The sequence below is a fragment of the Entelurus aequoreus genome, linkage group LG06, assembly GCF_033978785.1.
Source record: "Entelurus aequoreus isolate RoL-2023_Sb linkage group LG06, RoL_Eaeq_v1.1, whole genome shotgun sequence".
NCBI classification, from domain to species: Eukaryota; Metazoa; Chordata; class Actinopteri; order Syngnathiformes; family Syngnathidae; genus Entelurus; species Entelurus aequoreus.
Genome location: NC_084736.1, coordinates 23,067,364 through 23,189,259, shown reverse-complemented (window position 1 = coordinate 23,189,259; position 121,896 = coordinate 23,067,364). Strand labels below are relative to the sequence as shown.

Below are 121,896 nucleotides of genomic sequence, written 5' to 3'. Positions count from 1 at the left end.
TTGTTGGTGTTATTGGCGACTGTACTCGTGTTGAATAGATACTCTGGTTAGATTCTGTCGCTCCACGTCCGAGAGCCTGACGTCACTCTTGCTTCGCGTTGCTGGAAGCCTTTCCCTCATTAAAAGTCGCCAGTGTCATGTTAAATTGTGAAGATGGCTGTCCGCGGGTATATCTCGAATATATTAAAGTACGTCCAGACAACCCTGTGCTTATGGCTGGTGTTAATGTGCATGTTAGTGTGTTATGATGGTCATTTTCCCCATGGTCTTTGAACACACCGTATCGGCGGAGAATGAGCAAGTGTTGTGTCTAGGCGTAAAGCACGGAAGCAGACGTATGTGCACAGAGGAAGTACTCGTCGGAATTGGGCCCGATGTTGGCATAAAATTGGCCATAAAAGCTAAAAAGAGTGTCAGACTTTGTTTTCTCCTGGACGCTACAATACATTTCATTACTTTATTTTGTTAGGTGTGAAGCCGTACATTAAGGAGAAACCTTAAACGTAGTTAAAACGGGTGTATCGCATAGCGCTTTTATTTTGAAGCCGGAAAAGTATGTGATTGCTTTGAGAAAGTGTCTTGACATGTTTTGATTTTGGATCGACTGTTTACAATAACAAAAAGTCTCCTTTCCACATCCTGCCGATCGTCTTTCATTTCTGTTGAGCTTTTATGTAATCTTACTTACTGAAGCAGGCCCACTAACAATTTAAATGTTATATTATCACCACACCTTAACACCGTAATCTGAACACGGACGTGAAGCACCGCGCAGCAGGTGTTTTCTGCAGGGATGTCGCCTCAATAGTAATTTCGTGTAATTAATAAATTATTAATTATTAAAATTTGTAGTTAATGCGTTGTTATCGTGTTAAAATTGACAGCCCTAATATATATATATATATATATATATATATATATATATATATATATATATATATATATATATATATATATATATATATATACATACATATATATATATATATATATATATATATATATATATATATATATATATATATATATATATATATATATATTATTACCTTATATATATTTTTAATGACTTTATTTATACATATATATGTATATATATTTTATTACTTTCAACACTTAATAATTAATGATAATATAATAATTATTACTACATCAGCGTCAGATCTATCCATCAATTGTAAGGTTTTGTTAGTTTTTCATGTGTGTATTATGCCCTTTTTGTTCAAGAAAACTTATTTTTTTACATGGCAAACACACAAAATATGCAATATTCTCCCCACAAAAAAAATTCAAAGGGAAATATTTAATGTGAAGTAATTGGCGCCTTGAATAACAACATTGTTTTTGATCTATAATTATTTATTTTTTTAGCAATGACAGTTTTAAAGGGAAAAAACCATCCTGCATGGCAGCTTTGTGTTAATAGAGTCAACATTCCAATTTTCTCGTTTGCTCTTTTATTCCACTTTTTAATGTTTTTTTGTATTTTTCTAATAGTATTTTTAGTGAGTGCCTGTGGCTGTTAAAAATTAGCTGTTGCAAATGTCCTTTGGACCCCACTGGGTTAAAAATATAATTTTTTGAACATATCGGTAATTTTGAACGTTTGTTATGTATCTTTTTAATAGTTTTAAGAAAAGGATACCAACGTTTACGACCACAAACTAATCAAATTCTTCAATCTGTCGATTTCGTCTCTAATTTCCGACAGCACGCGAAGGCACCATGACCATAACTAATCTATCAACACGTCTAGACTGGCAACATTATGTCGATAGGATTCTCCCAATTGATTGGATGATTACACTCAAATCCCGCCCATCTTTTTTTGACTGACAAGATAATCAGCAAATAAAAAGCGTGGTCGAGGCCGGCTGCGTAACTTGTGATTGGTGGATTCTTCAGGGCGATATAAATGGCAGCGTTTATTGTTCGCCGTCGCTCATTCAGTGGAAGACAACTTTGTGTCCCGACTCCGGCTGAAAATCTCTTCAAATATTTCCGAGTTAATAAACCAGCCGGTAAGTTTGGTCGTGATTGGAAAAGTTAGGCGAGGGCGACGTTTTGTGTGTTTGTCGCTCTTTTACGACACTTTGTCCAGTGAGAGCTGGTGTGTTTACGTGCGCTGGGATTTAAATGGTTAACTCCCAGGACGTCCAGATCACTTATTTGCATTTAAAAGCGAGCAAATTCTTTGTATTGGAGGCTTGCAGCTCAGTAAGCAACTCAAATTAAGTATGGTGAATCCGTTATTTTTATTAAGTTTGGAAGCAATTAGCAAAGCTTTTATTTATTTCTTGCATGTGTGCATCAGATTTTATAAGTGATTGTCGGTGTTTTGTCTTTGAATCCTATTAAATGCACTACAATGAGGTAATTGTTTATCAGGTTTTAAGCCGAATTTGAGAAAAAGTCCTAATCAGACATTTCTAGTCATTTCTGTGTACTATAGACATGTTTTTTTAAATTGAAATTGAGTAAATCTGACTCAAAGTGACTCCTTTCTGAATTAAATTCCATTGCAGGTGCAAAAGGAGTGACTGACCCACCACAGCAGGTCTGGTCCTTCAGAACTGGCTGAAGATGGGGGATCCGGACACTCCTGTGTTTGGGTCCTTGAAGGAAGAACTGGACTACTGGAAGGAGCGGGCCGCCAGGAACCAAGACAGGTTTTTGTTTCACTATTTCAGATGAGAAGACTTTATTTATCTGGGATGAAAAGTGATATCTTGTGCGAGATCACTTGCTTGTTGTCACAGGGTTTGAAAAATAAAGCTCCCGGGACTGGAGGAATGTAGGACGAATAACCAGCGTCTGTTGAAAAACAATATTTTACTTAATGTAACGTATCATAGGACACCATGGCCTGACCTTTTGACTTGTGTGTGCAGCGCGGAGGAGGCCCGGGAGGAGCTGCAGGAGTTCCAGCAGATGAGTCGCGACTACGAAGCCGAGCTGGAAGCCGAGCTCAAACTGTGCGAGAAGCAAAACCGGGAGCTCCTCTCCGCCAACGAGCGCCTGCGCACGGACGTGGAGAGCTACAAGGTAACGCTCGCTCACGTCCTCGCCGCCGCGGTGGCCTCGTGCTCGCTGTGCTTTCCTCCTCGGGGGCGGGGCACGACCACAAGGAGCTCAACGGAACATTGTGTAACATAAAAACATCACAAGGTGAATAATTCTTTGTCAGTGTGCCAAACTGGAAAATGGAATGTTGATATTTGATAGTTATGTTCACATTCTAATTCAACCGCCGACTCAAAACATGCCAAGATAATGCTTTAACAAAACATTTAATTACAAACCCCGTTTCCATATGAGTTGGGAAATTGTGTTAGATGTAAATATAAACGGAATACAATGATTTGCAAATCCTTTTCAACCCATATTCAATTGAATCAATCAATCAATGTTTATTTATATAGCCCTAAATCACAAGTGTCTCAAAGGGCTGTACAAGCCACAACGACATCCTCGGTACAGAGCCCACATACGGGCAAGGAAAACTCACCCCAGTGGGACGTCAATGTGAATGACTATGAGAAACCTTGGAGAGGACCGCATATGTGGGTAACCCCCCCCCCCCCCCCCCCCTCTAGGGGAGACCGAAAGCAATGGATGTCGAGTGGGTCTGACATAATATTGTGAAAGTCCAACACATCAGCGAAAGTCCAGTCCATAGTGGGGCCAGCAGGAACCATCCCGAGCGGAGACGGGTCAGCAGCGTAGAGATGTCCCCATCCGATGGACAGGCTAGCGGTCCACCCCGGGTTGGGAGCAGAGTAGAAAAGAAACGGCAGATCAACTGGTCTAAAAAGGGAATGCACTACAAAGACAACATATTTGATGTTCAAACTCATAAACTTTATTTATTTTTTGCGAATAATAATTAACTTAGAATTTCATGGCTGCAACACGTGCCAAAGTAGTTGGGAAAGGGCATGTTCACCACTGTGTTACATGGCCTTTCCTTTTAACAACACTCAGTAAACGTTTGGGAACTGAGGAGACACATTTTTTAAGCTTCTCAGGTGGAATTATTTCCCATTCTTGCTTGATGTACAGCTTAAGTTGTTCAACAGTCCGGGGGTCTCCGTTGTGGTATTTTAAATAAATGATAAATGGGTTATACTTGTATAGCGCTTTTCTACCTTCAAGGTACTCAAAGCGCTTTGACAGTATTTCCACATTCACACACACATTCACACACTGATGGCGGGAGCTGCCATGCAAGGCGCTAACCAGCACCCATCAGGAGCAAGGGTGAGGTGTCTTGCCCAAGGACACAACGGACGTGACTAGGATGGTAGAAGGTGGGGATTGAACCCAAGTAACCAGCAATGCTCCGATTGCCGGCACGGCCACTCTACCAACTTCGCCACGCCGTCCCCTTCAAAATGTGCCACGCATTTTCAATGGGAGACAGGTCTGGACTACAGGCAGGCCAGTCTAGTACCCGCACTCTTTTACTATGAAGCCACGTTGATGTAACACGTGGCTTGGCATTGTCTTGCTGAAATAAGCAGGGGCGTCCATGGTAACGTTGCTTGGATGGCAACATATGTTGCTCCAAAACCTGTTTGTACCTTTCAGCATTAACTGCGCCTTCACAGATGTGTAAGTTACCCATGTCTTGGGCACTAATACACCCCCATACCATCACAGATGCTGGCTTTTCAACTTTACGCCTATAACAATCAGGATGGTTCTTTTCCTCTTTGGTCACGACACGACGTCCACAGTTTCCAAAAACAATTTGAAACGTGGACTCGTCAGACCACAGAACACTTTTCCACTTTGTATCAGTCCATCTTAGATGAGCTCAGGCCCAGCGAAGCAGACGGCGTTTCTGGGTGTTGTTGATAAACGGTTTTCGCCTTGTATAGGAGAGTTTTAACTTGCACTTACGGTGTAGCGACCAACTGTAGTTACTGACATTGGGTTTCTGAAGTGTTCCTGAGCCCATGTGGTGATATTCTTTACACACTGACGTTGCTTGTTGATGCAGTACAGCCTGAGGGATCGAAGGTCACGTACTTAGCTGCTTACGTGCAGTGATTTCTCCAGATTCTCTGAACCCTTTGATATTACGGAGCGTAGGTGGTGAAATCCCTAAATTCCTTCCAATAGCTGGTTGAGAGGTTTTTCTTAAACTGTTCAACAATTTGCTCAAAGTGGTGACCCTCGCCCCATCCTTGTTTGTGAATGACTGAGCATCTCATGGAATCTACTTTTATACCCAATCATGGCACCCACCTGTTCCCAATTTGCCTGTTCACCTGTGGGATGTTCCAAATAAGTGTTTGATGAGCATTCCTAAACTTTATCAGTATTTATTGCCACCTTTCCCAACTTCTTTGTCACGTGTTGCTGGCATCAAATTCTAAAGTTAATGATTATTTGCAAAAAAAAAAAAATGTTTATCAGTTTGAACATCAAATATGTTGTCTTTGTAGCATATTCAACTGAATATGGGTTGAAAATGATTTGCAAATCATTGTATTCTGTTTATATTTACATCTAACACAATTTCCCAACTTATATGGAAACGGTGTTTGTAGAAGTTATAATAAACATTAGGCGATTACCTCCCGGACAGTGATAATTGGACCTTATTAGGGTGTGCACATGTACCTAACGAAGTGGACGTTTGATCAATTTTGATAAAATGTGTTTTGTTTTTTTCAGTAGTTGATCTGATTTATGGCTCTTTAAAGGGACTTGGACTTAGACAAACTTTATTGATCCACAAGGGAAATTGTTCCACACACAAGACAGATTTTGTGAAGCCGTTTTTTTAAAGAGCTGTTAAAAAGACTGGCTTATTAATATAACTTCATCATAATAATAATAAATATATTTTTAGCAACAAAGCACTTACTGGTAGCTGTTCTAAAATGATGTGGATCAGAATAATTAAAATACAGTGGGAGGGGGATTCATATAGCCCCATTCATCACCGTTTACCTGACTCATGAAACGTGACTAATTAGGGGGTTGCATTATCGACTTTTTAGCCGCCAGATGGCAGTGTTGAATATTTTAAAGTGTGTTTTGTGGCAATTCAACTTTGACCACAGCATCAGTTGCTAAGTAGAGTGGCACTTTCCATTTTCAGCAGACTGCATTGCAAAATTACCCCCCCCCCCCCCCTTTTTCCTCTCAGGTGAGATACACCCAGGAATGGGGGCGTATAAATCCCTTCCCTACTGTATACACATTATTGAATTGGTAAAAAATATTCTGAAATCCATCCATCTTCTTCCGCTTATCCGAGGTCGGGTCGCGGGGGCAGCAGCCTAAGCAGGGAAGCCCAGACTTCCCTCTCCCCAGCCACTTCGTCCAGCTCCTCCCGGGGGATCCCGAGGCGTTCCCAGGCCAGCCGGGAGACATAGTCTTCCCAACGTGTCCTGGGTCTTCCCCGCGGCCTCCTACCGGTCGGACGTGCCCTAAACACCTCCCTAGGGAGGCGTTCGGGGGGCATCCTGACCAGATGCCCGAACCACCTCATCTGGCTCCTCTCGATGTGGAGGAACAGCGGCTTTACTTTGAGCTTCCCCCGGATGGCAGAGCTTCTCACCCTATCTCTAAGGGAGAGCCCCGCCACCTGGCGGAGGAAACTAATTTTGGCCGCTTGTACCCGTGATCTTGTCCTTTCGGTCATAACCCAAAGTTCATGACCATAGGTGAGGATAGGAACGTAGATCGACCGGTAAATTGAGAGCTTTGCCTTGCAGCTCAGCTCCTTCTTCACCACAACGGATCGATACAGCGTCCGCATTACTGAAGACGCCGCACCGAGCCGCCTGTCGATCTCACGATCCACTCATCCCTCACTCGTGAACAAGACTCCAAGGTACTTGAACTCCTCCACTTGGGGCAGGGTCTCCTCCGCAACCCGGAGATGGCACTCCACCCTTTTCCGGGCGAGAACCATGGAATCGGACTTGGAGGTGCTGATTCTCATCCCAGTCGCTTCACACTCAGCTGCGAACCGATCCAGTGAGAGCTGAAGATCCTGGCCAGATGAAGCCATCAGGACCACATCATCTGCAAAAAGCAGAGACCTAATCCTGCAGCCACCAAACCAGATCCCCTCAACGCCTTGACTGCGCCTAGAAATTCTGTCCATAAAAGTTATGAACAGAATCGGTGACAAAGGGCAGCCTTGGCGGAGTCCAACCCTCACTGGAAACGTGTCTGACTTACTGCCGGCAATGCGGACCAAACTCTGGCACTGATCATACAGGGAGCGGACTGCCACAATCAGACAGTCCGATACCCCATACTCTCTGAGCACTCCCCACAGGACTTCCCGAGGGACACTGTCAAATGCCTTCTCCAAGTCCACAAAACACATGTAGACTGGTTGGGCAAACTCCCATGCACCCTCAAGGACCCTGCCGAGAGTATAGAGCTGGTCCACAGTTCCACGACCAGGACGAAAACCACACTGTTCCTCCTGAATCCGAGGTTCGACTATCCGGCGTAGCCTCCTCTCCAGCACACCTGAATAGACTTTACCGGGAAGGCTGAGGAGTGTGATCCCACGATAGTTAGAACACACCCTCCGGTTCCCCTTCTTAAAGAGAGGAACCACCACCCCGGTCTGCCAATCCAGAGGCACCACCCCCGATGTCCACGCGATGCTGCAGAGTCTTGTCAACCAAGACCGCCCCACAGCATCCAGAGCCTTAAGGAACTCCGGGCGGATCTCATCCACCCCCGGGGCCTTGCCACCGAGGAGCTTTTTAACTACCTCAGCAACCTCAGCCCCAGAAATAGGAGAGCCCACCACAGATTCCCCAGGCACTGCTTCCTCATAGGAAGACGTGTTGGTGGGATTGAGGAGGTCTTCGAAGTATTCCCTCCACCGATCCACAACATCCGCAGTCGAGGTCAGCAGAACACCATCCTCACCATACACTGTGTTGATAGTGCACTGCTTCCCCTTCCTGAGGCGGCAGATGGTGGTCCAGGATCGCTTCGAAGCCGAATATTCTGAAATATTTGCAATAATTGTATTTAGTTTTTACTGTAAATATTCTGTAAAGTGGTCTCATATTCCCATGCTTTGACAGTGATATCACTATTTTAACATTTTTCCTAACATAAATAACTTTGTAGCATTTTAATAATACAAATAACAAGAATAAAATGCATATAATTAATGTTTTTTAAAAGATACATTTATCAGTCCAGTTGTTAGTAGTCTGACATTATTTGCATGTGCATATAATCTGCTCGCAGCTACAACTTGGTACTCATAGTTCACCTAAAAGAACCGTTCAAAAGACTCTATTCGTTCACGCGCATCACATCTCTAATTTGTGTGCAGGCCGAGACAGAGGGGTTATTGTGGCCAGGAGGAGGCAGCTGATGATGCTGCAGGCGATGTCGTTGCATCCATATGACACATCCGATTAAGTCACAGGCTCACGTTGTTGCATACACGCCATAAGCTCCGCCTCTTGCTGCTGCTGGCATCACATGGTTCTCTGTGCGGTGATCAGAAATCGGGTGTGGAACTATAGGATGTTAATGTCAGAACGGACGTGATGATTGCTCAAAATACGTCCTCACGTTGAAGTGTTTGGCGGACGCTTCCTGTGTTTCTGTTTTTGACAAAACATTCTTGGATTGAGGCGTTCCTGTCAAAATACACTTTGTGGAGACTTTGTGGAATTTGCCTGAAGCTTGTGTCCCACCAGCTGGACACTTCACTTGGCCTCTTTTCAACGTTGACGTTTTATTTGCTAGGACTACAAAATGGCAGTCTATAAGTCCAAACCTACAGTACAGTACATATATGACAATGGCACAGAATTTGCCGTAAATTCCGCACTATAAGCTACTAGGCTCCAGCGCCCCCGCGACCTTAAAAGGGACAAGCGGTAGAAAATGGATGGATGGAAGCTACTTTTTTTTTACTGCACTTTCTTTTTTACTACACTTTGAACCCTGCGGCTTATAAAACAATGTGGCTAATTATGGATAAAAGAAGAGAAAAGACACTGAGTAAGTGTTATTGTCTGTGCTATGGCGCCATCCTTTGGACGAGCACTGCATTGACCTTCTGTTTAGACTGAGCTTTCAACCGGAAGTACAAGTGCCGTTCCATCTTCTAGCCGTCCATGGCGTTTTTACTCGTATGGGTTCTTCATTCCATCACTCCAAGCAATGTTTGTAAGTTTTACAATATAACTAAAACAATTCTTACTTTGCGTTTCGACTGAAGTAACATTTGAAAAGATTGGATTCAAATCTACCTCCTGAATCTGATGCCAAAAAAATCAGATTTGGAGTGTGTAGACTGGCAAAAAAAAAAATCCGATCTGTGTCACTTGATTCCCGGGCGTGGCCACCGCTGCTGCTCACGGCTCCCCTGTGGGGATGGGTCAAATGCAGAGGATAATTTCACCACACCTAGTGTGTGTGACAACCATTGGCACTTTAACTTTAACTTGAGGGCCAAAAAAAGTCAGATTAGGTGTGCAATGTAAACGGGGCCAAAGTTGGCAACATTGCTCGGCACCAGAATAATATTACTGGAGGGGGCGTGGCTACAGGATGGGGTTGTTTTCTGACTTCTTTGCATGTTAAAGAATTTTGACATGACGTGTCAATGATGTTATTAAATGATCTAGTAAAAATGTGTGTACATGTTAGTGCCAAAAAAGGTTGGTGGATGACAATAAACCTAAAAGTAAAATATTGTGTAGAAATTCACCCAATTACAGGAAATGTATTCTTGATTTTCTACATTTTGCTTTCAGGGTTTGCGTGATATATTTTTCCCTTTTTTATTTTTTTCCTGGGTGCTCACATCCCTGCTAATTAAAAAGGAAGGTTACATGTAATATATTTTTCTCCTGCTCCTTACTTTGGGAAGGTCATAAACCCTTGCATCGTAATACAGTTTTTAGCCCTACTGATATTTAGTCCTGTATATGGACTGGTGACTAAATGCCAGTATCGTCACATGGATGTAAATTTAGCCGCTGTAAGGACGTGGAATACGTTTTTTTTATTAAAGTGAACAAAACAGATGAAATTTGACCTTTTTCACCTCAAAAAAGGCGAAACAAGTCTGCTAAATAAACACTGTACAGATCGAATAGTTCGGTGAGGTCTTCGCCTAGAAAACCAGGAAATAAAAGTCGTCGATGAGCTTCAAGAGGTAGTCACCTGAAATGGTTTTCACTTCACAGGTGTGCTTGAAGCTCATCGAGAGAATGCCATGAGTGTGCAAAAGCAGTAATCAGAGCAAAGGGTGGCTATTTTGAAGAAACTAGAATACAAAACGTGTTAAGTTATTTCACCTTTTTTTGTTAAGTACATAACTCCACGTGTTCATTCATAGTTTTGATGCCTTCAGTGACAATCTACAATGTAAATAGTCATGAAAATAAGGAAAACTCATTGAATGAGAAGGTGTGTCCAAACTTTTGGCCTGTACTGTATGTGAACCTGTAGAAGGATAGTTTGCTTCGCCCTCCCCTAATCCCCCATCTAGAAACGAAGTCTGATGTCACTGGATACGCTGCTGTGTTCTGACTCCGCCTCCTCCTCCTCCCCCTCCTGCCAGGAGAAGTACGAGACGCGGCACTCGGAGGCCTGCTGTCAGATCTCGGTCTTGGAGGGCGAGCTGGCCGACGCCACGTCCATCCGAGACCAGCTCCACAATTACGTCAGGGAACTGGAGCAGGCCAACGACGACCTGGAGAGGGCCAAGAGGTCAGCCGGGGGTCGTGAACGCTGCAAATATTTTTTTACATTGTTTACTGTGTGTGTGTCCCAGGGCGACGGTCATGTCGCTGGACGACTTTGAGCTGAGGACCAACCAGGTCATCGAGAGGAACGCATTCCTGGAGAGCGAGCTGGACGAGAAGGAGAATCTTCTGGAGTCGGTCCAGAGGCTGAAGGATGAGGCTCGAGGTGGGCGGAGTCTAACAATCTCCTATGAAGACAGCCATCTTTTATTTTTTTCTTAAACAGAGCATTTGTTTCTTGCAGACTTGAAGCAGGAGCTGGCGGTGCAGCAAAGACAAATACTCGACAAGCCCAGAGCCTCCATCAATGGTGTGCCCAGAGAGCCTTCACCATCACCATCATCATCACCACAGTCACCTTCATCATCCACCACGGCACCTTACCCCACTCCGCCCCTCACCCCTCTGGCCACGCCTGAGCGGACCTCCCTCCGAAGAGGTGAGTGGTACGTGTTTCGTCTCTTTGACTTGTTGGATTACTTTTTTTGGTTTTTTTTTGTTGTGGTTTTGTCAGGTGAAAGTCTACCGGGTGGTTCTCTGAGCACGTCGTCCAGGATCTCAGCACTCAACATCGTCAACGAGCTGCTCAGGAAAGTCGGCGTAAGTGAGACTCGTCGGATCAGGGCTGGGCAATACGGTTGAAAACTGTCTGTCGATAGGGGTGTCAAACTTTTTTTTTTTTCCGAATGAATTGGGATTCTTGTTTGAAACTATTCCCAATCAATTAAAAAACAATCTAAATGATTTAAGATAAAAAATACAAATCTGTCCTGTCCAGCCACTCAAATCATATAGTTGATGTAAATGATCATATCTGCTGTACAGATTTACTTCAGAAAAGAGAAATGTTGGATACTTCTCTTGTTGCCTTATTTGTATTTGACTTTATTAAATGTTTGGGTAGGTCATAAATCTGTGGTATGGGGGTGTATTAGTGCCCAAGACATGGGTAACTTACACATCTGTGAAGGCACCATTAATGCTGAAAGGTACATACAGGTTTTGGAGCAACATATGTTGCCATCCAAGCAACGTTATTATGGACGCCCCTGCTTATTTCAGCAAGACAATGCCAAGCCACGTGTTACAACAGTGGGGCTTATAGTAAAAGAGTGTGGGTACTAGACTGGCCTGCCTGTAGTCCAGACCTGTCTCCCATTGAAAATATGTGGCGCATTATGAAGCCTAAAATACCACAACGGAGACCCCCGGACTGTTGAACAACTTAAGCTGTACATCAAGCAAGAATGGGAAAGAATTCCACCTGAAAAGCTTCAAAAATTGGTCTCCTCGGTTCCCAAATGTTTACTGAGTGTTGTTAAAAGGAAAGGTCATGTAACACAGTGGTAAAAATGCCCCTGTGCCATTAAATTCTAAGTTAATGATTATTTGCAAAAAAATTTAGTTTCTCAGTTCCAACATAAATATTTTGTCTTTGCAGTTTATTCAATTGAATATAGGTTGAAAAGGATTTGCATATCATTGTATTGTGTTTTTATTTACGATTTACACAACGTGCCAACTTCACTGGTTTTGGGTTTTGTAATATAATTTGTCAGAGCAGTTTGTCTATTTTTTGGAGGAATGTAGTTAATCCTAGGACTGGCACCCAATGTTATTAAAGGCCTACTGAAACCCACTACTAGCGACCACGCAGTCTGATAGTTTATATATCAATAATGAAATCTTAACATTGCAACACATGCTAATACGGCCGGGTTAACTTATAAAGTGCAATTTTAAATTTCCCGCTAAACTTCCGATTGAAAATGTCTATATATGATGACGTATGCGCGTGATGTCAATAGTTGAAACGGAAGTATTCGGACACATTGTATCCTATACAAAAAGCTCTGTTTTCATCTCAAAATTCTGTAAAAAATCTGTATTGGTGAATCTTTTGCAATTTGTTTAATGAACAATGAAGACTGCAAAGAAGAAAGTTGTAGGTGGGATCGGTGTATTAGCGGCTGGCTCCAGCAACACAAGCAGGAGGACTTTGACTTGGATAGCAGACGCGCTATCCGACCCTAGTTGCCGACCGCATCGATGATCGGGTGAAGTCCTTCGTCGCACCGTCGATCGCTGGAACGCAGGTGAGCACGGGTGTTGATGAGCAGATGAGGGCTGGCTGGCGTAGGTGGATAGCTAATGTTTTTAGCATAGCTCTGTGAGGTCCCGTTGCTAAGTTAGCTTCAATGGCGTCGTTAGCAACAGCATTTTTAATCTTCGCCAAGCTGGAAAGCATTAACCGTGTAGTTACAGGTCCATGGTTTAATAGTATTGTTGATTTTCTGTCTATCCTTCCAGACAGGGGCTTATTTCTTTTGTTTCTTTATGCAGTTAAGCCCGATGCTATAACGTTAGCTCCATAGCTAAAGTGTTTCGCCGATGTATTGTCGTGGAGATAAAAGTCACTGTGAATGTCCATTTCGCGTTCTCGACTCTCATTTTCAAGAGGATATAGTATCCGAGGTGGTTTAAAATACAAATCCGTGATTCACAATAGAAAAAGGAGAGAGTGTGCAATCCAATGAGCCAGCTTGTACCTAAGTTACGGTCACAGCCAAAAAAAGATGCGTCCTTCACTCTCACATTCCTCATCCACGAATCTTTCATCCTGGCTCAAATTAATGGGATAATCGTCGCTTTCTCTGTCCGAATTGCTCTAACTGCTGGTGTAAACAATGGGGAAATGTGAGGAGCCTTTCAACCTGTGACGTCACGCTACTTCCGGTACAGGCAAGGCTTTTTTTTATCAGCGACCAAAAGTTGCGAACTTTATCGTCAATGTTCTCTACTAAATCCTTTCAGCAAAAATATGGCAATATCGCGAAATGACAAGTATGACACATAGAATGGATCTGCTATCCCCGTTTAAATAAAACAATTCATTTCAGAAGGCCTTTAAATATAGATTTTGAATCAAGAATCGAATCAGGTGGTGCCCAAACATTCACAGCCCTATCGGTCGATATCGATAATTATTTTTTCTGGCCTATGGGGGGGGGAAATGAAGGACAAAGAGAAAAATGTATTGAATGTAAACCTTTTTCCCAAATCCCAAAAAGTGCCATACTTTCCGGGTGACTTTTCCTTTTTTATTCCCCCCGACCTGTGTGTGTGGGGGGGAGGGTTAGGGGTCGCTCTCACCCTCTGTCTGCTCCTTGTTGATGTGGGTGGCTTTTGCTTTTTTTGATTGTTTATTATTGTAGCAATATGGTTAAGAATTTCTGATCATTTGTGAGGGCATTATAGAGGCATTGTGTGTTGCCAGGGCAGCACACACAGCACAGTTCTGCTTGTCAAAGAGAAAGTTGACCCATCACCTCCTTATGTTTGATATACAGTACTGTATGTCACGTTTTATAACCTTTTGTTGAGGCCAGGACCAATTTCTCTGGGGGGAAACTCTGCTTCACTATACAAACTCTTCCATTTACGAACCATGTTCAAGAACCAATAAAAACGAGTAAAACGAGGTTCCACCGTGTTTGACAGTATTGCAGAAAATATATTTACGAGGGAGTGTTTTAACAACTGTTTCGTCACAACTGTTTGTTTTTTGTGTAGACGAAGCAGGAACGTGTAACAATACATCAACTATTTAATGATCAAACTACACCATTGTTGTAGCTCAGACCGACTGCCTGTTCCTGTCTAGTGCTAAGCCTTCTGGGTAATGTAGTACATATACATTTACCTCATATGTATTTATATATTTACTAGAGATGTCCGATATCTACCGATATATACAGTCGTGGAATTAACACATTATTATGCCTAATTTTGTTGTGATGCCCCACTGGATGCATTAAACAATGTAACAAGGTTTTCCAAAATAAATCAACTCAAGTTATTACCATGAATTGATTAACGTGGACCCCGATTTAAACAAGTTGAAAAACTTATTCGGGTGTTACCTGTGCAATCTACTAATACAAGTTTCAATCAATCAAAAACAAGGTTTTCCAAAATAAGAGAACAACTTCAACTCCAGTTATGGAAAAAAGTGCCAACATGGCACTGCCATATTTATTATTGAAGTCACAAAGTGCATAATTTTTTTTTAACATGCTTCAAAACAGCAGTTTGGAATTTGGGACATGCTCTCCCTGAGATAATCCTAATACCCACTACAACTATGGGAAATACTATACTTTGACTTTCACAAAGTGCATTATTTTTTATTTTTTTTAAACATGCCTCAAAACAACAGCTACAAAAACTATGAAGGCACACAGCTTCAGTCCAGAGTATACTAGAGCATACTTGCCAACCTTGAGACCTCCGAACTTGGGAGATGGGGGGTGGTGTTTGGTGGTAGCGTCCCGGAATAGTTAGTGCTGCAAGGGGTTCTGGGTATTTGTTCTGTTTGTTGTGTTACGGTGCGGATGTTCTCCCGAAATGTGTTTGTCATTCTTGTTTGGTGTGGGTTCACAGTGTGGCGCATATTTGTAACAGTAATAAAGTTGTTTATACGGCCTGTCCTGACCTGTATGGCTGTTGATAAAGTATGCCTTGCATTCACTTGTGTGTGTAAAAGCCGCATATATTATGTGACTGGGCCGGCACGCTGTTTGTATGGAGGAAAAGCGGATGTGACGACAGCTTGTAGAGGACGCTAAAGGCAGCGCCTATAAGGCACGCCCCCAATAATGTTGTCTGGGTGGAAATCGGGAGAATGGTTGCTCCGGGAGATTTTCGGGAGGGCCACTGAAATTTGGTAGTCTCCCGGGAAAATCGGGAGGGTTGGCAAGTATGCTCTACGTCCGTACAGTGGCGTTTTAAAAAGTCATTAATTTTACTTTTTGAAACCGAAACCGATAATTTCCAATATTACATTTTATAAATGAATAAATGATAAATGAGTTATACCTGTATAGCGCTTTTCTACCTTCAAGGTACTCAAAGCGCTTTGACAGTATTTCCACATTCACCCATTCACACACACATTCACACACTGATGGCGGGAGCTGCCATGCAAGGCGCTAACCAGCAGCCATCAGGAGCAAGGGTGAAGTGTCTTGCCCAAGGACACAACAGACGTGACTAGGATGGTACAAGGTGGGGATTGAACCCCAGTAACCAGCAACCCTCCGATTGCTGGCACGGCCACTCTACCAACTTCGATAATCGGACATCTCTAATATTTACCTTTTTTTTTTTATCCAGCGTCAGGCAATTTAGAACATCTTTTTATTTGCAATGCTGACCTAGCAAAGAGGCAGCATATACATGTTAGAGATGTTGAAGTGTGATAATCTCTCATTTACCAAGAAATACAGTGTTTTTTATTCCTGGGGAGGCCTGGCTTGGTTGATAGAGCGGCCGTGAGGGTTCCAGGTTCGATCCCCACTTCCGCCAACCTAGTCAGTGCTGTTGTTTCCTCTAACAAGACACTGCTCCCAATGTGACTTAGATAAAGGGTTTCACTATGTAAAGCGCTTTGAGTCACTAGAGAAAAGCGCTATATAATTCACTTCACATCTATGACTATTCGTACAGTATTTTGATAACGAGCTCTGAGTATATTCTTCTACTGCCATCTAGTGTTTACTTTTAACTGTGCAATAAAACGAGTAAAACAACAATACTGTATTTGTTTTCCAATTTTAGTTGGAATCTAGTGCTTTTTTTAGGATAATGTTACAGGGAACATTTGAAACATTGATAACAACTTCTTAAATTCAACAATTCAATATGTTTGAAAAAAGTAAGCCTTAGAATATCGCAGCTTTGGCTGCAACTTTCTGAAAAAGCTGCTGCAAATTCAGGCGTTCTGGGTCAGGACAATTGCAAAAAATGAAGTCCTTGAGGGACTGACTTGTGCATTTGTTTTGGATCCTGCAGCATTTTCCTGTTGCATGTTTTTATTTTTATTTGATCACTTCTATGTTTGGACTTTGCTGCTTGTAAAGATGTCACTTAAATCAGGTGTCCAAAGTGCGGCCCGCAGCTAATGTTTTTTTAACAGTCCGCAGCACATTCTAGAAATACTATATAAAAAATGTAATAATTAAAATACACAAGTACAAATAATAAAAAAAATGGAATAATAGCGGCAATGGGTAAAATGTAGCAACGTCGACTTTTTTCTTTAAAAGCTCAAATGATAAATGTTATCAAATCTTTTTAAATATTGAAATATTTTTATTTTATTTTGTGTTCGCCGTTTTGTCATTTGACAAAAGGGCATAAAATAAAAAGTTCATCCAGAGATTTAAGTGTTGAAAGTAGAAACAATTATTATTATTGTTAGTGGGGATCCCCAATAATCGTAGTGGGATTTTTTTTTTTAAACCGTCATTGCTCAAAACAATGAATTATAATCAATAGAGTTATGAATTATTTACCTATTTAAAGCTCCAGTTACAGTACTTAGACATTTTTTAGGGAGGTAAACGTGCATGTTTTGTGTATGCCATAAAAAAACAGGGTTTTCTTCAACAAAGTAACATCTAAAGTTTTGTTTTTTTAACCCTTTTGAGTAACTCTAATTTTAGATCAATTTTAGTGGAATTTGAAAATAATAATAAAATAAAAATACTTTTGTTGCTCAAAAAATTATGAATTAAAATCAATGTTGGTAACACTTTAGTATGGAGAACATATTCACCATTAATTAGTTTCTTATTAACATGCAAATTAGTAACATATTGGCTCTTAATTAGTCATTATTAAGTACTTATTAACACCTTATTCTGCTTGGCCTTATTATACAACCAGTAAGCCATTAACTAAGAGTCTTCCCTCAATAACCTCAGAATTATTGCTTATCGGTAGGTTGTGAGTTCAAAACCCCGGCCGAGTCATACCAAAAACTATAAAATTGGGACCCATTACCTCCCTGCTTGGCACTCAGCATCAAAGGTTGGAATTGGGGGTTAAATCACCAAAAATGATTCCCGGGCGTGGCCACCGCTGCTGCCCACTGCTCCCCTCACCTCCCAGGGGGTGATCAAGGGTGATGGGTCAAATGCAGAGAATAATTTCGCCACACCTAGTGTGTGTGTGTGTGTGTGTGTGTGTGTGACTATCATTGGTACTTTAACTTATTAGTAACACTAACCCTAACCCTTATATTTTCCCCTAGTGTCTAAATAACTCTAAATTAAGTCGATAACACTTTATTATGGGGAACATATTCACCATTAAGTAGTTGCTTAACATATGTTCCCCATACTAAAGTGTTACCTCAATGTTATGAATTATTGACTTATTAAGGCTCCATTACTTCACATTAAATATTCCACTTTGGAAACTTTTGGGGAAATCTTTGCACATTCTTGTTTTTGCCATAAAATGGTTTTCTTTCGAAAAAAGGGTATACAATATAAATATATCTTTTATTTTGACAGACCTGAAGATGATCTTTTTACAAAGGTAACATTTTTCAAATCAAACAATAGAACAAGAACCCCACCAGCTAGCTTATGTTACCATTAGTGGTTTAACCTAACATTTGTTTTACAACTGTCTTTTTTTTTCCACAATTATGACGGTTATGTAAAAAATGTTTTTTTTCGGGCCCGAAATGAAATGATTGGTGTTTACAGCTGTCACTAGTCAACACGTACGCGCGCACATACAAAAACAGTCCAGTAGACGCGACAAACAATTTTCAGTCATGTTGTGGTTATGACAGAATATACATTCAATGACTACTAACGCTAACTATCTAAATTGCTATTATTGGCTTAAAGCTAAAGCTGGTGCATGTGTTAACGTCCGTACGTACGTTGTTACGTCATTGCGTCTTAGAAGCAGTGAGAGGGCGGGATATACATTGGAAAGTTGCAAACAGCCCATTTTAATAAATTAATCAAAATAAATAAATAATTTTTTACATTTTTATGATTGTGCCCCTTCCGGGTTCCCGGGACTAAACCTAAGGGGAGCCCTTAAGGTTTATATAAAAAAATTAAAAAAAAGAATTGTTCAGTCTAGACCAGGGGTCACCAACCTTTTTGAAACCAAGAGCTACTTCTTGGGTACTGATTAATGCGAAGGGCTACCAGTTTGATACACACTTAAATAAATTGACAGAAATAGCCAATTTGCTCAATTTACTTTTAACTCTTTGTTATTATTAATAATTAATGATATTTACACTTAATTGAACGGTTTAAAAGAGGAGAAAACACGAAAAAAATGACAATTCAATTTTTAAACATAGTTTATCTTCAATTTCGACTCTTTAAAATTCAACAGAAAAAAAGAAGAGAAAAACTAGCTAATTGGAATCTTTTTGAAAAAATTTAAAAAAATAATTTATGGAACATCATTAGTAATTTTTCCTGATTAAATTTATTTTTAGAATTTTGATTACATGTTTTAAATAGGTTAAAATCCAATCTACACTTTGTTAGAATATATAACAAATTGGACCAAGCTATATTTCTAACAAAGACAAATCATTATTTCTTCTAGATTTTCCAGAATAAAAATTTTAAAAGAAATTCAAAAGACTTTGAAATAAGATTCAAATTTGATTCTACAGATTTTCTAGATTTGCCAGAATAATGTTTTTGAATTTTAATCATAATAAGTTTGAAGAAATATTTCACAAATATGATTCGTTAAAAAAACAGAAGCTAAAGTGAAGAATTAAATTAAAATGTATTTATTATTCTTTACAATTAAAAAAATTAATTTACTTGAACATTGATTTAAATTGTCAGGAAAGAAGAGGAAGGAATTTAAAAGGTAAAAAGGTATATGTGTTTAAAAATCCTAAAATCATTTTTAAGGTTGTATTTTTTCTCTAAAATTGTCTTTCTGAAAGTTATAAGAAGCAAAGTAAAAAAATGTACGAATTTATTTAAACAAGTGAAGACCAAGTCTTTAAAATATTTTCTTGGATTTTCAAATTCTATTTGAGTTTTGTCTCTCTTAGAATTAAAAATGTCGGGAAAAGCGAGACCAGCTTGCTAGTAAATAAATAAAATTAAAAAAATAGAGGCAGCTCACTGGTAAGTGCTGCTATTTGAGCTATTTTTAAAACAGGCCAGCGGGCTACTCATCTGGTCCTTACGGGCTACCTGGTGCCCGCGGGCACCGCGTTGGTGACCCCTGGTCTAGACACTCCTGCCTTAATTGGTCCGACCGTTCTAATTTCTTTACTCCAAATGCATTCTTGTTCATGCTTCTTCTCGTGACAGACATTTTTCTAACGGGAAATATGTGCCTTGCTCCAAGGCTGGGAAGTGATGCTGAAAAGATGCGGTCAGAACACCCATGCCTCCACTCAGACCACATTGAGTCGGGTCTGGATTCTTGGTCCTAACCGTTTCCTGTCTGCTGCAGAACCTGGAGTCCAAGCTGGCGTTGTGCAGAGACCACGTCCGCGATCAGCCGCTCGGTCGGAGAATCCAGGCTCCCAAAGCGGGCCCCACTTAGACTCCGCCCACCGACCAGGAGGTCGGTATCCAACTTGACCACGTCCTCGCCGGTTCTGGTTTTTGGACTTGCTGCTGTGTGATTTGTCCTTCCTTGTTGTGCGACACACAAACATTCTTACAACAACGAGTCAGCGCTCGCACTTCCTCCAGCTGACCAACCGCTCGTTACGTAACCTCTGACCAGCGGGGACACGCCCACTTTCCTTTTTGTCCAACACTGTTCTGGAAAAGTGACATTTTAACGACTTTCACTTTTGAGAAGAAATGCACTTTTTTCCCACTGATGTCCAACACCTTGTGGCCACTTTTGGTACTGCGTGGAAAAACTGCCTTCCTTAATGTTGTTTTAAAAGAAATAATTAATAAAATGTAATAAATGCTGAGCTTCTTTTTAAAGTCTTTCTGAATAAAAGAATTGACTTCAGAACCAGCACTTCATTTATCTTGTATTTCACAGCTCTCCATCTCAAGGCCCGCCACGTCAATTAATGCGGCCTGTGAAAGCTTTGAGGTAATATGCCTCAAAGTACTTCATTTTTTAGTACATAATGTATTCATTCTCTTCAGTTTGACAGAAAAAAAACATGTATTGCATATCTTTTAAACTGGAATATTAAATGCAAAAAATATACATTTCAGGCTTTTTGTTGGTTAACATATCTGCTTGACTTCATAGCAAGTCATCAAAATGACAAGTTTGCACTATAAAAACTGCCGCCTATTTGCCACAATTTTACCATAAAAAAACATGGTACAGTAAGCATTTACAGTAAGATGCTGTAAAACTGTCAATTTTATGGTCAAATTGTGACTGGACTGCCAGTTCATCCATCTTCTTCCGCTTATCCCAAGTTGTGTCGCGGGGGCAGCAGCCTAAGTAGAGACCACATCTGGTTTCTCCCCAAGGACTGACAGCTTTTTACTGCAAGATCTAGGTTTTTTTTTTTTACAAAAAACAAAAAACAAATGCACAGGCAATTGTAAAATATGTGAATTTCTTTACGTTTCTATTCACAAATGATTCACAGGGCAGCCATGACTGCCATGTGGCCCTCAAAGCCACGTGTCTACTTCATTGCACAATTCATATTGAGGCACAAAGTGCATGACCTTTCCTCGAGCGCCACCTGCCGATATTAAACCTCCTGCGGAAGAAGTGAAACTATAATAAATATGACAAAAACAACAAACATGGAGGTGGTCCAATTGTAGTTTAATATCATTTAAAAAAATCCTACAATCCATGAACTAATTAGAAAAATCACATTTATTTTTGGAAAGCGCATCATTTTCTAGTCATAACCTTAAGTGAATTAAATTATATATATATTTATTTATATATTGAAATGTCTGTCACATTTTAATACCTCTAAATCAGGTTTTTCAAACTCCTATTCATTGTGGGCCACGACTGGCCTCACTGGGCCGTATGGAAAAGTGAAACCATATAAATGTACAATCGCTTATTGGTATTATTACATAACTGATTATCAAGATTGCAAACTTGCTGATGACAAACCATCCTTAATACCCGCCGCATTCAACTTGGAATAACTTGTTTGCATCAAATTAAATGAAGGGTAAATTTAGTTGCATGCGCTACAAATTTTGCAAGAAAGGTGAGGTGCATTATTTCTAGGCCACATTAATTGATACAGGAGGCTATTTTAAATGTTGCAGTGAACCACATTACATGACGCAGCAGGTCACATTAATAGATGCGGTGGGCCATTTTAAATGATGCAGTAAGCCTTATTAGTTGATGTGGCGGGCCATCTTAAATGACGCAGTGTGTCACATAAAATGATACGATGGGCCACAGTAATTGATACAGCGGGCCACTTTAAATGATGCAGCAGGTCACAATAAAAGATGCAGCAGGTCACTTAATTGACGCGGTGGGCCATTTTAAATGATGCAGCGTGTCACATAAAATGATACAACGGGCCACGGTAATTGATACAGCGAGCCAATTTAAATGATGCAGCAAGTCACTTAATTGATGTGGCGGGCCATTTTAAATGATGCAGCATGTCACATAAAATAATACAGCGGGTCACGATAAATGACGCAGCGGGTCACATAAAATGATACAGCGGGTCACGTTAATTAATACGGCAGGCCATTGTTAAATGACGCAGTTGGCCACTTTGAATGATGCAGCGGGTCACATTAAATGACGCAGCGGGTCACTTAATTGATGTGTTGGGCCACTTTAAATGACGCAGCGTGTCACATAAAAAAGGCCACAGTAATTCATGCGGCGGGCTATTTTAAATGACGCATTGGGCCACTTCAAGTAATACAGCGGGTCACGTTAATAGATACTGCGGGTCATTTTAAATGACGCAGCGGGTAACATAAAATGATACAGCGGGTCACGTTAATTAATACGGCAGGCTATTTTAAATGACGCAGCTGGCCACTTTGAATGATGCAGCGGGTCACATTAAATGATGCAGCGGGTCACTTAATTGATGCGGTGGGCCATTTTAAATAACGCAGCGTGTCACATAAAATGATACAGTAATTGATGCAGCGGGCCACTTTAAATTATGCATTGGGCCACTTGAAATAATACAGCGGGTCACTTTAATAGATACTGCGGGTCATTTTAAATGACGCAGCGGGTCACATAAAATGATACAGCGGGTCACATGAATTAATACGGCAGGCCATTTTAAATGATGCAGCTGGCCACTTTGAATAATGCAGCGGGTCACTTTGAATGACGCAGCAGGTCACATTAAATGGTACGGTGGGCCACGGTAATTACTGCGGGAGGCTATTTTAAAGCAGCGGGTCACGTTAAATGATACGGCAGGTCACAGTAATTGGGCCATTTTAAATGACGCAGCGTGCCACGTTAAAGGATACGGCATGTCACAGCATTTGACACGGCGGGCCATTTTAAATGACGCAGCAGGTCACAATTAATGATGCAGAGGGCCACAATAATTGACGCAGAGGGTCACATTAAATGATACAACAGACCACGTTAATTAACAGGGTGGGCCATCATAGATGACGTAGCGGGCCACTTTAAATGACCCAGGTGTGGCCACCGGGCATTGAGTTTGACACCTGTGCTCTGAATCAAGTTGAAGTGATTCTGTTGCGTGAGTAAAACTTTTTGTCCTGCATTAATGAAGTACATACTGTATGTCTAAACATATATCCGTTTCTTACTGTGGTTCTTTTCAAAATTTGCTTTCACAATCCGAGCCCAACAAGTCAACACGTTATTTTATCTTCAAGGCTTTGAAATGCAACAGTTGTTGTTTGCATTGTTTTTTAAAGAGCCACCAAATATAACACAAGCAGTACCGAGCCTCACCACAGAGGACAGCAACGCGCCAAGTCTGCTGTAATTTCACAGAGAAGAAGAAGTGGCAGATTGATGAATCTTACACAATTTCATTTGGAATTTCCTCCAGACCGGTGAGTTGATATATATATTTTTATGAATAGATACTGCCAAATATACTTTGTATAGAAGTCTGAAGTATTACTTCTACCAATACTCAGCCTTGACCATAAATACTTCAGTGTCTTAATGACACTTTGGGAGAGTCAGCACTGCATTTACTATCATGAAAACAGACGATTCATCACACACACACACACACACACACACACACACACACACACACACACACACACACACACACACACACACACACACACACACACACACACACACACACACACACACACACACACACACACACACACACACACACACACACACACACACACGTGTGAGATTAAAGCTGCTTTAAATCACCTTTTTAAACCATGTTTATAAAAAAACAAAATATTTTCCTGTATTTGTTACAATTACAAGTAAAATATCTTGCACAGGCGTTTCCTTTTTAATGTTTTATAGACAGGAGGACTAAAAAACAAATATTTTGCATAATGTGTGTGAATACTGTAGGTGGGGAGGATCCCTGGCTAAATTAGGGCCCGAGAATCTTCTCTGGAGGGCCCCTCATTACAAAAAAATGTCACAATTTATATACCGTATTTCCTTGAATAGCCGCCGGGGCACCAATTAATTTAAAACCTCTTCTCACTCCTGCGCTTACCAAAAGCATGCGGGATGGGCAAGCATGCGCTAATTATTTTAAAAACTCTTCTCACTCTGGCGCTTACCTTATCATGAAAAGCACATTTAATAAAAAAAACGTTATTATGGTCTTACCTTTACTTATAAATTATGTCCATGTGCACCTGCTTCTGATCAAAGGCAGTCTTCCTTATCTTTCTTCAGTTTTAAAAGTCTCTGGAGATATTCCTTTAATTATTACCTCCTGCTTCGATTGAAAGTCCAGTTTAGAAAACTGTTTTATTTTAGATATGTAATCCTCCATGGTAAAAGTGTAAGCAAACAATCGCTACTCACGCTTGCTGCTTGTTGTCTTCTTCTGCAGCACCGGTCTTCTGCAGTACTGGTAGTCACAAGAAGGATCACTAGCACCCTCTACCACCAAGAGGCGGGAGTCATTTAATGACTCATATTTGACCCGGCGGAAGTGGCAAGCATGCGCTAATTATTTTGGGAAACGAGTTTGACCCGGCTGTAATTCTAGGCAGGCGAATACTATATTCCCGGCGGCAATTCAAGGAAATACGGTATGTAAAAAGTTTTTTTTTAAATATTTTCTTTAAATCAAAGTGTGATGCATGTTTTGTACTATAACAAATATTCTGTTCAGTAATATATATTTTTTAATGCAAAATAAAATAGCGCACCACAGGGGACAGTGGCCATGTCAAAGGGAAAGTTGCCACAGTGACAGAGCAGGAAGGGGTTTGGAATATGTTATGTTATGTTATGTAAAACAGCGTGTATCATCATCCAGGGACGGCGTGGCGAAGTTGGGAGAGTGGCCGTGTCAGCAATCTGAGGGTTGCTGGTTCAATCCCCACCTTCTACCATCCTAGTCACGTCCGTTGTGTCCTTGAGCAAGACACTTCACCCTTGCTCCTGATGGGCCCGGTTAGCGTCGTGCATGGCAGCTCCCGCCATCAGTGTGTGAATGTGTGTGTGTGAATGGGTGAATGTGGAAAATAGTGTCAAAGCGCTTTGAGTTCCTTAAAAAGGTAGAAAAGCGCTATACAAGTACAACCCATTTACCATTTACCATTTACCATCCTGTCAGTTAGAACCGCTAAGAGGGCGCGGTCGCCATGATGGAGCACGATGGAAGCTTCTTCTTAACGGTGACATACAGTAGCTTTAATCGTGATTATTAACATTTGCAATAACTTCACAGCACTATTTAAAACATGCAACAACGTGTTCTTATCCTCTAATGCAGGGGTGTCCAAAGTGCGGGCCGGGGGACATTTTCATTTTTTTTACGACCAGCGGCACATTCTAAAAATATAACTTAAAAAACCCCCAAAACAAAACACAAAAACGTGGAATAAAAGGGCAAACAGGTGAAATGTAACAAGGAAAAGTTGTGGTGTTAACTCTAATAACACAATCACTCTTTAAAACTTGTATTGCTCAAAAAATAATATTAATAAATCAAAATCAATGTTGTTTTAAATTATTGACCTATTCAAGACTCTAATTACTTTACATCAAATACTCCACTTTTGTGGAAAATATTGAATATTTTGTGTTTTTGTCATAAAAAAAACATTGTTATTAAAACATTTTTAACACTTTTGTGAGTGGGACCCTTTTGGATACCCAATAATTTTAGTGGGGTTTTATCCCTTGAAAACTGTCTTTGCTCAAAAAGTAACAATTAATAAAATCAATGGTGTTATGAATTATTGACCTATTTAAGGCTCCAAAATTCCACTTTAAAAAAATTTGAGAGCAAAATATTACATATTTTGTGTTTTTGTCATAAAACTGTCATTCCTCAAAAAATAAAAATTAATAAAATCAATGTTGTTATGAATTATTGACCTATTTGAGGCTCCAAATGACTTCACATTAAATATTACACTTTTAAAAATATTTTACATATATATATATATATATATATATATATATATATATATATATATATATATATATATATATATATATATATATATATATATATATATATATATATATATATATATATGTTATAAAAAAAACAGTCATAAAACAAAAAATACATAAAATTAAAAAAAAACATTTTCGACTGAATTTGATTTAAGGGTTGAAAGTAAAAAGTACAACTTTAGAAATTATTTTTAACACTTTTATGAGTGGGACCTTTTTGGATAACCAATCATTTTAGTGTTTTTTTTTTTTTTTGCTCAAAAAATAATAAAATAATAATGAATAAAATCAATGTTGTTATGAATTATTGATATATTCAAGGCTCCAAATGACTTCCCATTAAATATTACACTTTAAATATTTTAGAGGGAAAATATTGCATATTTTGTGTTTTTTCATAGAAAACAGGGTTTTCTTTGACAAAAAGGGCATAAAACATGAACTTTTTTTTTTTTTTTTTACTTAAATCGACAGATAGACCTAAAGTTGATCTAGAGATTTAAGCGTGTAAAAAGGATAATAAAAAAAACAAAAAAACTTGAGGAGAGCCCAAAAGGTTAACAAATGTATATATTGTAGTGGTTTTGAAAGTGAGAAATATCAAAATGGCCGCCGCATGCTTACATTTTTGAGTGTTCGGCCCTTAGTGGAAAAAGTTTGGACACCCCTGGTGTAGTTGGCCGAGTGAGGATTGTGTGTCTACTCGTCAGGAGGGCAGTCGTTCACCTCCTCGCAAGCCTCCGGCGGGGTGCTACTGGCGGGGGGAGAAGGTGAGCGAGGCTCCTCCTCCGGGATCTCCAGCGAGTTCTCCACGATGGCGCTCCTGCGGCTGATGCTCCCTCCCATCAGCCCCAAGCTCCTCATGGCTCCTCCTCCGCCGCTGCTGCCTCCGCCGCTGCTGCCTCCGTGAGGACTGGCGCCGCTAAAACCCGCCTCCCCGCCGCGCCTAGAGCAACCCACAATCAGGAGGAGGAGGAGGAGCGTCAGACAATGTTTTCGACGCCATCAGCGCTTGTTGCTACCTCAGTTTCCCCTTCAGCGACGTCACCTCCCGGCTGAGGGCGTCGTTGGCCTCGGCCGCCTCGTCCAGCTCCCTCTGCAGCTTCCTGCGGGCGGCGACCACGCGCTGAGCCTCTTCCTCCGCCTCCTCCAGCTGATGCTTCAGCTGCTTGACGCGCACGCTGCTTTTTTCAGCCTGCGGGCGGGACAAGTCCGTCTAGGCCGTGTTCCGCTCGCGCACCTGGTGGCGGTCACCTCACCTGGTCTTTGTACTGCTGCGCCTGCTTCCTCTCGTCCTCCATCTGCAGCATCACGTCCTTCAGCTTCTTCTCCTTCTGACGCAGATTCTTGCCGGCCGCCTGACGCTCTCTGCACACATCGTCATGGCGCTGTCAGGAAACAGGAAGTGATGGCGTTGACCCGCATGCTCCTGACCTGCTCTCCGTCTCCAACTGCTCCTCCGCCTCCTTCAGCTTGTTCTCCAAGGTGGTGACGGAGGTCTTGAGCTTGGAGCGTCCCTGACCCTCCATCTCCTGCACCTTGGCCTTCAGCTCGCGGTTCTGCTTCTCCAGCTGCTGCCTGGACGCCTCCTTGCTCTGCGACGCCGACTTCTCCGCCACCAGCTCCGCCCCCAGCTGCTCCACCTGCATACGTAGCCAAGGTGTGAAGGTGTGAGGTGTACTTGAGGAGCGTGGCGTGGACGCACCAACTGCTGGCTCTTCCTCAGACGCTCATTCAGGCTCTCGCTGTTGGTCTGCTCTTCCTCCAGTTCCTCCTCCAGCTGGCGGATCTTTGCGTCCAGACGACGTTTCTCGTCAGACATCATGTTCCTGAGCGCGGGAGTTCAGATGCTCACTGAGCTGAAGTCTCGCAGCCAAGACCGTTTGACGTTTGGGTTGAACTTGTTAGGTGTCGGACTCACTTTCCAGAGGAGTTACTGGCCAGTTCCTCGGCCAGCTCGTCTCGCTCCGCCTCCATCTGCTTTCGAGCTCGCTCAGCCGCCGCCAGCATCTAAGGAACCAAACAGGAAGTCACATTTGACTGGAATTAAAAGGGAGGCATGATGAATTTCAGATCACGCCCAAACTGTGGGGGGCCAGCACACTCGCCTCTCATGTAAAAGGGTAAAGAAACCACCTGGGATATATTGGTGCCGTGACCCGGATGAGAGTGAGTGTATTTGTGGCCAGCCAGTGTTGGTTACTACCTGACTACTTCAAGAGTGTGCTGGCTGCCGAGTCAACCAACTCTGTGTTTTAGCTCGGTGGTCAGCACACTCGCCTCTCATCTAAAAGGGTAAAGGAACCACCTGGGTTACATTGGTGCCGTGACCCCGATGAGAGTGAGTGTAATCGAGGCCAGACAGTTTACGTAACTCCCTTACAACTTCAAGAGTGTGCTGGCTGCCGAGTTAACCAACTTGGGCTTTTAGCTCGGTGGTCAGCACACTGGCCTCTCATCTAAAAGGGTAAAGGAACCACCTGGGTTACATTGGTGCCATGACCCGGATGAGAGTGTGTGTAATCGGGGCCAGCCAGTGTTGGTTACTACCTGACGACTTCAAGAGTGTGCTGGCTGCCGAGTTAACCAGCTCTGTGTTTTAGCTCGGTGGTCAGCACACTCGCCTCTCATGTAAAAGTGTAAAGAAACCACCTGGGATATATTGGTGCCGTGACCCGGATGAGAGTGAGTGTATTTGTGGCCAGCCAGTGTTGGTTACTACCTGACGACTTCAAGAGTGTGCTCGCTGCCGAGTTAACCAGCTCTGTGTTTTAGCTCGGTGGTCAGTACACTCTCCTCTCATGTAAAAGGGTAAAGAAACCACCTGGGATATATTGGTGCCGTGACCCGGATGAGAGTGAGTGTATTTGTGGCCAGCCAGTGTTGGTTACTACCTGACTACTTCAAGAGTGTGCTGGCTGCCGAGTTAACCAACTTGGGCTTTTAGCTCGGTGGTCAGCACACTGGCCTCTCATCTAAAAGGGTAAAGAAACTACCTGGGTTACATTGGTGCCGTGACCCGGATGAGAGTGAGTGTATTTGTGGCCAGCCAGTGTTGGTTACTACCTGACTACTTCAAGAGTGTGCTGGCTGCCGAGTTAACCAACTCGGTGTTTTAGCTCGGTGGTCAGCACACTCGCCTCTCATCTAAAAGGGTAAAGAAACCACCTGGGATATATTGGTGCCGTGACCCGGATGAGAGTGAGTGTATTTGTGGCCAGCCAGTGTTGGTTACTACCTGACTACTTCAAGAGTGTGCTGGCTGCCGAGTTAACCAACTTGGGCTTTTAGCTCGGTGGTCAGCACACTGGCCTCTCATCTAAAAGGGTAAAGAAACTACCTGGGTTACATTGGTGCCGTGACCCGGATAAGAGTGAGTGTATTTGTGGCCAGCCAGTGTTGGTTACTACCTGACTACTTCAAGAGTGTGCTGGCTGCCGAGTCAACCAACTCGGTGTTTTAGCTCGGTGGTCAGCACACTCGCCTCTCATCTAAAAGGGTAAAGGAACCACCTGGGTTACATTGGTGCCGTGACCCCGATGAGAGTGAGTGTAATCGAGGCCAGACAGTTTACGTTACTCCCTTACAACTTCAAGAGTGTGCTGGCTGCCGAGTTAACCAACTTGGGCTTTTAGCTCGGTGGTCAGCACACTGGCCTCTCATCTAAAAGGGTAAAGGAACCACCTGGGTTACATTGGTGCCATGACCCGGATGAGAGTGTGTGTAATCGGGGCCAGCCAGTGTTGGTTACTACCTGACGACTTCAAGAGTGTGCTGGCTGCCGAGTTAACCAGCTCGGTGTTTTAGCTCGGTGGTCAGCACACTCGCCTCTCATGTAAAAGTGTAAAGAAACCACCTGGGATATATTGGTGCCGTGACCCGGAGGAGAGTGAGTGTATTTGTGGCCAGCCAGTGTTGGTTACTACCTGACGACTTCAAGAGTGTGCTCGCTGCCGAGTTAACCAGCTCTGTGTTTTAGCTCGGTGGTCAGCACACTCGCCTCTCATGTAAAAGAGTAAAGAAACCACCTGGGATATATTGGTGCCGTGACCCGGATGAGAGTGAGTGTATTTGTGGCCAGCCAGTGTTGGTTACTACCTGACTACTTCAAGAGTGTGCTGGCTGCCGAGTTAACCAACTTGGGCTTTTAGCTCGGTGGTCAGCACACTGGCCTCTCATCTAAAAGGGTAAAGAAACTACCTGGGTTACATTGGTGCCGTGACCCGGATGAGAGTGAGTGTATTTGTGGCCAGCCAGTGTTGGTTACTACCTGACTACTTCAAGAGTGTGCTGGCTGCAGAGTCAACCAACTCGGTGTTTTAGCTCGGTGGTCAGCACACTTGCCTCTCATCTAAAAGGGTAAAGGAACCACCTGGGATATATTGGTGCCGTGACCCGGATGAGAGTGAGTGTATTTGTGGCCAGCCAGTGTTGGTTACTACCTGACAACTTCAAGAGTGTGCTGGCTGCCGAGTTAACCAACTTGGGCTTTTAGCTTGGTGGTCAGCACACTAGCCTCTCATCTAAAAGGGTAAAGAAACTACCTGGGTTACATTGGTGCCGTGACCCGGATGAGGGTGAGTGTATTTGTGGCCAGCCAGTGTTGGTTACTACCTGACTACTTCAAGAGTGTGCTGGCTGCCGAGTTAACCAGCTCGGTGTTTTAGCTCGGTGGTCAGCACACTCGCCTCTCATGTAAAAGTGTAAAGAAACCACCTGGGATATATTGGTGCCGTGACCCGGAGGAGAGTTAGTGTATTTGTGGCCAGCCAGTGTTGGTTACTACCTGACGACTTGAAGAGTGTGCTCGCTGCCGAGTTAACCAGCTCTGTGTTTTAGCTCGGTGGTCAGCACACTCGCCTCTCATGTAAAAGAGTAAAGAAACCACCTGGGATATATTGGTGCCGTGACCCGGATGAGAGTGAGTGTATTTGTGGCCAGCCAGTGTTGGTTACTACCTGACTACTTCAAGAGTGTGCTGGCTGCCGAGTTAACCAACTTGGGCTTTTAGCTCGGTGGTCAGCACACTGGCCTCTCATCTAAAAGGGTAAAGAAACTACCTGGGTTACATTGGTGCCGTGACCCGGATGAGAGTGAGTGTATTTGTGGCCAGCCAGTGTTGGTTACTACCTGACTACTTCAAGAGTGTGCTGGCTGCAGAGTCAACCAACTCGGTGTTTTAGCTCGGTGGTCAGCACACTTGCCTCTCATCTAAAAGGGTAAAGGAACCACCTGGGTTACATTGGTGCCGTGACCCCGATGAGAGTGAGTGTAATCGAGGCCAGACAGTTTACGTTACTCCCTTACAACTTCAAGAGTGTGCTGGCTGCCGAGTTAACCAACTTGGGCTTTTAGCTCGGTGGTCAGCACACTGGCCTCTCATCTAAAAGGGTAAAGGAACCACCTGGGTTACATTGGTGCCATGACCCGGATGAGAGTGTGTGTAATCGGGGCCAGCCAGTGTTGGTTACTACCTGACGACTTCAAGAGTGTGCTGGCTGCCGAGTTAACCAGCTCGGTGTTTTAGCTCGGTGGTCAGCACACTCGCCTCTCATGTAAAAGTGTAAAGAAACCACCTGGGATATATTGGTGCCGTGACCCGGATGAGAGTGAGTGTATTTGTGGCCAGCCAGTGTTGGTTACTACCTGACGACTTCAAGAGTGTGCTCGCTGCCGAGTTAACCAGCTCTGTGTTTTAGCTCGGTGGTCAGCACACTCGCCTCTCATGTAAAAGGGTAAAGAAACCACCTGGGATATATTGGTGCCGTGACCCGGATGAGAGTGAGTGTATTTGTGGCCAGCCAGTGTTGGTTACTACCTGACTACTTCAAGAGTGTGCTGGCTGCCGAGTTAACCAACTTGGGCTTTTAGCTCGGTGGTCAGCACACTGGCCTCTCATCTAAAAGGGTAAAGAAACTACCTGGGTTACATTGGTGCCGTGACCCGGATGAGAGTGAGTGTATTTGTGGCCAGCCAATGTTGGTTACTACCTGACTACTTCAAGAGTGTGCTGGCGGTCGAGTTCACCAACTCGGTGTTTTAGCTCGGTGGTCAGCACACTCGCCTCTCATCTAAAAGGGTAAAGAAACCACCTGGGATATATTGGTGCCGTGACCCGGATGAGAGTGAGTGTATTTGTGGCCAGCCAGTGTTGGTTACTACCTGACAACTTCAAGAGTGTGCTGGCTGCCGAGTTAACCAACTTGGGCTTTTAGCTTGGTGGTCAGCACACTAGCCTCTCATCTAAAAGGGTAAAGAAACTACCTGGGTTACATTGGTGCCGTGACCCGGATGAGGGTGAGTGTATTTGTGGCCAGCCAGTGTTGGTTACTACCTGACTACTTCAAGAGTGTGCTGGCTGCCGAGTTAATTAACTCTGGCTTTTAGCTCGGTGGTCAGCACACTGGCCTCTCATCTAAAAGGGTAAAGGAACCACCTGAGTTACATTGGTGCCGTGACCCCGATGAGAGTGAGTGTAATCGAGGCCAGACAGTTTACGTTACTCTCTTACAACTTCAAGAGTGCGTTGGCTGCCAAGTTAACCAGCTTGGGCTTTTAGCTCGGTGGTCAGCACACTCGACTCCCATGTAAAGGGGTAAAAGCACCACCTAGGTTACAGTGGTGCCGTGACCCGCATGAGAGTGAGTGTAATCGGGGCCAACCAGTATACGTTACACCCTGACAACTTCAAGAGTGTGCTGGCTGCCTTGTTAGACATATAGGGATTTTAGCTCGGTGGTCAGCACACTCTTGAAGTCGTTGGATGGTAAAAATAGTAAATAGTAAAAATAGTAAAAATGTCATTTTTGTAAATTTGTTATTGATTTTTTTTTTCCTATGAATTTGTTTGAGTACAAAAACATAAATCCAAATTTAATCAAAAAAGTGTTATAATTGTTTCACATAAATAAGCAAAAAGTGTGAAAAATGTCTTTAATCCCAAAACGCCAAACGTATCATAAGTGATACATACGTGTAATTTGTTTCCTAAAAAACCTGACGTATGAGATGCATGCATTACACGTATGATCCACATGAGGGCAGTTATTGACTTATTAGAGATTCTGTCCAGTGATCCTGTAAGACTGCCATGAAGAAGAAACCAGAGAGACCTGATTTTTGAAGAGAAACTTTGCCAAATTTGAAAGGGATAAGGTAAGAAACATGTATTTTTTTTGCTGACACATCAGTATGAACAGTTAATCCCTTATTGCAATGTGAAATTAATTAATATTTCATAATTAATTTTATAGTAAAACTGTTTTGAAAATATGTGTATCAAATTTGAAACAGCAGGTTGAATGCAACAAAATTAGTCAATTGGTATGTTATTACATTTGCATGCATAATAAATACCAGTGAGCAACATACAGTCTTTAGATTTTTCAAATAAATAATATGTTTACATTACACAATACAGCATAATTAGAGGTAAAATATGCATATCCAGTTTTGCTGTATTTTTTGGTGATCACTCTGTGTGTGTTGCAATAATAAATTAGAGCTTTCTGATTTTTATGAGAGAGAGAAAAAAAATCACATAAAAAAACATAATGATGTTCACTTTGTGTGTGTGTGTGTGTGTGTTGGCTCAAAATAAAATGTTGCTTAGGGCCCCGATTTAGTCCGGGAGCGGCCCTGGGCACGGTCGAGCAGGCTGGTGTAGTTAGCGCCTCACAGTGGTAGTAAGCGGTACCTCATGCAGCTGCACGAGTTGGGCCTCCATAGTCTTGGATTTCCGCTCGGTCTCTCTCGCCGAGGCCTGGACGTCCTTCTGGGCCGCGCGGGAATCCTCCAGCTCTCGCTGGACATCCTTCATCTGGCCCTGAGGCGACAAGTCAGGAGAGGACATTACTTAACAGAGAAAGATACGGCCTGATATTTACATTGCAGCCTCCATATATACATCACAATATAATATTATGCAGTAACATATTGCATCATAATATTATTATAATATATATATATATATATATACTCTTAATAATCATACATATATCGATCCATCCATCCATTTTCTACTGCTTGTCCCTTTTGGGGTTGCGAGGGGGGTGCTGGAGCCTATCCCAGCTGCACTCAAACAGAAGGTGGGTTACACCCTGGACAAGTCGCCACCTCATCTCAGGGCCAACACTTATATATGAGTACATATTATTATAATGATATAATGATATATGATTAATAATTATTATAATTTGTTATTAAGAGTATGTGAAAGTTCAACTTATACCTTGTTTACTTTCAGTGACAACCTCCGTAATCAGAAATATCAAGCAGCTACAATGCGCCAAACATGGATAAGTGTGGAGAGAATTTTTCATTTTTCCCATCATCCCTTGTAGTGGATTTAAATGGGTGTAATTTAGATTTAGTTGTATGTTGATTGGACATGTTTTTATAATATCCACAAAGTTTAATGAGCAGGTTGTGGTATTTGTGACCATGATTGTTTAATTTTTGTGCTGCAGGATATTTTTTGTCTGCATCATGACTAGGGAAGGTTGTTTGGATTGGGTTATATAAGTTAATGCTGTGCTTCCTTACAAGTACAATTATTGGTTGAGTTATTTTCGAAGGCCACCAACTGTTGACGATATGGCAGCTATCAGACCACAGTCAATTGTATATGAGATGAATACGCCGCTCCTGGCCATATTGCTTATTGAACTTGTGCCGTTTTGCGGGCCATATTGAAGTCGCCAGTGGGCTGCCCTTGGCCTGCGGCCCGTGGTTAGGGCACCTCTGTATTACAGTATATAAATCTCGCGACTCCATGAGGAAGGTGTTTCATGGTTTGCATTCTCACCTGGATTTTGCGCAGCTGCTTGAGAGCCTCATCGCGCCCCCTGTTGGTGGCCTCCAGCTGGTCCTCCATGTCCTTCAGTTCTCCCTCCAGTTTCTTCTTGCCACCAGAGGCCTGACCTCGCTGCTTCTTCTCCTCCTCCAGCTCCGCCTCCAGCTCACGCACCTAATGGACCAGAGGGCAACTTTACAAATACATCTCTAGATTAGGAGAATCTTGTGCGAATGAAATTCGAAGCTTGGCGTCCCTCTGGAAACAGTCTTCAGTCCATTGTTCTTTCATACCAGACAGCTTGTATTCATAGAAACAACTTTCAACATGTGTGGGGTCAGCTCAGTGAAGTCCACCTGCTTGAGAAGCTGCTTCCTCTTTTCCTCGCCCATCTCCTCACGGGCCTGCAGCTCCCTCTCATGCTGGGCTTTGAGGGCCTGACTGTTGACCTCCAGGCGCAGCTTGGCATCTTCAGCGACCTGCAGCTCATCCTCCAGCTCCTCCATGTGGGCCTTCATCTCCTCCATGACGCCCTCCAGGCCACGCTTTGCTTTCTCCAGGTCATGTACCTGAAGAAAAGGAGATGACCAGTAGAGATCGCAAAAAGGCAGGTTGAAAAGGTCCAGAAAGTGACTTACACTTCTTCCCACGTCATCTTTGGAGCTGATGAGGTCTTCCATCTCAGCTCGGAGGCTTTTTGTGGTCTTCTCCGCCTCCTCCAGAGCATCACGGTTCTCCTCCAGTGCTCTGGACAGAGCCAACACCTTGGTCTCCTTCTCCCTCGCCTCGGCCTCCGCTCGATCTCGCTCCTCTGCAAACTTACAGGACACGGCTCGCTCCTCCGCCAGCATCTAAGACAAAACATCAGATGAACTTCGAACTTGTAGACTGTGGCAGTTGACAAGGTCGACATGATCCCCGAAGCCACCTGATCAAACTTCTTCTGCTTCTTCTCCAGGTTGGAGACGAGCTGCCGCTGGCCGTCCAGGTCCATGAGGACGTCCTCTAGTTCCTGCTGCAGTCGGCCGCGGCTCTTGTCCATCTTGTCGTAGGCCGAGGCTTTCTCCTCATACTCGTTGTTGGCCGCCTCCAAGTCGCGCTGCAGACGTTTCTTTCCTTCCTCCAGCATCTCTACGCAGCCCAGAGTCTCGTCCAGCTTCTTCTTGCAGTCCGACAGCTGACAACAGGAGACCGTCTCAATAAATATTCTGTGGACATTCTTTAATGGATTTGTTTGATGTTCCTGACCTGCACGTTAAGGCTAGACACCTGCCTCTCCGAGGCTCGCTTGGCCTCGCTCTCCTCCTCCAGCTGCTCCACCAGACCGATCTTGTCCTCCTCCATCTGACGCAGACGTCCCGCCACGTTCAGCTTCTGACGTGTCTCTTCTGACAGCAGCTCCTGCACAATGGCAAGCATGTGAGAAGGTCTTCATATCACTGTAGAAACACGATGAGGCGATGGCAGTTCCTAGTCTTAGAGGAACAAGGTGTGTCTTCAATGGCCACCTGCGTGTCCTGCAGCTGCGAGGACAGGCCAGACACATCTTTACTAAGCTTGATGTTCTTTCCCTCAGCCTCATTCAGAAGACTGCTCAGGTTGTCTAGTTCCACCTATCAGAGGACAAGAAAGAGAAAGTGTTTAACTTGTGAGGTCTCCAACAAGCAGTGTGAAATTCAAGTTGTGTTTGTAGGACGTGCAGTCATCTTGGAGACACGCTCGCCCAGCTCGGTCCTCTGCCGCTCGCTCTCGCTGAAGCGTGAGTTGAGGTCGTTGAGCTGACCCTCCACCTTCTTCTTCTTGTGCTCCACGTCCTGCTTGGCGCTGGCGAGGGATCGAAGGTCAGCGCTGAGATCTGCAGACTCCTTCTCCAGAGCCTGCTTGGCTTTCTCCAGACCCGCTCTCACCTGAGGAGCCACGTCAAACATCGCTTTAGATCCTGCTTGGGGAGGAGATGAATGTCTTCATGTTTACTTTCTTGGCCTGCTCCAGCTGCTCAGAAAGCTCCTCCACAGCCTGACTGTGTTTCTGCCTCAGATCTTGGACTTGGGCCTCATGACTCCGCCCCTCCTCCTCCATGGCTTTCTTCAACATGGCCACCTCCTGCTCACGCTTCGCCCTTTTAGCCACCGCAGACACCCGCAAAAGAACATCAACACTGTTGTGTGTCTTCATGTGGTTTCAGGTCCACTGTGGACCACACAGACTGACCGAAGCTCCTGCTGGGCGGCAGTGGTGTCCAGGCTGTCCTCCAGCTCAGACCGCAGGGCGTTAAGCTCCTCCCCCAGGTCCCGACGGGCCGACTCCACCTTTGCTCGAGCCGCTCTCTCTCCCTCCAGGTCCTCCTGCACCTCAGAGAGGAGGGCTTCCAGCTCTCGAACCTTCTTCACAGCCGCCCCGCGTTGGTTACTCTCCTCTTCCAAACTGTGGACACCAAGCATTGTGATAGAGTGGCTGACATGGGGTCCCATGGCACCGATGGGGTGAGACAAGATGTCCTGCTTTCTTACCGGGCCTGCGTGGCCTGCAGCTCCTCTTCCTTGGCAGCCAGCTGAGCTCGGAGCTCGGCGAGTTGGGCCTGCAAGTCGGCCAGCTGCTCGTGGAGATCAGCCACCTCGGCCTCCACCTTCCTCTTGGCCTTCTCCATGTCCAGACGACCCTTCTCTTCCTTCTTGAAACGTACTGGACATAAAAGCAGAAACTTGTTGAAACATGCCCGTCATGCTTTATAAAGAAAACTTATTGACTGACCCTCCAAGTCTGAGATCATGGACTCGTGCTTGCTCTTCAGTTTGGTCAGGTTCTTGGACTTCTCTTCCTCCTCGGCCAGGTTGGAGTTTAAGTCAGCCATCCTCTCTTCCAGAAGCTTTCTTTCCTATGAGCGTGGGACAGTTTAAAAATGTGCAACCAATTAATCTAATCAGACTGGAAAGTTGATACCTTCTGCAGTTTGTCATTCTGATCCTCCATCAGGAGAACATCCTCCTCCAGTTTTTTCACCTTTCCCTCCAAGGCCACCTTCTCCAGCTGCAGCTTTTGACGAGCATCTTCTTCTTCCACCAGGTGGGCCTCCATACCCTAATCAGGTGACATGAGCAACAAATTGTCAACAAACCAAAGAATAGAACAAAGATTATTGTCACTTATAAAGTACAACAAAATTATTTTTCAGTACAACTCGTCCAAGAACAGATATACAGTATGCAGTTACCAGTGATGTGCAGTCAGTAGCGGCAGGTGAGGCGGGGCCTTACGTGCCATAATGGAAAGAAAAAAAATGTAAAAAAAAAAAAAAAAAATTAAATTGTTATATGTATCCAGTGATTATACTAAAGTTATTTTCCATTTAACTGCACCAGTTTTAGATTATTTTTATTCAAAATCGCTGAATTTGTCGTTCAAATACTTGCGGTGAGTCACCAGCCAGTTGAGGCACGTCACTGATTTGTGCCTCAACATGGATTGCGCAATGACTTGGCTAACTACTGGCCTGCTGTGCAGTGAGACTGTATTGCTATATGAATTATATCAGCTAACTAAACTATGGCATAGTTTAGTTAGCTGAGGTATATAATGTACAGTGTATTTTGTCAACAACTGTATGTGTGTCACGTATTTCTTGTGCTGGGCAATCATAAAACTGCTGCGAAGACACACTGGCTGAGGCTCGCAGTAATCCGGCCTCCTGGTGGTAGAGGGCTGTAGTGATCCCAGAGATCATTCCTCGGCCGCAGAAGAAGTGAGAACAAGCAACAGTTAGCAAGTCAAGTGCAGCGATCGTTTATTTTTTCCTCTCATCTGAACTTTTATTAAAAACATGGAGGATCACATATTGTAACGACCTGCTGAAGTTGATGTTGTGTTCTTGAGTGAGTGAAATTTAGAATTCCCATTGTTTTGAACGTAGCACGCCTGTAAGATGATTGGCGAAGAAGGAGGAAGTGTTGTTGTTGCGGAAATGAGGAGGAGGATAGACGTGCGTGTGGAAGGAACGAGATAAGTTGAGCTGTGTTATTATAGGTTGCTCAATAAAAGTTAAATAAGAGCGTCAGACTTGGTGTGCACTTCTTCTGGACGCTACAATATGTAAAATAAAACAGTTTTCGAAACTGGACTTTCAATCGAAGCAGGAGGTAATAATTAAAGGTAGACCAACGCCGGAGCTAAAAGGTTTGCTTCAGACTTCGGGACAGAAGACCCGTTCTTTTCAAACGGCGTGGTACACACGCAAAGGCTCTCTGTGTGGATGTCCAGCAAGAAAGGTAAGACCATAGTAATGTTTTTTTTATTAAATGTACTTTTTTGTGTGCTACAGTTTGTATGTGTAAAGAATGCTGGTATGAGCTTTTAAACATAACCCGTTAACTGCTGCCAATCAAATGGTGAATAAGATACTCTTTAGGGTTCATATGTTTGTAAATCTGACTGTTCACCAGTCATGAACCTCACCGCACGTCACTGGCAGTTACAGGGGTATGCAGAACAGAAAGACTGATGGGTCGCCCCCTCGTGGCACACCGTAAAGAGGTAGGAAGGAAAGGTAAACATTGGAGAAGGAGGGAAAAAAAGCAATTCCCAAACTAAGTCAACATCCCTGGTGTCTTTGAAGAAGGGGGAAGAATTACAGAGTATCTTTCGTTTCAATGGTCTCACTGGGGTGTTTACTGCATGACCCCTCCAATGCAAGTGCAGAGGGAGCCGAATTGTAGGTAAGGATTGTTTTGGTTAGAGTGAGCAAACACATTCCTGTGGTTTGTCTGCTGGAGTTGTCATGTTCTGGCTCTCAAATTGATCATAATTTCGCCTTTAAGGGTGGAAAGCTTCTCCGAGATGTTATCCAATTTGATTCAATTCAGAAATCGGCAAAGTCTGACTGCCCGCAGCTCTGCCCAACCCATCTTTCACGACGAGCAGCCTCTGGGGTCCTTGAACGGCTGCCATCTTCTTACGAATTTGTCGATGGTCCAGAGCAACCAGTTTGAAATAGATAGACATCTTCAATGTCTTTGACAGAAAGAACCTCCAGGCTCACATCTCTCCACTTCTCTCAAGAGTTTTGTATCCAACACCAAAAGTTCTGTCAGGCAAGGCAGATTCTCCCAAAACTGAGCTATTTGTTGAGAAGATCTTGTCGATTGAGTTGAGAGACCGGTTTACCAATTCCAGTGCAAAAGAGAGGTTCTTAGAAAGTTAAGACAAGACGAGACAAGCAGCAAAGCAAGGGAGATAAGGGAGAGAGAGGGGAAGCGTCTGCCTTCGTTGGGAGCTGGAATTATTGATTAGTACATTCAAGAACTTTGTCCTAAATTGAGTACCTGAAGCTGCTGCTCCAAGTCCTTCCTCTCCTGCTGCATGGTGGTGCCACGCTCCTCCTCCTCCTCCAACCTGGCCTCCATCTCGTGCAGAACCTCCTCCAGCTCCTGCTTCTTGGCCTCCAGGCGCACCCTCATCTCCTCGGCCTCGGCGTACAGCTCCGTCTCTGCGTGGAGTTTGGTCTCCAGCAGGGCTCGTTCCTCCATTAGCTAAACGAACACACATACTCGCTCACATCCCGACTGTTGTACATGGGGTGTCTCTGTGTGTTGTCACCTGCGTGTGTTTCTGTGTGACCTCCTTCAGTTCAACCTCCTTCTTGGCTGCCACTTCTTTGGCCTCCTTGAGTTCCTCGTCCTTCTGGCCCATTTCCTCCTCTTGTCTTGTCACCTGCAGCAGGGGCTTCACCTGGAACATGCAGACCGCCGCTTTAACGTCACGTCTGTCAAACGCCAAGCCGAGTCAGTCGAACCTTGGTGAAAAGCCTCCACCACTGCCAGTTCTTCAGTTTGAGGTAGCAGGCACAGTTTCTCTGGATCACCTTCATGGCGCTCAGCTGCTGCTGACGTTTGCTGAAAGCTCTGAAGGAGACGGAGACGTTCATTAGGTACACCGTCCCTCCAAAGAGGGCGCCGGTGGGTCATACTTGCGAGCCAGGAAGCCCCTCGCTTGCGCCTGGAAGGAGATGATGACGACAGTGAGCTTGATGTCTCGCTCCTCCTCCAGCTGAGCCAGCACCCCCGTCCTGAAGAACATCTTACTCTGGCCAATGCGATACAGGTTGGTGTCCAGATCCAAGTGCTTCACCTGGAGAGCAATGGACATTATCAAAGATATATGCAGGCCCAGTGGCCTAATGGATAAGGCATCAGCCTCCGGAGCTGGGGATTGTGGGTTCAAGTCCCACCTGGGTCGTAGGATGACTTTTAGAAATACAAATATTACAGTTTTATGATGCTACAGCTTTATAAAACTTATAGATACTGTAGACGATGACAGCTTTATACCTTACCCTGTGTATAACTAAACAACATAAACACAGCTCCATGCAAGCTGATGTTTTTTGCTGATATCACACCGATATTCGATATCATTTTGGATTGGGAAAGTTTTTTTTTTTGCGGATGTCCGATATCAGTGGGGATAAACACACCCCTAGTCATGTGATATTTAGCAATCAAACGCTATTGGTCTTTTTTCCATTTGTCTCACCATCAAGCAGCACGCCTGCTTCCCATCCATGAAGCCTTTCGGTATGGCGTTGGCAGCCAGGATCTCGTACCTGCACACGCAGAGCGTTGGACACAAAGCAACATCAGGAGTTTGACAACAGGTGATAGTTTTGAGTACACATGACACCATTTTGAAAACAACTACAAGGCAGCACCTCTGCCGGAACTCCTGGAACACAATGCGGTTTGGGAATCCCTGTCTGCAGATTCTGATGCCCTCCAGCACGCCGTTGCACCTGAGCTGCTCCAGCACCAAGTTGGCATCCATCTTGCCTGCCTGTTGGCGAGCAGCGAAAAGCAAACCGTGACTGAAGAGACACTTTTAGGGCTGGAGTCAAGGTGGAGGTTGTACCCTCTTCTCGTGGTTGGGGATGATGCAGCGCACGAAGTTAGGCTGTGTGTTGTTCAGCGTGGTCATCAGCTTGCCCAGGGACTCCTTGTACAGCTGGCCCACCGTGCGGAACATCCCCTTCTTGGACTTGGTGGAGGTGGGCATGGAGCTGTCGGACATCTTGGCCATGGTCTCCAGGCCCACCACTCGGTCCGCTGGCAAGGAAAAACTAATCGTTAAAATGTCAGCTCTTCCGAAGAAGAGGTCTAAAGACTGACCGTCCTTCCAGAGGTCCTGGATGAAGTTGCTGGACGAGTTGCTGAGCAGAGAAGTGACGTTGTCGTTCAGGGGGTCCATGTTCTTTGTCAGCCAGCTGGCTGCGTTGTAGTCCACCTGGGAGGCAAGGTACTTGTCAGTTGAAGGGAAATATATGGCAATTTGTTTATTAGGGATGTTCCCATCACCGTTTTATATTACAATCATCCATGAGTGAGAACAGCCGGTATCCATCTCATGTATTAACTGTGCATTTTTAGATTTATGTAACAATAACAACGCAATATTTAAACTAGATCATTGTTCTCTTTTATCACATACAATTGTTTGATCAAAACAGAGTCAATAGTAAAAACTATTTTTAAATTCTTTTGGTTTGTACCCTTCTAAGTCAGGGGTGCCAATCAAAGGATGTGGGGGCCATTTTGGTAGTTTTCATTTTCAAAACCAGTACAATGTGTAGGTTTTTCTCAAACAACTAGAAATTGCATTTTCTGTAGAAATTTCATGTGAATGCTGAGGAGCCAAAGCCGAGCTGAAATGCTAACAGCTAGCATGCTGGCCAGCTAATGTAAAATAACAAAAAATACGTACAAAATGAGCTAAAGAAAACTAGCATGCTAACTATAGATGTCCGATAATATCGGTCTGCCGATATTATCGGCCGATAAATGCGTTAAAATGTAATATCGGAAATTATTGGTATCGTTTTTTTTATTATCAGTATCGTTTTTTTTTTGTTTTTTTTAAATTAAATCCACATAAAAAACACAAGATACACTTACAATTAGTGCACCAACCCAAAAAACCTCCCTCCCCCATTTACACTCATTCACACTCATTCACACAAAAGGGTTGTTTCTTTCTGTTATTAATATTCTGGTTCCTACATTATATATCAATATATATCAATACAGTCTGCAAGGGATACAGTCCGTAAGCACACATGATTGTGCGTGCTGCTGGTCCACTAATAATACTAACCTTTAACAGTTAATTTTACAAATTTTCATTAATTACTAGTTTCTATGTAACTGTTTTTATATTGTTTTACTTTCTTTTTTATTCAAGAAAATGTTTTTAATTTATTTATCTTATTTTACTTGATTCATTTTTTTAAAAAGTACCTTATCTTCACCATACCTGGTTGTCCAAATTAGGCATAATAATGTGTTAATTCCACGACTGTATATATCGGTTGATATCGGTATCGGTTGATATCGGTATCGGTAATTAAAGAGTTGGACAATATCGGCATATCGGATATCGGCAAAAAGCCATTATCGGACATCCCTAATGCTAACAGTACTAACATGCTAACAATAGCATGCTAACAGTTAGCATTAGTGAAATACCAAAATATATGACACTGAAGCGTACACCTGCTAAATTAACTAAAAAAGCTACCATGCTAATTTTAGCATGCTAAATGTTAACTGTAACGTTCGTTAAGTACAGATATATTACTCAAAAAATGTATTAAAATGCTAGCATGCTAACATAAGCGTGTATCAAGTACCAAAATATGACTGAGGTGTATACCTACGAAATTAGCTAAAAAAAAAGCTAGAGTACTAACGTTAGTATGCTAACGATTGTGCCACGGGCTGTTAAAAATAATTGTTACGGGCCGCAAATGGCCCTCGTGCTGCACTTTGGACACCCCTGCTCTAAGTCCTCCTGTGTCTGGGTGCTTATCATTTTTTAAATTTGTAAACATTGAGAAAAACGACCAACAAAAGTATTTTGTAAAAGTAAAAATATCGATGGAATCAATCTAATATCGATCATATACTTATATGACCCTTGGCATCAACACTACCGATATACGGATGAAGCCGTCGACCCTTAACGTGTACTCCTTGGTTGCTACACAGCAACAAACATCGTTATATTATCTTCCTGCTAACTCCTATTCATCTACTTGTTCATTTCTTGCTAATATTAGCTTACTTTCTGCTATAACACGCTTCCATCTCCACTTCTTAGACTTTACTAAGCACTTGTTTCTTCTCCTGGTTCTGGGGATGGGTACCAAATGTGGTATTTTTTTGGCACCGACCGAATCCAACCGACTCAGCCAGCTCTTTGCACTTCGTCACTTGGCGATCACTTCAGCAGCACTGAGAGCGGACTCAACCAAACTACCTCTAGGTAATGTTGCAATTTCCCATGCCAACTAAGAAATTGACTCAAAAAAACTCAATTGTAAGCAGTGTTCGTATTAACAGCGTTATTAACACTGTTACTTTTACTAGTAACGAGTAATCTAATTAACTACTTTACGGTCTGTTACAAGGCTATTAGCTATAGCTTAATGGGAATAATGAACAGCAAATCATTGATTGATGTGGCAAACTTGCCATCCAAACAATGCACCGTTAGTTGACAAGAAGATATGACAGCCATCCAAGCACATTCAGTCACTTTATTAACCCGAGGTAAGACAATCCGGTGAAAAGATTCTAAAGAGCTGGCGCTGCCAACTGCTAAAGCTAACAAACACAGCTCCGTTGAAACCCTTGATGACGTCATATGTCACTGGGCAACAGGCCCCGCCTTTTAAAAGCACACACACGCACACTGTGCCCTCATATTAAACGTCTCTCAACTGCATATTCCGGATATTTGAAGTTTTTGTTTTAAGTAACCATAATTACTCTAATTATGTTAGTAATTCAGTAACAAGTAACTATAATAATTACTTTTTTAAAAGTAAGGCCCCACTTTTACATAAATCCGCTACTTTGATGCTAATATACAATGGCTGTGCTATTGACATGCTACTGATTTTACATGGCGATTTCACCACCTCCAAATTTGTTGATAAAAACAATCACAACTAAGATGCACGTTACAATCAAACAGCTGTTGCATAATAAGTACAATGCTTACAGTATTAACACTTTTTAGGGCGCAACAAAAGACTAGATTCAGCAGAGACTGAACTGACTAGCCAACGCACCATAAACTACACACTACTGTCGTCTCTTGGACTTGCAACTGTAAATGCGACTTATTGTCATACTTGCAAATGAGACTCAGAAATGTGGTAATGAAACAAAATATAACAACTGGATTGCTAATTTTTAAATGTTCCAATAATACATGAGATTTGATCATCAAAAGTTTATTTGAACACACAAAAGTACCAAAAATGTGTAGCATTGAGTACTGGTATCGATTCCTAGGTATCGTAAATTGGTACAGTATTGGTTCAAATGTAAACGGTACCCATTCCTAGTTGTTTCAAGCTATCTTTAGCGGCTAGTTTAGCGATTAGCATGCGTTCTTGTTTGCTTGTGCTTATTCTTACTCAGCGTGTAACATGTTTTTGTGTATGTATATACATACACAGTTAACTGTTAGCTTTTTATACTATAGATCAAGTATCAGCCAGAAGGGATGGGCATCGAAAGACATTGGTCGATCGCATACTTTTTAATTGACCGGCGCTCCCTAGTGTTTAATGATAATATAAACAATTGTGGGAGAGATCCACATGACGCTCACCTTACCGGCGTAGTGCAGAACAGCGAACATCATCTTATCTTTGTGCTGTTTGGGTTTGGAGAATTTAACGTGACCCGAGTGGGTGTTCAGCAACTTGTCCACAAAGGAGTTGTCCGTGGCTTTGGGGAACCAGCACTCCTCGTCCAGCAGGGCCAAGATGCCCGGGGGGTTGTTCTATGGACCACAACAGGACATGAAATCACGACTTGAGCTCGCCAATGTGTGCTCAAAACCCGCGGGTTCCTGACCGGCCTCTCGATGAGCTCGATGCACGGCTGCAGGTCCAGGCCAAAGTCGATGAAGTTCCAGTCGATGCCCTCGCGCTTGTACTCCTCCTGCTCCAGGACGAACATGGTGTGGTTGAAGAGCTGCTGCAGACGCTCGTTGGTGTAATTGATGCACAGCTGCTCAAAGGAGTTGTCCTGAGAAACCCAAACAATGAGAAATATCGTCAAAGTGCAATCGACGACACATTTCAAAGAACTCTGTAATCAATCACCTCGAAAATCTCAAAGCCAGCGATGTCCAAGATTCCCAGGAAGGAAGACGATTGTCTCTTGCTCTTGTTCAGAGTCTTGTTGACCCGGGCCAGGATCCAGCGGAACAGACGCTCGTACATGGCCTTAGCAAGCGCCTCCACTGAGAAATCCGCCTGGTGGACGGACAAGGAGGTCATTGGAGAACGAGGACATGGCGAGTTTTTGCTGGACTTTCACCTGCTGCTTGGTCTGAGCCTTCTGCACCACCTCGCGGCCCACTTTGATTCGAGGGGTCAGGAAAGCGCGGGTGAAGTCGGTCACGTTGATGCCTTGGAGGTGACAAACCTTCTGGGCAGCTGGCACCAACAAACACATTTTTTAAATACACGCCAGTGAAAAGTTGAGATGTTTGTCGTACCCGTGTTGTCCGGCATGGTGGCCTGCTCGTTGTTTCTCTCCTTCTCAAACTTAATGTTGCCCAGCTGGAGAACAGTGGACACCACCTTTAACATCCCTGCGGAAGGACAGCAAAGACACATTGATGGTGGACACATCAAACGCACCTAGAATACATACAAGCTTCCACAGTGTGAACCATTGAACTTTGTAGGCCATTGTAGGCTAAACATGTTACAATGGGAACAGTTGGCATACTTGCAAGATGGCATTTTTTAGGGTTTAATGGTTAAAATGAGCTAAAGTGCCAGCATAAAACATTAGTTTAAAATGCTAGCATGATAACATAGGAAAAGTTAACATACTTTTAAGATAGCAGCAAGTATCAAAAGCCATTATTTTTAGGTTTATACAAATAAAAATAGCAGAAAATGGTAGCATAAAACGTTAGCATGCTAACATTAGCATAACACAGGAAAAGTCAGCATACTTATAAGATGGTGTCAAATATCAAAAGCCATGATTTTTAGATTTAAACAAATAAAAATAGCTAAAGTGCTAGCATAAATTATTATCATGCTAACGTTAGCATACTTCTAAGATGGCAGCAAGTTTTTTTTTAAGTTAAATATAGAAAAATAGCTAAAATGCTGGCATAAAATGTTAGCATGCTAATATTAGCATAACGACATAGGAGTAAGTTAGTTAGCTTACTTCTAAGATGGAGGCAAGTATCAAAAGCCATGATTTTTAGGTCTAAATCAATAAAAATAACTAGAGCATAACATGTTAGTGTGGTTAGCATGCTAATATAAGAGAAGATAGCATACTTCTAAGATGGAGGCAAGTATCAAGAGCAATTATTTTTAGGTCTGAACTAATACAAATAGCTAGAATGCTAACCTAAAACAAGCTAACATTAGCATGATGACATAGGAAAACTTAACGATATTCTAAAATGGCGCCAAGTACTGAAAGACATGATTTTTCGGTGAGCAAAAATGCTGGCGTTAAACTTTAGCTAAGAGAAGTTAGCATACTACCAAGATGGTGCCAAGATTCAAAATCCATGATTTTCAGGTTTAAACCTAGGGCCACCTGAAGAAGGACTTAAACCTTCACATTAAGAGTCTGATACCCAACATATTGGTATCGTTCTATGTACCTATTCTCTCCTCCTCTGTGAAGCCCATGATCTCCATGGCCTCCAGGGTCTCATCAAAGATCTCGTCGTCCTGTAGACCGGAAACCTCCACGTGTCCCGCCACCAGGAAACGGTAGCTGCTGTAGTCCTCCAGCAGCAGCTCCTCTGAAGGAGTAAACAAACACGTGAAGCAAGTCTCCCAAGAACAACTTCTGAGTGGACGGACCGTATCAAACCACCGACGGAGTCTGAGATCCAGAATCTCTGCTCACCTCGGATCTTGTCTTTGGCTCCTGACACCATATAGTAGAAGATGTGGAAGGCTCTCTCCGTGTTGCCCTGCCGGATACAGCGAGACTTCTCCAGAAGGTCTGATCGGGTCAAGAATAATTCAACTCTCTTTGCACCTTATGAGTAAAAATGGCGTCAAGTATTCCTACACAGAAGGATACAGGTGTCAATGTTTGCCCCGACAAGGAAGCCGGTCACGTCAAAGTTGAGCTTGATGAACTTGCCCTGCCGACACAGGTGGTCACATGACACCCACAATTACCGAGGGAATGCCTCGTCAAAATGGCGACGAGTGTCGACTTACGAACTGATTGAAAATTTACAAATCGTGAGGAGTTGTCGTTCTTGATGGTCTTGGCGTTGCCGAAGGCCTCCATGATGGGGTTCGCCTGCAGTAGCTGCTTCTCCAGCTCCCCCTGCAGGACAGAAGCAGAGGTGTGCGCATGTCAGTCACCTGTGCACACCTGCGCACCACCACCCACATGCACTCATCGTTCTAGGAGTGGTACTCACGTAGGCCAGCGATCCAGCTTGTTGTTGTTGTGGCTGCTGTTGCTGAGATGCCTGCAAAAATGGCAAATTCACACATCAGTTTTTCCTAAAAACTTTTTGAACACTTGCAAGTGGAGTCCCCCAGGGCTGTGTTCTCAGTCCTCTCGGAGGCAATACAAATTTCCCTAATCACATCATTCAAGACAACAATTTAAGATACATCCTAGTGTTACAACTATTTGTGTTACAACTGTTTGTGTTAACTGCTCTGATCAAATCATTCGAGACAACACTTTGTTTATGATACTGTGGAGGGGGGCGTGGCCTGCGGGCCTGCCGCGGAACGGGGTGTGCAAGGACCGGCCTCGAAGACAGCGACAGGTGAGCAGATTGCCCGGCTGTGCCTTGTTGTCTAATCACCTGTCGCCTTTATTAGCAGCAGCCGGAACGAGACAGGGAGTTGGAGTGGGAGCCAGAGAGAGAGCGACACGGACTAAGAAAAATACATTTTGCTGGAAAGCAAACGGCTCTCAACATTTATAAAAATAAAACAGTGTTGTACCCTGAAATCCGGGCTCTCGTGGCAGTGTGTGGTGGTCCGAGGAACCCACTAGAGGGCAACCTCTACAGATACATTCTCATATTACGACTACTTGTGTTACACTAAATTTATGTAACTGATTTTTTTGCGTTTTAATTTTGTGAACTGATTTTTTTTTTACATAAAATTATGCTGAGAGTTTCCTTCAATAAAAATTAGTGAGCAAAATGTATGTGTTTAAAAAGTGTAAAAATTAAGTGTAAAAAAATTGTGTATAAAAAGGCAGTGTAAAAAAAAATCAGTGTATAAAAAGTCAGTGTAAAAAAATACACTTTAAAACAATTCTGTGTATAAAAAAGTCAGTGTAAAAAATTCCTTGTAAAACAATTCTGTGTATAAAAAAGTGTAAAAAAAATCTGTATAAAAAGTCAGTGTAAAAAATGATGTGTATACAATTCAGTGTAAAACAATTCTGTGTATAAAAAAGGCAGTGTAAAAAATGAAGTGTAAAAAAAATCAGTGTGCAATGATACAGTGCAAAAAAAATTAAGAATATAACAATTCAGTGTAAAAAATGTATGTTTTTTAAAGACTGAAAAATGTAATTAAGACTTAAGCACCTCATTGGCTGTCTCTAAAATAGGATGGTTTATTTCCGTTTTAATTTACTGGAAGTGGGTCTTGAGTTTTGAAGCACCTAATATTTCTGCACTGAATTTTTGTAGACTGAATTTTTACACACAAATTTTTGCTCACAATTTGTTAATCCAATGAAATTGTTGGGATAATTGGATGCAAAAAATTCAGTGTACAAAAAAAGCTTTTCTAATAATGACACAAATCAATCTTCATAAAATGATGCTGACAATTTCAAAGAATAAAAAATTGCTTGCAAAATTTGTGTGTTTAGAAATTCAGTGTAAAAATTCAGGGTAAAATTTTTTCGAGTGTATAAAATTTCAGTGTGTGAAAATTTAGTGCAGAAATGTTGGTTGCTTCAAAACTCAAGACCCACTTGCGGTAAATTAAGACCGAAGCACGTCATTGGCTGGTTCTGAGACAGGATCGATTGCTTTACCGGAAGTGAGTCTTGAGTTTTGAAGCAACAAATATTTCTGCACTGAACTTTCGTACACTCAATTTTAAAACACTGTATTCTAGCAAACTAAATTTTCAAACGCACACATTTGGTTAATGTATTTTTATCCATTTAATAAAAAAATTCAGTTCACAAATTTCAAACGCAAAAAATTCAGTTTCATAAATTCAGCATCCAAAAAAAGACACAAATTAACTTCTAGAGCAGGGGTCCCCAAACTTTTTGACTCGGGGGCCGCATTGGGTTAAAATAATTTGGCCGGTAGCCGGGGATATATATATATATTTTTTAAACTTGGAAATTCCCGCGGGCCGGATTCTGGACATTGGTGGTAGCACTGTTCGTCTGCACAGTAGAGTTGATAACGCCAGTCGATAAATGGCAGACATTTATCTAAGAGACTATAGAGAAGCTGCTGACGGTGTGTGGAAGGAGATAGCATAGAAGGTAAATACTGCACATTACATTACTTCATAGACCTACTGTAGTTGTTTGTACTACATTGTTGTTTGTATATTTCTTACCAAAAAGTTAGTTTTTCCTGTTAAAAGGCAAGTTATGTGCTAAAATTGTGATGAATAAAGTGATTTTAATTCATTTCAATGGGCGACACTCTTGAGAGTTTTTTACGAGAACCAATTGAACTCGTATCCCGAGGTACTGACGTATTTGTAATACTTTGAGTAAGTTATTTTCTGAGAAAGCTTTTCTTAAGGCACTCACGGGATTTGCGTCTTTCTTTCCTTTGTGCGAGGAGGCGACGAGGGCCAGGTACTGGATCACCTTCTTGGTGTTCTCCGTCTTCCCTGCTCCAGACTCTCCTCTAGTTGGCACAATATATGAACATTTCCATTTAAAGAGATGCATTATGTATATATATACATATAAGTATATATATATATATATATATATATATATATATATATATATATATATATATATATATATATATATATATATATATATATATATATATATATATATATATATATATATATATATATACATGTATATGTATATGTATATATATATATATATATATATATATATATATATATATATATATATATATATATATATATATATATATATATATATATATATAGTATGTGATTTTTACACTTGCACTATATGGACACAAGTATTGGGACACTGACAGGACGTGAACATGTGGCAAGAATGCGGAGCTTGGACAAGATGTTAGGTTTTGTGCCAGTTGTTGGTTAGTAAAGTGGGGTAGTTCTTCGGCAAGTTGGAAGTAAAAAATAGTCTAAAGCGGGATATCCATGGGCCATTTGCGGACCGTAGGTAATTTTTTTAACGGTTCGTGGCCCATTCGTTAGCATTCTAATATTCGCATGCTAATTTTGCAGGTATACACTTCAGCGTCAAATATTTTGTTACTTGACGAATGATATCTGTTAGCATGCTATCGTATGTATGCTAGCTTTTTTTTTTAGCTAATTTTGTGGTTATAGACCTCAGTCATATTTTAGTTATTGATGCATGCTTATTTTAGTATACTAGCATTTTAAACAAATATTACAGGTACACACCTCCAAGTAGCATATTTTGGTACTTGACACATGTTACAGTTAGCGTTTTAGCACGCTAACATTAGCATGAAAGCTTTTCTTAGCAAATTTAGCAGGTATACACCTCAGTGTCATATGTTTTGGTATTTTACTAATGCTAACTGTTAGCATGCTAGCATAGTACTGTTAGCATGCTAGATTTTTTTTGCTCATTTTGCAGTTATACACCTCAGCTATTTTGTTACTTTGCGAAAGATACTTGTTAGCATGCTAGCTTTTTTAAAAGCTAACGCAGGTATACACCTTAGTCATATTTTGGTACTTGATGCATGCTTATGTGAGCACGCTAGCATTTTAAACAAATATTACAGGTACACACCTCAAAGGAGCATATTTTGGTACTTGACAGACGTTACAGTTAGCGTTTTAGCACGCTAACATTAACATGCAAGATTTTCTTAGCAAATTTAGCAGGTATATACCTTAGTGTCATATGTTTTGGTATTTCACTAAAGCTAACTGTAAGCATGCTGTTGTTAGCATGCTAGCATAGTACTGTTAGCATGCTCGATTTTTTTGCTCATTTTGCAGTTATACACCTGAGCTATTTTGTTACTTGGCGAATGATACTTGTTAGCATGCTAGCTTTTCTTAAGCTAACATTGTTAGTCATATTTTGGTACTTGATCCATGCTTATGTGAGCATGCTAGCATTTTATACAACATGTTCAGGTACATACCTCAGAGTAATATATTTTGGTACTTGACGCGTGTTAGCATTTTTGCATGGTAACATTAGCATGATAGCTTTTTTTGTATACACTTCAATGTCATATTTTTTTGTATTTCACTAATGCTAACTGAGTGGTCCTGGTTCTGGTGTTAGTTTATTCTGAACATGCATACATTTACAACATGATACATCACATATTTACAGTTTGTCATCACAACCTGTCTGAAAAGGAGTAGAAGGAAGCGGAGCTTAATTAATCTTACCCCTTTTCATATCATAGCAGTTTTTACCACGTCCCACTACTTATTCTATAACACAACAGTGAATAAAGATAAAAATAAAAATGAACAGAACAGTCATAGGTGGATTAATGACCGGGCCTACCGGGCCCAGGCCCAGGGGGCCAGAGGCCCCAAGGGGCCAGGCCAACTTGGCCCCGCGGCCGCGACCCAAGCAAAACTACTTTTGCAAAAATAATAATCTTAAGCCCCAAGGGGCCAGGCCAACTTGGCCCCGCGGCCATGATCCATAGAGGGTAAGAGGCCCCAAGGGGCCAGGTCAACTTGGCCCCGCGGCCGCGACCCACAGAGGGCCAGAGGCCCCAAGGGGCCAGGCCAACATGGCCCCGCGGCCATGATCCATAGACGGTCAGAGGCCCCAAGGGGCCAGGCCAACTTGGCCCCGCGGCCACGATCCATAGAGGGTCAGAGGCCCCAGGGGGCCAGGTCAACTTGGCCCCGCGGCCACGATCCATAGACGGTCAGAGGCCCCAAGGGGCCAGGCCAACTTGGCCCCGCGGCCACGACCCACAGAAGGCCAGAGGCCCCAAAGGGCCAGGCCAACTTGGCCCCGCGGCCGCGAGCCACAGAAGGCCAGAGGCCCCAAGGGGCCAGGTCAACTTGGCCCCGCGGCCACGATCCATAGAGGGTAAGAGGCCCCAAGGGGCCAGGTCAACTTGGCCCCGCGGCCGCGACCCACAGAGGGCCTGAGGTCCTAAGGGGTCAGGCCAACTTGGCCCCGCGGCCATGATCCATAGAGGGCCAGAGGCCCCGAGGGGTCAGGCCAACTTGGCCCCGATCCATAGAGGGTCAGAGGCCCCAAGGGGCCAGGCCAACTTGGCCCCGCGGCCACGACCCACAGAGGCCCCAAGGGGCCAGGCAAAATTGGCCCCGCGGCCATGATCCACAGAGGGCCAGAGGCTCTCAATCATTATTATCAAAGCTAATTCTCAAATTGGATGGATCACACAACCTCACTCACATATTCTTTATCAATTATTAAAGGTTGTTTCTGAATTTTGATCACAGAACTTAATGCAAATATTCTTGATTGATTGACAAAGCTCATTCTCAAATTTTGATTACACAACCTTACTCTGACAAATTATCATTATCAAAAAGCTCTATCTCGAATTTGGATCACAGAATCTCACTCAAGTATTCTTAGCTGTGCCCCTCCCCCATCAAGTCTTTCATAAACCGGTCTGTTCTTTTAGAATCTCCTCATTTGGTATTTTGAACTCGTGAGAGACTGCTCAAAATTTGGTTTCCTTTCCCTCAGTTCAGACTCAGAGATAATTTGAAATCATTCAACAAGAAGTTTAACGCGCGCACACACACACACACACACACTTGAGTTGAGCATTACTTGGAAATTCTTATATTTTCCATTTTGCTGTTATTATCAGCATCTTCCCATTTTGTCCTTTTCTTTCGAGAAAGTTTACAGTCTGACATTTGTCACTGCTGTCAGTTAATAACTTTTTGGTCTTTGACCCATTTTGTCATTTTCTCGATTCGATCGTCACTGACCACTCTCTCCTGTCTGGCAGACATCGTTGCTGCCATCATAGCTAGCAAGCTGCCTGCAGCGGGTCATCCCTATGTTCCCCGTCCCTATGTTACCCGGGTCCTATGTTCCCCTCTACCGGGGAACTAAGGACCCTTTTTAAAAAAAAGGGTTCTATGTTCCCCGCTGCGGGGAACGTACAACACTTTTTCCAGAAAAGGGTTCTATGTTCCCCGCTGCTTCCAATGCGCGACTAAGTAAGACGCACGCAGACACGCATGACAGAGACGCGTTTAAGTTGTCGAAGGAAGGAAGTTCGCGTTTGAGTTGCTCTATCTGCTGCCGCACGCCCTGTGACAGGTTAGGTTTAGGGATGGTTTTGGTCAGGGCACAATTTCGCCAAAAAAGTGCTCCACAACGCCCTGTGACAGGTTAGGTTTAGGGATAGTTTTGGTCAGGGCACAATTTCGCCAAAAAAAAGTGCTCCACAACGCCCTGTGACAGGTTAGGTTTAGGGATGGTTTTGGTCAGGGCACAATTTCGCAATTTCGCCAGATACAATGCAGGGAACATAGGACCCTTTTTTAGAAAAAGGGTCCTAAGTTCCCCGGTCGCATACAAAGACCCAGGAACAACCGGGGAACATAGGACCCGGGGAACATAGGACCCGGGGAACATAGGCACGCTCCCGCCTGCAGATAGCAACATTTTGGTGTCCTTTGGGAAAATATTTAGAAAGAAGACAAAAGTACACACAGTTGTACAACTATTATCTTTATGATCTTTTTTTTGTTAGTTTCTCTGTTACTGTGTGTGGCCAATTAAGCGACTTTTGGCCATACCTGGCTGGTGACATTTAGCGACTTTCTGGTTGATGTTAAGATTAATAATAGCAACAGTTCTCTTCATCTTAATGCAATTTATTGTGTCTGTCTCTCCACATTTTGCCATTAGGTACTTTGAGCTCTTGTTGGTCAGTCACTCTAAGGTACATTGTTGCTGCCATCATAGCTAGCAAGCTGCCTGCAGATAGCGACATTTTGGTGTCCTTTGAGAAATATTAAGAAAGAAGACAAAAGTACAAGACATTGTACGATTACTATCTTTTTAAAATTATTTGTTTCACTGTGTGATTGACCGACTTTGCCGCTAGATTTCGCGTCTTTTGGCCATACCTGGCTAGCGACTAAAAACATCATTTAGCGACTTTTTGGTTGTGAAGATAAGTGGTAAAAGCAGATCTTCCTGTTGGTCTTCCCACATTTTGCCATTTGGTACTTTGCACTCTTCTTGGTCACTCCAAGGCATTTGTCCCTGCCTTCAGCTAGTCACTTGGCTCTTTTGGAATATATTTCACTGTAATTGGCTCTCTCTCTCTCTTTCTCCTCAGTACAAATCAGCCTGTTCCCTTGCCATTCATCACTGACCACTCTGCTCTCCTGTCTGTCAGACATTATTGCTGCTTGCAGATAGCTTGGGGTCCTTAGAGAAAATATCAGAAGAGAAAAGTACACAATTATCTTAATTATCTTTTTTATTCAGTCAGTCCTTCAGTGAGTCCCAGTGTGTTGGCGATTAAGCAACGTTGGCATTCAATTAGCGACTTTTGGCCATACATGGCTGGCGACTCAAAAAACTAGAAAAAAAGTACAAAAAGTTGTACAATTAATATCTTTATTATCCTTAATTCCCCTGAATCCTAGAGTGTGTTGCAATTAAGCAACTTTGCTGCTAGGTTTAGCGACTCTTGTTTTGGGCATACCTGGCTAGCGACTACAAACATTATTCAGCAACTTTTTGGCTGTTAAGATTAACGTTAATAAATTAAATCCTAATACAATTTATTGTGTTGGTCTCGCCATCTTGCTATTAGGTACTTTGAATTCTTGTTGGTCTCTGCTAAGGTATCTGGCTGTTGTCTTTGCCTTCAGTTAGTCACTTGGCTCTGGAATATATTTAACTGTACTTGGCTCTCTCTTTCTCCTCAGTACAAATCAGTCTGTTCCCTTGCCATTTAGACATTTTCTTGATTGGATCATCACTGACCACTCTGCTCTCCTGCTGTCTATCAGACATTGTTGCTCCCATCATAGCTAGCAAGCTGCCTTGGTGTCCTTTGTGAAAATATTTAGATAGAAGACTAAAGTGCACAAAGGTGTACAATTATTATCTTTTCAAAATATTTGTTTCACTGTCAGTGTGATTGACCGACTTTGCCGCTAGATTTCGCGTCTTTTGGCCATACCTGGCTAGCGACTGAAAACATCATTTAGCAACTTTTTGGTTGTGAAGATAAGAGGTAAAAGCAGATCTGCCTGTTGGTCTTTCCACATTTTGCCATTTGGTACTTTGCACTCTTGTTGGTCACTCCAAGGCATTTGTCCCTGCCTTCAGCTAGTCACTTGGCTCTTTTGGAATATATTTCACTGTAATTGGCTCTCTCTCTCTTTCTCCTCAGTACAAATCAGTCTGTTCCCTTGCCATTTAGACATTTTCTTGATTCGATCATCACTGACCACTCTGCTCTCCTGCTGTCTATCAGACGAATCAGTTGATTCTCTGCTCTCAATTGTCTATGCTAGTAAGCTGTTATTCTCTGCTTTGGAGTGTTGATGCTGGGTTGCTAGTTTTCTAAATCACCTCACACACTTGAAGGAAGCAGCACCGATCATAAACACACAAACAAACTCACACACACACACACACACACACACACACACACACACACATAGTTGGTTTATCTGTTGTGATAGGCAAAGAGCCAATGTGCAAAGAAAGAAGGGAAATATGGATCATAAACGTTTAAGTGGAGGAGCTAGAAAAAAAATTCAGCAAGAAAAGAAAAAAAAGGAATCAGTTTTACTTGAGAGTGTTCCAAATATCTCCAGCTTCTTCAGTACAAAGACATCTGCTGAAAGCAATTCTATAAATGCTACTGCAAATTCAGCTAAGGTTAGCAATGCACCTGAGCTAGCATGTAGCTCCCAAGATCCTGAGACCACTACAAGTGTAGACACTGAACCAAATGCTTCTGATGCTTATGATTCAACCAATTCAGCAGTAGCCAGTTGCTCGGATGAATGTGAGGTCACTGCACCTTTGGACAGCATAGAAAATGAGCTGAATCTTTCTTCAACACCATCTACAGTGACAACTCTACCTAGTGATCCCGCTAAATGGGCTGAGACCCTCACTGAGTCAATGAAGGAAGTTCTTATTCAAAGAGGTGCAAAATCATTTCACAACCGTCACAGCCATTATCCAGCTTCTGTGAGGAACAGTGGGCTAGGAGGCAAAACCCGATGCCTAAACAATGAACATTTTACTTCACACTTGCCCAATGGACAACGAGTACAAAGAGAGTGGCTGATGTACTCTCCCTCTACTGGTAATGTTTACTGCTTTGCATGCAAACTGTTTTCCCCAAAAACGCATTCTTTTGTGACAGGCTATTGTGATTGGAAACACTCAGAAAGATTTGGTGAACATGAGCGAAGTGCTGAGCACATAACCTGCATGCAAGCAGTCTTGAACCGCGCCAAAGGTGCCACAGTTGATGCAGACCTGTTCAAACAGTTTCAGGCAGAGAGCAGCTATTGGAGGCAGGTGTTACAAAGAGTTGTTGCAGTCATTAAATTCCTTGCAGAAAGGGGCCTTGCATTTAGGGGTAAAAATGAATCGTTAGGGTCTCCTCTCAATGGGAACTACCTTGGTATTCTGGAGGTCCTGGCTGAATTTGATCCCTTTCTAAAGGATCACATCAGAAAGTTTGGGCAGATGGGTCGAGGTAATACCTCATATCTGTCCTCCACCATTTGTGAGGAATTCATTGAATTGATGGGTGCAAAAACCAAACAGGCTATAGCAGATGAACTGCAAGCAAGCAAATACTACTCTATCATTGTGGATTCAACCCCAGATTTATCTCATGTGGACCAATTGACATTCATATTCCGTTTTGTTAGCAAAGAGGGCAGTGTTGTTGAACGCTTTGTGGGTTTTGAGCCCATTACTAGCCATACAGGTGAAAGTTTGGCTAACTGTGTCATGTCTGTGTTGGAAAATCTAGGGTTAGAGCTGTCAAATTGCAGGGGGCAGGCTTATGATAATGCCAGCAACATGTCAGGGAGGTATAATGGGTTGCAGGCTCACTTAAAGAAAAGCAACCCATTAATACACTATATTCCATGTGCAGCTCACTCTTTGAATTTGGTGGGAGTCAACAGCATTGACAGATGTGGAAATGAAGTCTCTAAGTATTTTGACTTGATTCAGTCTATTTACAACTTCACAACTGCATCCACACACCGATGGGACAGGGTATTTGGCAATTCCAACATAGATCTCACACTTAAAGCTTTATCCAACACGCGTTGGAGTTGCCGTGCAGAATCTACCAAAGCACTGTGGCAGAACTACAGTAAAATAAAAGCAGCACTACAGGTTATTTCCACTGATGACACAGAGAAACGAGACACACGAACTGAAGCTGACAGTCTAGTGCGGAAGCTGGATTCACTTGAGATGGCCTTCATGGCAGGCTTTTGGGACACTGTTCTGTCCAGATTTCAGGCCACAAGTCTGCAACTTCAAAAAGCAGACATGGACCTTGGTACAGCAGTTAGATTGCTGGAATCTCTGCGCACCTTTGTTCTCTCCCAAAGAGATCTATTTGATCATTTTGAGCAGAAAGCCTTAAACATGTTGGGTGGCACCCCATCTTACAGGGCTGAACGGACGAGGAAACGTAAAAAGTTTGCTGATGAATCAGCATCCCCAGATGTTGTGCTTGAGGGAAGGCAACTGTTTCAAATAGAGACATTTATTGCCTCTATTGATCAACTGAGTTCAAGCCTTAATCACCGTCTGGAGGCCTACAAACATCTGAACAATTTGTTCAGTGTCCTTTTCTCTTTGGATACAGAGTCCAATGCTTCAGTCCTTCACAAGGCCAAGATTCTCACTGAATCATACCCATCTGACCTCAATGAAAGTCTTGGACAGGAGCTTATACAGTTCAAATCTTTTATACAGCTCAACAACACTGATGAGGAGAGGACCCCTTCAGGACTGCTCAAAACAATAATACATTTTGGACTACAGCCTACGTTTCCTAATACATACATTGCGCTACAGATTTTTCTCACTCTACCGGTCAGTAACTGTGAGGGAGAACGCTCATTCTCTCTTTTGTCAAGAGTAAAAAATGAGCTGCGCACAAGAATGACTCAGAAAAGATTAAATGCGTTATCTCTAATGGCAATTGAGAGTGAGCTGACAAGAGAGTTGGACTTCAATGATGTGGTGGATGATTTTGCAAAATTGAAAGCACGAAAGAAACCCCTTGCTTAAAGGTGCACTGTGTAAGATTTTTAGGTTATTTCCAGAATTCACCCATTCACTAATGTTAGGCTACCTGTTTTCATGAATACTTACCACCACCATAAAATTCTAAGTATCCATTATGACTTGGAGAATTGCACTTTTGCCATTTCTGGGAAGTGTCACCTGGATTGTGAAGATAGGATTGACTTTAGGCAGAAGCTTGGTGCTTTCTCTGGCAAACTGAACCTCAAGCTTCATTCTCTGCAGCTTTGCATTCTTGTGCAGACTTTCATCCACAAGGAACTTTTCAACTTCCCCACTATCGTGAAGGGGCCATCAAAAGATTTCAGTGTGTCCAGCATGTCTAGTCTCTTACTCTCCTTTCTTTGAGCCATCTCTTGTTTCTCATCTGCCCTACTCTCGAATTTTGCCTTCATGAATTTACTCCAGTTGAGTTCAACCTCCCTTTTTGCTTGTGCTGCTGCCTTGAAACCTCTGAAGCTCCTGGCTCTTCTGTAAAATTATTGACCTATTGACTGCGTTCAGTGTGCCCAACTTCTTCAGTTTGTAGTCCACCTTGCCACATTGTCTCTCCATCCCAATGTTGTGCACAGGGGTGCCATCAATGTTACTAGCCTGTTCACTGACAGGGTCCATTGGGAAGGTCTCCTCATCCATCCTCTGCCTGGCCAGGACAGTCTTCAGATGGGGCAGCATGAGATCTGTCAGCTGCTTCACTTCATCCAAGTATTCGGCAGCCACGTCTGACACTGAGTTCAGGACATGTCCAGTGCCTGTCCAGCCACTATAGCATTCTTGGAAATGGGCTATCTTGACCTGCATGCAGCCCTTGTACCATGAACTGGCCTACACCTTTCTTTGTGGTGCTCTCCGATGCATGTTATCATTTTACCTTTCTCCTTCTCCTCAAGCTTAACCACAAATAGATACAGACTTTGAGCCTCAATTTGCTGCACAGCTGCCGTTATGCCAATGTGTTTTCCTAAGATATTATTTTATTTTTAATGATAGAAGGGAGGAAAAGGGGGCAAAAATCATGTCCGATTTAGTTTTTTGGGTGGGTTGGGGGGTTTATTTCATGATAGCTACCAACTTCCAATACATAATATCTCTCAAATGACCCAATGCACCATCACTGAAGTGGGCGTAATCATTTTCAAAAATGTTTATTTTTAGGCCATTTATCCCCTCCCCCTGTGTCTGTGTGAAACCTGTGCTTGTCAGTGTCTGTGTGGTATACCTAATAGTGTGTGTGCAGTATGTGCACTCTTCTGTACAGTACAGTGTGCATGTCTGTTCACAGTATACAGTATTTCTTGCATAGTGCGTGCGTGTGTGTGCGCCCACACGCGCGGGGGGTTGAGGGGCCAAGACCATGTCAGGCCCAGGGGGCCAAAATTTCTTAATCCGCCCCTGAGAACAGTGATTCTCAAGCTGAGGTACGTGGGTTCTATAGTGGTACCCCAAAGAAGTCTGTAAATATACTGTATATGGAGTATCATTGCATTGTATGTAGTGTTACAGTGGCCAAAAAATAATAAATATACTTATTAAATTAAACCTCTACCTTGTTTTTAACAAATACTTAGGCTTACCGCGCTACTGTATATTAATGTTGGTCATCATGGTGGTACTTGGAGAGCCAAGTGTTTTCTGAGGTGGTCCTTGGTGAGAAACAGACAAATGGATCATCAAATAATTATTAAATACATAAATAATAGTAAATAAATTATCATAAATTAAGAGTTAAGTAATTGATGGTTCACATTATGAGATGAAAAAGATGATCTTGTTTTTTTTTAATACGGTTCAAGATGTTTATCAGGATTCTTTGTAAACACTTTGAGTTAGAAGTTTCTTAAAGTTGATCATACTATCACAATGTTTGATAATCCATTCCATAATTTAATTGTACATACCGAATGCAGCTGACGACAAGCGGTTGTAATGGATGGATGGATACTGATATGCTATGTTCTCAATGTTATTTTTCCCTAAGTTTATATTTCTCATCTTTTGTTGAGAAGAATTGTTGTACATTCTTGGGGTAGCAGGTTATAGTTTGCTTTGTGCATCATTTTAGCTGTTTAAACAAGCAGGCTATTGTTAGCGTGTTAGCACAGTACTGTTAGCATGCTAGCTTCTTTTTTTTTTTTTACTCATTCTTTTTGTTACTTGATGCTAACTGGCCAGTGTGCTAACTGTTAGCATTTCAGTTCGGCTTTGTCCCCTCAGCATTAACCTAAAATGTCTACCGAAATTGCATTTTTAATTTTTGGGGGATACAAAAATGTACAAAACCCAAAACCAGTGAATTTGGTGCGTTGTGTAAATGGTAAATAAAAACAGAATACAATGATTTGCAAATTCTTTTCAACTTATATTCAATTGAATAGACTGCAAAGACAAGATACTTAACGTTCAAATTTAATTTTTTGCAAATATTAGCTCATTTGGAATTTGACGCCTGCAACATGTTTAAAAAAAGCTGGCACAAGTGGCAAAAAAGAGTGAGAAAAGTTGAGGAATGCTCATCCAACACTTATTTGGAACATCCCATAGGCGAACAGGCTAATTGGGAACAGGTGGGTGCTATGATTGGGTATAAAAGCAGCTTCCATGAAATGCTCAGTCATTCACAAACAAGGATGGGGCGAGAGTCACCACTTAGTGAACAAATGCCTGAGCAAATTGTCCAACAGTTTAAGAACAACATTTCTCAACCAGCTATTGCAAGGAATTTAAAGTTTCAGAGAATCTGGAGAAATCACTGCACGTAAGCGATGATATTACGGACCTTTGATCCCTCAGGCGGTACTGCATCAACAAGCGACATCAGTGTGTAAAGGATATCACCACATGGGCTCAGGAACACTTCAGAAAACCACTGTCAGTTACTACAGTTGGTCACTACATCTGTTAGTGCAAGTTAAACCTCTACTATGCAAAGCGAAAGCCATTTATCAACAACACCCAGAAACACCGCCGACTAAAATAGACTGATGCAAAGTGAAGAGTGTGCTGTGGTCTGACAAGTCCACATTTTGAATTGTTTTTGGAAACTGTGGACGTCGTGTCCTCCGGAACAAAGAGGAAAAGAACCATCCGGACTGTTATAGGCGCAAAGTTCAAAAGCCAGCATCTGTGATGGTATGGAGGTGTATTAGTGCCCAAGACATGGGTCACTTACCCATCTGTGAAGGCACCATTAATGCTGAAAGGTACATACAGGTTTTGGAGCAACATATGTTGCCCTCAAAGCAACGTTATCATGGGCACCCCTGCTTATTTCAGCAAGACAATGCCAAGCCACGTGTTACAACAGCGTGACTTCTTAGTGAAAGAGTACGGGTACTAGACTGGCCTGCCTGTAGTCCAGACCTGTCTCCCATTGAAAATGTGTGGCGCATTATGGAGCCTAAAATACCACAACGAAGACCCCCGGACTGTTGAACAACTTAAGCTGTACATCAAGCAAGAATGGGAAAGAATTCCACCTGAAAAGCTTCAAAAATTGGTCTCCTCGCTTCCTAAACGTTTACTGAGTGTTGTTAAAAGGAAAGGCCATGTAACACAGTGGTAAACATGCCCCTGTGCCAACTTTTTTGCAATGTGTTGCTGCCATTAAATTCTAAGTTAATGATTATTTGCCAAAAAAATATTACGTTTCTCAGTTCGAACATTAAATATCTTGTCTTTGCAGTCTAGTCAATTGAATATAAGTTGAAAAGGATTTGCAAATCATTGTATTCTGTTTTTATTGACCATTTACACAACTTCACTGGTGTTGGGTTTTGTATATATTGTACAGGTTTGAAGGTGAAAACTACCAAAAATGGCCCCCGCATCCTTTTGATTTGTCATTCTGTGGCACTCACTGAAAGAGGTTTGGACAAAATGTGTTGTTATTACGCTGACAAATGAATATTCCGAGACTAAAGCTCTGGTTGGTGCATTGATTAAAGGCCGTGTCCCAACACTTTGGTCCATATATGGAGGGCGTGCGGTCGGGCTCACGTGCAGAGAATGGACTGATCCTCGCGGTCTGCGGAGGCACAGAGAAGGAAGCAGCAAAAGGAGGTCATTAGTGGAAGTCAAGCAGAACAGACCAAAGATGAGCAGCGAGGACACGAGAGCAAAAGGCCTCTGATGAAGAGATTAGCCAACTAAAAATAGCAGGTGGTCTCCATCTCCACAATCTGCTCCATGTAAGGTCATGGTGGAAAGATTACCTTGCATCATGTTCCTGTAGGCGTTGTCGGTGATGGAGTAGATGTGCGGCGGCACCTCGTGACGCTTCCTGCCCTTGTACATCTCGACGATCTTCTCCGAGTAGATGGGCAGCATCTTGTAGGGGTTGACCACCACACAGAAGAGACCAGAGTACGTCTGGCGAGGACACAAAGGACGCTTGAGAAGACACAACAAGATGCAGGGCGTGTTTGTGTAAGGCAGACCTGGGCAAATTAAGGCCCGGGGGCCACATACGGTTAAGCTTTTCAATCTGGCCCGCCGGACATTCCCAAATAACTTATTTAAAACTCTAAGATGGAAACTGTAGCTACCATTATGATGTGCAGTGATGTTTTTACATTATCGTAAGTCTTGAACTATACAAAGTATTTCAATGGTTGGAATCTGCGCTTTTGCATGATATACTAGTTACTATGGTAATCTAATTAGTTACCATGGTAATCTAATTAGTTACTATGGTAATCCAAGCACAGCAGCTCAGACGAGGCACCAATATATATCAGATTGTAAGGTGGGTTTATTTTTTACCCTTCGCGTTTGTTGCATTTTTGATTGTAAAATATGTCGATCGAGAGGAGGTGTGACGTTCATATGTTGTCAATATTCAGCAATTTATCGTTCATAGTTAATATTGTAAATCCCACATTCTTTATTTTCATGTACATTCTGGGTGTATCATTCAGTAAAAAAAATACAAATTCCGTTCCGTTTTTTAAGGCGGTCAGTCATAATGTTTTTAACATTCAATCAGACATTATTGTGAGGTTTTGTATTAGTGTTCCTAAAAATAGATATATCTGTCCCCAGACACAGTTTTTTCTCTAAATCAGGCCCCCCGAGTCAAAATAATTGCCCAGGCCTGGTGTAAGGTCTAGCGGGAAGTCCTAACCTCTTGTGATCTTCATGGCCCAGAATCAGGTTTTAATTAGACTCTTGGTGCCTTTCTAGACTTTGAAGGATTGAGGGGAAAACACTTAATCCCACAGGAACACAAGCTGATTCTTGAAATCAAAAAGTATTTATTTTATTTTGCTTGATTCAAGGGTCCCCAAAGTGCAGCCCACATTCTAAAAATACTATTTAAAAGAAAATAAATGAATTTAAAAAACATTAAAAAGTGGAAAAAAACAGCAAACAGGTGAAATGTAACGATAAAAAGTTGTAATGTTTTTTCTTTAAATCTGTCATTGCTCAAAAAATAATAATGAATCAAAATCAGTGTTGTTTAAATTTACTGACCTATTGGCGGTTCCAATTACTTCACATCAAATATTCCACTTTGAAATATCATTTTGGAGAAAATATTGCATATTTTGTTTGTTTGCAATAAAAACTAAGTTTTTTTTTGACAAAAAGGGCATAAAACAAACAAAAAAAACATAAAAAATATAAAAACTTAATCTATAGTTAAGCGTTGAAATTAAAAATACATAATAATGTATGACACATTTTTAACACTTTTATAATCACAACATTCCCTGGGAATATTAGTGGATTTTTTTTCAAATTTTCAAAATCAACATTGTCATGAATTATTGGTTCCAATTACTTCACATCAAATATTTCACTTTGAAATATCATTTTGGAGAACATATTGCATATTTTGTTTCTTTGTCATAAAAACAAAGTTTTATTTGACAAAAAGGGCATAAAACAAACAAAAAAAACATCATTAAAAATATCAAAAATTTATAATCCACGGATGGATCTAAAGTTGATATATAGTTTAAGGGTTGAAATCTAAATAATATAATAATGTATGGCATATTTTTAACACTTTTATAATCACAACATTCCCTGGGAATATTAGCGGATTTTTTTTTAAAGGTCATTGTTCAAAAAATAATAAGGAATTAAAATCAATGTTGTTACCAGTTATTGATCTATTCAAGGCTCCAATTACTTCACATCAAATATTCCACTTTAAAATATTGCATATTTTGTTTGTTTGTCATAAAAACCAAGTTTTCTTTGACAAAAGGGTTGAAATAATAAATAATAATAATGTCTGACATATGACATATATAACACTTTTATAATCACAACATTCCCTGGGAATATTAGCTGATTTTATTTATTTTTTTAATTCATCCAAATCAATGTTGTCATGAAGTATTGGCTCCAATTACTTCACATCAAATATTTCACTTTTTGGGGGAAATATCGCATATTTCTTATCTAATAAGAAAACAGGGTATTCTTTTACAAAAATGGCGTTAAATAAACACATTTTAGGGGTTATTGACCCATTTAAGGGTTCAATATTTTAACACTTTTAGGATCACAATATTCCCTGGGAATATTAGTAGATTTTTTTGAAACGGTTATTGTTTAAAAAATAATAATGAATCAAAATCAATGTCTATTTAAGGCTCCAATTACGTCACATCAAATATTACTTTTTGAAATATTGTTTGGAGAATATATTACATATTTTGTGTGTTTGCCATATAAAAAAACAATGTTTTTCAATGACAAAAATGGCGTTAAATAAACAAATGGAAAACATAATAATAAAAAACTTAAAAGTGACGGATGGATCTGAAAATGATCTAGAAATTTAAAAATTTAAAAAAATATTTAATTACATATGACTTTTTTAAACACTTTTATGAGTGGGGACCTTTTTGGATCCCCAATAATTGTTGTGGGATTTAAACAAAAAAACCTGTCATTTCTCAGAAAAATTATAACGAATTAAAATCAATGTTGTTATGAATTATTGACCTATTTAAGGCTTCAATTACTTCACATTAAAAATAATAAACTTTAATATTACATATTTTGTATTTTTGCCATGAAAAATATTCAACCTATTTTTAACATTTTTATGACTGAGACCCTTCTGGGTCCCCGGGGCCAAACTTGAAGGGAGCCCTGAAGGTTGAAAAAAAATTTATATATTGTAATTATGAAAAGGAAAAATGTACAAATGTTTCTGTGGAAAAAGTAAGGCCACCCCTGACTTAACCTCATTTGATCAGGTTTTGATTGGACTCTTGGTGCCTTATCGGACTTTGTAGGATTGAGAGGAAAAACTAAAAACTAAATCCCTCAGGAACACTGACTGATTATTTGAATACAAAAGTATTTCAATGGAAAAGATGCTCACGTAGATTAGGCTGGAGAAGTATCTCTCGCGTAGGTTTTGGAGGACGGAGGCCTCGTTCAGGAAGGTGAGGGCAGCCATGTCCTCCACCTTGCTGAACTTGGGTGGATTCATCTTCTGGATGTCCTCCTTGTTCACTGTGGCCTTACGACCATTGGACAGCTCCACCAGGACCTGCGCACCACCAGGACTTCATTATTCTACCTGTGCAGGTGCGTCTAAAAAATATCACCGTTACCTCATCGCCCTTCTCCTCCTTGATGCTGGCCGCCTCGAAGCCCTCCCTCTCTGACGGCACCCACACCATTTTCTTGGCCGCCCAGTCCGCCTGCGCCACGCCGCTGTTGCGGAAGTCGTTCTGCAGGAACAGGAACTTGCTGTCGTCCGCCGCGGGGTCCGCCATGCTGGAGATGTCCGGGTCGTCGTGGAGCTCCTCGCTAAGGTTGGATGCGCTGACGTCAAGATGGTCGCCGGACGCCGGGTGGGATTCTGGTTGGTGGAGAAGTGTCGGGGTGACCTCTAGCCTGTTGACAGAACAGAAATTGAAGCAAGAACACGATCAAGGATGGCAATGTAGAAAGATTTTTAGACTAAATTTGAAAAATTAAAAACATGCGGAGGCCATTTTGACATTTTTTCATTTTAAAACCAATACAATATATAGATTTTTTTTAACCTTCAGGGTTGCCCTCAATTTTCATAAAATGTCATACTTTTTTTTTTTTAATAAGTCACATTTTTTTCTTTTTTAAATATATTTCTTATTTATTGTTGAACGCTTACATCTCTAGATCAGGTTCAGGTGTATCAGTCAATATAAAGACACCCCAGGTTTTTGAGGGGGAAAAACCACAAAATATGCAATATTTACCCCCCCAAAAATGTCAAAGCTGAATATTTGCTATGAAGTAACTGGAGCCTTAAATAGGTCAATAATTCATAACAACATTGATTTTAATTCATTATTGTTCTTTGAAACAGTGACAGTTTTTTAAATTAAAAATCTCACTAAAATTTTTGGAGATCCAAAAGGGACTACTCATAAAAGTGTTAAAAATAGATCATACTTTATTATTATGTTCAATATTCAACACTTAAATCTCTGGATCGACATCAGATCTATTTGTCGATAGTAAGTTTTTATTATTTTTCTAATGTTTTATTTTTTTTGTTTTATGCCATTTTTGTCAAATAATTTTTTTTTTAATGGCAAAAGCACAAAATAAGCAACATTTACCCCCCGAAATATTTCAAATTGATTGGAGTGAATAGGTCAATAATTCATAACAACATTGACTTAGATTTTATAATAATTTTTTGAGCAATGACAGTTTAAAAAAATAAATTAAAAAAATTAAAATTACATTCTTGGGGATCCAAAAGCTTACAAGTTTGTTAAAAATAATTCATACTTTCTTTTTTTTTTTTTTTTTACTTTCAACACCTACATCCCTAGCTCAACTTTCGATCCATCCGTCGATTATACGTTTCATAATTATTTTCATTTATATGTTTTTATGGTTTAATTTTTTATGCACTTTTTGTCTACGAAAACTTTAGTTTTTCATATGGCAAACACACAAACTATTCAATATTTCCAAACTATCTCAAAATAGTCTATTTGATGTAATGTAATTGGAGCCTTGAATAGGTCAGTAATTCATAATCCCATTGATTTTAATTCATTATTATTTTTTGACAGTTTTTTAAATTAAAAATCCCACAAAAATTATTGGGGATCCAAAAGGGCCAACTCATAAAAGTGTTCAAATTAAGTGATACATTTGTATTCTTATTTTCAACATTTAAGTCTCTGGATTAACTTCAGATCTATCTTTTGCTTATCATTTTATATATTTCAACACTTTTTTTTATGCCCTTCTCTTAAAAGAAACCCCTGTTTTTATCATGGCAAACACACAAAATATGCAATATTCCCCTTCCCCCAAATGTTCAAAGTGAAATATTAGTTGTAAAGTAATTGAAGCCTCAATTGGGTCAATAATTCATACCAACATTGGTTTTAATTCATTATTATTTTTTGAGCAATGACAGTAAAAAAAAAAAATCCCACTAAAACTATTGGAGATCCAAAAGGGTCCCACTCATAAAAGTGTTAAAAATATGTTCAATTAAAAAAAAAAAAAAAAACTTTTAACATGCAAATCTCTAGCTCATAATCAGATCCATCTGTCGATTATAAATTGTTGTTTTTTTTAAAAATGTTTTTTAAAATTATTTTATTTTATTCCCTTTTTGTCAAAGAAAACTTTTTTATATGGCAAACATACAAAATAAACAACATTTTCCCCCAAAAAACATCTCAAAATGGACTATTTGCACTGAAGTACTTGGAGCCCAGAATAGGTCAATAATTCACAACAACATTAATTTTGATTCATTATTATTTTTTGAGCAATGAAAGTAAAAAAAAAATCCCACTAAAATGCTTGGGGATCCAAAAGGGTCCCACTCATAAAAGTGTTAAAAATAAGTCATATGAACAATTTAAAAACATGTTTTTAACACCTAAATCTCAAGCTCATAATCAGATCTATCCGTTGATTATAAGTTTTATTTTTTATGTTTTTTGAATTTATTTAGTTTTATGCCCTTTTTGTCAAAGAAAACTTTAGTTTTTTATACGGCAAACACAAAATAAACAATATTTTCCCCCAAAAAAATCTCAAAATGGAGTATTAGCACTGAATAGGTCAATAATTCATAACAACATTAATTTTGATTCATTATTATTTTTTGAGCAATGACAGTTAAAAAAAATCCCACTAAAATGCTTGGGGATCCAAAAGGGTCCCACTCATAAAAGTGTTCAAAATAAGTCATATGAACAATTTAAAAACATTTTTTGACACCTAAATCTCGAGCTCATAATCAGATCTATCCGTTGATTATAAGTTTTATTTTTTATGTTTTTTGAAATTATTTAGTTTTATGCCCTTTTTGTCAAAGAAAACTTTAGTTTTTTATATGGCAAACACAAAATAAACAATATTTTCCCCCAAAAAATATCTCAAAATGCAGTATTAGCACTGAAGTACCCAGAATAGGTCAATAATTCATAACAACATTCATTTTGATTCATTATTATTTTTTGAGCAATGACAGCCATCCATGGCAGTTTTGTGTTATCACAGTCGACATTGCAGCTTTTTCGCTTTACATTTCATCTGTTTGCCCATTTATTCCAATTTTTATGTTTTTTTTTTCTTTTATGGTATTTTTAGAATGTGCCGCAGGCCGTTTAAAAATCCGCTGCGAGCCGCAAATGGCCCCCTGGCCGCACTTTAGGCACCCCTGATGAAAAATGTAGTAGTATCTATATTTAATTTTTGAATATCTTTGTACAAACTGGATCCAATGTTTGGTTTTCATCAGCATCAACACGCGTCCCGCCACCTCTCCACATACTTACTCACGTATCCTCCCCGCCACTGACCCTGCACGGGGGCCACGCGGACGCGCCGTCCGCTTCGACCTCCCGTTCAAAAGATAAATAATCAAAACGATCCCAAAAAGGGTCCCGACAACCACACTGAGCTGCCATCCTAGAATGCCCATTTTTGGCTAACCCTCTGCTCCGGGCAGCACGCTGGCCCACAGAGCGGCGTCACGTATGGCTAGCTCGCGGCCGTCTTGGACGACCCTATAAGGTGCGACCTCAGTGTCCAGCCAAGCTTGGTGTTTACACCAAACTGGGGACATGTCGCTGAGGGCACCGGGGCGTGACCTGCAGAGCAACAGGCCGCACAAATTAAAGTCTTACATCTCTAATTAATTATAGTGACATTCTGAGGAATAGTCTAAGTTTCATTATAAGGAAATACACATGCCTAAATCTTTTAGAACTGGTTAAAAAAATCAAAGTGACTAACTTCATCTTGAAACTGAACAAAAGTCAGATTTTTCCCCCCCAAATAATGTGAAGCTTTAAAAGTTTGATTATCATCACACTCACGTTGCTGGCTGTGTCTCGTCAGTGCAGGAAGAAGGATGAAGCCCAAAGAGATGCTGATCCCACAGCGGGTCGAGCCTCTGAAGAGGATGAGGAGGATGTCTGACTATGACACCTGGGCCAGGACAGGACACTAGACCCGCCCATTTGGTCCAAATTCAGCAGCAAGTCCTTCCAGCCAATGGCAACAAGAGGGCAAGTGTAACAACGACACTTTCAAACTAAAGGCCTTAACTTGGGTCGTCACGATACCAGAAGGTCAGCAGCCCATACCTATACCTATGAATTCCCACGATTCCTGCTGCGATAAAGATTTGAAAAAACCCAACCTGAAACCATGTACTCTTAAATCTATCTAAAAAGTGTCAAGTCCTTAAGATCCGTGGTTGACAACATAATTAAATATCAGTATGAGCTGCTAAAAACTGAAGCCCAGCAGGCACAAGACATTAATACAATGTTGACTATTACGTACATGTCCTTTAAAACTGACTTTGAAACGACGTTGCAAAATAGTTGTATTTGTAAATTGAGACAACGTTGATGTCCAACGTTGGATCCACGTTTTTGGTTGAGAAATGACTAAAATTCAATGGTCAAATCAACGTCACAACCTGACATTGAAAAAACGTCATCAAAAAGCACGTTGTTTCAATGTTGTATTTGTGTTGTAGAGTATTGGTTGAGAAATTACCAACATTCAGGTCAAATCAACATCAGAACCCAACATTGATTAAACGTTGTCAAAAAGCATGTTGTTTCAATGTTGTATTTGTGTTGTAGAATATTGGTTGGGAAATGTCAAATCAACATCAGAACCCAACATTGATTAAATGTAGTCAAAAAGCATGTTGTTTCAACGTTGTATTTGTGTTGTAGAATATTGGGTGGGAAATGACCAAAATTCAATGGTCAAATCAAGGTCAGAACCCAACATTGATTAGACGTCGCAAAACATGTTTTAACGTTAGGTTTGAATTGCTCAACGTCAGGACCTAATTCAACAAGTTCTCAACGTTGTTTCAATGTCTTGTGCCTGCTGGGAGTGTTCTATAACCTCTGAGTACATCAAAACAAACAATACTGTGCTTATATATATATACTGTATATATATATATATATATATATATATATATATATATATATATATGATCATAAACAACAACTATTTTACATTCTAAAAAAAAGAGTGGTGGCATGGAGCCTGCAAGTATATAAAACAAACATATCAACATAACAATAAGATCTGAAATGTTCACTTTGTTACATCCTTACATTTGACAATCCTAGCCTTTACATACAGTGTGTTAGTTGTTGACTATCTGACTATTATAGTATTTATTTCCAATTCTTTCTGACTTCACATTATTGTAAATGTAATATAGTGCGGTCCATGATTTAGAATGGATCAAAGCAGAATATACTTGTTATTTTCTGAATTATACGTTTACATTATTGGTGTCACTTTATAATTAAACATATATATATATATATATATATATTCTTCTGTCTTAATTATACTGTATATATTTCTCATTTATGGAAGCCCATTTGCGCTGCAAAAAAGACAAACAAAAAACCCCACCCCAATGGTGAGCCATTATCATAACATAAAAGTAGAAATTATGAGATAAAAAAAAAAAATCGAAATTATGAGATAAAAAGTAAAAAAAAAAAAAATCGAAATTATGAGATAAAACGTCATAATTATGAGATAAAAATGCCAAAATTATGAGATAAGAAAGTCGAAATTATGAGATAAGAAAGTCGAAATTATGAGATTAAAAAGTCTTAAGAAAGAGAGTATTTATTATGAGATAAAAAGTTAAAAATACGAGATAAAAGTCATAATTATGAGATATAAAGTCCAACTTACGTATAAAAAGTCAATTAGAAAAAGTTTAAATTATAAGATAAAAGTCAAAACAAAAAATGTAATTTTTTAAATATTTATGACTTTTTATCTCGTTATTATGAGATAAAAATACGACTTTTTATTTCATAAGTATGACTTTTTATCTCAAATAACAATTAAGATTTTCTTGTGAAGAGATAACAAAATTATATTTTTTTATGTCATGGTTATGACTTTTATCTCCTAATCGTGACTTTGATCTCAAATGAATATTATGACTTTCATATAAAAGAGATAAACATTCATCATTATAAGATTACGACATAAAAAGTCGTAATTGTTATTTAATAATTATGAGATAACTTTTTTTTTTTAACTGTTATTAATTTTATCTCAAATAAAAATTGTGACTTTCTTTATCTCATAATTATGACTTTTTATATTGAAGTTACGACTTTCTTATCTTATAATTTCGACTTTCTTCTCTCATAATTTCGATTTTTTTTGTCCCATACATACGACTTTTTAATCTCATAATTATGATTGACCGACTGGGTATTTGTTTTTTAGACCGATTAGTTCACCTTTAAAAAAAAACTACAACAACAAAATAATTGTATTGAACAAAGCAGAACACACACAACAAACGTTGCATCACTCCCAATAAAGAACACAATACCACCGAACAGGCACACAACACACAAGAACAAAACCAAAAGGACACATAAGGAAAACACACACAACACAAGTCAGAAAACAAGACAAACAAAAGAACAAAAAACAAAAGTTCATCCTCCATCTACAGATTGTTTTATTGAATTACATTGTCTAATAAAATGTTCTTTTTGCTTCCATATGAAGTTGAAGTTGATTTAGTTCATAGATTGGATTGCAGGTTTAGGCACACAACCCAAAACCAGTGAAGTTGGCACGAAGTGTAATTCGTAAATAAAAACAGTATACCATGATTTGCAAATCCTTTTCAACTTATATTCAATTGAATAGACTGCAAAGACAAGATATTTAATGTTCGAACTGAGAAACGAATTTTTTTTTGCAAATAATCATTAACTTAGAATTTTATTTAATTCAAGCAACACGTTGCAAAAAAAGTTGGCACAGAAGCATTTTTACCACTGTGTTACATGGCCTTTCCTTTTAACAACACTCAGGAGACACATTTTTTAAGCTTCTCAGGTGGAATTCTTTCCCATTCTTGCTTGATGTACAGCTTAAATTGTTCAACAGTCCGGGGTCTATGTTGTGGTATTTTAGGCTTCATAATGCGCTACACAATTTCAATGGGAGACAGGTCTGGACTACAGACATGCCAGTCTAGTACCCGCACTCTTTTACTATGAAGCCACATTGATGTAACACGTGGCTTGGCAGGTTCTTGCTGAAATAGGCAGGGGCGTCCGTGAAAAAGACGTTGCTTGAATGGCAACATATGTTGCTCTAAAACCTGTATGTACCTTTCAGCATTAATGGCGCCTTCACAGATGTGTAAGTTACCCATGTCTTGGGCACTAATACACCCCCATACCATCAAAGATGCTGGCTTTTCAACTTTGCGCCTATAACAATCCGGATGGTTCTTTTCCTCTTTGCTCCGGAGGACACGACGTCCACAGTTTCCAAAAACAATTTGAAATGTGGACTCGTCAGACCAATGAACACTTTTCCACTTTGCATCAGTACATCTTAGATGAGCTCGGGGGCCAGCAGAGCGTTTTTGGGTGTTGTTGATAAATGGCTTTCACTTTGCATAGTAGAGTTTTAACTTGCACTTACAGATGTAGCGACAAACTGTAGTTACTGACAGTGGTTTTCTGAAGTGTTCCTGAGCCCATGTGGTGATATCCTTTACACACTGATGTCGCTTTTTGTACCGCCTAAAAGATCGAAGGTCTGTAATATCATCGCTTACGTGCAGTGATTTCTTCAGATTCTCTGAACCTTTTGATGATATTACGGACCGTAGATGGTGAAATCCCTAAATTCCTTGCAATAGCTCGTTGAGAAAGGTTGTTCTTAAACTGTTGGACAATTTGCTCACGCATTTGTTGACAAAGTGGTGACCCTCGCCCCATCCTTGTTTGTGAATGACTGAGCATTTCATGGAAGCTGCTTTTATACCCAATCATGGCAGCCACCTGTTCCCAATTAACCTGTTCACCTGTGGGATGTTCCAAATAAGTTTTTGATGAGCATCCCTCAACTTTTCTCACTCTTTTTTGCCACTTGTGCCGGCTTTTTTTTAAACATGTTGCAGGCATCAAATTCCAAATGAGCAAATATTTGCAAGAAATAACACATTTTACCAGTTCGAACGTTAAGTATCTTGTCTTTTCAGTCTATTCAATTGAATATAGGTTGAAAAGGATTTGCAAATTATTGAATTTTGTTTTTATTTACAATTTACACATCATGCCAACTTCACTGGTTTTGGGGTTGTATATGTGGGGTATATAAACTCAGAAATAATTTCCATTTTGGTGAGAAGTATTCTTCCGAGAATAGATTAATCTCTCTATGACCACTGATTTAAATGACTTTTACATTTCTTCAGTTTATTCCGAATATTCATGTTTTCTAAATTAGATTACAAAACACATTTTTAACCCAAATAGGTGAAATTAGATAATCTCCCACGGCACACCAGACTGCCACACCAAAGTGGGCTGGCTCAGGGCGGGGGACAGAGTAAAACAACCTGCACTGAGCCTAGTCTATAAAATCCGTTACACCTCCCTGATACCGAAGTACATGTCAAACTACTTCCATAATGTAAATGACCGCCACAACCACAACACCAGGGGGAGCTCCTTCTATTCCACATCAATATGGAATGCACTCCCAACAGGTGTAAAAGAAAGTGCTCCTCCTTCAAAACCGCACTAAAAGAACACCTCCAGGCAACTACAACCCTAGACTAACACCCTCCCCCCACCACATCCCACCTCCCCGGATTGTAAATAATCAAATGTAAATAATCAAATGTATACTTGTTCTTATGCTTTCTGAGCTCACTATGTTCACTGCTGGCTGTACATATCCTCTCAAGTCAGACCTACACTGTTACAATGTCCATTTCTCAGATGATATAATTGTTGATGACTGAAGTGCTGATATCAACCAAACCTAATAAAACCAAATAGATTGGTAGAATTCATTAGCCATTGGCGTATGAAGAAGAGTTTTTCCGCCTGAACTGGTGACCCGGAAGCTAATTTATTTTGAAAGGCTCATGGGCGGGCTCGTTTACTTCCGCGTTCAGTGTGGTTCCTATGGTAACCATTGCAAACACATGCCTTACGTTTGCTTCGTCTTCGTGTGAAAAGTGTATTTGCCGAAGTTTTAAAAGGTCTAAAAAGTTGTAATGGCCGCCCCGGAGCCTTCTTCTGTGAACCACGAGCCTCCCATCGACGTCCTGACCGTGTTCAGCGGCTCTTCCCCGGAGGACGTATCGCACGCCCGGAAGCTGTGGAGCTCCTTGTGCATGGTGCCCCCGCTGGAGTCCCGCCTGGTGTCGGCGGACATCCCGCAGAGGTTACCGGTGTCCCGGCCGGGGCGAAACGTCCACTCGGAGCCCTACATCCCGGAGCCGCCGAACCCAGACGCGGTGCAGCGGCGGCTGGAGGAGCGGCAGAAGTACATGTCCATGGCCGCCCAGAGGAAGGAGACCCTGGCTCTGTTACGAAGGCAAAGGGAACAGAGGATCCAGAAGGAGCTGCTGTCGGCGGCCTTCAGGCCCAAACCCCCTAAAGACAAAGTGTCCCAGGATGAGACCTCAGAGGCGGACATGGACAAGGAGCTGGTCAGACAACTTGACTGACCCACACAGGTTAGAGGCCCTGAACGCACCACATGACATACACCACTTGGCATAGGTGTCAAACTCAAGGCTCTGGGGCCAGATCTGATCCACAGAGCCTGGAAATAGTATTCTTCAATAAATTCCTTTATCTTTTCTCACTAAATGTATTTGTTCAGTCCATCTAATTGCATATTTTTTAAACTTTAATATTTTCTAAAAAAGGCAACAAATCATACATTCCAACCATTTTTTGTTAAAATAAAAATAAATACTTAAATATCTGCTTGACTTGTGATTTCACAGTAAGTTATCCATCAAATTGTACACTGTAAAGACAAACATAGATTTTTCTGCAAAATTCTGGTGAATGAGCTGCCATTTTTTCCCCGCAAAAACCCTGTTTTTACTGTTTTTACATTTAGAGTAATACAACGTAAAAATTACATCCATATATTTTATGGTAAAAAACTGTGAGGTCAGTGACCAGAATTTGACTCTAAAACAAAAAACAAACTGTATAGTTTTCCATTTACAATAATATGCTATAAAAACACTGTGCATTTTTCAGTACAATTGTCAGTTGTTTACCATTAAAAAACAGTGGTACCGATTTTCCATTTACAGTAATATGCTGTAAAAACAGCATAATATAATCTAAATACATCTTTTTTACAGTGTACGTAAAAAAAATGTAATGCACAGGCCAGTGCCTCTCAAAGTACCACCATAATGACCAAGATTAAAATACAGTAGTGTGGTAGGCCTAAGTATTCATTAAAAACAAGGCAGAGGTTTTATTTAACAAGTATATGTAATATTGTTGGCCACTGTTAAACAGTTTGAACAGTAACACTGTGCGGAGCCCACGTACCACTAGTGGTACACATACTACAGTTTGAGAATCACTAGCATAGGCAATTGTGTAATAATAGCTGTGTCTATTCAACTGGCGGCCCGGGGACCAAATCCGGTCCAAAAAATGACGTCATTCCGGCCCCCGAGTTCAGTTTAATAATTGGGAGACAAAGATTTTTGCAGCAAACTCCTAAAAAGGCTTGAGTGCTCCTGTTGTCTATAGCAGTGGTCCTCAAATGGGGGTACGTGTACCCCTGGGGGTACTTGAAGGTATGCCAAGGGGTACGGGAGATTTTTTTAAAAATGTCTGTCAAAAAGAACCGTGAAAAGAAATGCAACAATGCAATATTCAGTGTTGACAGCTAGATTTGTTGTGGACATGTTCCATAAATATTGATGTTAAAGATTTCTTTTTTTGTGAAGAAATGTTTAGAATTAAGTTCATGAATCCAGATGGATCTCTATTACAATCCCCAAAGAGGGCACTTTAAGTTGATGATTACTTCTATGTGTAGAAATCTTTATTTATAATTGAATCACTTGTTTATTTTTCAACAAGTTTTTAGTTATTTTTATATCTTTTTTTCCAAATAGTTCAAGAAAGACCACAACAAATGAGCAATATTTTGCACTGTTATACAATTTAATAAATCAGAAACTGATGACATAGTGCTGTATTTTAGTTTTTTATCTCTTTTTTTTCCAACCAAAAATGCTTTGCTCTGATTAGGGGGTACTTGAATTTAAAAAATGTTAACAGGGGGTACATCACTGAAAAAAGGTTGAGAACCACTGGTCTAGAGGAACTTGGACCTCTGTAAACACACCGGGACATCCTAGCATTGACATTTGAACTATACTTGTAATTTACATAACCGAGGCGTTCCTCAAGGCACCCCTTTAAGTCCTCTCCGTTTTGGCAGGTACACATTTTTTTCATAATGTAATTTATGTAACTAAGGTGTTGCTCTAGCTTGTTTACTTCAGATGCAGCCAGTAGTCTTTTTTTAAAAATTATATATACTAGCAGTGTTCCTCAGGGTTCCATTTTAGGTCCTCTCTTTTTTTCATCAGTTCAGTAAAAAAAACCTTTTGTTTTGCAGCAGATTCTTAAACATAAGTGCTGTCATAGAGATGATCTTTGACTACCTTAAAAACAACAGAGCACTCTAGTAAAAGGACGTTGTTTCTCAAGGAATATACAAAATAAGACTAATAGTGAAGGGAAAAGTCCGGCCCCTCACTCCTTAGCTTTGTGGCCCCCAAAACACCTTAGTTGAATATCTTAAATTCATAGGCTATTAACTGTTACCCGTTGTGTGGTATTTTGTCATTAATAAACAGTGCAACAATTCCAAATTATAATAGAGTCTCTTGGAATATATAATTAAAAAAATGGAAAAATACTATTAAGAAATAAAGACAAAGAAAAAAGTGGACACAAAGTCTTTATTGGGAGTTCATGTGAAACCTGCCAGCTTTCCTTTGGGCAACAGGGGGCGACATAAGTGCATGGAAAACTCTAGAAGACGTCACTACTCACTTCTAATAACTCTTTAATAGTCCAACAGTAAGATTTACAAAGGAACTCCATACAAAATGATTTAATGTAACCTCAGGGTTTAAGAGAATAAATAAAAGAACACGCAAGTCTGATTGAATTTCTGTCAAACCAAATGATCCTTCTTGGTTTATGAGTAAACATTTTCCTAACAATGTTGTGGGCCATATTCCTACCTCATATCACAGATAATGTTCCTATTCTGCACCTTCTCATTTAAGTGCTACAGTGTTTTATAGTTATTGTGTATTACCTGACAGGAATGGTGATATACTGTAGCTGTGAGCCTAATAGTGCATTTTCTCTGAATACTTCCCGATGAGGCGCAGTTACAAGCAGCACGACATGACTTTTACTTCCCATAATAGGACAAGAAAAGACTGACTGTTGATTTTTCCAAACTGTTATCTCGCTTTATCCAATCCTGATTAATCCTGATCCTAATTCCCCCATGAAAGTCGTCCGCCAGCCCAAAGTTGGTGCTGTGGTTTCACTCCACAGTTCAGCTCCGGATCATATATATATATTAAAAAAAAAGCCTATAAGCCATTTTCCATGCGGATTGGACGGATTCCACTGATAAAAAGGCACTCGCAGTGTGGAAAAAGTCCAAATATGCCCTGAATTCTTCACACATGCTCTGCACACACTACATACCACAAAAAAGTAACCTTATGTGTTGTCTTCTTGTTTTTTCCACAATGATTTTCCTCTTTTCTGACTTATAAATGTTGTTACAACTTGTGTTAAACAATGCAAAAGCATCAACTCATAAGGTTAATGCATTTATGCGTGAGCTCGCATGCAGTTTTGGATGCCTCTGAACACTTTGTTTTGCAGTCTTCTTTAACAGTGGGCAATTTGGGACATCACAGATTGAGGGACATACTAATATGCGAGGCTGGTCAATTAATCACATTTTGATTTTGATTCTGGCGTCCCACAATCAGGAAAATGTTGTAATTGAAAAATGCGGTTAATGGGCTTGCAAACTCCTGAGCTTGTAACGGTGAAACGACAAAACCCTAAACCAGTGAAGTTGGCACTTTGTGTAAATGGTAAATAAAAACAGAATACAATAATTTGCAAATCCTTTTCAACCTATATTCAATTGAATAGACTGCAAAGACAATATACTTAACGTTCGAACTGGAAGACGTTGTTATTTTTTGCAAATATTAGCTCATTTGGAATTTGATGCCTGCAACTTGTTTAAAAAAAGCTGGCACAAGTGGAAAAAAAGACTGAGAAAGTTGAGGAATGCTCATCAAACACTTATTTGGAACATCCCACAGGTGAACAGGCTAATTGGGAACAGGTGGGTGCCATGATTGGGTATAAAAGCAGCTTCCATGAAATGCACAGTCATTCACAAACAAGGATGGGGCGAGGGTCACCACTTTGTCAACAAACGCCTGAGCAAATTGTTTAAGAACATTCCTCAACAAGTTATTGCAAGGAATTTAGGGATTTCACCATCTACGGTTCGTAATATCATCAAAAGGTTCAGATAATCTGGAGAAATCACTGCACATAAGCAGCAAGGCTGAAAACCAACATTGAATGCTTGTGACCTTCGATCCCACAGGTGGTACTGCATCAAAATGCGACATCAGTGTGTAAAGGATATCACCACATGGACTCAGGAACACTTCAGAAAACCACTGTCAGTAACTACAGTTCGTCGCTACATCTGTAAGTGCCAGTTAAAACTCTACTATGCAAAGTCAAAGCCATTTATCAACAACACCCAGAAATGCCGCCAGCTTCGCTGGGTCCAAGCTCATCTAAGATGGACTGATGCAATTGAATATAAGTTGTAAAGGATTTGCAAATCATTGTATTCTGTTTTTAGTTACGAATTACACAACGTGCCAACTTCACTGGTTTTGGGTTTTGTAGAAGTTTTGGATTTCACCATGGTTGGGACATTTTTATTTGACACAGCGCTTGTACGTCTTATCAATAAACACTGAACTCAACAAAAAAAGTAAGGCATATGATTTCCGTACAATTGGCCAATAAAACAAAATCTGCTGTCAAACGCAGAATATCAGGATAATTGACTTAAATGGGAGTGAAATGTTGTCATTGTGAGGAAAATTAACATTTGTTTGGGAAAATAATGTGTCCAATCATCCCCATCTCACTTCTTAAACTAAACAATGTGGAGAGGGCCACTTAAAACCTGGAAGCTAAAGCTAGCAAGAACAATCCATACACCCGCAACACATCTCATCTTCTTGTGTTGTTGTGAACGACATCATGGATGTAAGATCAACGTCCAAAAAAACTGTCATTGCTCAAAAAATAATAGTGAATTAAAAGCAATGGTGTTATGAATGATTTAAGGCTCCAATTACTTTACATCCAATATTCCACTCTGAAAACCTTTTGGGGGGAAATGTTGCATATTTTGTGTTTTTGCCTAAAAAAACAGATTTTATTTGACAAAAAGGGCAAAAAACCTTGATATATATGTTTAATGTATATGTTGTGTATATATATATATATATATATATATATATATATATATATATATATATATATATATATATATATATATATATATATATATATATATATATATATATATATATATATATATATATAATATAAATATATATATATATATATATATATAATATAAATATGCATGTACACATATACGTATATATGTATACATGTATATACATACATATGTATATATACATATGTATATATATATATGTATATATATATGTATATATACATATGTATATATATATATATGTATATATGTGTATATATATATATACATATACATATATGTATATGTATATATATATATATATATATATATATATATATATATATATAGGTATATATATATATATATAGGTATATATATATATATATATATATATATATATATATATATATATATATATATATATATATATATATATATATATATATGTATATATATATACCTCTCTTTGTTTATTATGCCTATTTTCGTCAGTGGCCTAGTGGTTAGAGTGTCCGCCCTGAGATCGGTAGGTTGTGAGTTCAAACCCCGGCCGAGTCATACCAAAGACTATAAAAATGGGACCCATTACCTCCCTGCTTGGCACTTAACATCAAGTGTTGGAATTGGGGATTAAATCACCAAAAATGATTCCCGGGCGTGGCCACCGCTGCTGCTCACTGCTCCCCTCACCTCCCAGGGGGTGATCAAGGCTGATGGGTCAAATGCAGAGAATAATTTCGCCACACTTAGTGTGTGTGTGACAATCATTGGTACTTTAACTTTTTAAAAAAAAAAACATATGTGTATATATACAGTATACAGTGTTGGGTTAGTTACTGAAAACCAGTAACTAGTTACAATTACTAGTTACTTAATTTCAAAAGTAACTCAGTTACTAACTCAGTTACTTACATCAAAAAGTAATGCGTTACTGTGAAAAGTAACTATTTAGTTAGTTTTTTTTAAAGCTCCCATTAATGCCCTTTTAGCCTTCATTTCAGTACTGTTATTGCACTGGAGAATAATACAATCTGTTGATCAACTTGACATGCATTTTTATTTTCATTTTAACATAATTAATGAAAAACAGTGCAACATAAAAAGGCATTTCTCCTTTCTTTAAACTTGGACCAATGACCATTAATAAAAAACAAGTTAAAGTGCAACATAAGAAGGCACATCATCTTCCTTGAAACATAGATAGTGAAATAAAGCCTGACATCTGGAGTGATGCTACTGTCTTCCACACTTGGAGCCATGGATTGTAGAATCCTTGTTTTCAGTGGCAGGATCATTGACACAGATGGTGAAGTTTCAGTGCTCAGTAGAGATGTAACACTTTTGAGGGGTTTAAGCACCTGGAGGACCTCCTCTGCCACTCTCACATCATCATCAGACAGGTTGATGATGTCTTTGACATTTGCCTTCAGGGTCTTGTGGGTCAATACAGAGTATATAGCTGCCTGCTGCTGCAACATATCATAAGTGGAGTTCCACTTTGTTGGGACATCATGTATGAGCTTTATGAGTAGGCAGCTTTAGCATTTCTTGCTTTGTCTTAAGCACATGAGCAGCTGTTGTGCTAGGAAACCTAGCCCTTCCTGATCCATCCTATTGACTGATATTCCCTTCTGTGATGCCAAATTCACTACATGTGCAAAGCACCTACCTGTGGTCCCAGTCCTGCCTCATTCACTGCATTTATTTGATTTTTGGCATTATCACTTGTGACTGGGATATCTTTATCTTCCATTCCTCCACTGCTTGTGTCAGTACCTGCGCAATGTGACTCTCGTAGAGGGGGCGTGTCTTCTCATCTGCCAGTCTGCTGTGATAAAGTGAGCGCTTATCGTCACATAGTTTCCCTGGACGTCCACCAGTCTGTCGTGAGCGCAACAGATGATGCTCGGGATAGTTCATCCACAACTTTTTTCTTCTCCTGCTCATAAAGACCTCCACAATCTTATCGCTGAAGTGGGTGCGCGACGGGATGTTGTAACGTGGCTCAAGCACGTTCAGCATGTGTTTAAAACCCTCGTTTTGCACAACGGAGTCTGCATCTATAAACACACCGATTAAATGGCGCGGGGCGTTCAAGCTCCTCCGTTACTCCGCTCGCCATGACCACGCTGTGTGTGGACTGAACGTGCATGTGAACAACCTTTTTGTTTTGTTTTATATATCAAACCGCGGATCACGTGTGTGCCTCCCCTTCCCACACCCACACCCAGACACACACACACACACGCTTCTTTTCTTCTCTCTGGCTTGTGACAGAGGAAGATTTAGAAGAACGACACCGCAGCGCATCTGTTTCTAGCCCAGGGGTCGGCAACCTTTACCACTCAAAGAGCCATTTTGGCAAGTTTCACAAATTAAAGAAAGTAATGGGAGCCACACAATTTTTTTTAAATTCGCATACAAAGCTTAAATACTTTGTGCTATGTTAACCAGGGGTCTCCGACACACGCACCGGCACGCACTTTAATGTGGAAATTTGATGTTAGTGCGGCCCGCGAGTTTTGAATGAATGGCGCTTGATAGCGTCATACTTGCCAACCCTCTTATTTTTCCCGGGAGACTCCCGAATACCAGAGCGTGATGACACTGCATTTGGCGCCCTCTACAGTCTGCCCTAACAGTGTACCTGCTCGACCACATGTAGAATGCAGTTTCAGCTTGCTCATGTAAGTGACAGCAAGGCGTACTACCTCAGCAGCCACACATCTTACACTGACGGTGCCAATACCCAGAATCCCATGCAGCCCTAACTCTTCCGCTCAACCAACGCACGGAGGGGGGGGGGGGGGGGGGTTGATGTGTGGGGGGATTTGGTGGTAGCGGGGGTGCATAATGTAGACCGGAAGAGTTAGGGCTGCATGGGATTCTGGGTAATGGTTGTGTTGTGTTTATGTTGTGTTACGGTGGGATGTTCTCCAGAAATGTGTTTTTCATTCTTTTTTGGTGTGGGTTCACAGTGTGGCGCATATTTGTAACGTAACAATGTCAAAGTTGTTTGATACGGCTACCGTCAGTGTAAGCTGTGTGGCTGATGAGTAAGTATGCTTTGCTGTCTCCTGTGTGTGCAAGTAATAACAACATGTGGCTGGACTGGCATGCTGTATGTAAATGCTATAGAGGACAATTACTGCAGTGCAATTAGGGCACGCCCTTTATTTAGCAATTAGAGTGTAAATAGGATTATTTTTTCCCTGGGAGTAATCTATGAGAGACACTGAGATCCATAAGTCTCCTGGGAAAATCGGGGGGGTCGGCATGTATGTAGCTGAGCCGCATCAGAGTGGTCAAGGAGCCGCATGCGGCTCCGGAGCCGCGGGTTGCCGACCCCTGTTCTAGCCGATACTACATAAAAAATAACGCAGTAACGCATCATGTAGTAACGGTAACTGAGTTACTGAATATAAAAAAATAACGCGTTAGATTACTAGTTACCGCCGAAACTAACGGCCTTACAGTAACGCGTTACTTTGTAACGTGTTAGTCCCAACACTGACAGTATATATATATATATATATATATATATATATATATATATATATATATATGTAACGTATGTATATGTGTGTGTGTGTATGTATGCATAATCACTAGCTGACAACTTGGGCGTTAATCACTAGCTGACAACTACAGCGCTAATCTTCTTTCGTGTATCGTCTTCATATGTCCATGTTCGTGTCGTGTAGCCACTCCCTCGTCTCAGGTCTCACTTGGAAGAGGCCCTCCTCTGAAGGTGGTCTATGCCGGGGACAGGTGGTGATGATGTGGTCGGCAGTCTGCTCAGGCTCCCCGCACTCACACGCTGCACTGTCTGTTAGGCCCCACTTCTTCATGGACGCTTTGAAGCAACCAACCCCTGTGCGAAGGCGGTTCAGGAGGGTCCATTGCCGGCGAGGTAGATCTTCTCCCTCCACGCCACCTCCAGGATCCTGGCTGTAATGGTGTAGGCGTGTCTGTCCTGCTGACTCCCACTCCTGCTTCCATTCCGCTGCCAGCCAGGCTTTGGTTGTCAGATCCTCCGGGATGGAAATAAGCATCTCTTGTGCGGCCTGATTGTATGGGTGGCGGGACTTGAGTCTGCTTGGAGGTGTTGCCATGGTGGTGGTTTCATGGAGGAGGTGCCAGCTGTGTTCCTGGGCTTTCCTTGCCAGGGCGAGGGTAGCGGCCTCTCGCCGTAGGCCGGCTGGCGCTATCCCTGCTAGGACTGGCAGGTAGAACACGGGGGTGGGTTTCAGGCAGCCACTTATGATCCGGAGGGCATTGTTGATGGCCGTATCGACCTTCTTGGCATGTGGGCTTCTACACCAGGTTGGGGCACAGTACTCAGCTGCAGAGAATACGAGGGCTTGTGTGGAGATACGTAGTACCTTGGCCGAGGCCCCCCAGGTTGTACCAGCTAGGCGCCGGATGAGTGAGACCCTTGCTGTTACTTTAGCCCTCACTTCATCCAAATGTTGTTTGTAGGACAGTGTCCTGTCCAAGCGTACGCCCAGGTACTTTGGGGCCTGCTGGAACTCCAGGGGTTTGTTGTCCACTAAGATCTCCAGCTCCCTTCTTGCTTCCCTGTTGCAGAGGTGGAATGCTGCTGATACAGTCTTTCCCTTACTGAGCTGCAGTCGCCAGCTTCGAAGGTAGGCAGCCAGGACGTCCATGTCCTGATTGAGACCCTCTTCAACCGCCTTCCATGTGGGAAGGCGGTTGGTATGCGTATCCATACCTTCTAGATGTCGTCACCGGTAGGTCAAAGATGTAGATGTTGAAGAGCATCTGTGAGAGGACAGACCCTTGTGGGACCCCGTTTCTCAGCCTCCTGAGCCTACTGCGCTGGCCATCACTGGTCTGGAGAATGAAGCTGCGGTTTGACAGCATCTCCATGATGAAGTTGACCATATGACGGTCCGGGATTGTTCTCAGCAGCTTCAGGTGGAGTTCGCAGTGCCAGACGGTATCGTAAGCAGCAGTCAGGTCCAGTAGTACCACCCCAGCTTTGGTTTTGGCCTGGAAGCTGTCCTCGAGATCTTGTGTGAGAAGGGTTACCTGGTCCACTGTAGACATGCCCCGACGGAAGCCAGCCTGTTCCCTCGGAAGTTGTGAGTCAACTACTGGCTCAATTCGGCTGTGTATAATCCTCTCCAAGATTTTAAAAGGGACGCACAGCAACGAGATTGGTCTGTAGGACTTGGGGTCATCCGCAGGTTTGTTGGTTTTCAAGAGGGCTATGACAGCGGCCCGTCGCCATGCCCTTGGGAGCTTGGACCTCCGAAGGCACGCAGAGAAGAATGCACGCAGCCAGGCAGATGTTATTTCGCTCTGGTGGATCACAAACTCTGGGTGGATGTTGGCGGAGCCTGGTGCCTTGCCTTGTTTGAGTTTGGCCATAGCGTCCTTGAGCTCAGCTGGTGTGAAATCTCCTGACAGGTTGGCATTAACACTGGCCGCCCTAGAGAGACTGGATACCTCGTGGGATGTTGAGCGGGCAAACTCTTTGTCTGCGTCTGGGAAGCGGCCATTTTTCAGGAGTTAGGCTGCAATGGAGTTTGCTGTCACAGGGCACTTGGGAGGCGGTGTACTTCTTCCTGAGAGCTGGTTTATGGTCTGCCACGCTTTACGGCTGGAGTGGGTAAAGTCAATCGACTCGACGACCTCTGTCCATATAGCCCTGCGAGTGGCGTCCAGCTTCTCAAGCAGTGCCGTTGCTGTCGCATCCACTTCAGCTCTTGAGCTAGCCTGCTGGTGGGCTCGCAGGAGGTGGTTGCACTCCTCGTTCCAACCCGGGATGTAGTTTGCATTGTAGCCTCGTGGTATGGTTTTCTTCGCTGCCCCTGTCAGCACTTCACAGTAGGCTGCATATGCAGCATCCACATTAGGAGTGTCTGGGTCCGGGAGGGTGACAGATCTTCTCTCTGTGTCAACAGAAAAAGCATGCCAGTTGGCCTTCCGGAAATTCCATCTTTTGACAGGCTTCCCTGCGACCGGCTGCACCAGTGATGGTATTCTGATGACAGATGGTCGGTGGTGTGATCGGGGGAACCTGTCAATGACCCTTCTCTCTGGCATCGGGTCATTACTGTGGAACACAGCAAAGGCGAGGTCTGGGTTGGTGAAGGTGTTCCATCTGGAGGAGTAGAAGCTTGGTGGCTCTTTGGGGTCAAACAGGAGATGGGCGTTGGCATTGGAGGCCCACTCGCTCAGCGTCTCCCCATTCGGTGTTGTGTGGGAGTATCCCCAGTCGGTGTGCTGGCAGTTAAAATCCCCGGCGTAGATGGCAGGTGCCGGGGTAGTTGGGAGGGCCGATGTGGACAGTACAGATGGTGGGGGCTTGTACACGTTCACAACCGTTGTTGTCTGTATCCTCGTGGACATCCACTCGAGACTAGCGCCTGGTGGGGATTGGCCTGTGGCTGTCCAGCTGAGGTCAGACCTGACAAAGGTGACCATCCCGTGCTGCCTGCTGAGGATGGAGCCGGCGAGGTGGAACCCAGGCAACCTGAGAAAGTCTGCTTTTCCACAGTGCGTCTCCTGAAGGAGGACGGCCGCGACTTCATGGGAGTCGGCGAGGTGGCGTATGATGTCCAGTTTGGCGGTGGTGAGGCCCTCGACATTTAGCTGGAGCACTGTCAGGCCCTGGCGCTCGATGATCGGGATGGCTGCCCGCCCTGACGTGAGCTTGCGTCCCCCCGGCCTCTTGCGCCCTGATCTGACAGCGTGACGATTGGGTGGCGACATTCGTTTCATGAGCTGGTCTTGCACCATATCTCATTACTTGCAGGGGAGGCCGCGTGGAGGCTGTCGTCTTCTCCCCTAGCGCTAATCGTTAGATGGAAACTAGAGCGCTAAACGCTAGCTGACAGTTAACACATTAATCACTAGCTGACAACTAGCGTGTCACTTGCTAGCTACCTTAAATGCTAACAATAGCATGATATCATTTTTCATGTTATATGTTGTTACTTATTCACATTTAACTATATGGCAGTGTGTTGGCTCAATGTTCATGTGTATTTAAAGACATTTACATCTGAGTAAAATACAAAATAAAATAAAATACATATTTTTTAAATCAACCGAAGATTTGGCGGCCCACCTCTCGTTGAAGACCTCTGATCTAGACCACAAGGACATGTGTTAAATCATAGTCCCCCTTTAACATTCTCCAGACTATAAAGTATTTTTGCAGGTTATTTTTTTAATGTGGTAGCCCTGACCTTAACAATTGCGCGGTTTTGCATGAAAATTGCAAAACGGAGCACCTTTCCTCCTTGTGGTCACATTGCTAAAATAATAACAACAAATGTTTCCAAAAAGCAATAACAAGTTTTAGCATTGACAGTGGCTGCTGTAATGTTGTCAGTTTGCCATAAGAGGTTAGCAGAGCTCATCTTAACATGCTGTGTTTAACATGCACGTATTCTCACCCACTTCCCTTTTGTTCTCCCTTGTAGTGTACATGTAGTGTGTATTACACGCTTTTGATTATATGCAGGAACGTTACTTATAGGTTTAGATGTGCCTGGATCAGAGGTATCCAAAGTGCGGCCCGGGGGCCATTTGCGGCCTGCAGCTAATTTTTTCACGACCCGCGGCACATTCCACACATTTTATTACATACAATACATTTTAAATAACATAAAAAGTGCGAGAGCAAAAGGGAGAAATGTAATAGTACAAAAGTTGCATTGTTAACTCATTGCTCAAAAAATAATACTGAATCAAATCAATGTTGTTATAAATTACAGACCTATTCAAGGCTCCAATTACTACAATAAATATTCTACTTTGAAATATTTTTGGGGAAAGTATTGCTTATTTTGAACAGAATCGGTGACAAAGGGCAGCCTCACTGGAAACGTGTCCGACTTACTGCCGGTAATGTGGACCAAGCTCTGACACTGATCGTACAGGGAGCGGACCGCCACAATCAGACAGTCCGATACCCCATACTCTCTGATTCTGTTCATAACTTTTATGGACAGCATTTCTAGGCGCAGTCAAGGCGTTGAGGGGATCCGGTTTGGTGGCTGCAGGATTAGGTCTCTGCTTTTTGCAGATGATGCGGTCCTGATGGCTTCATCCGGCCAGGATTTTCAGCTCTCACTGGATCGGTTCGCAGCCGAGTGTGAAGCGACTGGGATGAGAATCAGCACCTCCAAGTCTGAGTCCATGGTTCTCGCCCGGAAAAGGGTGGAGTGCCATCTCCGGGTTGGGGAGGAGACCCCGCCCCAAGTGGAGGAGTTCAAGTACCTCGGAGTCTTGTTCACAAGTGAGGGAAGAGTGGATCGTGAGATCGACAGGCAGTAATGCGGACGCTGTATCGATCCATTGTGGTGAAGAAGGAGCTGAGCCGGAAGGCAAAGCTCTCAATTTACCGGTCGATCTACGTTCCCATCCTCACCTATGGTCATGAGCTTTGGGTTATGACCGAAAGGACAAGATCGGCCGAAATGAGTTTCCTCCGCCGGGTGGCGGGGCTCTCCCTTAGAGATAGGGCGAGAAGTTCTGCCATCCGGGAGGAGCTCAAAATAAAGCCACTGCTCCGCCACATCGAGAGGAGCCAGATGAGGTGATTCGGGCATCTGGTCAGGATGCCACCCGAACGCCTCCCTAGGGAGGTGTTTAGGGCACGTCCGACCGGTAGGAGGCCACGGGGAAGACCCAGGACACGTTGGGAAGACTATGTCTCCCGGCTGGCCTGGGAACGCCTCGGGATCCCCCGGGAGGAGCTGGACGATGTGGCTGGGGAGAGAGAAGTCTGGGATTCCCTGCTTAGGCTGCTGCCCCCGCAACCCGACCTCGAATAAGCGGAAGAAGATGGATGGTATTGCTTATTTTGTGTTTGACAAAAAATTGCATGAAAAGAACAAATAAGGAAAACAAAAAATATATAAAAATGTATAATCGACAGATAGATCTGAAGTGTATCAAGAGATTTAAGTGTTCAAAGTAAAAAATAAAAAAAAACATTTTTGTAAAAGTATGTCTTATTTTAACACTTTTATGAGTGGGGCCCTTTTGGATCCCCAAGGCATAAAACATAAAAATATATGTACATTTTTTTCTTACTTTATGTCGACAGATAGACCTGAAGTTGATTACAGATTTAAGCATTGGATAATAATAGAAAAAAGAATACATGATTTATTTTTTAACATTTTTATGACTGAGACCCTTGAGGGGAGCCCTAAAGGGTGAATTTTTTAAATATATTTTATTGGTTTTGAAAGTGAAAAATATCAAAATGGCCGCCGCATGCTTTTAATTTTTCAGTTTGGACCCCCCTGGCCTCGGCCCTTAACTCAGCAGGATAGAAAGACATGTGCGGTGTAAAACAAAAGTGAAAAAGAAATGATAAGTGATCATGTGTTTGTACCGTAGGAGCAGCTGTAGGGCAGAGATAAACAAATAAACAAAAGTGTTTTTGCTTATCGGCCTTCTCCATGAGCACCACCATCTTTAACGTCTCCACTTAGCTCGCTGCTATCTCAGCTCCACCTGTGTGCTCCCCAGGGGGGGCAAACACCTAATATTCATATCAATATTCATATTGGTGCACCAGCTGTTTGCTTTGCTCCACGGAGATGAACTTAGATGAAGTTAGGGGGGAGGAATATGCCCCAGTGTCTTAATATTTCACTGCTGGCGTTTCATGCGCATCCAGAGGATGCAGATTGAATCACACGTCGGAGGATTCTAAAGCGCCGCGAAAACACACAATTCATTCCGAGAGAAGCTTTAACGTGACGCTACTACGCCATCGACTTGTGGCATTTACTTAATAGTGAACTACGAAGAATGTAAAAAAATAAAAGAACATTCTTATAAATGTCACAAAATGTTCCCTGCTTAGTCATCATTAATGGTGCTGCTGCTCATGTTGGGCTAATTCAAGGGTGTCCAAACTTTTTTCACTGAGGGCCGCACACTGGAAAATGAAGAATGCGGGGGCCCTTTTGATTATTTTCATTTTCTAAACCAATACAATGTATAGTTTTGTTTCCCTCAAGTTTGGTCCAAGGGACCTGGAAGGGTCTCAATCATAGAAATTGAAAAAATAAGTCCAAAAATTAAACGCTTTATTGTCGAGATCAACTTCAGGTGTATCTGTCGCTGTAAAGTAAAAACTAATTTTGGGATGTTTTATGCCCTTTTTGTAAAAAAAAATAAAAAAAAATAAAAAAAAAGTGCAATTATATTGCGCCACACATTTTCAATTTGAGACTCGTCTAGACTACAGGCAGGCCAGTCTAGTACCCACACTCTTTTACTATAAAGCCACGCTGTTTTAACACGAGGCTTGGCATTGTCTTACTGAAATAAGCAGGGGCGTCCATGATAACGTTGCTTGGATGGGAACATATGTTGCTCCAAAACCTGTATATACCTTTCAGCACTAATGGTGCCTTCACAGATGTGTAAGTGACCCTTGCTTTGGGCACTAATACACCCCCATACCATCACAGATGTACAGTACACTCGTCAGACTACAGAACACTTTTCCTCTTTGCATCAGTCCATCTTAGATGAGCTCGGGCCCAGCGAAGCCGGCGGCGTTTGTGGGTGTTGTTGATAAATGGCTTTCGCTTTGCATAGTAAAGTTTTAACTTGCACTTACAGATGTAGCAACAAACTGTAGTTACTGACAGTGGTATTCTGAAGTGTTCCTGAGCCCATGTGGTGATGTCCTTTACACACTGATGTCGCTTTTTGATGCAGTACCGCCTGAGGGATAGAAGGTCCATAATATCATTGCTTACGTGCAGTGATTTCTCCAGATTCTCTGAACCTTTTGATGATATTAGAGACTGTAGATGGTGAAATCCCTAAATTTCTTGCAATAGCTCCTTGAGAAATACTGTTCTTAAACTGTTGGACAATTTGCTTAAGCATTTGTTCACAAAGTGGTGACCCTCGCCCCATCCTTGTTTGATAATGACTGAGCATTTCATGGAAGCTGCTTTTATACCCAATCATGGCACCCACCTGTTCCCAATTAGCCTGTTCACCTGTGGGATGTTCCAAATAAGTGACCATTCCTCAACTTTCTCAGTCTTTTTTGCCAGTTGTGCCAGCTTCTTTGAAACATGTTGCAGGGATCAAATTCCAAATGAGCTAATATTTGCAAAAAATAACAACGTTTTCCAGTTCGAACATTAAGTATCTTGTCTTTGCAGTCTATTCAATTGAATATAGGTTGAAAAGGATTTGCAAATCATTGTATTCTGTTTTTATTTATGATTTACTCAACGTCCCAACTTCACTTTGTTTTGGGTATATATATATATATATACACATACATACAGGGTTTCCCCTTTAAAGTAACTGAATGTTGCGGACCGCCACAGCATTTTTATTACAGCCACACCTTGAAAATAAGTAGGTTTTTTTTACTTTAAAAAAAATTAAAGTAATATAATATATTGAAGCCCTCAGAAGAAATCACACAAAGTCTGATGCTATTTTTAACTTTTATTACCAATCTTGTGATAAGAAACTGCACAACTCCAACAGATTTTACCTCCGTGCACACATTTTCGTCTCGTGAGTCCACGCTTCCCCGGACACACAACACCTCCTCATTCTCCGCCAATCACCTTTCAGGCACGGACGGTGTGTTTGCAAACATGGGAAAAACTGACATAAAATCCAAACCACTCGAACATTTAACATAACCACCAGCAGGTTGCTGCAGTTTGAATGGATATATATATATATATATATATATATATATATATATATATATATATATATATATATATATATATATATATATATATATATATATATATATATATATATATATATATATATATATATATATTTTATATATATATATATATATATATATATATATATATATATATATATATATATATATATATATATATATATATATATATATATATATATATATATATATATATATTGAATTACCGAAAACTTGACCACCGGAAAAAGACTTTGATTACCCTAAACCAGGGGTCACCAACGCGGTGCCCGCGGGCACCAGGTCGCCCGTAAGGACCAGATGAGTCGACCGTGGGCCTGTTCTAAAAAAAAAAAAAAATTTAAAAATTAAAAAAAAAATTTAAAAAAATTATTATTATTATTATTATTTTTAAATTAAATCTTCATAGAAAAAACACAAGATACACTTTCAATCAGTGCATCAACCCAAACAACCTCCCCCATGCACACTCATCCACACCCACTCACACAAAAGGGGTTATTTCTTTCTGCTACCAATATTCTGGTTCCCACAACATAGACAACACATCTGCAAGGGACACAGTCCCTGAAGCACACATGATTGTATAGGCTGCTGGTCCACTAACATTTTCATTAATTACTATTTTTTATGTCATTATTTTTATATTGTTTTACTTTCTTTTTTATCCAAGAAAATGTTTTTTATTTATTTATCTTATTTTATTTTATTTTTTAAAAAAGGGCCTAATCTTCAACAGACCAGGTTGTCAATGAAATTAGATTTGTTTAAAGGGTTTTTTAAACCAGGCCCAGTCCAGATAATGTCCAAGTCGGACTCAGCAACACACACCTTCATTCATGTACACAGAAAAAAATTAGGGAACACAACAGATTGCATATAATTTATAAACAAAATTACATTTTCAAAATAAGCATTTATGTACAGTCCAGATTATGTCCAGGTCACTCAAATTAGGGAACATAACAACAGATATCATATAATCTATAAACATAATTATACTTTCAAAATAAGCCTTTGAGGACTTCTCATCTTTTTTTAAATGTTTTTTGGCATCATTATCGTTTTCAACCATGTAACTTTCTAAAGTTAGAAAATACTGAACAAATGTTTTAAAGAAAGTAATACTAAGTGAATATCTGTTTTTGGCCTTAAAAATAAACATTTTACCAAGTACTATAATTAAATTGACTAAATCATGATTGTCAATGAACTCTCCTAAAATAACAGAAACCACATTAAGCTTCATAAACAAACCAATCCTTAAACACATTTTTTCAACTTCCACCCAAAACAAAGACACAATATGACAATACCAAAACAAATGCAGGGTGGATTCAGGCTCCTGACAACAAAATCGGCAATCATCTGACTCTGTCATATTCCATAATTTTAACATTTTCCCTGTGGGTAAGAAGTTATAAATAATTTTAATTTGAAAATAACGATTTTGCACATCGATAGTGGTTTTATAGATTAGTTTGAATATGGCATCCCATGGCAACGGGCAGTCAAAAAAGTCCTCCCATTTTCCATTTGTGTTGTATGAGGCAGCCTTCAAAGATTTCTTTATTAAATAAAAAATTATATATTTTTCTATTTATTTTAGTTCCTTTTTGCCAACTAGAATTTCTTATTAGAGGTTTACAAACTAATAATTTAGTAGTTCCATAATTAATTATTTGTTTCCATCTTTTCCCAATTACTCCAGTTAGTTGATAAAATGAAAAGCTTGAGCAAGCATCACCATACATAGCTCTAAATTCATCATACTTCATAATTTTACCATTCTCATTGATAATATCATTGACAAAAATGATTCCTCTTTCAAACATATTTTTCCAAAAGAAAGGCTTTCCATCTATTACAATATTAGAGTTCATCCATATTAACTGCTGCAAAATATCGTCTCTTTTTTCTGGCACATAAAATTGAAAACACCACTATGAGTGGATTGTTTCCTTTATGTTTCCCAGCAGACTCTCTGGGAGGGGATCACTTGTAAAAAAGGATACAATTTCTTTTGATACAGTACATGTTTTTTGTCCAACAGGACATTTGTGTACCACTCAATGTTTAAATACATCTTTGGAACAATTGATGCTTTTAAAGACAGACACATAGCTTCAAGGTTGAGAAGTTTCAGGCCCCCATATTCATACTCTTTGTACAGAACCTTTCTTTTAATCTTTTCTGGTTTGCCGTTCCAGACTAAATCGAAGACCCTCCGCTCATAAATCTTAAAAAAGTTTTGTGATGGAGCTGGTAATGACAAAAACAAATAAATAAATTGAGGAATAATTAACGAGTTGGCAATAGACATTTTACCATACAAGGTTAGGGATTTCCCTTTCCATAATTGCATAATTTTGTCCAGCTTTCTTAGTCGATTATCATAATTTACTGAGCCTAGATCTTCCAGATTTTCTGGGACAACAACACCAAGTATGTTAACTGGTCCATCTGTCCACAAAACAGGCACTTTGCATTCCATTCGAAAGGACGTTCCCTTTAGATTTCCGATCCTTAACATTTTTACATTTATCATAATTAAGCTTAAGGCCAGATTGCTGTGAAAATATGTCCAAAAGATTAAGAAGGTTCCGCAAACAATGAGGAAAAATCTTATCTTTGTGAATCAGCCTTTTCTGACATGAACTTCATCAAGAACAAACACAGAACATGCCTCACTGATGCGCATCTGCAATACTCACTCAGAGTTGCAGTGTCAAGTTACACACCAGAGTACAACACACTAGTTAACAGCATGCAATGCCAGGCTTCCCACTAACTGACAAAGAAACAGATAACAGATTTGGTGTCCAGTTCAAAGTGTGACATGATTTAAAAATTTGAGCGTTTACTTTTGTATTTTACATGAGTTATTATTTGTACAAACATGGTGCAAAGTAATTCATGATTTGTTAAAAAAATGTTAGTGGCTAGCTAGTTAAAATGGGATATTGTGATTTCACAAGACTGTCTTAGAAGTGATCATTTGAAAATGTTCAATTTGAAAAATGTGCACTTAGAGAAAATATAAAAATAAAGTGTTGCATATTGATATTTATCTGTTTCTATATATATTTATTGTGAGAAATCATTACGATGATCAGTGTTTCCACAAAGATAAATATCATTAATTATTAATAATAACAGAGTTAAAGGTAAATTGAGCAAATTGGCTACTTCTGGCAATTTATTTAAGTGTGTATCTAACTGGTAGCCCTTCGCATTAATCAGTACCCAAGAAGTAGCCCTTGGTTTCAAAAAGGTTGGTGACCCCTGCCCTAAACATTACTGCCAAACCCGGATGTAATATATCTTAATGTTAATTAAGATGTATTTTTACTTTTTTTAGCCTTGGTATCCAATCCAGTCGACTTTATTTACGTAGCAAATTTTCACAAAGGTCTGCACAAGAGTTAAAACACAAATTTAGAAGCAGGATAAAACTAAAGAGAATCAATTGTGAAAAACACCAGTGAAACATTTTTTTTTTAGGAAAATCATTCCATCATAGCAGATTATGCAAATTTGATGACCCCCCCCCCCCCCCCCCCCCCCCACCAAAGGTATCTTTGCAGTCTCGGAGATGTATGTCAGTGACGTGCAGTCATGGAAAGAACAAATATGTAAAAAGAATTAAAAAAAAATAAATTGTTATATGTATCCAGTGATTATACTAAAGTTATTTTCCATTTAACTTCACCAGTTTTAGATTATTTTTATTTTTATTTTCACATTTGCCGTTCAAATACTGAGAAGAGACGGTGCGGTGATCAGCAGCCAGTTGAGGCACGTCACTGCGTTGTGCCTCACCATGGATTGTGCGCAATGACTCGGCTAACTGCTGGCCTGCTGTGCAGTGAGACCGTATTGCTATATGAATTATATTATACATTTCCATAGTTTAGTTAGCTGAGGTATATAATGTACAGTGTATTTTGTCAACAACTGTATGTGTGTAACGTATTTCTTGTGCTGAGCGATCATAAAACTGCTGCGAAGACGCACTGTGAAAGGCTCGCCTCATAACCCCGCCTCCTGGTGCCAAGCACCTCCGCCGCAGAACACACCGCCCGACGGGAGTGCCACCCCAACCAAAGCCCACACCCAAACCCTCCACGTGCAAGACCGAATCCACCCAAAAAAAGTCACTTAACAAGAAGCCTAAAAGTGCAAAAACGACAAAGCTCGTGCTGGAGGAGCCGCGAACGACCGCAGGGACACAACATTAGGTACACTTGCAGACTGCAGCACGGATTTCATATTTCATTCATTTAGAACTCCTCCAACACAAACACCACTGTTCCCGCACTTATAAGTAAAGGTAAGACAATAATAAAGTTTTTTTTATTAAATGTGCCTTTTTGTGTGCTACAGTTTGAATGTGTAAAGTTAAAGTTAAGTTAAAGTACCAATGATTGTCACACACACACTAGGTGTGGTGAAATTTGTCCTCTGCATTTGACCCATCTCCTTGTTCACCCCCTGGGAGGTGAGGGGAGCAGTGGGCAGCAGCGGCGCCGTGCCTGGGAATATTTTTTGGTGATTTAACCCCCAATTCCAACCCTTGATGCTGAGTGCCAAGCAGGGAAGAATGCTGGTATGAGCTTTTAAACATAACCCGTTAACTGCTGCCAATCAAATGGTGAATAAGATACTATTTAGGGTTCATATGTTTGTAAATGTGGTGTTGTTGTGGTGGCATCATACCATTTCCATGATCACTAGTGGTAATGATGTGGCTATGTATGTGTGTAGTGTGCATATGTATGTATATATCTATGATGTATGTACAGTATATATAAGTTCTTTGAGTTTGTACATTGAGTGAACAGGTAGTTCTAGCTCAGAGTAATTTATGATTTAAAGAAAAGGGGTGGGATTAAATAAGTGTAAACTTCTTCTCACTCCTTTTCAAATATGTAAAAAAAAAAAAGAAGGAAAAAAAAAAGAAAAGAAAAAGAAAGTCCAATGCTCATTTGTTTTTGTTTTTTATTCTCCATTGTTTTTCATTTTGTTATAATGGCTGTTAAGGCTATAGCACTGTATTGGATCAGGCTTGCTCTTGTTTTTATGCATATTTGAAATAAAAATATATCAATCGATCAATCAATAAATCTGACTGTGATGAAGTCCGTGCCTCACCAGTCATGAACCTCACCGCACGTCACTGATGTATGTATATATATATATGTACTGTATATATGTGTGTGTGTGTATGTATATATATATATATATATATATATATATATATATATATATATATATATATATATATATATATATATATATATATATATATATATTTAAAAATATATATATATATATATGTAAAAATATGTGTATATATATATATATATGTATGTGTGTGTGTATATATATGTATATATGTGTGTGTATATATATATATATATATATATATATATATATATGTATAAAAATATATGTATATAAATATATATGTATGTATATATATATATATATATTTTATATATATATATATATATATATATATATACATATATATATATACATATATATATATATACATATAAAACGCTTAAGTCTTTAGATCAATTTCAGATTGTCTGTTGATTAAAATTTTTTAAAATTATTTTTTCATGTTTTTGTTGTATGCCTTTTTTGTCAAATAAAATATGCAATATTTTCCCTCAAAAATATATATTCTAAGTGGAATATTTGATGTGGAGTAATTAAAGTCTTAACTCGGTCAATAATTTATAACCAATATTGATTTTAATTCCTACATTTTTTTGGAGTAATGTTAGTTAAAAAAAAAAATCCGCTAAAATTCATGGGGATCTAAAAGGGCCCTCTCATAAAAGTGTTAAAAATAAGTCATAAACATATATATATATATTTATATATATTTTTTATTTTTATTTTTATTTAATTCTTTAAACTTTCAACCCGTAAGTCTCTAGATCAACTTCAGATCTATTTGTCGATTATATGTCTTTAATTATTTTGATATATTGATTTATGCCCTTTTTATCAAAGAAAACTTTATATTTAATATGGCAAACACACCATCCCATCCATAAATCTCCTACCGTTTATCCCTTATTTTGGGGTCGCGGGGGGTGCTGGAGCCTATCTCAGCTGCATTCGGGCGGTAGGCGGGATACACCCTGGACGACAAGTCGCCACCTAAAAATGCAATATTTTACCCCAACTTATTTTAAAGTGGAATATTTGATATTAAGTAATTGAAGCCTTCAATAAGTCAATAATTCATAACAACATTGATTTGAAATCATAATTTTTTTGAGCAATGACGTTTTTAAAGAAAAAAACAGTCTGCATGGCAGCTTTATGTTATTAGAGTCGACTGTGCAACTTTTTTCTTTTTACATTTCACCTGTTTGCTCTTTTATTCGACTTTCTCCACCCTTTTTTAATAGTATTTTTAAAATGTGGCGCGGGCCTTTAAAAAAACTAATTGAAACCCTGGTTTCAATGTTGTCTGCTTAGTCATCAATAATTCATGTTGCTGCTGCTAACGTTGGGCTAATTCATCCTAATGGATGAATGAATAAAGGCCTCCATGACGCAAGATCCCAGCAATAGTCCAGCTGGACCTGCCTAGTCCGGATCTGGCGGACTTCTTGGGGATTATGTGACTGAGACACAGGTGTTTGATTGACAGGCTGCGTTTGATTCTCAAAAGGACCACTTCAGCGGATTAATCAGCTGTCTTTTATGACCACACACTTCACGCGAGTGGAACAACACGGAGGATGTCCATACACAACAAAAGAAAAAGAGGCGAAGGGTGATAAAGAGCATGTCTGCAAATCACTGTGACACAAAGGCTGCGTTCTTGAGGGCCGACTGAAGACAGAAAATATACAGCCGCTGCCCATAAAAGCTACACGGCTGTTTTACAGCGTGGCGGCCTTGTTAAAAGCTGCTTTGGATGAGACGTGGCCGCACTTTAACTTTGACACCACCTTCACCGCCAACAGGCCGTCGCGTCGTCGCCATTTCCTGGAAATGTTGGAGCACAGTGCAACTGAATAATGGAGGACTGGACGCTTCAAGGCCTTCAAATGAAGCTAGAATGGCGCCAATAACAGCGAGAAGGTGATACATTCACCTGTCCCAGCTAAGCGGCTCATGTCGAACTCTAAAAAAGGGCAGGAAGCTAAAATGAAGGTGGAACTCACTTGTGTTACAAAGTGATGACTGTCTAAAAATCACAGAAGAAGACTATGAGCACATGCACAACTTTCTCATTCAGGCTGATCGGTGCACATACACTAAAGTCAAAAGTTAAAGTACCAATGATAGTCACACACTCACAAGGTGTGGTGAAATTATCCTCCGCATTTGACCCATCACCCTTGATCACCCCCTGGTGAGGGGAGCAGTGAGCAGCAGCGGTGGCAACGCCTGGGAATCATTTTTGATGATTTAACCCCCAATTCCAACCCTTGATGCTGAGTGTCAAGCAGGGAGGTACTGGGTACCATTATTATAGTCTGTGGTATGACTCGGCCGGGGTTTGAACACACAACCTACCGATGTGCTTAGTAGAAGTGGGAGTCTTTAGGCCAGGGGTGCTCATTACGTCGATCGCGATCTACCGGTCGATCGCGATCTACCGGTCGATCGCGATCTACCGGTCGATCGCGGAGGGTGTGTCAGTCGTTCGCCAGCCAGGCATTAAAAAAATAGTCCTAAAAACGAGCGATCATAAATCTTCACTATGACGTCACTTTCGTCACTTGATTGACATTCACGGCACCCGAGGGTCTTCTGAGATGACGCTGGCTGCTGCCAGCTCATTATTAAGAAAAAAATTACCGACAGGAAGGCGAGAAACACTTTTTATTTCAACAGACTCTAGCGCCGTACCTGTCGTCAAAACTCCCAAGACCGACTGCACAGTTCCTGCCTTCACAATAAAAGCTCTACTTCATCCTGCCTGCGCTAAGAGTCTCAGAAAGCTGGCGTGCACAAGCTAGCAAGCTACGGAGTTTGCCGCCAATGTATTTCTTGTAAAGTGTATACAAAGGAGTATGGAAGCTGGACAAATAAGATGCCAAAAACCAACCACTATCATGTGGTATAGGACAGAAAGGAGGACTTTTTTTTCTCCTCCATTTGAAAATGCGGACGTTATCAGCACCACTGTCTGATTCCAATCAATGCAAGTCATCAGAATCAGGTAATACACCAACTTATATTCTTGTCTTCATGAAAGAAAGGAATCTATGTGTTAAACATGCATGTATTATCATTAAACACCTTTAACTTGTTAACAATATTAAGTATATGTGTTAAACATGCTTGTATCATCTTTAAACACCTTTAACTTGTTAACAATATTAACTATATGTGTTAAACATGCTTGTATTATCATTAAACACCTTTAACTTGTTAACAATCTTAAGTATATGTGTTAAACATGCTTGCATTATCTTTAAACACCTTTAACATGTTAACAATATTAACTATGTATTAAACATTCTTGTATTATCATTAAACACCTTTAATTTATTAACAATATTAACTATATGTGTTAAACATGCTTGCATTATCATTAAACACCTTTAACTTGTTAACAAAACATATATTTCATAAATAAGTAAATATAAATTATATATATGAATGAGGTAGATCCCCACGACTTGATCAATTGAAAAGTAGCTCGCCTGCAGAAAAAGTGTGAGCACCCGTGCTTTAGGCATTGGATTGTTGACAGACACGAATCAAAATAAACATTCACGATACATCACACAAACAACATTGACAGGTCTAGAACTGCTGAGTTTCGAGGGCAAACGATCGACTAATTTAGCACTCCATTTAAACCAGGGATGTCAAACGTACGGCCCGAGGGCCGGATCAGGCCCGCGAACAGGTTTTATCCGGCCCGTGGGATGAGTTTGCTAAGTATAAAAATTAACCTGACATTTTTTAATGAAAGAAACAGCTGTTCTAAATGTGTCCGCTGGATGTCGCAATAGCAATTATTTGTATCTTTGTAGATGATGCTACTTGTGTACAAAATTATCCACGTGATGTTAGTACATCAGTCGAGGGAAATGATCAAACTACATAAATAACATACTGTAATTTGATTTTGATATAATTTTTTTTACCTTGATAGATTGAAAATTAACACCAATGAGTTGACTGATGAACATTATCACATCATTTATTCAGAAAATATAAATAACGACAAATAAAGATAAAATGCTACTAACCGCAACATGTAAGTGTAAACAAAACCCAACAACATTATGATTTGTACAATTTCAGAACCTTTGGAGGTGTTTTCTAGAAGTGGGTGTGGGCCAATCAACCACCGACTTGATTTTCGCGGGATCCGCTCGGAGTTGATCCCTCTCCACTATAAAACCCAAGAACGGAACAGACTGAGTGAAACACACACTTTTCGGCCTTGACATAAAGTCGATTCTCGAGAAGGCGTTGGAGAACAAGGCGAACATGCTGGACGTGAAGTTCGGGAGTAGGCGAGAAAACGAGGATATCGTCTAAGTAGACGACCACAAATCGGTCGAGCATGTCGCGCAAGACATCATTTATAAGGCTTTGAAAAACGGCCGGCGCATTGGTGAGGCCAAAAGGCATGACCAGGGGCCGTACTTATCAAGCTTCTTAGAGTGCCATTTTACACTTAAGTCCTGAGAATTTGCGAAATTTAGTCCTACTCTCAAACTTAAGAATAAAAGCTTTTTATCAACGTTCTTAAGTCTAAGAATCACTCCTACTCTCCACGATATTTAAGAGACCTTCAGAGGTGTCTTAAGTGGTTAGGAGTTGCCAGCAGGGGATGGCACTGAGGCGAGAGAGACGTGTGCGAACGTTCAGGGAGCGGAAGGATGTCCTGGATTTGTTTGATGACGAGCAGCTGATCAAACGGTATCGTTTAGACAGAGCGGGTATTATTTTTGTCACAGATGTAATACTTTTCGATTCCTTGTTGATTTCTGCATGTGGCTGCAGTGGGCTAGTATATATAGAGCCACCCACACCAGTTTCAAATTAGTTGCCTAATTAATGAATTGGAAAGAAAATGTTATGAGAGTAGCGTATGTGTGTGGCCGTGAGGTGAGTGACGTCAGTGAGTGTGTGGGCGAGAGAAGAGAGGGGGCGGTAGCGTGAGTGCCGGCGGGGACTAGTTTGTTTTGTATTATTTTGTAGTTTATTGTCAAAATATACACTCCCATTGTCTACTTGAATATTTCCAAGATATTTCTTTATTCTTAGACAAGGGATTCCCTTCCGTGATAGGTCATTTCTATGGACACAGAAATGACGTCACCTAAAATTCCGTTTACGGCACATAGTAATGTCGTAATTCAGCTCTGAGTGTGACACTTAAGAGTCAGTCCTACACTTCGCTGAAAGTGTGAGTAAGACGCTTGATAACTAACTTTTAAGTGCAGCTTTCAGCGAAGAATTTATTTACTCTCAAGTCAACTCTTAGCAGACTTCTTAGGAGTAATTCTAAGAAGCTTGATAAGTACGGCCCCAGGTATTCAAAGTGTCCAAGCGGGGTGTTAAATGCGGTCTTCCATTCGTCACCTTGCTTAATCCGGACTAAATGAGATCATTATCCATGCGTTCGTTACATCTCGTCTCGATTACTGTAACGTATTATTTTCGGGCCTCCCTATGTCTAGCATTAAAAGATTACAGATGGTACAAAATGCGGCTGCTAGACTTTTGACAAAAACAAGAAAGTTTGATCATATTACGCCTATACTGGCTCACTTGCACTGGCTTCCTGTGCACCTAAGATGCGACTTTAAGGTTTTACTACTTACGTATAAAATACTACACGGTCAAGCTCCTGCCTATCTTGACGATTGTATTGTACCATATGTCCCGGCAAGAAATCTGCGTTCAAAGAACTCCGGCTTATTAGTGATTCCCAGAGCCCAAAAAAAGTCTGCGGGCTATAGAGCGTTTTCTATTCGGGCTCCAATACTATGGAATGCCCTCCCGGTAAAAGTTAGAGATGCTACCTCAGTAGAAGCATTTAAGTCTCATCTTAAAACTCATTTGTATAATCTAGCCTTTAAATAGACTCCCTTTTTAGACCAGTTGATCTGCCGTTTCTTTTCTTTTCTTTTCTACTCTGCTCCGGGGTGGACCGCTAGCCTGTCCATCAGATGGGGACATCTCTACGCTGCTGACCCGTCTCCACTCGGGATGGTTCCCGCTGGCCCCACCATGGACTGGACTTTCGCTGATGTGTTGGACTTTCACAATATTATATCAGACCCACTCGACACCGAGTGGGTGTCGTTGTGTCTTGTACAGCCCTTTGAGACACTAGTGATTTAGGGCTATATAAATAAACATTGATTGATTGATTGATTGAATGATATGCGTTGCGGAGGTCCATCTTGGTAAAGTGTCTAGCAGTGTGTAGAGCAGGGGTGGGCAATTAATTTTTACCGGGGGCCGCATGAGCAACCCGAGCACTGCTGGAGGGCCACGTCGACAATATTTCAATTAAATTTTGCTCAATATTATTTTTGATATATACCGTAAGATAAATAATAATAATAATAATAATAATAATTAATAATAATAGTAATACTTCAACATAGTGTGTAACAGCATTCCATGACTAATATAAATAAATTAACATTAATAATAAATGACAGTAAAATAAGCACACGTATGACTGAGTCATAGTGTAACTTTGTGTGGTGTTTCAGTTGTCCGACTTTTTGTGTGGCCATAAACGCACCAGTGGTTTAGTGGTATGCGTGTTGGTGACAGATGACAAGTTGGTTTTGGCCTGGTTTGTACGGCAGAAAATGACTAGTTTTTAGAGATTGAATTGTTTTACTCATGTTTTTGGTGTGGTTATGTCCGAATATAAACAGTTTTGCTCAATAAAGTGATCGATATAATTCCTGTCCTCGAAGCATCTCGATAGACGTTACAATAATTGAACGGTGTTCAATTGAACGGTGTTGACAAACACCGTTAGGGCCGCTTGTTGTCACGGTCACTCAAAGTTGCATTGCAAAATTACATAGAATAAATATGTTTATTTTGTTTAGAATTCAGATGGGATTTGATTTGGTGCGCGGCATATATTTGCTGCGCGCAGCGGACGCTTGAGCAGTGTGCAATTGCGCAGGCACGCACCTTAGAGGGAACGTTGCTTTGCAGTCCATGTCTTGTTGGAAACACGCCATTCTTCATCAACTTTTCTCTTTTTAGCGTCTCGGGTGTAAACCGTGCATCACTTGTCGCTGCATGTGCACCTTCACTCGCAGGTTATACACGGACACACGCCCATAAATAATACTTTTCAAAATAAAAGCAGCACAGTTGTACTGCGCGCACGACATAGATGTTTTTCCAACTTTATTTTGTAATTTGTGATTGCAGCTGTTCACATTCACTCACAATCACGCACACGCATACGTCCACACGGAAGTAATACAAATAACGATTTTCAAAACAAAAGCAGCACCATTGTATTGCACACTCGACATAGATACTTTTTAAAATTTATTTTGTAATTTATAATTGGCCTCACGCGGGCCGGACAGGGACGCACAAAGGGCCGGACGCGGCCCGTGGGCCGCAGAATGCCCAGGTCTGGTGTAGAGGGTTAAAAGCAGAGTTGAGAAGCGGGAGAGGATATTTATTTTTGACAGTAATACTGTTCAGGGCTTGGTAATCAATACAAGGGCGGAGTGTCTTGTCCTTCTTTTCCACAAAGAAAAACCCGGCGGCTAGAGGAGAGTTAGAGGGACGGATGAGACCAGAAGCGAGCGAAGTGGTGATATAGTCCTCTAGTGACTCTCTTTCATGTTTCGAAATGTTATAAAGACGGGAAGAAGGAAGTGTGGCGCCAGGGAGGAGATTAATACAACAGTCATAAGGACGGTGTGGAGGTAACGACAACACGCGGTCCTTGCTGAAGACCTCTTTAAAGTCGTGGTAAGCAGTGGGCACAGCTGACAAATCTATGACCTCCTGAGTAACGACACGTGTGGGCCCTGTGCGAGGGCATGCGGAACGCAGACAGTGAATATGGCAAAAAAAAAAAACAGTTAATGATAGTAATCTTGGCCCAGTCAATATGGGGATTATGTTTAGCTAGCCAGGTAAGCCCGAGCACAACAGGAGCCGAACGAGAGGGAATGATGAGAAAATTGATTAACTCAAAATGGTTACCGGATAATTTAAGCGATAACGGCTGAGTCTGATGAGTATCGCTCGCCAGGTGGCCTCCGTCGAGGGATCGGACTACTCTAGGTCTGGGTAATTTGGCAACGGGTATGGAAAAACGTCTAACAAGTGCCTCATCGATAAAATTGTCATCAGAACCAGAGTCAACTAGAGCCCTAATGTCCAAACTCTGCTCCTTATCCCAGGCGAGCATGCCCGTGAGTTGGAGCCTTGACAGTGTCTGACCTGTAGATGGCAGTAGAGGAGCCGGATCGGTCGCTGGAGGATGTGCAGCGAGGAGGTGGAGCTTGAGTGCGAAGGGGAGGAGAAGCTGGAGTACGGCGAGGAAGTGAAGCTTGAGTGCGACGGCGGGCAGGACGATGAGGACAGCGGGTGACGCGATGCTCAGCTTCTCCGCAATATAGACAAAGCTGAAGTCGAAGGCGACGATCCCTCTCAGCTTGAGTGAGACGAGTCCCTCCAAGCTGCATGGGTTCATCCTCCCGTGATATCGGCCCATCATCGACAATGGGTATCGGTGCAGACGTAGCTTGATGAGCTCCATGGCCACTCCCACTATACGTTGAGGTGCGCAGCTCTTGCCGTCGGAATTTCTCTCTCTCCCAGTCAACGAGGCGATTCTCAATTTCCACCGCCAAAAAGACAAGCTCGTCGAGGCTGTCAGGAGTCTTGAGCGGGATCATTTGTTTCCGGACTCGATCAGCCAGACCAAGGGAGAAGACGTCCACCAATGCGGAAGTGGGCCATCCGCTTTCAGCAGCCAGCCTACGGAATTCAATGGCGAAGTCCGTGACGCTGCGCTGTCCTTGCTGCAGACGTAATAATGATCGTGCCGCTTCGCGTCCTGGCATCTCGCGTTGAAAAATGTTCTTCATGGCTTTGGAAAAAGCGGCGTAGAGGCACACACCGGAGATTGACGCCCCCATTCTGCGGTGGCCCAGGGATGCAGAGACGGGAGGCAAGTTTGAAATACAAAAAGGAATACATTTAATAAGTCCAAAAGGTGTAAGAAAAAGCGATGGGGCAGAAGTGCACACCATGAATACTAACAAAACAGGTTCTTCAGTGGTTGGCAGGAGGAAACAAGCCAGGGCGCACCAAGCACTGCATAAAGTCTTTGCTGCCTCAAGGAGGCTAGGGAACAAACACAAAGGAGTTAGAAATCACAGGACAAGGGAAAGCAACGTACCATGAGGCGAAGTAGGCGCATGCACGTGCGGCGTACGGGAAACAATGACCAGCAAGGTCAAGCTGTAGGTGACGAGCCTAAATACTGGCGGGCTAATTGTGAGCAGGTGTGTCCACCAGGTCCGCCCCTCGCCGAGGACCAAACACTAAAACACAGGTGCAGACAAAAAGAAGGCAGGGACACACTAAAACACAACATGATGTTCTTTTATACATACATTAGGGATGTTCCGATCAGATTTATGCTAGCGATTGTGATCATCCATGAGTGAGATCGGCCGATACTGATCAGTGGCCGCTATGATCGATCGTCACATCCCCACATTTCATTCATCATTTATATGTATTTCACATTGTTTTATGCATGTGAAACTTTAATTATTCCCTGAAAAATGTATTTTGTGTTCATATTTGTGTTGGTCAACAAAGCATTAATTGGATTTACTTTATTTCTTATGAAAAAAATGGCTTAATTTTTTTTGTCCAGTTTTCGTCTGACCTTCTGTAACTTATAATGCAAAAAGCAAGGTGCCACTCTTAAGTCATGTGACCAAAGTATTTGTGCGCCTAAATTCCCGTCACTGTACACGTGGGCAATCAGACTCCAGCATGCCGGGAATCATTTCGACGCTGCTGCGGCGCTCCAGGAGCTCCTTCATGACAAGCACCATCATCCTCCTCATCATCATCATGCATCCGCTTTCATGTCCACGTCCTTGTCGTCCTCAAACCGTCTCTTTCACTCCGCCATTTGTTCCACTTTTTATTTGACTTGTAAAGTCGTTGCTGATCGTTGCATCATGAAGGGAGCCCCCCGCCCGCACCCAGCAGGAAGCAGGAAAAAGAAAAGTTCAGTCCATAAAAGTTTGCTTTGGAAAGAATAATTATCTAACTAACTGAGCTTGGTGCTGAATGACGGTTTAACTTATTGATTACTGCTTAAGTTGCCTGTGAGGCCTTTTCCCCGCTGCGCTCCTCTCCTGTTCATGTTCCACACAAGTGTTCCCTCTCCTTGTCCATGCTGTGAAAGTCAAGCTTTAACTGCCGGCTAATCCTCCTCTCTGACGGCCTCACAGAGAACATCCATCGTCCGGGTCCGCCGAGACGCCATGGATCACAGCGGATCTGCTCATCCTGTTGAAGGATGGAGCGGTAAGACATGCGTAACTGCACTGCTTCACCGTGAATTTCTAAAAAACAGACAAGATGGGAGCTTGGCCGTTTTGATTTAATGACTCTCTATTTCATGTTTCTCCACATCAGGGGTGTCCAAAGTGCGGCCCGGGGGCCATTTGCGGCCCGCAGGTAATTTTTTAACGGCACCGTGGCACATTCTAAAAATACGATTAAAAAAACCCAAAAAAACATAAAAAGTGGTATAAAAGATCAAACAGGTGAAATGTAACAAGAACATGTTGCAATGTTTACTCTAATAACACAAAGCTGCCAGGCAGGCTGTTTCTTTCTTTAAAAAATAATAATGAATCAAAATCAATGTCATTATGAATTATTGACCTATTCAAAGCTCCAATTACGTCACATTAAATATTCCACTTTGGAATATTTTTTGGGGAAAATATTTTGTGTCTGCCATATAAAAAACAAAGCTGTTTTGTTTAAAGGGCCTAAAACGAACAAACAAAAAACATAAACAACAAAAGATATAATTGACGGATAGATCTGAAGTTGATCTTGAGATTATTGTGTTAAAAGTAAAAAAAAAAGTATGATTTATTTTTTTATACTTTACTGAGCAGGACCCTTTTGGATCCTCAATAATTTTAGTGGGACTTTTTTTTTTTTAAGTGTCTATTTAAGTTGCTCAAAAATAATAATGAATTAATGTTATGAGTTATGCTATGAACACCAATTATATAATCTCAAATATTCCACTTTAAAATGTTATTGGGGGAAAATATTGCATATTTTGTGTTTTTTCCATAAAAAACTGGGTTTTCTTTGACAAAAAGAGCATACAACTTAAATCTTGAAAAAACACTTTATATTGACGGATAGACCTAATGTTGATCTGGAGATTTAGACCTTGAATAATAATAATAATACTAAATAATGACACATTTTTAATATTTTTTTTTACCTAAACCCTTTGGGGTCCCCAGGATCAAGCCTGAGTGGAGGCCTAAATGTATATTTGTTTATACATATATTGTATTGTTTTTTAAAATAAAAAATATCAAAATGGCCCCAGCTTGCTTTGATATTTCACTGTGCGGCCCTCAGTGGAAAGAGTTTGGACACCCCTGCTCTACATGAACTGATCTCAGTGGTAATGTAATAAGATTAACGATGATAAAGAATTGAAATGATCCTCAGTGTCATGGATTGAGGTGGCCAACAGGCACAAAACATTGCAACAACGTTGAGAACTTGTTGAATTAGGTCCTGACGTTGAAACATGCTTTTTGACGACATTTAATCAATGTTGGGTTCCAACGTTGATTTGACCATTGAATTTTGGTCATTTTCCAACCAATATTCGACAACACAAATACGCTGAAACAACATGCTTTTTGATGACGTTTATTCAATTTCAGGTTGTGACGTAGATTTGACCATTGAAATTGGGTCATTTTCCAACCAATATTCTACAACACAAATACAACGTTGAAACAAAAGTAAAAAGTAGTCATCCGGTACTGATTAACTTGTGTCCCAACAGGCACAAGACATTGCAACAGCGGTGAGAACTTGTTGAATTAGGTCCTGACGTTGAGCAACTCAAACATAATGTTGGAACAACATACTTTTTGACGACATTTAATCAATGTTGGGTTCTGAAGTTGATTTGACCATTGAATTTTGATCATTTCCCAACCAATATTCGACAACACAAATACAACGTTGAAACATGCTTTTTGATGATGTTTAATCAATGTTGGGTTCTACCGTTGATTTGACCATTGAATTTTGGTCATTTCCCAACCAATATTCTACAACACAAATACAACGTTGAAACAAAAGTAAAAAGTAGTCATCCGGTACTGATTAACTTGTGTCCCAACAGGCACAAGACATTGCAACAACAGTAAAAACTTGTTGAATTAGGTTCTGACGTTGAGCAACTCAAACTATAATGTTGGAACAACATACTTTTTGACGACATTTAATCAATGTTGGGTTCTGAAGTTGATTTGACCATTGAATTTTGATCATTTCCCAACCGATATTCGACAACACAAATACGTTGAAACATGCTTTTTGACGACGTTTAATCAATGTTGGGTTCTACCGTTGATTTGACCATTGAATTTTGGTCATTTCCCAACCAATATTCTACAACACAAATACGTTGAAACAACATGCTTTTTGACGACGTTTAATCAATGTTGGGTTCTACCGTTGATTTGACCATTGAATTTTGGTCATTTCCCAACCAATATTCTACAACACAAATACGTTGAAACAACATGCTTTTTGACGACGTTTAATCAATGTTGGGTTCTACCGTTGATTTGACCATTGAATTTTGGTCATTTCCCAACCAATATTCTACAACACAAATACAACGTTGAAACAACATGCTTTTTGACGACGTTTTTTCAATGTCAGGCTGTGACGTTTATTTAACCATTGAAATTTGGTCATTTCCCAACCAATATTCTACAACGCAAATACAACGTTGAAACAAAAGTAAAAAGTAGTCATCCGGTACAGATTAACTTGTGTCCAAGCAGGCACAAGACATTAAAATATTGTTGCGAACTTGTTGAATTAGGTTGTGACGTTGAGCAACTCGAACATAACGTTAGAACAACATACTTTTTGATGACGTTTAATCAATGTTGGTTTTAACGTTGATTTGATTATTGAATTTTGGTAATTTCCCAAACAATATTCGACAACACAAATATGTTGAAACAACATGCTTTTTGATGACATTTATTCAATGTCAGGTTGTGACGTTGATTTGACCATTGAATTTTGGTCATTTCCCCACCAACAACGTGGATCCAACGTTAGACATCAACGTTGTCTCAATTTACAAATACAGCTATTTTGCAATGTTGTTTCAAAGTCAGTTTTAAAGGACATGTATGTATAACCAACATTGTAATGTCTTGCCAGCAGGCACAAGACATTGATACATTGATACATACATAAATTGTTATTCATCTCGATTCTAAATCGATTGATCATTTTCAAAAATTGATAAAAAGAAATTGAGTCCTCTAATGGTCTTCGAGAACAGGGGTTCTTAGCCTTTTTGACTTTGGGGCCCAACTTTTCCAATACAGAGGGGCTCGTGATAAATTATATGAAAGCATGTGTTAATCACAAAGATTATTATCAAGGCTTAGGTCAGGCTGATTAGAAAATCAATTCTAATCAAATACGTTCCAACTAACTTAATAGTGTTATGTTTGGACTAAGGGGAGGTGACGGCAAACAGGCACTAGATGGCAGTCTGTACAATTATTTATTATATATATAGTAACATACATATATATATATATATATATATATATATATATATATATATATATATATATATATATATATATATATATATATAAAATAATTAACAATACTAATAAACTACAATGGAGTGTGACAAAATCCAAGAGTGTATGAGAGTGACTATGTGTGTAGATTAGCTGAAGTGTGTGTTATAGTGATGGGTCCGGCAACACCGATGCATCGGCGCATGCGTCGAGCTCATAGAGCGATACCCTGTGTCGGTGCGCGTACCGCTTTTAGAAAGTCACGTGACCGAACACGAGCTGTTTTGGTCACGTGACCGCTCATGAGCTGTTCTGGTCACGTGACCGCTCATGAACTGTATCGCACTGACGCCTGCGCGCCAAACTGTGTTTATTAGGAAGCGGCGCAATGCGTGTTGTTGACGAACACCGTTAGGGCCGCTTGTTGTCACTGTCACTCAAAGTTGCATTTCAAAATTACACAGAATAAATGTGTTTATTTTGTTTAGAATTCAGATGGGTTTGATTTGGTGCGCAGCATATATTGGCTGTGCGGCGCACGGTGTGCGCGGAGGACGCTTGAGCACTGCGCAATTGCGCAGGCGCGCACCTTAGAGGGAGCGTTGCTCACAAGGCACAGAGGAGGCGTCAGTGCGATACAGTTTGCGTATCGGTCACGTGACCAAAGCAGCTCATGATCGGTCACGTGACTTTCTAAAAGCGGTACGCGCACCGACACAGGGTTTCGCTCTATGAGCTCGACGCATGCGCCGATGCATCTGTGTTGCAGGACCCATCACTACTGTTACTAGAGAAAGATATAGGAATGACAGCGTGGCGAAGTTGGTAGAGTGGCCGTGCCAGCAATCGGTTACTGGGGTTCGATCCCCACCTTCTACCATCCTAGTCACGATACATGTTCACATTATTTGACTGTATCTAAAAAAGATAAAAACATATTTTTATTTAAATGAAGATATGAAATAATCCTAAATGAAATACAATGGCTTGGTTTATATTATTGTATATACTAGGTCATAAAATCAGTGTCAGTTGAGTCGGTCCATAGGTTGCCTGTAGGGATTTTTAATGTCCAGCAGATGTCAGTATTTAGTGACACAGTATCGACACAGTATCAATACAGTTTTGCAATGTGTCGAAACGCTTCATGAGGCCTCATCAACCCATCACTACAGTCAGGAAAGCAGGGGAACGACGAGGAATGACGAGTCACACAGCAACGTCAAACACAGGAACGGAGGTCTGCAGTAGGATGACACGACAATGAGACACGGAAGGGAAACAGACAGCGAGAGCAGGATTGCATCAAGCAGGATGATCGCTTACTATACACCAATTGAAGACTATATTCCGGCGGCGGCATGCCAGGTTGTCCACGCTTATGAAGGCAGCTACTTCATTAACGGCAGGTGTGCTGATAGATGATTGCCGCCAGCTGTGGAGGTGCGTGGCCGCGGTCTGCGCGGCGCATGTGGGGGCGTGTCCTGCGGTGCTTGCAGTGCGCAAGGATGAGGGATGAGAGATAACAATAAATGTTTCTTAACTAAACTATGAGCTTTATCACTTTAGTCATAATTTTTGCGCTTAAGAACCTTTAATGACTTTAGCTCCAGGCTTGTTTGATATTGTCAATCCTGCCACAAGTGGTGGAATAGTGTATTACAACTGAGTACCACTGCGGCCCATATGGACAACAGCTGATAAACACATATTTTTTGGTGGCTCCACTGTTCTCTAAAAAGTTTTTCCCATTTAAACTAACTGGTTTTTAGTAAATAATTCTGTTCTGAAAAGTCAGACCGAAACGAAATTGACAAAAAAGCAGAGCAGTTTGTTCCGTAACAAATATTTTAAATGCATTTAATCTGTTCCAAAGAAAGTAAGAACAGGAAACATTGGGGCAAGGCAATATGGCTGAAAACTGTATCACAATATAAGTTGTTTTTATATGTCGATATGAATAAATTATGATATTTTTCATGACATTTGGAAAAAAAAGAAGCAGGAAATTTTTTTTTAAATTATACATGTAACCTTGCTCTGATTATAATTCTGTCAGTTATCAAAGCAGAAAGGAAAGGAAATGTCAACACAAGCATGGAAAACAATCAATGTAAACAAAATTGTAAAATCACATTGAACACTTAATAACTTCTTAAAATGAAGGTGCAGAAATAAGGAATATGTAAGAAATGCTTAATAAAGTGTAACAAAATAGTGCAAAGTGTGAAAATGTAAACATAGAGAAACCAGAGAAAAACTATTTTCTGCAGGTTTAATGCCAGGAAGTTACAGCTGTGCTCTAAAGGGTGAGCGCGGCTAAGGTAGTGTGGTATTACCGGTCTTGGTGGGGATGAGCGCCCTGCTCTATTTACAGACCACATTGGTTTGACTCCAGTCCCTTTTGAAAAAAATCAAAAAAACTCTCATACAATCGAGGTGTCCAAAACATCTCGATTGTATGAGTTTTTTTTTATTTATTTTTTTTTTTTCTTTTCGTTTTTTTTTCTTTTTGACTTTTCCTCTTTTATCCACAATTTCTTCATTTTTGCTTTCTCTTCTCACTCCATGTAAAGAATCAACCCAGAGACAAAAAAAATGGCGCAACCAAACTTGATAGTTGATAATGTTACCTGATTGGCTTTTAGTGTGTCACTCCCACTAATCAGTGATCACTTCAGTGCCCTTGTTCATTCAACCAACCTTCGCAACTTCCACTTTCTTCCGACAAAGAAGAAAATAAAATTATCGAACACATTTTTATTGATATTGTGTCTATTGTGATATATATATATATATATATATATATATATATATATATATATATATATATATATATATATATATATATATATATATATATATATATATATATATATATATATATATATGTATATATATATGTATATATATATATATATATATATATATATATATATATATATATCACAATATATATATATATATATATATATATATATATATATATATATATATATATATATATATATATATATATATATATATATATATATATATATATATATATATATATATATATATATATAATTTTATCACCCAGCCCTACAAAACACATTTGATACTGATTATAGTTTTACATGCAAAAAACGAAGTAAAAAACAAAATTAACAAAATTAATTAATCAACATTTCTTTAACTTCATCAAACACTTTTGTTGGCAAAGACGGCAATGAGTGGAAAGGCAGGAGGAGATAGCCAAACAATCTTTCTTTTGCCAAGAGTTCTTTTATTAATTCAATCGTGTTTCGCGCCTTCTATCAAAGTACAAACACACTCAACTTCCGGCTGCTAGGAGCTAGCAGCTACACAATAGCACACAAGCTTGACATATGTAATAATCATTGAACAATATTGCAGTGTAATACAACACATTTGTAGTTGCGTATTATTTACACATACAAAGTCTCCAAGGCAGAAGCATATTAGAAAGCATCCAGTAACAAACGTGTCCACGTCGCTTGTTTTACTGTGTCGTGAGCATTACTTGATTCATTATTGTGGCCACTTAGTTTCACCTCCACTCTAACTTAAAGAAAGGATAAGTCCATTCAGACTGTTAATAATAAATAGGTTGGTGTTTTCCATACCTTCCATTGTTCTCTGTTTTCTCATTTCACTTGATCAAACCTTTTTTAACATGCCACACTACAAAATAAGAAAAGGATGTATGCTTCCTGACGATATCGTATGGGATCAATGTCGGTATTGGCCAATATTCAAGGCTCCAGTATTGGTACCATATCGGAAATTAAAAAGTTGTATCAGGGCACCCCAAATCCAACCTGTTCTGTATTATTTGGTATGGTGTGTTTTTCTTTCTTTCCTTCTTAATATAGTGACCGAAAGATGGCTCTAAAAAATTGTGAAAAGAAAAACGTATTAACTTATTATTTATACATTTTGAATCAGACAAAGGCAACACTTTAAATGGAGCATGTGTACCTAATGTTATGGCTGGCGGGTGCTCGTTAACACAGTTACACTGTAGATAAATTAAAGGCATACTGAAATTATTTTTTTTAATTCAAACGGAGATAGCAGATCCATTCTATGTGTCATACTTGATCATTTCGCGATATTGCCATATTTTTGCTGAAAGGATTTAGTAGAGAACATCGACGATAAAGTTCGCAACTTTTGGTCGCTGATAAAAAAAGCCTTGCCTGTACTGGAAGTAGCGTGACGTCACAGGTTGAAAGGCTCCTCACATTTCCCCATTGTTTACAATATAGCGAGAGCGATTCGGACCGAGAAAGCGACGATTACCCCATTAATTTGAGCGAGGATGAAAGATTCGTGGATGAGGAACGTGAGAGTGAAGGACTAGAGTGCAGTGCAGGACGTATCTTTTTTCGCTCTGACCGTAACTTAGGTACAAGGATTCATTGGATTCCACACTTTCTCCTTTTTCTATTGTGGATCACGGATTTGTATTTTAAACCACCTCGGATACTATATCCTCTTGAAAATGAGAGTCGAGAACGCGAAATGGACATTCACAGTGACTTTTATCTCCACGACAATACATCGGCGAAGCTCTTTAGCTACGGAGCTAACGTGATAGCACATTGGGCTTAAATGCAGATAGAAACAAAAGAAATAAGCCCCTGACTGGAAGGATAGACAGAAAATCAACAATACTATTAAACCATGGACCTGTAAATACACGGTTAATGCTTTCCAGCCTGGCGAAGCTTAACAATGCTGTTGCTAACAACGCCATTGAAGCTAACTTAGCAACGGGACCTCACAGAGCTATGCTTGTTCAGAACGCTGCTGCTAGAGTTCTAACAAAGACCAAAAAATGTGAGCACATTACACCAATTCTTAAATCTTTACATTGGCTCCCTGTACATCAGAGAATTGATTTCAAAATCCTCCTGCTCACATATAAATCACTACATGGTCTAGGGCCGAAGTATATTACTGATATGCTCCCACTATATAAGCCCTCTAGATCACTAAGATCTTCTGAGACCAATCTGTTAGCGGTTCCAAGAGTAAACTCAAATCAAGGGAGATCATCATTCAGTCACTATGCAACAAATAGCTGGAATAAACTTCCTGAAGATGTCAGACTTTCCCCAACTCTGACTACTTTTAAAACTAGACTGAAGACTTTTATGTTCACCTTAGCTTTCAGCTAAATCTTTTAATCTTTTAACTTTTAACGTCTGCACTGTTTTTATTTTTATTGTCTGCATTTTAATTTTGCTTTTATTTTCTTTCATTTCACTTTGTTGTCTGTGAAGCACTTTGAGTCTGCCTTGTGTATGAAAAGCGCTATACAAATAAAGTTGCCTTGCCTTGCCTTGCCTAAAAACATTAGCTATCCACCTACACCAGCCAGCCCTCATCTGCTCATCAACACCCGTGCTCACCTGCGTTCCAGCGATCGACGGAGCGACGATCATAGGTGCGGTCGGCGGCCCGGAGACGGAGGAAGTCAAGGTGAGTTTGGCGGCTAGCGCGTCTGCTATCCATCTCAAAGTCCTCCTGGTTGTGTTGCTGTAGTCCGCCGCTAATACACCGATCCCACCTACAACTTTCTTCTTTGCAGTCTCCATTGTTCATTAAACAAATTGCAAAAGATTCACCAACACAGATGTCCAGAATACTGTGGAATTTTGAGATGAAAACAGAGCTTTTTGTATTGGATCCAATGGGCCCGAATACTTCCGTTTCAACGAGTGACGTCACGCGCATACGTCATCATATATAGACGTTTTCAACCGGAAGTTTAGCGGGAAATTTAAAATTGCACTTTATAAGTTAACCCGGCCGTATTGGCATGTTTTGCAATGTTAAGATTTCATCATTGATATATAAACTATCAGACTGCGTGGTCGGTAGTAGTGGGTTTCAGTAGGCCTTTAAGTGTGTTATTATGATGTTTGAGGAATAAGAATCATTTTCAAGTGCTTTGAAGACGTCTGATGAGGCAGCAAGTGCCGTCATGCAGGCTTTAAAAAATGTGTTAGGATTACGTCCTCTCAAAACCTTCCCAGAGCCAATTTAATCCCGGCTGTTTACAATCTGCCAGCCTTACGTAACACACTAAAGATACAACACACACACACGCACGCACGCACGCACACACACACACACACACACACACACACACACACACACACACACACACACACACACACACACACACACACACACACACACACACACACACACACACACACACACACACACACACACACACACCAGTGAAGTCATGCTTATATCGGTCCTTGTGATGACATCCATTAATTGTAGCAACAACAACAAAAATGTCAACACAACATCAATCTTAATGAGGGTTTGATAACCTGCATCTTTTTGTTCAGCCATTTTCCTCTGACACGGATTTTATTCATCCCTTTTAGTGCTGCAGTTCAACTTTAATGTCTCTTTACTGCCGTCCACATCAACATTGGGCTCATTGATTGATTTTCAAGCAGTAAAAGTTTTACCGCAGGAGGATTTTCTGCTTGAATCTCAACCTACACACTCTGGGTCTGCTGTGTATTGTAAAAACAACTTGGAAAATACAGTGGAAACTTTGATGAGTCGGCTATCTGTGCTGTAAACCTCCGGCTCGGGGTTGGCTCAATCTAAAAAGCTAGCATGCTAACGTTAGCATTAGAGATGTCCGATAATGGCTTTTTTGCCGATATCCGACATTCCGATATTGTCCAACTCTTAATTACCGATTCCGATATCAACCGATACCGATATATACAGTTGTGGAATTAACACATTATTATGCCTAATTTTGTTGTGATGCCCCGCTGGATGCATTAAACAAAGTAACAAGGTTTTCTAAAATAAGAGAACAACTTCAACTCAAGTTATGGAAAAAAGTGCCAACATGGCACTGCCATATTTATTATTGAAGTCACAAAGTGCATTACTTTTTTTAACATGCCTCAAAACAGCATCTTGGAATTTGGGACATGCTCTCCCTAAGATAATCCTGATACCCACTACAACTATGGGAAATACTATACTTTGACTTTCACAAAGTGCATTATTTTTTATTTTTTTTAAACATGCCTCAAAACAACAGCTACACAAACAATGAAGGCACACAGCTTCAGTCCAGAGTATACTAGAGTAACAAAGTAAACAATAACATAGTCCTCCTTTATTGCAAGACTGCCTGGTATACTGTATAATAGGAAATTATAAACTGGGCTCAATCTGCCCCTCTAACGTATTTGTATGAGTAACACAAATGATCTGCAAACTAGTGGTGAGTGCTTGAAGTGGCCTACCAGTCAGCCAGAGTTTCTGAAATGCTGCGTTGAGACAGGGCACCTCCGTTCACTGCAAGCTGCTTTCGGTGTTTGCTTCTCATCTATCTTCCGCTTGTATTCATCGTGTATCTCCTTATGATTCTTGAAGCGGTGGGAGATCTAATTGCTTGTATTAAAGGAAGATGTCTTGGTTCCTCCTCGCATAACCAAGTTTTTGCAGTCATTGCAAATTGCCAGTTTTTTATCCGTCAGACACACTTTAAAATAATCCCAAAAAATAGACATGGTGTCGTTAGTCGCTCGCTTGTTAGCCACGGCTACAGCACCGGCAACAACACACTCTTGTTGTTGTTTTGCTGCGCTCGCGGCGGTTTGATGAGGTCATCAAGCGTCGCCAGTAAACCTCTCATGCTGCAGTCGTCAACTCCTGTGTTGTGTGTGAGAGAGGGGATAGGGAAGAGGGGAGAGGGGAGGGGCTGCTGACTGTAAAACGCAACTGCTCTGTACTTTAAAAAGTAATTAATTTTACTTTTTGAAACCGATACCGATAATTTCCAATATTACATTTTAAAGCATTTATCGTCTCTAGTTAGCATAATAACGTAGAAAAAGTTCAACTTCGAAGACGGTGCCACGTTTGAAAAACAACAACATCCTTTTAGATGTAAACAACTACAATTAGATACAATGCTAGCATAAAATGTTAACATGCTAACCTTAGCCTGATGACATAGGAACATTTGTGTTTGTATGCATCTAAACGCATAATTTTTAGGTTTATATGAATAAAAATAGTAAAAAGCTTGCATAAAACATTAGCATACTAACGTTAGCATATTATGGATTGATTGATTGATTGAAACTTTTATTAGTAGATTGCACATAATGGGAACAGCATACATACAAGATAGCGGAAAGTATCAAAATCCTCTGATTTCAGGTTTAAATGATTAAAATGAGCTAAAAGGCAAACATAAAACGTTAGCATTCTGAAATTAGCAAGATAATATAAGAAAAGTTAGCATACTTCGATAATGGTGCCAAGTAGAGATGTCTGATAATATCGGGCTGCCGATATTATCGGCCGATAAATGCTTTAAAATGTAATATCGGAAATTATCGGTATCGGTTTCAAAAAGTAAAATTTATGACTTTTTAAAACGCCGCTGTGTACACGGACGTAGGGAGAAACACAGAGCCCCAATAAATCTTAAAGGCACTGCCTTTGCGTGCCGGCCCAATCACATAATACCTACGGCTTTTCACACATACAAGTGAATGCCATGCATACTTGGTCAACAGCCATACAGGTCAAACTGAGGGTGGCGTATAAACAACTTTAACACTGTTACAAATATGCGCCACACTGTGAACCCACACCAAACAAGAATGACAAACACATTTCGGGAGAACATCCGCACCGTAACACAACATAAACACAACAGAACAAATACCCAGAACCCCTTGCAGCACTAACTCTTTCGGGACGCTACAATATACACCCCCCGCTACCCCCCACCTCAACCTCCTCATGCTCTCTCAGGGAGCGCATGTCCCAAATTCCAAGCTGCTGTTTTGAGGCATGTTAAAAAAAATAATGCACTTTGTGACTTCAATAATAAATATGGCAGTGCCATGTTGGCATTTTTTTCCATAACTTGAGTTGATTTATTTTGGAAAACCTTGTTACATTATTTAATGCATCCAGCGGGTTACGCAACAAAATTAGGCATAATAATGTGTTAATTCCACGACTGTATATATCGTTATCGGTTGATATCGGAATCGGTAATTAAGAGTTGGACAATATCGGACACCTCTAGTGCCAAGTATCAAAAGCCATGATTTTTAGGTTTAAATGAATAAAATTCGCTAAAATGCTAGCATAAAACGTTAGCTTGCTAACGGAGGCTAGATGACATAGGAAAAGTTATTGTACTTCTAAGATGTAGCCAGGAATCGAAAGCCATGATTTTTAGGTTTATACGAAATAGATTTGCTATAATGCCGCCATAAAGTATTAGCATGCTAACATAGGAGAAATGAGCATACTTCCAAGATGGCTCCAAGTATCAAAATCAAAGATTTTTTGGTTGAAACATACAAATTTAGAAAAAATGCTATTGTAAAGCTAACTTTAGCATGCTCGCACGTGACCAGAAAGGAGGAAATACCAAAAGTGGCGAGGGACTTTTATAATGTTCGTACACCACGTCTGGCATATACTTGTATTTTTATGTGCGTAAAATAGCTAAAATGTTAAAATACTAATAGTTAACATGCTAGCACCTAGCAAGATAGCATGTCCTGGATGTACTGAACATTTAGATGTTGAAACAGTTAAAATCCGTTGAGTAATGAGGAAACTAAGAACAGGCAATGACGCCTCATTACGCTGTTTCCTGAAAAAAAATCTACCATTGTAAGGGTGCGTACATAATCAATGGGGCCAAGTGTACCTAATCAATGGGCCCATTGACAGTCTTTTCCCCTAATGGCGTCGCTATGGTAACACGAAATGTTCCCAAAATAAAGTAGCGCTGGAGGCG

The 121,896-nt window shown here is 40.8% G+C and overlaps 3 protein-coding genes and 1 non-coding gene across 11 annotated transcripts in view; 3 read left to right on the top strand and 1 right to left on the bottom strand.

The window, feature by feature from the left end:
• Positions 1-1,862: 1,862 nt before the first annotated feature.
• On the top strand, positions 1,863-20,578 carry LOC133652002 (nuclear distribution protein nudE homolog 1-like). The gene is made up of 8 exons (XM_062050306.1): positions 1,863-2,021; positions 2,526-2,669; positions 2,892-3,045; positions 10,586-10,734; positions 10,799-10,935; positions 11,014-11,208; positions 11,284-11,369; positions 20,079-20,578. The coding sequence occupies exons 2-8, from the start codon at positions 2,584-2,586 to the stop codon at positions 20,169-20,171; spliced, it is 900 nt and encodes a 299-aa protein (XP_061906290.1). The 5' UTR covers positions 1,863-2,021; positions 2,526-2,583; the 3' UTR covers positions 20,172-20,578.
• A 5,739-nt stretch (positions 20,579-26,317) lies between these two features.
• On the bottom strand, positions 26,318-70,887 carry LOC133652000 (myosin-11-like). 5 transcript variants are annotated; one of them, XM_062050303.1, is made up of 43 exons: positions 70,835-70,887; positions 67,097-67,382; positions 66,862-67,032; positions 63,728-63,905; positions 63,513-63,540; positions 50,817-50,916; positions 48,475-48,525; positions 48,285-48,377; positions 48,123-48,186; positions 47,943-48,041; positions 47,692-47,835; positions 46,549-46,644; positions 46,368-46,486; positions 46,151-46,303; positions 45,900-46,073; positions 45,652-45,825; positions 42,141-42,255; positions 41,884-42,077; positions 41,687-41,808; positions 41,512-41,581; positions 40,946-41,106; positions 40,772-40,880; positions 40,576-40,707; positions 40,302-40,508; positions 37,927-38,064; positions 37,738-37,861; positions 37,497-37,668; positions 37,198-37,410; positions 36,961-37,105; positions 36,687-36,893; positions 36,495-36,599; positions 36,235-36,387; positions 35,915-36,163; positions 35,625-35,837; positions 35,343-35,555; positions 34,999-35,160; positions 33,889-34,017; positions 28,114-28,202; positions 27,898-28,021; positions 27,627-27,835; positions 27,452-27,560; positions 27,215-27,387; positions 26,318-27,138 (listed from the first exon to the last, which is right to left on the bottom strand). In XM_062050303.1, the coding sequence occupies exons 2-43, from the start codon at positions 67,259-67,261 to the stop codon at positions 26,892-26,894; spliced, it is 6,093 nt and encodes a 2,030-aa protein (XP_061906287.1). In that variant the 5' UTR covers positions 67,262-67,382; positions 70,835-70,887; the 3' UTR covers positions 26,318-26,891. The 5 variants fall into 5 exon arrangements, with proteins under 5 accessions (XP_061906287.1, XP_061906289.1, XP_061906285.1 ...); XM_062050305.1 differs by having other exon boundaries at positions 63,728-63,884; XM_062050301.1 differs by having other exon boundaries at positions 41,884-42,255.
• Positions 41,142-41,214, top strand: trnar-ccg (transfer RNA arginine (anticodon CCG)). Its single transcript has one exon. It is a non-coding gene; the product is annotated as a tRNA-Arg (tRNA).
• Positions 70,888-75,913: 5,026 nt separating the features above from the next.
• Positions 75,914-121,896, top strand: part of hoatz (HOATZ cilia and flagella associated protein) — an 89,663-nt gene continuing 43,680 nt past the window's right edge. For 2 of the 4 annotated variants that reach the window (XM_062050300.1, XM_062050299.1), the window contains exon 1: positions 75,914-76,533. In XM_062050300.1, coding sequence (XP_061906284.1) covers positions 76,069-76,524 — 456 coding nt within the window. In that variant the 5' untranslated portion in view covers positions 75,914-76,068 and the 3' untranslated portion in view covers positions 76,525-76,533. Of the gene's footprint in view, positions 76,534-80,510; positions 80,840-108,668; positions 108,804-121,896 lie in introns of those variants that run through there. The other 2 variants (XM_062050298.1, XM_062050297.1) reach the window with 2 other exon arrangements.

Excerpts from the sequence above, each read along its gene's own strand:
- LOC133652002 (XM_062050306.1), top strand. The coding sequence starts at position 2,584 with ATGGGGGATCCGGACACTCCTGTGTTTGGGTCCTTGAAGGAAGAACTG. Across the intron at positions 2,670-2,891 it reads GCCGCCAGGAACCAAGACAG|CGCGGAGGAGGCCCGGGAGG; the intron begins GTTTTTGTTTCA and ends TTGTGTGTGCAG. Across the intron at positions 10,735-10,798 it reads GACCTGGAGAGGGCCAAGAG|GGCGACGGTCATGTCGCTGG; the intron begins GTCAGCCGGGGG and ends TGTGTGTCCCAG.
- LOC133652000 (XM_062050301.1), bottom strand. The coding sequence starts at position 67,261 with ATGGCGGACCCCGCGGCGGACGACAGCAAGTTCCTGTTCCTGCAGAAC. Across the intron at positions 36,600-36,686 it reads AGCGTGTCTCCAAGATGACT|GTGGAACTAGACAACCTGAG; the intron begins GCACGTCCTACA and ends GTCCTCTGATAG. Across the intron at positions 36,388-36,494 it reads CGCAGCTGCAGGACACGCAG|GAGCTGCTGTCAGAAGAGAC; the intron begins GTGGCCATTGAA and ends GCCATTGTGCAG.